General features: G+C 34.4%; 3 long non-coding RNA genes across 6 annotated transcripts; 1 reads left to right on the top strand and 2 right to left on the bottom strand.

Moving 5' to 3' along the window:
- Positions 1-47,637: 47,637 nt before the first annotated feature.
- LOC111090862 lies at positions 47,638-58,309 on the bottom strand. 3 transcript variants are annotated; one of them, XR_005373039.1, is made up of 3 exons: positions 58,185-58,309; positions 55,684-55,833; positions 47,638-47,672 (listed from the first exon to the last, which is right to left on the bottom strand). It is a non-coding gene; the product is annotated as an uncharacterized LOC111090862 (long non-coding RNA). The 3 variants fall into 3 exon arrangements; XR_005373037.1 differs by having other exon boundaries at positions 58,016-58,298; XR_005373038.1 differs by lacking the exon at positions 47,638-47,672 and adding an exon at positions 47,804-47,861 and having other exon boundaries at positions 58,016-58,298.
- Positions 58,310-58,338: 29 nt separating this feature from the next.
- Positions 58,339-129,841, top strand: LOC111090861. 2 transcript variants are annotated; one of them, XR_005373035.1, is made up of 4 exons: positions 58,339-58,404; positions 73,149-73,300; positions 125,661-125,749; positions 129,293-129,841. It is a non-coding gene; the product is annotated as an uncharacterized LOC111090861 (long non-coding RNA). The 2 variants fall into 2 exon arrangements; XR_005373034.1 differs by lacking the exon at positions 125,661-125,749 and having other exon boundaries at positions 129,293-129,839.
- LOC119864154 lies at positions 100,057-127,925 on the bottom strand. The gene is made up of 7 exons (XR_005373033.1): positions 127,830-127,925; positions 125,726-125,889; positions 124,020-124,520; positions 118,474-118,541; positions 106,429-106,501; positions 104,492-104,558; positions 100,057-100,254 (listed from the first exon to the last, which is right to left on the bottom strand). It is a non-coding gene; the product is annotated as an uncharacterized LOC119864154 (long non-coding RNA).
- Positions 129,842-144,179: the final 14,338 nt, after the last annotated feature.

Genomic DNA, 144,179 nt, shown 5'->3' with positions numbered 1-144,179 from the left:
AAAGCAAAATAATCACACATCTCTATAAGTATGCTAGAGATTTCCCTTAAGTTTGTTCTCTCGATGTCACACAATGTCAAACACAAAGTAGGGAGTTTCAGACTCTAGTTTTTCTTAAAAATACTACATTCCATCAGTTTCATCTGATCTCATAAATTATAGTCTGTTTATGCTAGAAGTGGAAACAAAGTAAAGCATGAATTATTGAAAAAAAAAGGCACTAGATACATCAAGTGTTTTGAGGTTCCCAAACACATAGATTCAAGAGTATAGAGTTAAGAAAATTAAGTAAAGAAAAAATAGCAGTGCACCTTGATAATGCTATGGTTTGCAATTTGTACTCTCTCATGAGATGATTTTGAGATGATTAGCATCAAGAAGTTTATTCAGGAATATTTTTAGAATTAACACCTGTGAAAAGGAATTATGGATAAAATTGAGCTATGACTCTGCCCTTGGTAAGCAAGCAATTGTAAACAATATTCCTAGGTTGGAGCAAAGAGGTCAGGATGTTGTTTCTCATGTAGTTTAGTCATTAGATGTGGGCCATCCTGTAAGAAGTCACAGCTTTGGGTGAGGCCTTACCCCTCAACTGGGCCAATCCTTCAGGGAGCTGATAGTGGAGGACTTTCTGATAGAAGTATTTACAGTAATTGGGTGGGATTCATCTTTCATTCCTTTAGGAATATCTGGGGGGCACAGCTTGGCATTAACTACTTCATGATAGAGTTATTTAGTCAAGTGGAACCTAAGGAAGAAACATGTTCCTGTCATTTGGGGAAAGCTTCAAAATTGAGGAGAGAATTTGATACATTTGGAAAATTTCCAGGACTTCATGTAGCATGACCACAATAGTGAGAGACAGTTGATGAAATTGGAAAGACTATAGATTTTGTTAGGACTATAGAAAATGGTATGTATATTCCATATTTTTTTTCATGTCAACAATGAGAAGTCGCTGAATGATGAGTAAAACTGAGATTAGAATATTGTAATTTACATTTTAAAGACATATCTTGATTTATTTACAGTTTTTTTTTTTTTTTTTTTTTTTTTTTTATTTATTTACAGTTTTTTAATGCTTCTGAGTCTTTTCATTGCAAACTCTGAAAGCAATAAGATGTTTATCTCTTGGCCTTGTTTCCGCATCACACTGTCTGGTGCAAACTAGTTTTCAAAAGATTTGTGGAAAAGATTAAATAAATGGGACTGTTCTCACAGTGAGGTAGTGATGGGTTTGGTTTTAACATGTTGGGCACCATGAGAACAATATCACAAAGATCAATAATATACAGTTTAAATTGCATGCTGTGGGGCTGGTCAAAATAAAAATAAAATATTTTAACAATTATTTTTAAATTAGAAAGAGCATTAGGCAAAATTCAACATTTTAGAAAAGCTCTCAGGAATTCAATGGTTTACATTCATTACAATAGTTTATGATCCTTATTTCACCGCTAATTAGAAAATGTTTTATATATATATTACCTAATATGGTTATTATGTTTGAACACATGCTCAAAAGACTTTCAATCTAATTTTTTACTAAGGACAACTAAGGTCAAAAAAGAGAGGCAAACAAAAACAAAACTTCTTATAGTAAATGCTATCATCAAAAAGGTTAACCCCTCCAAAAAAAAATCTGAAATGTTCAAAGTTATTCTTAATTATTGAATAGTCCTTTTGTTGAAAGGTACTACTGTAAAATGTATATCTAGTTACATAGAGAACTTATGTGAATATTTAGCCTGCCTTGTATAGGCATTTTCTTAACTTTTTCTGCGTTGATGTGCTTTTAATAGTGTTTTTAAAAAGTTTCCATGACTATAATTTTAGTGTCAGAAGGCAGAAGGTGAGAGAATAGGAAAGAAAAAAATATTCCTGAAGGAATAATAGATGAATATTTAACAGTTCAAATTTGAAGGAAAAAAAAAAAAAACAACTAAATAAGTCCCCAAAACTCTGTGAACTCCAAATAGGAAAAAGAGGAATCCAGCAGCTACACCATAGTCAAACTTCTGTAAGTCAATGCTGTAGGAAAATATCTGAAAAATCCATCACAGAAAACGAATGTATATTGCATTTAAAGGAACACTGGTTTGAATAGAATTCATGTGTGTTCTATTCAGAAACAGTGGAAGCCAGAAGACACTGTAGTGAAATGTTTAAGCAACTGAAAGAGAGAAAAAGAAAATAGCATTCTATAATTCTTTATCCTGTCTTTAAAAAATAAGGCAAAATAGACATTTTATATAAAGCCAAACTGACAGAAATCATTAGCTGTATTAAAATCTATAAAGACATTTTTTTTTGACAGAAGGAAAATGACCTCTGATAGGATTTGGATCTGAAGAAATGAAGACAACATGAAATGAAAAACACGGTGTAAATATAACAGGTTATATAAATAAATAAATATATATATATATATATATATCCTCAACTTTAAAAATTCACAACTAACAGTTTAAAACAAAAAATATAAACACTGTGAGATATACAACATATGTAAATATAAAACACATGATAATAACACCAAAATGGGAGATAAAAGGAATCACACTGTTTTAAGTTTCTTATCTTTTATGTGAAATGATACAATATTAGGTCTAAGTAAACTATGATAAGTTAAATGAAACCATTCTAATATGTAAAGCAATCACTTGAAAGTCAAACAACTTATAACTAAAAAAGGAAGAAATAATATATCTGTAATGCTAAAAATAATAAAAAATGAAAGCCAGTGTGTTGACTTCCTATTGGTGCCACAATAAATTACCAGACTTAGTGGCTTCAAATAATACAAATGTATGCTTCTGCAGGTCATTAGTCCAAAATAAGTTTTAAGAAGCTTTTAAAATCACGGTATTGGTAAGACTGGTTCCTTCCAGAGTCTCTGGGGAAGAATCAATTTCTCATTGCCTCCAGCTTTTAGAAGCTGCAGCATCCCTTGGCTCCTGGTCACGTCACTTCTATCTGCTTCTGTCACCACACAACTTTCTCCTTCTGATTCTTCCTGCAACCACTTTATAAGAACCTTGTAATAACATCAGGTTTATCTTGATAATCTGTAATAATTTTCCATATCAATTTCTTTGACTCCTTCACATCTGCAAAATTCTCTTTGCCATAGAAGGTAAAATTCGTAGGTCCTGGAGGTTAGGAACTGAACATATTTGGGGGTTAATTAACCTGCCACAACAAGAAAGCAGGAACTAAAGGGGAAAAGTGAATAAATATATAACAGCAGAGTGGTATACTAAAACTCAACTATATCAGTGATTGCATTAAATCTAAATGAAGTAAATAGTTCATTACAAGGAAAAGATTACCAGAATGGATAGAAATATATGACCCAACTATATGCTACATTTAAAATATAAACTTCAAATGCAGATATGAATAGGGATTATAATAAAAATTAGAAAAAGTGATATATTGGGACACCTGGATGCACCACCAGCTGTTGGGTGCATCAGCCTTCGGCTCAGGGTGTGGTCCTGGAGTACTGGGATCGAGTCCCACATCGGGTTCCCTGCATAGAGCCTGCTTGTCCCTCTGCCTATGTCTCTGTCTCTCTATTTCTGTGTCTCTCAGGAATAAATAAAATCTTAAAAAAAAAAAGAAAAAGTGATATCACACAAATTTTAAGAATAGGAACTTCGGATGACTATATTAATATGGGAAATGTTAGACTTTAAGATAAGAAAGTCATAGTGATGAGGGGCATTTCATAATGATAAACAGGTAAATTCATCTGTATAATAAAGTTACCAAGTATTTAACGAAATAATTTAAGATGAAGCAAAATCTGAGAGAGTAAATGAGGAAGTAGACAAATCTTCAAGTGTAATGTTCCTCTCTCAATAGTTGATGACAAAGAAAAACAATTTTTAGAAAGATACACAATATCTAAATATGACAATAAATGAATCAAACAAAACTGACACTTCTAGAATGCATCCAGTAGCTAAAGAATATACATATTTATCAAGACCACATGAAACATTCAGTAAAATGACAATAAACTAAGTAATAAAAAGCAAGTATCAGTAATTTCAGAGGGTTAAACTATTATAATGTTTTTGTATAAATGGAATTAAAATATAAATAAATAAAAATTAACTAGAAACTTAAATAATAGAAAATTAAGCTATATGATAATCCACTCATGAGTCATGGCAAAAATCACAGTGAAAATTTTTAAAAAATCAAAATAAATTATGAATGTTAAAGCACTGCTAAAAGCAAAATGGCCAGATTTAAGCACCAGTATTATAAAAGGAGAAAAAATAATGTTTTCACTTTACCAAATGAAAGAAGAGCAAATTAAACCAAAATGATATAAAAGGCAAGAAAACTATAATAATGTATCTTAAAATCAATGTGTTGAATTAAAGAATTTTGATATGAAAAGTTACATACTATATTGCTTAATTCTTCCATTTATTTGAATTTCAAGAATAGATAGAAATAACATATTATAATAGAAAAAAAAGTAATAAAAAATGACAGCACCATTTATGTAGTAATCCAAACCAAAATCTTTAAGGTTTCTCCTCTCTTTTCAAATTTATAGTAAATGAATCACTGGGTCTCATTGCTTTTATCTTTTTAAGCTCTTTTTTTTTTTTTTTTTTTTTTTTAGGCTTTATTTATTTATTCATGAGAGACACAGAGAGAGAGGCAAAGACACAGAAAGAGGGAGAAACAGGATCACTGCAGTGACCCCGATGTGGGACTTGCTCCCAGGACCCCGGGATCACATCCTGAACCTGAAGCAGACACTCAACCACTGAGCCACCCAGAAGTCCCTGAAAGACACAAACTTTTTTTTTTTTAAGATTTTATTTATTTATTCATGAGAGACACAGAAAGAGAGAGACAGAGAGAGAGAGAGAGAGAGGCAGAGACACAGGCTAAGGGAGAAGCAGGCTCCATGCCTGACGTGGGACTCAGTCCTGGGTCTCCAGGATCAGGCCCTGGGTGGAAGGTCGTGCTAAAGTGCTGAGCCACTGGGGCTGCCCTGAAAGACCAATCTTAAAGAAACTGTTAGTAATACTTATTTCACACAAATAATTTGTACTGATAGTATACATATATATATATATATATTTTTAATTTTTATTTATTTATGATAGTCACACAGAGAGAGAGAGAGAGGGGCAGAGACACAGGCAGAGGGAGAAGCAGGCTCCATGCACCGGGAGCCCGACGTGGGATTCGACCCCGGGTCTCCAGGATCGCGCCCTGGGCCAAGGCAGGCGCTAAACCGCTGCGCCACCCAGGGTTCCCTGTACTGATAGTATATTAAAAAAAATCACAACTCACTAAGAGGGAGGAAATTAACCCACCTTAAAAAAACAGATTTAAGCAGATACTTCACAAAAGGCGCACAAGAATTGCTGATAAACACTTGAAAACATGTTAGATATCATTAGTCACTAGGAAAATGCAAATTACACCCACATTGAGATACACAGTTTCCAAGACAGCTATAATTGAAAAGATTAAAAATTTCTCATATATTGGTCTCTTGAGTATAAAACGGAACAATCATTTTGGACAAACTGTTCTTCACTTTCTTACAATTAGTTCCTGCAATTCCACATTGTGTGTTTATTGAAGAAAACTGAAATTATGTCCATACAAAGATTTTACATGAATGTCCATTAAATTCTTTATTACATTACATTCTTTATTCTTTATATCTGCAAACTGGCAACAGCCTCAAAGCCTATCAACACTTGGATGGGTAAATAAATTGTGGTATATCCATATAATGAAATACTGCTCAGCAGTGTAAATGATGCATTGTGTATTCATTTTCCTGCATGGATAAATATCAATATATATTGACAGGAATGAGATGGACACAAAAGGGAATGTAGAAATGTGGTTGTGTGCAATATAGGGTTGAGAAGTATATTGGGTACAAAAGAGCATGAGGATACTTTTTGCAGTCATGAAAATGTTCTGTTTATTGGGTGAGCTGGTGTGTATATGGTCATCAATACCCTTTGATTAAAATGCATGCTTTTGTTATATATAATTATTCCTTAATAAAATTTATTTTAAAAATGAGAATAGAAAAACATATCAGGAAAAGTTGAAAATAATGAGACATGGTAACTGGACAGCAAGAAAAGATTAGAGGGGAATTAGAGTAGTCTGGAATTTTTAAGAATCATTTTAAAATAAGTAATTACAATTATGTGAGTTGATTGTATACAAAATTACACTCTGAGCATTCATACTTTTTGAGAAAACAGAGAAAAGCTACCATAAAATGTTAGAATAAAAAAATAAAGCAAATATTATTCAGTTTTCATTCACATAAAACAATATGAATTAAAATAAAATTCGATGTCAAAATTGTAATGATGAAACAAGAATGCTTTTTGAAAGTTCTGTAGATTAAATTTAATCTGCTCATTATTTGCTGTATTTCACCAAAATAGAAACAGATCATACAGGATTAGTTAATACAAATTAATGCAGCTAAATAAATAAATAAATAAATAAATAAGTAAATAAATAAAATCATAATGTAGAAAATAAACAAAACTTGAGATAGAAGATAACCTTCTAGAACATAATGAGAAAGCAGGACACAGGAATAAAATATGGACTCAATGAGAGTGAGACACTAAGGGACATTGGAGAGGTATTATAAATATCTAACATAATAAGTATTTAGAGTGAACAAATATTAGAACAGATTCAAATATACAGAACAAACTGAGAGTTACCATATGGGATATGGGGGGTATTAAATGGGTGATGGAGATTAAGGAGGGCACTTGTGATGGGCACTAGGTGTTATAGGTAAGTGATGAATCACTACTTTGTTACCTGAAATTAGTATTACACTGTATGTTAACTAGTAAAATTTAAATTAAAACTTGAAATTAAATTAAGGAATATAGAACATAAAGATATAACTAGTGTGGTCCTCTGTTAAAACCTCATTTTGGGGTAGCCCCAGTGGCCTAGTGGTTTAGTACCAACTTCAGCCCAAGGTGTGATCCTGGAGACCCAGAATCGAGTCTGCATAGGGCTCCCTGCATCGACCCTGTTTATCTCTCTCTCTCTCATAAATAAATAAAATATTAGAAAAAAACAACAACAACTCTTTTTGGCAATAAAATGGGATAACCACAGATAAAATTGAGCTTTCTTTCACTTGACCTTTAGCCTCAACCACTCTCCCTATTAGGAGAAAAGTAATCATTTAGTTCCCAAAAAGTTGAAGAAAATAGAGATCATAAACTTATTTTAAGCCTCATTTTTTCCAATTACCAATATCATATCTACTAGAACTGTTCACTGTAATAAAATTCAATCAAAAAGGCAGCTAGGTCAGAAGGAAACATTCTACTATCATAGTTCATAATATTTACTACTATGCTAGGGAATAAAAAGCAAAACCCCTAAGAAACCTAGCTCCAATCTTTTTTAAATTCAATGACTGAGAACCACCACTGCATATATACATATATATACATATATATGTGTATATATATATAGTTTACGTATATATGTATAGACATATATGTATATACACACATATTCATAAGATATGTGTATATATAAAATTTTGTATTAAACTATTAACTGAATTTTAAAATAACATATTAAAAAACATAAAACAATAGAGGATTTGTTTTTGTTTTTTGTTTTTTATTTTTTGTTTTTTATTACAATCTGATTTTATTAACACATTTGATCTGAGTAACTTATCTGCATTTCGTGATAGCCAATTAGGACACTCACAAGGTTCCAATGAAACTTCCCAGAAAGAACTGCCACCTACAGAGCTTGGGACTCTACAAGAGAAATTTGAATATTTATGAAGTTTTTCTGAAAAGTGTTAGTGACTTGGAGTAGAATCATGGGACTCTTGCTAGAAATATTAGTGCTATAATTCTGTGAATTCTGAGAAGTTTCTTGAAACTTTCTGTTCACTGCATCCATTGCATCTGTCATTTTGCCTTCTTTCTGATTCAATAACTGCAGTGCCTTTTCTTCTTACTGCAATGCCAGAAGGGTTAGTGAGATACCGGAAGTCCAGTGAAGGCATCTACCATGGTGATGGCCAAAAAGACGTTCTGCTGCTGTTTGCAACCAATGTCCATGTCATGCTATTAAATATCCATGGCAAGTGCCTTGGTCTTTTCCAGAAATGTTAAGTAAGCACTCAACTAATGAGTTAATTCAACTGTTTATTAATTTATTTAACACACATTTATTAAGCATTCATTGGCCCTGTTTTAGACTCTAGGCAAAAATAGTGAGCTAAATGAGATAGAGTTTTTGATGACAAATTCTTGTGGCATCAAAGACTATGAAAATCAGACTTAGACTTACCTTTTAATTTAATAGAGTTAAATTTAACTTTTAATTTTAAGAATGTTGTAATAAATGTTCTTTTAATTTTCACCTGTCTTTTATTTTTGACATCTCGCTGACTCAAGCATGAATCTCCTTGATTATGCTACAAGGAAATCTCAATTAAACACTTGATACTGTGGTCAGAAATACTCTCTTTTCCCTTTGACCTTTAAATAAACGAGTTCAACTAATCCCTATCTCTTGCTCTTGGTGTTAGCATTCCCCATTGTCTCTTGACCACTCATAGAGTGAAAATACCCCAAACCATACCCCCAACTGATCCAGCATGGACAGTTCTTAAATTCTTAAGTGAAGACAGATTTGGTTTAAAGTGAGACCCTTATTACATATGGTAGAATGGAACAATTTTAATAATAAAGTGTAGCAATGGTATAAACAAAGAGGGGTGGTTTGCACTGAGAATTCATATGAGCTAGGAAAGCATTCAGAAATCACAATATGCTTGGAGTGCCTGGGAGGTTAGTCAGTTGAGCATCCAATTCTTGATTTGGCTTGGGTAATGGGATCAAGCTCAATACAGAGTCTGCTTCAGATTCTCTCTCCCTCTCTGTCAGCCTCTCTCCCTCATTTGTGCATGAACTCTCTCTCTCTCTGTATCTAAATAAATAAAAACTGTAAAAAAAATGAAAGAAACCACAACTTGGACATTTTTTAAAAGATTATTATTTATTTATTTATTTATTTATTTATTTATTTATTTATTATATATTAGAAAGAGAGCATGAGTGTTGGGGAAGGGCAGAGGAAGGAGAGAAGCAGACTCCCCCCTGAACACAGAACTCGATCCCACAACCCTGAGATCATGACCTGCACCAAAATTAAGAGTTGAAGATGTAACCAGCTAAACCACCAAGGTGCCCTTTGGAAATTACTCTTAAAAGATCGAGGAAAAATGGAATATTCTTATCAATATTAAAAGCTAATTACAGAGGGGTGCCTGGATGACTTAATCAGTTAAGTGTCTGCCTTCACCTCAGGTCATTTTCCCAGGGTCCTGAGATTGAGTCTACTTCTCCTTCTTCCTCTGCCTCTCCCCCTTCTGTGAACTCTCTCTGTCTCTCCCTCAAATAAATAAATAAAACCTTTTAAAAGAAGTTTTTTAAAAAGCTAATTGCAGAGGGTTGAAAAGGTCAATTTTGCAAAAGTAATCATCATTACATACAGAAATAATCAAAAAGTAAAAATGTGGTTCAACAATAGCCTAACAATGGAAAGAGCCCAAGTGTCCATTGCCTGATGAATGGATAAAGAAGATATTTTAGAGGCAGGTGGGTGGCTCAGTAGTTGGGCATCTGCTTCTGCTCAGGTTGTGATCCTGGGGTCCTGGGATCAAGACCCACATTGGGCTTTCCACAAGGAGCCTGCTTCTCCCCTTGCTTATGTCTCTGCCTCTCTGTCTGTCTTTATGAATAAATAAATAAGATATTTATAAAAAAACTTTAAAAAGATGTTTTATATGCACATACCCACAAACACACATGAATATTACTCAGCCATCAAAAAGAATTAAATCTTGCCATTTACAGTGACCTAGATGAAGCTAGAGTGTATTATGCCAAGTGAATACATTAGTCAGAGAAAGATAAATACCATATAATTACACTCATATGTAGAGTCAACAAAACAGATGAACAGATGGAAGGGGGGGGGGGGAGAGAGAGGGAAGCAAAGCATAAAAGACTCTTAACATTAGAGAGAAAACTGAGGGGTGATAGAGGGGAGGTGTGTGGGGGATGGACCAGATAAGTGGTGGATATTATGGAGAGCACTTGTGATGAACACTGGGTGTTATATGTTAGGAGATGAATCAACAAATTCTACTCCTGAAACCAATATTATACTATGTTAATTAACTAGAATTTAAACAAAAAAATTGAAAGAAAAAGAAAAAATGTGGTTTATGAAGTCCATATATGTTGAAATAATTAGCATAAGGAAACCACAAAAATATATTTAAATAGTATTATTTATTTGATATGGCAGACATATTTTTATTCTCCAAAGCCAATATATTAATTATAATAATCAGGAAGTAGTAAAGTATTTGTAATTAATGCCACTTAATTATAATTTGAATAACAACTTTTAGAGCTGTTAAAAACATTGAGTCCTCAGTTATATGAAAATTAGGTTATTTCCAAATCTGGTATTCTAATTCAATGAATCCTACTTTAAGAAATACATGTGAAAATAATTTATTTCAACAGCATTTCTTTTAATGTTAATTTATATGTTTAAAATGAAATGACAGAATTATGGCCATCAATTGATAGTGTAGAAAAGACACATTTTTGTTCATCATGGCACAATGAACAAGAAGGTTAAAAATGTCATTAGGAGACTCTTTTTGGCAAATATTTCATACTTTCACTTACAACATATACTTTTAGAATGCTATGGGGAACCCTTCAAATCTATTCCTAACATTGTAGAATAGAATGTCTTAGTGATACTAAAATTAGGATGGCACTAGAAAATAAATGCACTTTGTATTCATTTTTAGGTAGAATGTAATGAATAGTCATTAATCAGAATTTATATTTCATATCCCCTAATACCAATGAAAGATATTAGGGCACCTTCTAAATGGATGAGCAAGTGACATTTTCGTTTATAAAATACAGGCAGTGGTTCTGGGAAAATGAAAGTTCTAATTTTACCATTGAAACTATTGTCATTCCAGGAAAATATCATAGATTTAAAAATTCAGATAATCATTGTGATCAAATCTGCTTCAACTTTAATGCTTTTAATTTTAACTTCCACTCTCTCGGAAGCCAGGTTATTTTTAAAAATCATTTTGCGAAAGAAAGAATATGAATCCTGAATGACTCCAAGTAACTTGAGGTTCCATTAAGGCAATCGTCGGGACATCCACTGGAACCCTGGAATCAACGTCCTCTTCTACTAGTCTATTACTTCCTTAAATTAGCTTGTTGACTCCTTCCCATGCTGGGCAATAACCTGCCTTTTCCACTTTTGCACTTTTCCCCTCCTCAATATTATTATACTTGTATAATATATTATACATATATTATATACCTGTATATGAATATCCATATATTCATATACTTGTATATGAATATCATTCATGGGTAGTTCCTGACAGTTCTATTTCTCTTAATAATATCTAGATATTTCCTACCTCAAAATTAAACTTACTTTTCAAAAAACGTTAGGAAATCTTCCCATGAATGCTTCATTTTAAGTGTGGAATGCTAGCTTTTCTTATCTCAGGCCCCAGTATATCCCTCTATGAGACGGCGTAACTTGACCATAATAATATTGAAAACATATTGAAATAGTCACCATGTATGATTTGACCTTCTATCTCCTTGAAATGTGTAGGGCATGTCAAGTATCACAGGTTGAATAAATGTTGAGTGAATGAGTGCTGCTATTTTACTTTAAACTTCCTCTTTTCTGGGAAGGGAGAAGAAATGTGTGGGAAATATCAGAAAAGGAGACAGAACATAAAGACTCCTAACTCTGGGAAACGAACTAGGGGTAGTGGAAGGGGAGGAGGGTGGGGGGTGGGGGTGAATGGGTGACGGGCACTGAGGGGGGCACTTGACGGGATGAGCACTGGGTGTTATTCTGTATGTTGGCAAATTGAGCACCAATAAAAAATAAATTTATTATAAAAAATAAAAAAATAAACTTCCTCTTTTCTTCCATTTTTAGAACCTCTGTTCCAAGGTTTCCCTCCACTGCTCACCTTTGTTCTTCTTGGAGAGCTCCTTTACTTCCTCCAAGTTACATATTTATATTTCCAAGACTTAGGTCTTAACCCATTTTTTTCTTCAATTATTTGTAATATCTTATGTCATTTATTCTCATGACTTCACTTTCCTCATACAATGAGGATGTTCTACAGATGAAATTTCTCTTCATAGCTTCAGGCCTTATCACCTTCCCAATAAACATCTCAAAAAAACAAAATACTGTACTTTTTCTGCTAATCTTAGCCCTTGTCACAGGTTGGCTTTTATGGGAAGCACACGCCATGGCAGTTTAGTGTACAAGATGTTTACGTGGGGGTGCCTTTGGAATTAGTACTTCAGAAAGAATGAAAGGAGCCAATTAGCCAGGATGAGGGCAGGTGTTGATCTGTGACACAGGCCTGAAGCAGTGCTGGTCAATCTAGGGACAATGGCAAGTTCAGGAGCTCAATGACTTATCAGAGTTGTCCAGAGTTGGGTCAAGATGGTCAGGTCTTTATTTTTTTTTTATTTTTATTTTTTTTAATTTTTTTTATTTATTTATGATAGTCACACACAGAGAGAGAGAGAGAGAGAGAGAGAGAGAGAGAGAGGCAGAGACATAGGCAGAGGGAGAAGCAGGCTCCATGCACCGGGAACCTGACATGGGATTTGATCCCAGGTCTCCAGGATCGCGCCCTGGGCCAAAGGCAGGCGCCAAACCGCTGTGCCACCCAGGGATCCCAAGATGGTCAGGTCTTTAAAATCCAAATCAGTCATTGCATTGACTTGAAGGGGCAGTTGTATAAATAGGAAAATTATAAATCGATCACATATTGCTTATATCCAGCTTTGCAAGAAATCTCCTGTCTTCTCAAAGTGGCTGTGCATATTGCATTTCAACAGTAATGAAGGAGTTTCTATCACTCTGCATTTTGTTTGTGAATAGTATTGTTAGGGTTTGGATTTTAGCTATTTTGAAACCTAATGATATTTCATGATTTATTTTTAGAATACCCTAATGACAAGTTTAATATTATTCCATATGCTTATGTGTGATATATATCTTCAGTGAGATCTGTTCAGTATTTGTCCCTGTTTCTAAATGCCTTGCTGTCCTATTGTTGACTTTGAAAAGTTCTACCGTATATTTTAGATTTAATTCCTTGATCACTAATGTGTTTTGCAAATACTTGCTCTCAGTCTGTGGCATATCTCTTACCAGTATCTTTTGCACTGCAAAAGTTTTCAATTGTAACCAATACAACTTTAAAAAATATATTTTATGAATGTTTTTCATAAAACTCATTACTAAATGCAAAGTCTCACATATGCTTCCTATGTTTTCTTTAAGTTGTATATTTTTTATTTTTTTTAATTTGTTTTGGTGATCTAGTTTTAGTTAATTTTTCTGAGTGTGCAATTGTCCTAGTACCCTTTCCTGAAAATGCTATTCTTTTTCTAGTCGATACTGCACATTTGTCACAAATCATCTGACTCAATTTGTGTAGTTCTATTTCCAGGCTCTCTATTTTGTTCCATAGATCTATTTGTCGGTTTTGTCAGTAAGACCGTTCTGTGTTTAGTAATATAGCTTTATAGCAAGTCTTAAAATAGGGAAGAAATCCAGCTTTTTTTTTTTTTTTTCACTATGGTGTTGGCTAATCTAGGACATTTGCTGCTCCATAACATTTTAGAATTAGTTTGTTAATATGCATAAAATAGCTATCCACAAATAGCTTTTGTTTTAAATTTCCTTGAATTTATAGATCAAGTTGCAAGAAATAGCATCTTAATACTGAATCTTTGAATTCATGATCATATATTACATCCCTGTTTATTTAGATCTCTTTTGATGTCATCATCAGAATTTGTAATTTTCTGCATCTAGATGCTATAAACAAAATATTACATTTGTATCCACTTATATAATTTCTAATTTGGTGATAGAGTGATTAATACTGTATTTTAGTTTGAAATTTCAGTTGTTAATTGTTAGTATATATGACAGCAATTTTGTGTGTCTGTGCACGTATGTGTGTGCGCACTAATCTTATGTCATTAAACCCTGATGAAATTGCTCATTAGTTTTATGAATTTTTTTGGATGATTATTTGGTATTTTCTCACTTTCATGGCAACTGCAAAAAATATGATTTAGTCTTTCCTCCCCAATATATATATATATATATATAGCTTTGATTTCCTTTTCTTGTCTTAATGCACTTAGGATATTTAATAGACACAAGAGGGGGCATCATTACAGGAAAGGTTGGAACAAGCTCTTCTTTTGTTACATCCCCTAAATTTTTATATGTCATGCTTTTGTTTTAAATTATACCTAAATATTTTAAATAAGCTCTTGTGATTTTCAGCTTGAACCAATGGATATTTAGTAATGTGTGTGTTAGTTTCCACTATTTTTTAATTTCCCAAATTTTATTTTGTTGACCTTTTATGCTATCTCATTCTATTGTGGCAAGATACATATTTTGCAAAATTATAATCCTGTTCAATTTATAGAAACATATTTTATGGCCTAATATATGGTTTGTCCAGCCATGGTCTATGTGTGCTTATGAAGAATATATATCCTGCTGTCCTTGAGTAAGTGTTTCCTGGAAATCTCAGGTCTAGTTGGTCTGGTGTTATTAGTCAAGTCTTCTATTACTTTACTGATAATTTTACCTAGTTTTTTTTTTTTTTAAGATTTTATTTATTTGAGAGAGAGTGAGCACAAGCAGGGGGAGGGCAGAAGCAGAGACCCCTTGAGGAAGGACCCCAACATGGGGCTTAATACCTGGACCTCTGGATCATATCCTGAGCTGAAGGCAGATGCTTAACTGACTGAACCAATCAGGTGGCCCTTACCTAGTTTTTCTAGCCATTATTGAAAGTTAGCTATTTATTTATTCAATATTATTGTTTTACTGTATATTTCTCCCTTAACTTGTCAATTTTTGCTACATGTATTTTAAAACTCTGTTAGGTACCTTTTGCTTACACTTACTATTTTTCCTTGATGGGTTATTTTTCATTATTATAAAATGTTTTTTTTTTCTTGCTAATAACATTTGTCTTAAACTTTATTTTGTCCAATATTTAGTATAGACATGTGGCTACTTTTAGTTACTGTTAGGATAGTATACATTTCTTGTTTTTTTAAAATTTCAACCAATTTTTCTTTGAATTTAACAGCATACTATTGTATCATATTGTTTAATCCACTCTGATAATCTCTGTCTTTTGGTTGGAGTGTTTAATCCATATACATTATTTTTATTGTTATAAAATACATATAAAATTCACCATTTTGATTGTTTTGAAGTATACATCTCAAGGGTATTTATAAGATTAATAGCTACTTAGTTCCATAATGTTGTTATCACCAAAGAAAGGAAATTCATGCCCATTAAGTAGTTACTCACCATTCATTCCTCCATAGGTGCTGCCAACCATTATTTGCTTTCTATCTTCCTTGATTTGACTATTCTTAGTATTTCATGTAAATGGAATCTTACAATACATGATTTTTTTCCACTTAACAGATGTTTTCAATTTTCATCTATGCTATTTTTTAAAAGCTAGCACATAGCAATGGATCATTCTTATTTTTGGGTTGAATACATTGTACATCCATTGTGTGGATGTACCACATTTATTTATTCATTCATCTGGTGATGGACATTTGGTTATTTCCACTTTAAACTATTGTTAATAGTGCTACTGTGAACACTCACGCATTAGTTTATGTTAGGATATATGATTTTAATTCTCCTGAGTTTAATTGGAAGTATAATTGGTTGATCACGTGGAAATTCTATTTAAGTTTTTCAGGAACCTATAAATTGTTTCCCACAGTGGCTATATTACTTTACATTCCCATCAATAATGAATGTGGATTCTAAATTCCCTGCATCCTTACCAACACATGTTGTTTTCCTTTTTTTTTTTCTTTTTCAATTATAGCCTTAGTGGTAGATATAAAGTGGCATCTCATTGCGGTTGAATTTATTTTCATTTAATTTAATTACTGACAAGGGAGGACTTATATCTGCCACTTGCAATTTATTTTTATTATGTCATCTCTTTCTATATACTTCGTACTCTACTACTCCCTGTTTTTGTGTTAAATAGGTATTTTCTACTGTACATTTTAATTCCTTTTTTGCTTCTTTTTCTATACTTTTAACATATTTTTTTAGTGTGACCATTGGGATTATAATCAACATTTTAAACTAAACCAGTATAATTCAGATTAATACCAATTTAATTTCAAAAGTATAAGAGAATATTTCTTCAGTATAATAGCTTTCTTCCTACCCCTTTTTTTTCTGACAATATCCTCACACTCTCACTTCTTTATATATCATAAGCTCACAAACACAAAGCCATTATTGTATTATACAGCTTTTAAAATTTAGATAGAAGAAAACAATCACAAATAAGTACACACTATGTCTTTTATATTTAACTATGTACTTATGATTACCAGTGATTTTTATTTTGTCCATGTGGATTTGAGTTTTTGTACAGAATAGATTAAATACAATGTACTTTCATTGAGAACTGAAGGACTCTTCCATATTTCTTATAAGGTATGTCTACTAGCAATTGATTTTTTTTAGTTAACATCTTAATTCACCTTCATTTTTGAAGGATATTTTACTGGATATACAATTCCTTGACAGTCTTTAATTTTAGCCATTTGAATATATCTTCCCACAAATTTTGGGAATAATTACTGATTACATAACTCAGCTAATATTCTTACTGAGTATCCTTCACTCTTTTTGCTTAAATATTCTTAGTCTTTGGCTCTAAGTAGTTTTATTATGTTTCTAGGCATGAATCTCGGGATTCCCCTATTTAGAGTATGTTGAGTTTCAAGGATAGATTGCTATTTTTCATTAACTTAGAAAATTATTTATTTAAATATTATTTCTGTCCTCTTTCTTTATCCTCTCTGGGACACCAATTTTAAGCAAGTTATTATGCCTTATCATTTCTCATGAGTTTTTAAGGGTCTATTAATATTTCTTGATTTTTTCCTCATTTTCAGACTACATAATTTCAACTCACCCATCTTCAAGTTTGTCGATTCTTCTATTATTTCAAATCTATTTATCTCGTATAGTGATCTAAAAAAGTTTTGTTCTTCCCAACTCAAGAATATTCTTTGATGATTTTTATAATTTTTGAATCATTATCCATACTTTATTTAGAGATATTTCATTTTCAAACTTTCCTTTAGTTCTTTAGACATGGTTTCCTTTAGTTTTGAGCATACTTATTCTAATATATGATTAATATATGATTAAAAACCTTTGGTTGGCAATTCTGATCTTTGGGTTTCTTCATGAACAGTTTTTATTAACTGTTTTTCCCTCTTTTTATGGGTCATAATTTTCCTGTTTTTTCACAAATTCTCATATTTTTGTTGTTCATACATTGAAAACTGGACAATAAAACAGTACAAAATGGCAATTTTGGAACAAGATCCCTGCCATCCCCACAGCATTCATTGTTGTCGCTGTTCTTTCTCTTAATGCTTTGGAGTTTTATGTTGTAGTAGTTGTTTTATAGTGAGTTTGCTGATATAATTCTGTAAATTTTGTACTCTTTTTAAATATACTGTCACCACCTCCTCTTCTTGCTTAGCATACTGGTCAGTTAATGATTGGATAGAGTTTTCCTAAATGTCTGAAACCAGTAAGTCTCCCAGTGTGTGCCTAGGAGCTGGGCATGTCTGGGACACATCTTTAATGCTTCTGTAGGCATTTCTTACTCTACCTGAACTTTACTTCCTGTTTGTAGTGAGCCCCAGCATCAGTCAAATGTCCAGGCCAAGTCTTCTCTGTTCATGCACAAATCCTTGTATGTGTTAGAAGTCTTCTATAGTCCCACAATATTTCAGAGGTTCTCAAAATCTAATCATTCTTGTCCTTTGTTCTTTCTATGTTCTTTGAATCAAAGACTCTAACTTTAGCTTTTATTTATTTTTGTTTGTTTGTTTAAACTAGCATCATGTTTACCCCAACTTCTATCATCTCCTGAGATAGCTGTCATGTTGGACAATTGCAACTGAGTTTTTGAACAAATACCCCGAGATAAAGGTAGTTCACTTTCAAGGACCTGAGGGTCAAGTTGAGTAAAGGTAATGTCTGAGAAAAGAGTTTTTGGGCAACTGTCAGGTGAAATGGTGAAAATTATTTGCAAATAGGCTTTTCAGTGCCTCCAAATCCATTCCATCCATCCAGTGGTTGCTAAGTGGTTGGCTTTTTTACTACCGTGTTGGTTCTCAAAGCTACAACACAACTGGGAAAGATAGGAGGCAATAAGATAACATCACAAAACTCATCTTTCTTGCCAAGAGAGCCATTTTTTTCTTGAATACACACTTCTTGGACTGATACAAGCTTTTGGTTAATTTCAAGAGTTTTAAAATTTTGATTCTGACAGTGCTTGCCAGTGTTTTCATTGCCTTTATGGAGGAATGGATTTTGAATGTCCTTATTAAATGGCTCTAGAAATGACTCCTGTGAGGGTATTTTTTGTAGTCCCTTTGCTTCTGTCAATTGCATTTTTTATTTCTTAAATATATTAAAATATATTTTGTATGATATCAAATAGGTAAAGTATGATTTGACTCATTCCATTATTTTATGCTATATAAGCTACATATTAATTTTTGCTTTGTTGGCATTCTTTTTATTTAATTTCTAGGTGTGATATATATTTTATTTTTAATATCTTTGAGAAATTATATATACCTATATTCATCTAAGAATATATATTATGCTTAAGGTAACATCTTTTTTTTCTTTTCATGTAGTATATTGTACATAAATTCTATATTATGCAATGTTTTGTTAAATATTCAGTTCTAATAATAAAGTATTATCTATAGATTCTCTTACTTTATGTTAACCAATTTAAGATTTTCTTTTATTATCCTCTAATCAATTATATTGTAGGCTCTGCATCTATGTATACCTCATTTTTTTTGTAATCATTCACAGAAAAAGCCACTTGGATAAGACTAAAATTATTGGTTAACAATTTAATTCACTTTAATGAATTCAGCTGATAATTAGTAGTCTAGTGTATAACTGATTTTGTTTTTAGCATTGACAACCTAAATATTATGAAATGTAATAGAAATAATACTAGTTATCATTTACTGAGTTCTTACTTTACAAAACTAGACATTGTGTTGTTATTTATTGATAGACATTAGTCCTTACTGTGTTCACTAGAAGTAAGGGTCATCCTAGAGGACATGAGACAATGAAGGCTGACAAGAGATTACAAATTTTTGTGATTTAGTGCAGATAGCAAGTGTGGAAGTTAGGATTTACTCTTCAAAGATTATGTTTTAATAGTGCCCCATACCTCCAGTGTTAACGACTTCTACTTCCCAAAAAAGAAAAGCTTGTGACATGAAAGAATATTGATTTTTGCTCTTTTGATTGTACTTGCGTGTTAGCATGACACCATGTAAAGAAATTTGAAGAATAGGGAAACCTCTAGTTCAATTTCACATCAACGTTGAATGATAGGAGTGAGATGAACAATGGAATAATTAAAACAAAATGCAATTTTAGTTTAGTCAGAAAAATAATTTTCTCCTGAATATATATCAGTAAAAATCAATGTTCAAATTATCCAGAATTGTCACATTTTCAAGGTGTTTACAGGTTCTTTTTTTTTTTTTTTAATTTTCTTTTTATCCGAAGAACCATATTACTGGGTGGAACTTATAAAGGAATCAGCAGGCATCAGTGAGGATTTTGCTGATTAATTTTAGATAAACTGCAATAACATTACTGGCTAATTAAGGGTTAGACTCCACATGAAGCATTTTAAAGATTTCTTAACTCTGTTGGTGTCTTACAAATCCCAGGAGTTATAATATGCATCTATCTCTGTCTCTTTCTCCATCTGTATATGACTGTATTGTGAAATTCAGTGATTGCCGTATTCAAAATTTTCAGTAAACCCAAATATAAATATATCATTTTATACTTCAATTCAGTAAACATATTACAGATGACCATCTTGGCATTACACTTAAAGCATAGTTTGAAATATGTTTTCTCCATTAGGTTTAAAAAAATGGTTTATCTTATTTATTCAAAATGTTTATAACATATAGTTTGAATCACAAATATATACATCATACTACCATCTTTCCTGTGCATATTTGCTGAGAAAGGGAAGAGAAAATCTACTATACTATGAACTAGCTATGTAATTCACAGCATGCCCTTCAATCTCATCAGTATCATCTGTGGTATTCAACTAATAATATTGCAATATTTTATTATGCTACTTGCATTTGGATAATACTTTATACTTTTTAAACACATTTTCAATAATAACCTCATAAGCACAGAAAAAAATATAAGGCAGATGCAACTATGTTCATCTCAAAAACTAAGAAATTAAAACTTAGATATTAATATATGTAAATAGATGTCAATGTTAGTACTAGAATTTAAGTCATAAGTTTTTCATATAATTTTTAAACAAGAATATAATATACATACACATATGTGTTTATGCACATGATTATCGTATACTTAATATAACAAAATATACACTCACCTATAAAATTAATATATACTCTCGCTTACTTTTAGCGTTGTTATTATTTAATAGATAATATAATATTTAAATTAATAATGCTACTTAGAATACATAGGATTAGGATATAAGAACCACGGAGGAATGAAATGAATACTAGAATAGATGTAGGTATGTTTGCAACCCACATATTGTATTACATTTTAGAAAGCTGCACCATTATAAGCTGAAGCTTTGTAATCAGATCCACTAAATTTATATTGGGAGAAAGGCACTTGATATAATCAGAGATTTAAAAGAACCAAATTAGAATCTTCAAGTAGGTTTTGTTATGCTAAAACAGGTAATTGTCATAACAACAACTGAGTCTATATAAGCCTCTGATTTGAAGACAATTTCACATGGAACCTTCATTATTAGCCCTATAGCCCTGGTTATGTACACCTATAGGCAAACTGTTCTAACATCTAGGTCATTTTTGTTTGTTTGTTTGATTAACTGGAACATCTACCTGATGGAAAATAGTGAAAGGAAGGACTTCCACAAGGCTGAACACTATGTATTCAACTAAAAATAGTATAATTTTGAATTGCCTTAATAATTTACTATAATTTAGTATTTTGGACTGTTATTCAAATAAAACTAACTCAGCATAAATAATCTCTTTGAAATTAACTGTAATGAGTTACAAGTCAACACATATTATACAGACATGCACACACACACACACACACACACAGAGATAAGACATAATTCCAGCTTCAAAGTAAAATTTTCCTATAGAGAAAAGGTGAATGGACTATTATCCAGGCCATCTGTACTATGAGATGGATACAATGAAAAGCCATTAAATATTTGGGACATCCAAGTATCTTGGCTTTGAAACGATTTTCAAAACACATTTTTCCGATGGGAGTGATTTTATAACCAGTTCTTACAGAAAATAATACAAACATAACACTGACTTCACATATATAGATTCCTAAGTCAGATTTTGATTGTTGTAAATCAACAAGTCTGTCATACTGATGTCAATCCCAGCTTCAGATGCATGCTAAAGAGTCATGTTAATAGCTTTGAAGACTCTGACTCTGATAATCTAGCATAAGCAAGAAGACATGTTTGTTCAGAGCTAATATCCACAATCAGGGTTTCCCTTAGAGAACACCACCATCACCTCCATCTCTCTCCTTATATAGTTCCAAATCATTGCTTTTATCCTTTTTATTAAAGAAGTAATCATATTAAAAATAAAATCTTACACGTGACATAACACACTATCACTTAAATGAGATAGAAGAGGATGATGATAAAAGCTCATACTAAAACTTAGCATAAAATATATTTTGTTTTGCCAAAATATATAACTTGAATCTTATTTTGTTATGTATGACTAATGACAAATTTTATCGTTAAATTATATTGTACGAAAATTTATCATGATTATTTCTTTTGGAGAACTGCTATAGAAAAATCAAAATAAGTAATTTTAGAAATAAACCAGACATGAAGCAAATGAAGTAGCAAAATGGTATGGACAAAGATTTTATAATATTAGAATACATAAAATAAAAATAAAACTCTGATATAGACTTTAAAGTCATAGTTCTTTCTTTTTCTTTTCATTTTCCTTTTTTTTTTTTCTGTCATTGTTCTTAACAGCATTAGGGACTATTAGTATTTTGTTTAGAAAAAAATAATCTGAAATAATGACCTTACATGTTTACATGTTATAATTTAATCCTAGGCTCTGGTTCACTGTTTTCTTACTTTTCATTTATAGGGAAAAATAGGGACACCTGGGTGGCTCAGTGGTTGAGTGTCTTCCATTGGCTCAGATCATGATCCTAGGAATGATCTATGGATCATTGATCTAGGGATCCAGTCCTACATCAAGCTCCCTACAGGAAGCCTACTTTTCCCCCTGCCTATGTCTCTGCCTCTCTCTGTCTGTCATAAATAAATAAGCAAAAATCTTAAAAAAAAAAATAAAATAAAGGGAAAATAAATTTTATGGATAGAAAAAATATATATCAATAGTGAAAGTCAATGATAATATGTCTGGAAAATAAATGCTAGCCCAGGAGATAACCAGAAGGGAGTTGTCTGATGCCCCCACTGAAATACAGTAATTAAGATTTTAGCAACTGGATGTAATGACTTAGGATCTGGGTGGAGGCCCATCAAGTGGGGTCTGTCTTAGAATCATAAATCTGTAGCTTCTGGACCTCTCTATGATAAGAAGCATATTTGGAGTGTGTTCATGATACAGAGTCTATCCTAGAAAGCAGATGATTAGTGATCATGGATTGGCCTCCAAGACGAACCCTAGACAATCAACTCAGAGAACCCATTACTAATATATTCATAATTTTTTTGAATGTGAATTTGGTAATTCACATTACCAAAATAGGTGAACAGGGGAAGTTTCTAATGTGATCATTATGAAATCATTCAGTGAATATGAATCCTGTCAGGCTCCTCATTCTCGGAATTTACCTTTTATTCAAGTCTTGATACGAGGATATGGGATTAACAACAAATACGGGAATAACTATTTAACAGGTAATGCAAGGGGTGCTTGAGCAGTTCACTTGGTTAAGTGTCCAACTATTTCAGCTCAGGTCATGATCTCAGGGTCATGAGATCAAGCTTTGCATAGGGCTCCATGCTGGATATGGAGCATTTTAAGATTCTCTCTCCCTTTCCTCTGCCCCTTCCTGCTCCCACTCATGTGCTTGTGGTCTCTAAGAAATAATTTTTTTTTAAAGTAGTAAGATATGTATCTCTAAGAGAACACATAATGATTATATTATTTTGCTACCAGTGACTCAATGACTTAAGCCAGAGAAATAGATTTTCTCAGGCTAGAAGCTCAAGATTATTCTCTGCTGAGACCTCTCTCCTTGGCTTGCAGATGGCCACCTTCATCTATTTTCTCGCACGGCTTTTCTTCTGTGTGGGCACATCACTGGTGTCTCTTCTTCCTCATATAAGGACACCAGTTACTCTGAATTTGTGTTCCACTCAAACCATTTTAACTTAATAACCTCATTAAAGGCTTTATATCTAAATATAGTCACATTCTGATGTAACAAATTTGCAAATTTCAACATATGAATTTAATTGGGACATAATTCAGCCTGTATCGATGATGTTAGAAATTATAAATGATCAATAGTCATGAGACATTTTTAAAGTTTCTAAAAATTTATCTCATGATTTCATTAGAATTGGAAGATACAGATAAGTTTTATGAAAATATTTAAGAGCTGAAAAAATAAAATATATTGTAACTGATTTAGTGAAACAAGCTTGCTCTGAAACTAGAATATAATATATTAAAACAAAAACAAATAATGCAGTGATCCTTTTTCAAAGATACCCATTTTAAAAAATAACAAGCCTTTATTGAATCAGGGTTCCTATCAAAGGAATACCCATTTTTATTCTGTGGATTTGTCTAGTGTTATCCTTTTATAATCTCTAAGTGATTATTTTAAGTAGCAATAAAACATGTAAAAAGCTTTTATAGTTTAGGGCCAAATGAAAAGTTAATATACAAAAGCCAATAGCTTATCTATAACTGGCAAGATTAAGTAGAAATAGTAAGAAAATAAAAGAAAAAATACTTTTTATCACAGAGTGGAAAATTATCAGAAAGAAATTTAATAAGAAATGTGAAAGGCTTCTATATATAAATTTGGGGGGGCATCTGGGTGGCTCAGTGGTTGAGCATCTGCCTTTGGTTCAGGTGGTGATTCCAGGGTCCTGGGATGGAGTCTCACATCAGGCTCTGCCTATGTCTCTATGTGTCTCATGAATAAATAAATAAAATATTTACAGATTGGTTATTTTGTTTGATAATGCTATTCTGATAATGCAAGACTATTTGACATATCTTTATCTTTAAAATTATATACATATATATATGTGTGTGTGTGTATAGTTGCTTTTTCGTTTTTTTTTTTTTCTCTACTGTCTCTATGCATGGAGGTATAAAAAACATCTCTTTGTTGGAGCCCTTTTTTAAACAAAACAAAACAAAATATATATATATATGTATATAATATATATATATTTATTTATTCATGAGAGATACAGGAGAGAGAGGCAGAGACACAGGCAGAGGGAGAAGTAGGCTCACTGCAGGGAGCATGATGCGGGACTCCATCCCTCCCGGGATCACCAAAGGCAGACGCTCAACCCCTGAGCAGAGTCTTAATTCAAATATGTTTGAAGGTCTTTGTTTTACTTCGTTAGCAATGCTTTTATCTTTCTTTATACTGACAGTTGAATGTCCCTTCTCTTTTTGATGTTGCTCTTCCTTTACAGGGAATAAAAAGAAGCAAGTGTCTTGTGGAGGAGTAGATCAATCCCTCCCCTTGATAATGATACAGTTAACTGCTTTAATCTTTATAACAATGATAGAAGGCAGGTACTGTTAGTGTCCTAATTTTCAAAATGACATTGCTAGGTGTCCTGTTTTTACACAGTTGTCTAATCTAGAGAAGCAAATATGAATGTTTCTTGTGAATGTTCCCAGTGTGCCATTTTATGTCATTATACGTATAGTGAACCTGTGCTGTGTACTCTTATGGAGTTAACATGTGATCTAAGATGCTCTGAATTAATTTTATCACAAAGAATAATACTTTCTTTCTGTAGGTGCAAGGAAAGTGAAAATATTACTACTACCTTTTTTTTTTTTTCTGTGATTCCAATTTAGAGACAGCCCTTTGTGATCACTCCAAGTGGTGGCACAGAAAAACAATTAAAGACTGGTATAATAGCTCAAATGTTATAATTAGGGGAATGAAGAGGACAAAATATATTTTTAAATAAATGGTATATGAAGCATGAAATGTTCTTTATGTATGTTGCTAATGTTCTAAGGTTTCAGCAAAGCTAATCTCATCCTTCCCTCTCTCCCAAAAAAGGCCTGCATCTGTAAAAATACACTTTTTTTTTTTTTTTTTTTTTCTGGCCAATGGAATACCATGGTAGGTGTGAGCTATGAGTTTGGTAGCAAAAGATGGGTAGAAATGTTTCCCTGACTTCATTTATTAATATCTAATATTTATGTCCACTTCTTATATACAAAAAGTGTTTTGTTCAGGCTTCAAAGAAGCCCACTTTGTTTTCTGAGTAAAAGTCTCAAAATATAGAGTATTTTTGTGACCTTGTTATCCATGTTGATTATATCTTAGGAAATAAGGGAGAAGTAACAGCACAGAATTAGTAGATGATCAGAGCACACAATGGATTCTAATCCGTAGACACAGCAAAATATTTTTCTCTATATATTTAGGCAGGACTTCATATGAGTCTACATTTCTATAAGTTATCTCTTAAGACTCATCTTGCCTGTAACTGTTCTTTGTCATATTTCTAAAGTAATTTATATTTTTATAAATAATTTTAATTATTTGTTTTCTTGTTAATTAAAATTTACATTTGGTTAATTTCTTATTTATTGATTCATTTACATAAGCAGACAATATACTGAATTCCATAATACTATAATATAAATAAATCTGTGATTATCATTATATATATAATTAATACAGTATGTTTATACATACATAATTAATATGATACTTTATCAGTTCTTTTGTTTTTTCAGTAAGAATTTCAATGTGAGAAATTGATACTAACTCATAATATCTGATTTTTATTTCTCACCTTTTTTCTCAACTTATTCTATTTGAAGAATATCAGAATAAAGTTAATTAATGTAGTGATAAAGAGCAGTCATGCCTGGATTTTAATGAGAATATATCAGATTTCTATCAATTAATATATTGCTTACCCAAATGCTTGTGAATTTGTCAAATGTCTGCTTTGTGTCAAACATTATATCAGATTCTGAGAATCATTTATTGGATCTTTCTTAGAAATTGTTATTTTTTATGGGATTGATGAAGGGCACTTCTATTTCTTATCTATCATGGATTTTTTTAATTAAAAATAGTGATTATTATGTTTGGGCATCAATAAGGATGATTCATGATGGATTATTTCCTTCAACTTAATTATGTAATTATACCAAATTAATATTAAATGTTGAAATATCCTCATGTTATTATTATTTGTCATATTACTGGAGTCTCTCTGCTTGATTTAAAATTAAATGACATATAGATATGTGAGGTTGTTTAGGTGTCCCATATTTGTATATACATTAGTTATATTAAATATGTATAATATGATATAAATATTGTGTAATGTTATATATGTGGATGTATATATGTATGGGTGTATTAATTCAAAGCCTACTAGAAATGATGGTTACTCTGAGGAGTAAAATTGTGGTTTACTTACTTAAAAATGCCTATATTTACTAAGATTATGCTTTATATGTTTGCTTTATATATTTGAATTTATATTTGTTTTCACAATTTTTTTTTGCTCTCTAAAAAGTCCAATGGCTGTAGCTACTATACACAGTATAATATAAATTAGAAATATAAATATATGGTAATATCTAACTTCATTGTTAACTCAGGAAATAAAAATGGATTAAAATGTAGTTTCGTGTTTCTAACTAGAGATTAAAATAATATTAAATGTAAGCAAGCATTTGGAGAAATTAAAAGCAGCATTGCCTTTGGCTTAGGAACACAGCAAGGAGACTCTCATTAATTATTTTCAATATCATGCTGGAAGTCCTAGTTAATGCAATAAGACAAGAAAAGGAAGTAAGAGGTACAAAGATGGGGTAGGATAAAAATAAAACTTTCTTTATAGATGATGTGAGAGTCTATACAAAAAATTCAAAAGAATTGACAATTTCCAGAACTAATAAGCAATTATAGCAAGGTTGCAGGATATGAAGTTAGTATTAAAAAACTCACTTTCCCATACTATAATGTACATAGAAAATCCTATATCCTATACGCATATATCCTATAACAAATGGAATTTGATATTGATATACCAATATCATTTACACTAGCATCCCCTAAATGAAAGACAGTTATAAATCTAGCAAAATATGTACAAGATCCTTTTGGGTAAAACTTTAAAACGCTAATGAAAGAACCAAATTAAAACTAAAATGAAGAATTATTCCATGTTCTTAAATAAGAAGACTTAATACAATGGAATATTACCGAACACAAAAAAAAGAATGAATTCTTGCCACTTGTAACAACATACATGGAGCTAGAGAGTATCCTGGTAAGCAACATAAGTCAATCAGAAGAAGATAAATATATGATTACACTCATATGTGAAATTTAAGAAAGAAAGCAAATGAGCAAAGAGAAAAAGAGAAAAGAGAAAGATCAAACCAAAAAGACTTAACTACAGATAATAAGCTGATGGTTAGTAGAAAGGAGGTGAGTAAGAGAACGGATTAAATAGGTAATGTGGATTAAGGGATGCATGTCTTGTGATGAGCACTGTATGTTGCATGGAAGTGTTGAATCACTATATCATACACCTGAAACTAATATTACACTGTAGGCTAACTAACTGGAATTTAAATAAAGATATAGGGGCACCGAGGTGGCTCAGAGATTCAGCTTCTGATTCTTGGTTTTGTCTCAGGTCATGATCTCAGAGTTGTGAGACTGAGCTCCATGTTGGGCTCCATGCTCAACATGGAGTCTGCTTAATGTTCTCTCTCTTTTCCTCTCCCTCTCCCACCTTTTCTGTCCCTCCCTTTGCTTGTTATCACTCTTAAATAAGTAAATAAATTTTAAAAATAAATAAAAACATAAAAAAGAAGATTAAATATTGTCAAGATGTCAGTTTTTCCCAAATAGATCTATATATTTAATGCAATCCCAACCAAGGTCCATTATTGGGTGAATATACACAAACTTGTTCTCAAGTTTATATGGATAGGCAAAAACAAACAAACAAACAAACAAACAACAACAACAAAAAAACAGGGTATCCAACACAATAGTTGAAAACTGATACTATATTATTTCAAGATTTATTTTAAAGCTTTGGATATCAAAATAGTGTGGTATTGGTGAAAAAATGACAAATAGATCAATGGAACAGAATAGTGTCTAGAATAGTCCCATACAAATAGCCAACTGATCACTGACTAAAAAAGGTAATTTGGTGGACAACTGATAGCCTTTTCAACAAATGGTGGTGGAACAACTGGATATCCACATAGAAGTAAATGAATCCAGATACAGACTTTACACCCTTCACCAAAATTATTCAAATTTAACTCAAAATACAGTCATAAATGTAAAAGCAAACTATAAAAATCCAAGAATATCACATAAGAGAATATCTAAATAACCTTAGATTTGGTGATAATTTTTTAGGTATGATATCAAAAATACAATTCACAAAAATAAATAATTGATGTTTCAGTTCATTAAAATTAATACCTCCTGAAAAAGATACTTTCAAGAGCACAGAGAAATTATAGAGAAATTAGAGTATTTTGAATAATATTATAATGATGGATACATGAGATTATACATTTGTCATGACCCACAGAATGAATATACAGCACCAAGAATAAACTCTAGTGTACATTTTGAACTTTGGGTGATATTTAAGTGTCAATATTGGCTCTTTAATTTTAACAAAAGTACCCCAATAGTGCAGGATGCTGACAGTGAGGAGAGTGTCAGGAACATGTATGGAGGCAGGAACATATTATAACTCTATAGTGTCTGGCTGAATTTTGCTGTGAACCTAAAACTGTTCTTCATATTAGAGTCTATATTAAAATAATTATTTAAAAACTACCATATCTGATTATATAAAAATTTGCAGAAAGATTTATATTATTAGCATAACAATTTGATTCCTATGAATGCAGTTTTGAAGAGTGATCATCACATCTTTATTTATGATAGGGAAAACGAAAAAGTATGTGAGTGCTTTAAATAGAGCATTGGTTATTTCAATTACAATTATACACATAGAGCAAAATAATATTGACATTATAATTTAAAAACAGTTAAACTAGAAAATATTTGTTATATAATATATAAGGATGCCTAGGTGCCTCATGGTTGAACATCTGCCTTCGGCTCAGGTCATGATCCCAGGATCCTGGGATTGAGTCCCACATCGGGCTCCCTGCAGGGAACCTGCTTCTCCCTCTGCCTGGGTCTCTGCCTCTCTCTGTGTCTCTCATGAATAAACAAATAATATCTTTTAAAAAATAATAAAGTAACATATATTACCACGATTGATCAATTTATGGTTCTTATATATACTATTTACTTATTATTCATTGATGATAAATGCAGGAATGCTATTTTTCTTCTTTATATTTCTATGTTTCTTGAATTATTTATAATTAATCCATGCATTTTTTTCTTACTAGAACAGTTTCCTTTATAATTTTATCTTTCTGAGTTTTATCTCAATTCAGAATTGTCAGTCTTGTCAGTCTTTTTTTTTTTTTTTTTTCTGCTAGTCTTATGCACATTTTGGAGTTCTTTTGGGTTTGCTATCTGTCTTCCCACTTTTATACATGATCAAATAAGATGGTGAGAGAATGTATGTGGGAGCAGGTGGTAAACTAAAGGCCATCATAATTTTAGCAGAATGACCTTTCAGTTCTGAATCATCCAAGTGCTTTTATGAAGTTAAATTGATTTTATTCAATGTTTCCTGCTTTCTTCTATTCTGGAATGATTCATGTTTGATGTCATAACTCCATTACTATTATTATTATTATTATTATTATTGAAATAATTCTGTGTAGATATATTTTAATAGTGTGTAATTAATATATAAAATACATATTTAAATATTTATTAATATAGAGTTTTTTAATAGAATAGATTCATGGAATCATAGATGAAATAATAGAATTCTATAGCTGAATGGATAGCCTTATGTATCCTAATGAGTAAACTACTGATCCTAAGAAAAATCATTTTTCAGGCTACTTATCTATAAGAATTATAACCTGGTATACATAGTTCTTTTAGATTTTTAATTAATTTTTAATATCATATGATTCAAAAGTATAAAAAGTATAAAGACAACGCATCTGTCATTCATCATTTTCCTTTTGCACAAATAAGCAGTTACAATTTATGTATTTATTTTTGCAGATCTATATCCTGCAAGTAATACCAAATTCACAGAGATAGCATTTTTTTTCTCCTTCTTACAAGTGATAGCATGCTATACACAATACTTTGCACTTTGCCTTTTTTTGTCAATGATTAACATTTTGGCTGTATTTTTATCAGTAATGAGATTCCTTATTTTGACTTAAACATAAAATATCATATATACTAATATTACTGAACTCCTGTTCAAAGACATTTGAGACCATAATTTTGTTATTATAAACAATGCTATAATGAATTACTTTTACAATAAATCATTTTACAAATGTGTATTATGTGTGCATGAAATAAATTTTAAAAATATTATTACTGCTATTTTTGTACCTTTTAACAAATAGTTCTCCACAGAAATTTTACCAAAGTATATTCCTACCAGGAACAGATAATGTTTACTCCACATCCTTTTTCCTGCACATCTCAATATAGTCTATTGCTAAGCTTTAGGGTCTCTGTCTACCTAATTGAAAAAAAAAATACTATATCAGGATAACTTATTTTCCTAAATACCCATTTTTCAGATGGCCATTTTTAAAATTAATTTGAAGAAAAAAATTAATTTGCTGAAGCACACTGTGAACTAGAGAAGGCCATTCCTTCTCTGTAATAGGAATTGCCTATTTTTTCTGGATTAGCTTTTTATTTTTCTGCTTGCTTCATGATACTTTTCTTCATACAGATTTAATATTATAATGCAAGTTATTCAATCTTTCAATTATAGGTTTTTAGATATAATTGTAAAACTATTGCTCAATCTGAAGTTATAAAATAGTTAGTATTTTTATGGTTTTATTTTTATTTTAAAATATTCATTTTTTATTTTTTAAAACAAATATAGCTGAGTTTCATCAAGGTTTCTTGTCCTCAATTATTATTTCTTGTCCTCAATGATCCTCAATTATTCAAACATATTTGTATTAAAATTCATTATTTTTTGCATTGATTCAGATGCTACCTTTATTGAATTCTGTTTATATTTATTTCTGTTTATTTATGATCTTTTATCTTTGCCCATATGCAAGTACTATAATGACCTTCTTTAGTGTCTTCCTGAGCATGTTAAACTTTTCACAGCTCATTAAGTTTATATGTTGACATTTCATAATTATTTTATTTATATTATTATATAAATTTTCTTATGTAAATATTTCTCTTGTTAAAGATTTCACATGTTAGTGGTATATATAAATGGTATTAATTTTCATTAAGTTTTTAAATTGTTTTCTCATTTATTCATTCCTTAAAAAAATTCTTCAGGTTTCTTTCTCTTAGTTCTCCCAATAAACCATCATATCTTGTGTAAATAATCACACATTAACTTCTTTTTTCCTTTGTATATATTAATTTTATTGTTGTGTCCACTTGTTTGAGTAATACCTCTAGACAATGTTTGATAAGGATAATGAAAATGATTTAGTGTTTTTAACTATCACACAAAAGGACAGCTATTATGTCATTATACCTAATAATGGATTTTTGGCTGAGTATTATATTTTATCATGTTAAAATAACAAATAATTAGGGATGCTGGGTAGCTCAGCAGTTGAGCATCTGCTTTTGGCTCAGGGCATGATCCCGAGGTCCACATCGGGGTCCCTGCATGGAGCCTGCTTCTCCCTCTGCCTATGCTTCTGCCTCTGCCTCTCTCTCTCTGTGTCTCTCATGAATAAATAAATAAAATCTTTAAAAAATAATAATAATTACAATTATTTAGTTTGATGCAGGGGAAGATTTCTTGTATTTACAAATAGTAGTGTTAAAGTAAAACACAACTCAATGGAAAAAATTAAGCTAGACACTTGATCTGACGCGTCAGGAAATAGCATATCCACATGGCCAGAAAATATATGGAAATTAACCTAATCTCAACCATCAGGAAAATACAAGTCAAAACAACATAAAACTAATAGAATGGTTAAAATTTTATTGCACTATTGATGGTACCACACATTTGTACACTCCTGGAATAAATGGAACTCTCATAAAGTGTGATTGATTCAAAACACTTTGGAAAAATAGGTGAATATAAAGTGCTGGATGTATCTTTAAATAGACACACATCATTACTCAGCAATTGCATTTTTAATTAAATCTTTAAATAAATGGTATTTGTTCAACGGGAGATATGTACAGGAATGTTCAGACCTATTATGTTCACTTATAGTAGCATGTAATAAAAACTAACCAAATACTGCCAATGTTAAGGAGTGGATAAATAAATTACTATAGATTTATTGATATTGATATATTAATATTGTACAGTAATAAAAATTAATTTGAACACCTTATAACAATTAGTATGAGTCTCACTGTCATATTATTCAGATGAGGATGCCAGACTCACTATAATACATATATGCCATGTGAATCCATTTATATACTTTTTTTAAATAGGCAGAACTAAACTCAGGTATTACAATTAAAGTAAATGTTTTATTGGAGAGACAGAAAGGAGTTCAGGATTGGAAAGAGATCGAAGATACTGGCTGTATTTTGTTTCTCAGTCAGGGGATGATTTTGTAAGTGAAAACTCTTTGATAATTCATGAATCTGTATATTCATGTCTTTGGAAATTTTCTGTATCTGTTATACTTTTTTCAGGTAAGAATCTCAGCGTGCCCTAATCTAGGGCAGTTTTCACCACATATGTTGTGTCTTTCAATATATAAATTTGAATCTTTAATTTTTTAAAAAATCATGAATTATCTAAATATTTGTTCCATTTTTTCTTTTTCATTACAAATTCCAAAACGCCCCCTATGTTGTCTAATTTACTTGTCTTCCCTTTCTCCATGGACATTTTAGATTCCTAATTTAAAAAAAAAAATGTTTTTCTCATGTCCATTCCTTACTATCTTTATTATTTCATAATGATTATTTTCATATATATTTTTCCTGAGTTCATTAAGTGATCAATTTCCCTATTCTTTTCTTAGTTCTACCACCTTATATTGTATATATACCTGTATTTTTACGATTGGTTTCCTAATAGCTTATCTGCTCTGCTTCTTATTTACGGATAAGATTGGTTCACCATTATGATACTTGAGACTCATTGTTTTAAATTTTCATCCATTGTAAAATCTTTCTTGACTATATTCTTAGTAGGTTTTCCTATATCTCTTTCCTGTCTCTTTTTTTTTGTGGTTTTGCTATATGCATGCTTTTCAAGAAATTTCTTTAAATAATAACCTATTTTTAAGGCACATGGATTTTTCCTGGTCCAGCTTTTTGGAGGATATCTATGAGGATGAGGACAAGGTCAGACTAGTACTGCAGATTGTCCATTTTTCACAAAGCAAACTCTCCTATTCTTTATTTTGTTTTGTGAAAATGTCACTTGACTCCCTTCAGTTGGAATAAAATGAATCCTGGTGCTAGTGTTCTATCAAGCCATGGACTTTTATTATTATTTACTTCTATTTTCATCCATGAACTTTGACAAATCATTTTGTAAGCAGACATTTCATCTTATTGGGTCTTGTAGCATCAAAGAATGTGTTTCTGCTGGTGCTGTTTCTTGGTATTCTCACCACCTATTTCTGACATGCATCCTCTCACCTCCTCAGGTACAGGGCATCACCTGTACACAGTTATGCCTCCTCTGATATGTAAGGAGTTTTAATTTCTCACATTTTCTAGAAGTAGAGCTGTTTCTTTTCTGCTTTGTTCTGAAAGAACTATCAGGACTTGGAAGAGGAAATGCTGAATCTAAGACACCATGTTCAAACCACAAATCTAAAGTATCTGTTTTATATTAGATAGGAGTTGCTTGTGAATTTTATATTATGAGCAAGTAATAACTATCACAAATGCTTACTTCAATTGTTTATCATATAAATAAATTACAGACATTAGAGATAATATGAGTACAGATATGTCTACGTCTGTATCTGCATCTATATCTGCATCTATATCTGTGCCTGTGTCTATGTACAGCTACATTATACCTATGTGCTATAGCATTTGTAAAAGATATCTCAGAGGGTGCCTAGATGGCACAGTCTTTTGAATTTCAGACTCTTGGTTTCAGCTCAGGTTGGGGTCATGAGATGGAGCTCCAAGTAGGGTTCTGTGCTCAGCTCCATCTGCTTGAAATTCTATCTCCCTCTCCATCTGTTCCTCCTACTTTTGCTCTCTCTCTCTCTCTCAGAATAAATAAATACATCTTTAAAAAAAGATATCTCATTGTATACCATTAATATCCTCATGTGTTTGTTGGAAAATTGTATTTCTCTCAAGAAGAGGATATTAAATAGGGGAGTGCATACCTTTAATTGATATTATTTTCTCTATTCTTATGTATTTACATTACATAATTGCGATGGGAATATCCAGCTGATATAACATGCTTATAACCAATGCAATAGAAGATTGAGATTATCAAATTTTTAAAGCATCACCCAGAGGACTCAGGGAACTTTGAATATCAGTGATATGCATTAATCTTATGAAAAAAGGAGAAGTAGATACAGTATATGATTTTATCTATAATGAGTTTTCTCTATTTTCCAGGCATATAGTCTGAAATCCATAAATTGATTTTCTTTGAAAATCAAGGATTGTAATATGAAAATACATTGGAGTAAGGTTATTAAGATAATGCCTTAGAGAAAAGAAAAAAAAAAAAAACTTCTCCAGTCTCCAATGTATGTATATTAACTTTTGCAGACACCTTTGTCTGTGCCACTTTGTGTACTGATCCAATTTAATTAAGAGTGCTGTGTGTATGTGTGTGTGCACATGTTTTGAAAACATATTTGAATATAGCCCTCACATATTCCTGCTTCTTACATTGCTCCTCTTGGATGTAAAGATCATGTTACATGCTATTTATTGTTCTGTTGCTTATCTAGAATACTCCCTTGATACTGAGATTTTTCTTAAAACAAAACTATATTTTCCTTTTGGCTATTACATGCTTATTAATTTTTATTTTTTATTTTTTTTCAATTTTTAAATTAAAAGACTGTTTTGTGTTATGGATTGAACTGTGCCTACCTCTATCACATTTATACATTGAGGTCTTAACCTCAGGATCTTGGAATGTGATAGTATTTCAATATATAGTCTTTACAGAGGTAATTAAATTAAGATGAGGATACTAGAGTGATCCCCAGTCTGACTGGTGGCCCTATAAGAAGAGATTATATCACAGAAGGAAGACCACATGAAGACCTGGGGAAAAAAAGACAGCCTGAGAGGGGCTTCAGAAGAGTTGAAATTTGCCTACATCTTAACTCCAACTTCATGGTCTGAAACTGTGAGAAAATGAATTTCTGTGGTTTAGGTCACTCATAGTGCTGCTCTCTTATGCCAGCCTTAGCAAGCTAATATAGTTTGTAGGATATCTGGGAATATTGTTGTAGATCAAGAAAACTAGGGAATATATAGAGATGGTCAATTCAACTAAAGGAAAACAAACAAATGAATAAATAAATCTCTCCAGGAGTCTTAGTAGGAAGAGATAATATTCCTTTTTTCTAAGATATCACCATTAATCTGACATAATCTTTAACCTATTGTAACCAACATTCAACACCCCACGCCTGCCTCTGGTGTCTCCAAGTCCCTCTGGTGTCTGCAAGTCCATCTATGCCATCTGGAAGAGACATCTGAAGTCTGTTTTAGTTAAGGTTCTCACTGTGGAGGTGTTTACTAATGAGACTGTGTGCACATAAATGTAATTTTAATTGACTTGGCCCAGCCATGGCCTTGGTGGAGTGGCTGCAAGCTTAACAACTACCCAAATCTCATCTACTCTGATAAAGTTTATAACCACTTCTTATAACTCTACTTCTTCACATAATGTGATAAAATATGTTTTCCACGTTTTTAAATTATTTCTTGCTCAGTCTGCTTAAAGTTAGAATATTATCTCATCTAATACACAGACTGCAATATTAAACCATTCTTTTATTGTTGGACATTTGGGCATTTTAAGGAATGCTATACCAGTTATTATTGCAATGAACAGATGGAGGGTCTTTTTATTGGTTTCAGGATGTGCCTGTTAATAATCCATAAGGCTTGCCACCCTGTGAGGCTGAGACCATTTCTCTTGCCTGTTTAACCATAATGCTATCAGCATGGCCACTCAACAGGAAATAGGGTCTTGATAAACCCTTTACCATATGTCCATTGGAAAGTGATCTCTAATCCTGCAGAATTAATTTAAATTTTTATGTGATATAATATATTTCTATTCTTACCAGAATAATAAGCATAAACAAGTAATTTCTACTCTTTAAAACAATAGCAAATACTCGTATATAAAATATGTTAGGCAACATGTAGCATACACTTCTATCTTTATCAGGAGAGTAAGAATAGAAAGTAATTTTTGGTTGCAAAAGTAAAACCAATATAAACTCATATTTTTGGTAGCTTCCTAGATCCTATAATAAATATATAAGAGATGTAAGAAAGGCAAAATATGTCTTATTTTTAAATGAGAATAAAAAATATCTTTACAGTCAAACAAAGTTTGGGTAGATATAAACTCAGACTTACTTCCTTGCTTCCAATTCTGAATAAATTCACCATTACTACACTTGTATTTTGATTAATCTAAATCTCCTCTTTGCCTTTATTGTTAGATTCCAGGTGTCAAGTCTTCTTGCTTATTTACACAAAATCTATCCATTACAATTGTTAAGTTAAAGACTTCTTACAACATAAATGTTTCTTGTCCATACATATATAAGGCAACTTTTTTAAAAATTTCCTCAAAAAATAGGTATAGAAGGAACTTACTTCAACATAATAAAGACCATGGATGAAGAGTCCACAGATAATACCATAATCAGTGAAGAAAAATTGAGAAGCTTCCTTTAACATCTAGCACAAGTCAAGGATACCCACTCTGACTAATTCTATTCACATAGTGTTAAAAATCCAGCAGAAGTAATCAGTCAACAAAAAGAAACAAAAGTCATCCAATTAGGAAAGGAAAAAATAAAATCTCTGTTTGCAGAAGACATTATTCTACATGTAGAAAAACTTAAATAGTCCACTAAAAATCTATTAGAATTAATAAATTAGTGAAGCTGTAGGATACAAAGTCAAAATTCAACATACAAAAATCAGTAGCATTTCTTCACACAAGCAATAATCTATCTGAAAAGGAAATCAAGAAAATGATCCCATTTAAAATATTATCAGGTAAAATAAGATACTTAGGAATAAAGTTAGCCAAGGAGCTGAAACATCTGCCCTGAAATGCAGTGCACTGAAAACTATAAAACAGTGATGAAAGAAATTGAAGAAGTCAAAAATAAGAAAAACAAAGAAGGGAAAGAAATAAGTGCAAATACACTAAAAACATTGCAGATTTTCTTGAATAAATGCTTAGCACTAACCCAAATTATGCATCTGATTTCTATAATAAATGATTATTTTATAATCATTTCTTAAGTTCTGATTTTATGATAAATAGTGGTTAGGTTTGGAAATATAGAAATATCATAATCAATATTCTTTTAGTGAAAATACAGTAGAGGATAAATATTTTTAGATAAATTATCATAATAGTGTGTAATTTTAATAATTGAATTATGTCCAAGATGATTCATTTGTCAGTATTCAGTTTTAAAGATGGAAAGATTCATATCCATTATTTAGTTCCAGAAACATGTTTAGTCTCTGGGAAATTGATCTTTTTCACAATGAAATTTTGTCAAAAAATAAAAAAAATTTTTGTCTTAGGAATGTTTATTTTATCATCTTAAATGATCAAGTAAAAAAGTTATTTCAGTAGTTAACAAACTACTTCTCTTGCTCACTATTTTCTGGTAATTAAAGTTGAAATACATTTTTTTTCCTTTCAGAAAATGTTTTGAAATCTTATGTTTTAAATCATATTCAATTATGTTTGAAAGTCGTATATATGTGTGTGCATGTGTGTCTTTGTGTGTATGGCCTGAATTATAAACTATAAGTTAAAGAAGTACATAAAATAAAAAGTTACAAAAGGTCAATTTTAAGCAAGTAAAATGTGAAGTGAGAATGATTTCCTTCACTGCCATAGCAGGCAGTATATACTATTTTACAGATAGCAAAGTAGAGAAGATATAGTTAAAATGGGTATTTTTTTTCCCCAAAATCCTTTTCGTGTTTTATCTGGAATACTTGAGCAGCCCAGGTGGCTCAGCGGTTTAGCGCCGCCTTCAGCCCAGGGCCTGATGCTGGAGCCCAGGGATCAAGTCCCACATCAGGCTCCCTGTGTGGAGCCTGCCTCTCTCCCTCTGCCTGTGTCTCTGCCTCTTTCTGTGTCTCTCATGAATAAATAAATAAAATCTTAAAAAAAAATACTGTATTATTGTTTCTCCTTTTATTTTCCAAATGGTGCTATTTGCACTTCCTAGATAATCTTTTTGCAGTTCACCTTTATTTCACAGTCTACTGATAGGACACCTTAGACTGATAGAGATTACATTTTAAGGTAATAGTGAAGTCCTTAACCCAAGAAACTAACTCAGGGTCTGTGTGATGAGTTAACTCAAAAGTAAAGTTCAGGAAGAAATCTCTGAATAAGAATTGGATGGTTCATGGGCCAGACTCTTACTTGTATTGCGTATCATATAAACATTCTTTTTGTAGTAGCACAAGCAAATTTTGAAATATGCACAGTTGAAATGATCAGGGCACTAATATTTCCATATAAGTGTCTTTGAATTCATTATTTATAGAAACATAATTTTTTCATAATTGCTAAAAATGTGTTTATCTCCCAAAATTTCCATTATAAGATTGCTTTTAATTATTAGTGTCATTTAATGACTCGGTATTCCATTTTCTAAGAGTAAGTTAAAAATTATTTTTCTTATCTAACATAGCTAATTTAAAATAAAATAAGAAATAGCATTAGCTTCCATTCTAGCATATTGCTTCGATAATCAATTAATGTTTTTTATTTATCTCACCACAGTTTAAAATAACAATTATTTCAAGCTATACCTGAAATTGACACTAGAAGAATACTTATTTGAACAATTGCTAAAGGGAAGGGAGTTGCCCCTACAGCATCTCTTATAGTTTGTGCAGCCATTCTGCTTCTGTTCAAATGTCTTTGGAGATGGACAGTTTACCAATTTGCTTTACTGTTTGGCATTAGTAATTCTTAGATGGAGTTGCTTAAATGAAAGCTAAGTCTGACTAAGCTAAGGTAAATACTTTCTTGTATGGCGTGAAACATGTTCCAGAACCTTTCAATTCCTCCCTCTGTCGATGCTTCAAATTGGCTGAAGTCAAATGCAGTTGTTTTCCAGATGTTAGCTATAAGCTGTTAAGCAGCATCAAATATCATGAAAATAAAATAATAATGTTAGAGCATTGTGCACAGATGGTCAAAACAGTGTCCAAAGAAAAGCTTTGGATAAACACAAGTCAGTGGAACTACCCAGATGTTTTCCATGTAAAAAGGAAGCTTATGAAAATACTAAGTTATTGAGTATCTCTGATCAGATTAATTACAAAACCAAGAGTTGCCTAGAATAAATGTTTTCTATACAGTTTATTCCTTCAACTGTCGATTTCTTTGTTATCAGTCATATAAATCTAAATTTTGGATTTTGAGAGATAAATTAATAATTTTATACATATTATGGAAAAATGCCAGTGATGCTATCTATCTTATTTGTTGCATCTCTCAACAGAACCACTCTGACAGTTTCAGGATATCATAGCTATAAATTCTATCCCATGGAGATAAGAGAAGCCCCTCATCTTCCTAGCTGCCTTTAGGATAATCAGCACTGTGTTGAATCATTTATAAAGGGCATGTAGACATATTAGATCAATGACATTTTTTAGGCCGAATATTTTATGTCTATATATAAAGATTTTTTTAATTAATACATTTTAAAGAAAAGATATTGAGCAAAAAGATCTCTGTATATAGAATTTGTTATTATTGCTTTCCCCAAATTACGAAGCCAATCTCCATGCTGGTGACAAGTTTTGACACACTTAACTTCAATTCCTCGTGTATTATCATTTGTCATTTCTGCTTTTTCATTAAAATAGATGGGAAGCAATAAGAATGAGTTGCCAGACACATTACCATAATGCCCAGTAAAGTTTGTGATTGAGGTTAATATATATTCTGAAGAAAGTTTACATAGCCAAGTCACTTACACATGACATGTTTATAATATGAGCACAGAAGAACAAAGAAAATAGTTTTTACAAATTCTTAAGAAATAAAACATGGCAAGAAGAGGTTGATGGGCTTGCGGCATTCAGTATAGGTGCCCACATCCCATTTACTGATTTTCTTCCAGTGGTAACAATCATGCTAGAGCATTCACTGTCCTATAAAATGTCCTTTCTCCTTGAGATAAACTAACATGAGGGGAGCTTACAGAATATAAGTTGTGGTATCTTTTTGAGACAATATATCTCTTTATTTCACTTTCTTTTGGTTAAAACACTATTAGGCAAGCTAGTTATTATGGATTATTAATCAGGTGCATATAATCATTTAAAAGTCGAAAGGGGTTATGTAGCAGCGACATGCCAATATGTAAACAAAGACAGGAATTGAAATCCAAGCATTCTTCATTTTGAGAAGTTAATAAACCTCTAATACATTCAGTGTAGTGTTCAGATGGAGAGGAAGGTTATACAGAGAAGAAGCTCCACTATGGTTCATTGTTTACCTGTGAAGGCGACGGAGAACAGCATTCTTTCTCCTACTTTCTTTCTAGTACTTAGTAGCCCCCTTTCTTTCTAGTACTTAGAAAAGTGGGACTTGTTTCTTCCTTTTCCTTCCATACATTTAATTTTATTCAACATAGCTGCTAATTTTATTTTTACATACCTTTCTGATACAGTCTCCTCTTTTGGAATGACAGACAGCAAGGTCCACATCCACTCTCACTGGAATTACAACAGACTAATGAGCCTCAAAGTCTTTCTCTGCTCCATTCCAGTTTCACTTTGAAAACTAGAAGAGTTTCCAAAAACCACACTGGTGATCAAGGGCAGACTGCAGCTGAAAACCTTTCAGTGATATCTTATTTTCTGGTTGCATTCCTAACTCCTCTAATGACTCCATGAGGTTCTCCATGGAGTTTTGCTTTCTTAACTATCTAAGCTACATCTAACAACTCTGACCTTCAAAGCATATTTTTAATTAGGCGTTGGTTTTCAGTTCCTCTTTCTCTCCATGCTTTACTTTGTGTGAAACTTTATATATGGTGATTCATTTACTGGAACATTCCTATTTTACCTTATTCTTTCCCACTCTTCATTACTCCTTAACCTGGCTTACATATGACTTCTCAAGGAGAGCTATTGCTGTCCTCTTAAAGAGCTCAGCCTCCCTTAATGTATCTTTTCATAGTTTCCCTTTATATTCATTCCATCTACTTCTATTACTTCTCTTTTTAAGGACTTGTTTAATTTTTGTTGTTATTCTCCCATCAGATGTTAGCCTTGTAAGGGCAAATCTTTATCCACCATGTTCACCATAGTTGTCATCAAGCCTAGGTCAGTTAATACCAAGAAGCTATTGTATAATAATTAGTAATTTAAAAAATGATATTCATCCTGAGTTTTTTGGAGGGAGATTAAGCTCTTACATTGCCAAAGTTGTAGGAGTGTCTTTGTTGTTAATGGTAGGTGAAATACACCTGAATTTATGCTTAGGCAATGACTCAAGATGGGGGCTGATCATGCCAGAAAGACTAATTGTGTGCTTATAGTTTTGAAACTCTGAATCACACAATATTGGCCTAACCTCCTGAGAAGAGAAGGGTCTAAGATTGAGTTCACTCATGGGGCTAAAGATTCAATCTATCATGCCTACAAAATGAAACTCAAATTTAAAACATCAAGGCTTATGTGAACTTCCTGGTTGATGACACATACATATGCTAGGAGAATGATGTGCCTTGATCCCAATGGAAAGAGGACTCAAGAACTCCAGGGTGAGATCTTCCCAGACCTTGCCCTATGTATCTCATTGTTTGGTCCTGATTGGTATCCTTTATAATAAAATTGTGATAATAAATATAGTGTTTTCCCATGTTCTGTCATTCTAACAATTTTTTAAACCTAATGTAGTCATGAACTCCCAGAATTTGTAGCCTGTTGTCAGGAAAGAAGGTGGCCTAGAGATCCCCAAAATGTGGCTAGTGTTTATAGTGAGTGCAGCCTTGTTGGTGACTGTGCTGTTAATCTGTGGAGTCTGTGCTAATTCTAGGTAGTTAATGTCAGAATTGCACTGTAGTATTGCAGAGACACTTTAAAGTTGTTGCTGAAGAAATGAATGGATTGAAAAGCAGAGCCTCTATGGGGAATGAAAATCTTTAAAGAAACTCCCTCCCTCTTTATATATATTTAATTTTATTTTGGGAATATATTTTTAAATTATTTTTATTGGAGTTCAATTTGCCAATATATAGCATATCACCCAGTGCTCATCCTGACAAGTGCTCCCCTCAGTGCCCATCACCCAGTCACCCCCACCCCCCACCCACCTCCCTTTCCACCATCCCTTGTTCGTTTCCCAGAGTTATGGGTCTCTCATGTGCTATCACCCTCACTGATATTTCCCACTCATTTTCTCTCCTTCCCCCTTTATTCCCTTTCACTATTTTTTATATTCCCCAAATAAATGAGACCATATAATGTTTGTCCTTCTCCGATTGACTTAGTTCACTTAGCATAATACCCTCCAGTTCCATCCACGTTGAAGCAAATGGTGGGTATTTGTCATTTCTAATGGCTCAGTTAGTTTAGCATCTTTTTTTTAAATTTTATTTCATTTTAATTTATTTATGATAGACAGAGAGAGAGAGAGAGAGGCAGAGACACAGGCAGAGGGAGAAGCAGGCTCCATGCACCAGGAGCCTGATGTGGGACTCGATCCCAGGACTCCAGGATGGCACCCTGAGCCAAAGGCAGGCGCTAAACCGCTGAGCCACCCAGGGATCCCCTAGTTTAGCATCTGACTTGATTTTGGGTCAGGTCATGCATGATCTCAGGGTCATGAGATCAACCCCTGTGTCAGGCTCCATGCTTAGTGCCAATTCTGCTTGAAATTCTCTCTCCTTCTCCTGCTGCCCCTCCCCTCTCTCTTTCTCACAAATAAATAAATAAAACCTTTAAATTATTTTATTTTATATGTATTTAATTTTAATATGCACTTATATTTTATGTAATTTTTATTCATTTTACTTTTATTTTAGCATACATATATTAAATATATTATTTTTGTTTTCTTGTGGTAGGCAGATTTCTAAGGTGGTCACCAAGATTTCAGTCCACTAGTGTATGTGTCATCCACTTTGAGTGTGGTAAGACTGCATGTAGGACAAGATAGCTCCTTTGATTAGAAAAGGTGATGGGATAGTTACTCCCATTATATAGCATAAGACTGCATTTAGCAGAATAGAGTGGGGCATTCCTGTTGACTTTCAAGAAGTAAGCTGACCTGAGGGGAGCCTCTAGGAGGTAGTTTAGGCAGCAAGAAAACAAAAATCTCATTTCTACAACTTCAAGGAACTGAGTTTTTCCCACAACTTGACTGAACCAAGAAATGGCCATCATGCTCCCAATGAGAACACAGGCTGGCAGACACCTTGCTTTCAAACTTTTGAAATCCTAACCACACTATGCCTGGCTTCAGACCTACAGAAACTATTAGATAATAAATGGGTGTTTTACCAATCAACTTTGTAGTAATTTGTTACACAACAATAGAAAACTAGCATGCTTCTCCTCTTCCATTTATCCTGAAAGAAAAACACAAGTGTTAGCAACTTTGATATTCCCTTTTATAAAAAAGATTAGAAAGCAATTATTTTATGTTACCAGTTAAAGGGAGTTCTGTATTTTGATATTCAGCCAAGCATTGGAAAAGTTAGGTAACTTCTTAGGAAAATTAAAAATGTTATTTTCACTGTGACATCTTAAAATAGGTGGCTCAAAACTGAACACTCATGTAGGGAGAAATTTAAATACGGAGAGGTATATACAGGAAAATAAGGAGCCCTAGAGGCAGACTTTATTTCAAGGGTCTACTGTTAGAAATGCTTATCTACAAAACAACCAAACTTAACAAGAGAACAGTTGCATTTACTTAAAAATCATGCTCTCAGGGCACCGAATTAGAAGATTCATCATCTCAATACTATAAACAATGCAAACATAGAAACAAATATTTACTAAGAGTGAGGAGTTTGAAGAATAATAATCAATGAGAAGGTTTCAGTGATTGAACTCACACGTGTTTGTCTGTTTGTGGTCTTAAACATATGATTTAACAGCATGAATTGTCTTCTACCTTTTCATTTACAAGTGTTGTAATAAATAATAATATTTTAAAAAATCTACAGTGCAATTAATGCCATGTAAGATCAAAGAGTTATGATTTTGTTCCACTCAGATCTTATCAATATCTCTATTTTCTGTCTGTAAGACTTGGATGACATTTAGAATTGTATAGTTATTTTTGGAGGAAGGAAGGAATATTCTGCTAAAAATTAAGAGCTTGTTCATTTAAAGCACCACTGCACAGTGTTTAGGTATGTTAAGCTGTACCTTCCAGTAGGGCCTCCTATAATTGGATAAGCATGTCATTTCTGCCATCTGTAATTTGATAAACATGGTGAACAGAATAAAACTAAAGACAATAACATAAATCATTCCTTAGAGAATTCCATTAGTTAGATGTTTACTTTGTTCCCTGCTCATCACTGTGATTGCTCAACCCATTCTTTATTATCATCAGTATCAGTATGACCACAATAAATCCCTAGGGATCTTGAAAATTTATCTCGTTAAAATTCAAATAAACTACATATCACAATAGTTTGTGGATGAAATTGTGGACTTATTGCACATTTCTTGGAATAGAGATACAAAACTAACCACAGGGTTCAGGCTGCAGCTTTCTTTTGCAAGATTTAGATAAGACCTGTGCAGTCATCCAATTCCATGGCTTGCATATGAAGGCCACTGCCTTCATATAATCACTTCTGCATAATTGTCTAAATCCAGCTATGTGTCCTTTTCCAAGTTTTCTTACTCTGCAGCTATATATATTTTTTGCCTTCTCCTCCTAATCCCTAAACACCAAGGGAGAAAAAAAATGTATCATATCAACATCCCACTTAAAAAGTTTGCCTACTTTCCATCCAGTGTCATTTTGATGCATTAATTGAAAATGTTAAAGTACACATTTTCTATATTTTGTAATCAATTTAAATATAATGCTGTAGCTGATGTTATAACAAAATTTGCACTGACTTACTTAGTTTTTCCCTGATAAAATTTGGTCAGCTTCTATTATATATAGCTTCAGAGTTTCACATATTTTAAAGGGGTGAAATGAAATCTCTAGGACAATGGTGTTATTTATTATGGTACGTTATCCAATTGCACTGCACCTGTCTGGATCATAGGTTTGCAATAATGCAATGAAAATGATTTGAATGGGTCATAGGTCTAATGTGTTAAGCACATAAACAAAGACTGCCCAGGGAGAGTGTTAATCCATGCTCATTAATTTTTGAATTCACATTCTGCAAGTTCATCCAAAAATTTATGAACCACATCAGAGTTTGGCTTCAACAGCAATAGAGACATACTGAAACATATGGCTGGGGGGCAAATAGAGTCCTTGGCAGTGCTCCTGCAGAGAGCCAGGTGAAGTGAAACACATCAGAACCTCCAGCATGGCCATGAGAGTTACAGCCCACAGAAGAGGAACACTTCCCAATATCTCTGAAACTGAAAGGCAAAGCAGATTCATTTTCAATTCTCCCAAAGAGAATATCCCTGCCATAGTTTAGTGGGTTCGGTTTCTCAGAGTATATCTGTAAGCATGATAACAGAAATTATGTAAAATCTACTGACCTCATTTTTCCATGTTCCATGGAAATATCACACTGTTCTCATTTAATAAATTATTCTAAAACATGCAAAACCTATTTCAAACAAAAGTATATTTCAATTTATTTAATTTTTTAATTTATTTTTTTTAATTTAATAATGGTATAAACACTTTGACACTAAGATATTAAATTATTTTTAATGGAAATAAGAGGATTTGATAAGGCAATTTTTAAAAAATCTTGGTTTAGCATGTGGTGATATATACGAGTCTGATTATTTTAATGTGATTTTTTTTTCCCAAGGACTATTTCCATGGAATGATAATTCACAAAGCTATGAGAATCCAAACCCAGCAGAGAGTCTGCTTGAGATTTTCTCTCTCTCCCTCTATCTCTTCCCCTCCCTATCTCTAAAATAAATATATAAATCTTTTAAAGAATAAAATAAAAATAAAACTTCTGAGGGACAGAAGTCCAAATGCAGTTTCAGAGAGTTAAAGTCAAAGTATATGCAAAGCTGGTTCTTCTGGAGATTCCAGGGAAGACTCTGTTCCATTTCTTCTCCTTGCCTCCAGAAATCACTTGAATTTCTTTTGGTTCATGGCTTTTCTTCTATATTCAAAAGTAGAAATTGTATCACCCAGCCCTCTGTTTCCATTGTCACATCTCTGTCTCTCATTTCCCTGCCTTCTCTTCCCTCATTCCCTTATGTGATTACATAAGAACCAGCCTGATCATCTTCCAATGTCAAGATCTTTAATTTAATCACATCTGTGAACTTTATCTTTTGCCAGGTAAGGAAATTGGTTAACTGGATTCCCCCTTTGGGGGAAACATTACTCTTACTGTCAGAGGGATTATTGAACATTATCAGGTAAGAATCATGCCTTTTTGAAAGACTACAAATAATTTTTTTTTCTTTTTTTTCTTTCTTCTTTCTTTCTTTCTTTCTTTCTTTCTTTCTTTCTTTCTTTCTTTCTTTCTTTCTTCTTTCTTTCTTTCTTTCTTCTTTCTTCTTTCCTCTTTCTTTTCTTTTTCTTTATTGTATGCCTTTTAAGGAAAGACGTAAAACACCAAGTGTCACAAAGCAGTTGACACATTTTTGACAAAGTTCATTTATTTTTATTTAAAATTGCATTAAAACATAATTAGATAAACTCATACTATTTTGTGACTACTTACTGCTAAGTTCTTCCTCAACTATTTTCAAAGTCCAAGTAGAACTGAGAGAACCACCTCCTCCAAGAGAAGAGAAGTCAAGAAAAGTTGGTTACTTGTCAGTCTGTATATGATCAGGTCTTTGCTTCCCTCCTTGGGGTAGACCACTATGTTGGTGACCCCCAATGAACCATACTTTCCTATATATGTGCCCCTGGCACCTTGACTGTGGGCTTGGGTATGAGTCTTATTTTGGCAAATTTGATATTAGCAAGAATGATGTAAGTAAGCACAAAATTGATGGGTGTTTGTGAACTGAGGTTTGTTCTCTTAGGAGATTCCTTCCTGTGTCTTGTAAAGAAACTTGAACTCAGTTACTACATAATGAGACTATGTATAGACAAATCTTGGATTTTAAATATTTTCTTAAAAGTTCTACCCTCCACTGGGCACCTCGCTGAATGTGAATGCATTTGGCCATTCCACATGGAGTGGAAGCACTGTTCACCTGATCACAGTCAACACCCTAGATTTCAAGAAATGATAGATCATTGCTATCATGTGCCACTAAGTTTTGAAATGTTATGGAATGCAGCAGAAGATAACAGAGATTCCTTGGAAGTATAATATTCAGTAGAAACTCTTAGTTTTCATTCAGTGCAAGGTGAGTCAGACCTAAGTGAGATATTAGAACATGACACACAAGACAAAAGATTTCTTAATAGTTAATATAAGACAGACTATAGAAGAACTCATATTTTAGCTTCCTTCCTTTCTTAAATGTGCGTAAATTATCTCATGTGATTAGGACTTAAGCAAGTCCCACTGTCTGTTACCATTTCCATATGTCAAATAGATGAGGATTTGTTCTTCTATTGGAGAGTTGTTCACAGGTGGAAAATTTCACTCTTTAATTTTTTCCTCCCAATTGGGAACAAATGTTATGGAAACACTTCTCTTTAGCGGTTATAGAGATTTTCTTTTTCTTTTTCAGATTTTGTTTATTTGACAGAGAGTATCAGAGAGCACAAGTGAAGGGAACAGTAGAGGGAGCAGGAAAAGGAGGCTCTCAGTGAGCAGGAAGCCCAATGTGGGGCTCAGTCCCAGGACCCAGGAATCATGACCTGAGCTGAAGGTAGATGCTTAACTGACTGAGCCACCCAGGCACCCCTGAGATTTTCTTTAAGTTATAGAAACCATTCTGTCATTTCATTATAAAAGATAAAATGAAAGTAGATGTTTCCTCCAGGTTCAGCAACCACATATTTCAGGAAAATACTGACACTGATTCTGAGTATGAAGGACTATGTTTCTGGGAATGGGTGTTTTTTTGTTTACAACTCAGAGCCTGATATTCACATTATTAAATTTGTTGTTATTTGGTATTTACATTGTTGGTAGGTTCATAGAATATCCAATTCTATGGTCTCCCCTTATATTTGCATATCCTAGAGCACAAAATAAGAGATGCCATGTCAGGTGGTTTCAGATTAATGTGATCTGGATACTAAACTCATCATTCTCATTCAGCCACAGGTCCACACTCTCACCTTTATGAAAGACTATTTTATTAAACAAATAAATAAAGACGGTTATAGAATCTCTATAACTTTGTAGGCCACAGTCCTTTCAGAAAAATTAATAGTTAAGTATAGTGGGTTTAATTAAAATGACAAAACACATTTGACCCAGTGTTAGAATTGTTCATTATTTACTCACATCAGTGTAGGGAGCCAACATGACGTTCATTATTTCGTAAGGCAAAGCCAGATAATTTTGTAGGACCTGCTATGTACAGAAATCTAAGGCTCCTGGGTTAAGCAATGAAAGTGAACCCACTATATATATCTTATGTACTGACACACAGAGCAGCGTCATTACAGAGTAAAATTTAATGGTTGAAAATCTGGGTCTGGAGTTATCGTACTTGGAACAATTCCCAGGTCTGCTGCTTTATCAATGAGGTTGGACAACTTATCAAAACTTCCTGTGCCTCAGTTTCTTAATTTCAAAAATGGTGTAATAGACCATGCCTCATAATACCATCATAAGTTGTAAGTGTTTTCAAGCAAGTCACATAAAGCATTCTAAAAGTGACTGGCTATTAGGAACCCATTATATGTTATATATAATTATTTCTTCAATATTATTATTACTAACTTAATTGAATTATTTGGAGGAATAAAAGTGAACATGAGCTGTCTCCTAATCAAGTTTCTCCTGTCCATTGTTCCAGACAGATACAACTTTATTTGATACCCAGCAAGTTGTGTTTTTACCATAACTTATGAATTTCAAATCACACACATTCATTGGTTAGAGTCAGTCAGGAAAAAAGTTAAATTCATGCCACTAGAAGCATTAGTAGCCACCATCAGAAAGGATAGGATTAGAGGACCATATTAGAAAATAAAACTAAGTAAAATTTCTCAAATTCGAGCAACTGAGTGGTCTTATTCTTTTCACAGCCAGTCTTTTCTGAGCCTGTCTGGCTTCTAACATGCACTGTCAGGGTCTTTTATGAATTTTGTTGAAACTAAATTACAATAATTAGGAAAAAAAATATTAACGTTCCTTTTAAGTTTCCTTGGATTTACCACAGCAAAGTATGAGGGCTTAAAACAGTAGCAAAAATAAGAAGTCAAGGTTTAAACAGTTTCAGACTCTCTTGAATCTCTGGGCAAGAATTGGATTCATGACTTTCTCTTAGTTTCTGGTGTTTAATCTTTCTATTTCTTCACTTGCAGCTGCATGATCCTCTCCCTATCTCTGTCATCACATAGCATTCCCCATTGTTGCCATGTCATTACAGAATGCCTTTCTTTCTTTTTTTTAAGGATTTTTATTCACTTATTTATTCATGAGAGACACACAGAGAGAGGGGCAGAGACATAGGCAGAGGGAGAAGCAGGCTCCCCGCAAGGAGCGCAATGCGGGACTCAACCCCAGCCTATATTTATAAAGCTATGTTTTATAGAATTTTATATGTTTATAAAATTTTCTATGTTTATATAGAATTTACAGAACTTATAAAACTATGTTCAAATAACCTGAGCCAAAGGCAGATGCTCAACAACTGAGCCACCCTGGTGTCCCTCAGAATGCCTTTCTAGAAGGATCCTAGTCATGGTGGATCAGTGGCCAATACTATTCTAGTTATTAATCACACACACAATGCTCCTCATTCTCAATAAAATTACATTTTGAGGTGTAAGGATTAGGATTTAAACACGTCTTTTTTAGAGGACACAATTCAACCCATTATAGTCTTCTCTTTGTCCTTTCCCATGTGCATAATGCATCCACCTCATTCTCTTATTCCAAGATTCATGTAACCATCCCTGGCTCAACTCCACATCCAAGATCCTATCTAAATATAATCACTTTGAAAAATACCACATTTTGTTTTCTAAGTCATCTAAATCAGACTTGTCTGGCTTATCCTGAGCAACAATTCCTTTCTAGTCATAAATCTGTGAGACTTAAAAAACAAGTTATCTGCTTCCAAGATAAAATGGTAGGGGAGGCATGGAATGGGCATGCTCCCATTCCAAAAAAGGAGAATTTGAAATGACAAAAAAGGGTCACTTGTCCAATGCAAGTTCACAACTCAGCAGAGCAAATCCCATATGTTTCAAAACCTGAGAATGGTTCTCTGTAGCTTGATCGTCTATCTCTGGCCTGAAGAGGCAGCCCTGCCTCCTCAGCTCTGGGCAGTGGGTAGGCTCTGGAATAAAGCACATCACCACAACCTCTGGAGCCAAGGATTTCCTGTCAGTCTGGACCTTGGCATCTGTGGCTCTCTGCCCAGAGAGTCTTCCTTCTTCAGTAAGACTTATCTCAGTTCTTTATGCAGGGTAGCAACATTTCTAGCTTCTCCAGCCACACCTTGAGCCTATTTCCAGAGGAAGTATTCTGGACGGCTGAGAATTTTCCAAATCATTAAGTGCTAGTTTCCTCTTACTCTGTAATTCCTTCTTCAATTTCTCTCTTTCTTCTCACAGTATACTATAAGCAGAAAGGAGAAACCAGGCAACACTTTCCACATTTTTCTTGAGAATTTCCTCAGCTAAATATCCATGTTGATCATTTAAAAGTCCCACTTTCCACCACTGAATAGCAGAACATAATCTAGCCAAGTTCTTTGTCACTTTATAATAAGTATCATCTTTAATTCAGGTTCCAATAACATAGTCCTTATTTCTCCTTGAGACCTCAACAGAAGCAGCTTTAACATTCATTTCTAGCAACATTCTGTTCATGATGATATATCCACTGTCTATGACAAGAGAAGCATTCTGTGCAGCTCTCTTCTTTTCTTCTTGACTCTTCTCCAGGATTGACTGTAATATCCATATTTCTACCAATATACTTTTCAATGCAGTGTAGACTCTATCACGCACTTCAAAATTCTTCCAACCTCTACTCATTACCCAATTCCAAACTACTTCCATATTTTCAGCTACTTGTTACAGCATCACCATGCTCCCTGCATGACAATTTGTATTAATTTCTTAGGGCTCTGTAGCAAAGGACCATAAACTAAAGGGTTAGAACAATTGAAACTTATTGTCTCATATTGCTGGAGGCTAGAAATTCAAATTCCAGGTGCTGACAGGTCTATGATTTCTCAAAGGCTTTAAGGAGGGAATCTGTTTCATGTTTTCCCTCAGCTTCTGATGTTACCAGTAGCATTTGATGTTCTTTGACTAGCAGCTGCTTAACTCCCATATCAGCTTCCTCTTCACATGCCAACTTCCACACACATGTCTGTGTCTTCATATGGCCTCATCACTTCATCTTAATTTAACTAATTACCTATGCAACAACCTTATCTATAAACAGAGTCACATTCTGAGATAAGTGGGGGAGGATTTCAACATATCTTTTCAGGGGGACACAATACAATTGATATCATGTCTCTAGCAGAAGAGTGAAGGGAAAATTTTGGGTCCCAACAGGAAAAACAATCCCCGACTACCACACATCTATACATTGCAGAATTTATAAAACTATGTTAGACCGGTTGAAGAGCATCCATGTCTTATCTACCATATAGACTGGCTAATATGACTGGGAAAAGATATTTCATAAAATATGAAACAGAGCACCCTCATTCACTCCTACCCAATACCCTTCTATGATTTTGTGGATTTCTGGAATCTAATAATGTTTCACATTCTTGTGTGATACAGTAGAAGAGCCCTACTGTTTGCCATTTGGCAAAGTCCATTCCTTAAGTGCTTCACAAAATGTGACTCTACTCATTCAAATAGCATCACTATCCTGAACATTTGCTGAACACAGAGAGTGGTTTTTAAGTCTTTATTTTCCTATTAGCCATCAAAATAGCATTCTCTTTTAGAAACTAAGTTAATTTAAGGGAGAAGTATCAAGAAATAATTTCAGTGTAAAGTTGGAGCACTGTTGTGACCTGGAAATAAGTGCATGAAATCATTTGTTCTAACTTCCCTAATCTCATCTTTATGGTTTTCCATGATGAGAGTTTTCTTCCTTACTCAATTTGGAACCAACTTCCATGCTTCTTACTCATAAAAATAGTGTTAATTAATCTCTTGGGCAATGTTCTCATTAAGTTTTCTTGCTACCATTTCAGTCTAAGTTGTCTTCTTCCTTTCACTCATGTCTCTTTGTACAATCAAGTTTTTCAATCATATTTAATTTTACTTTGAAACCAGAATGGGGATTCTTCAATAAGGTTCAATTTTTTTTTCTGTTATTTATGAGTTATCTGTGGTAGCCTTTCTTCTAAGTTTCTCATCCATCATGGCATACATATTTGGACAGTATAATGTGATTCTTTTTATGTGATTCTTTTTTTTTTTTTTTTTTTTTTTTTTTTTTTTTTTTTTTATTTATGATGGTCACACAGAGAGAGAGAGAGAGAGGCAGAGACACAGGCAGAGGGAGAAGCAGGCTCCATGCACCGGGAGCCCGACGTGGGATTCGATCCCGGGTCTCCAGGATCGCGCCCTGGGCCAAAGGCAGGCGCCAAACCGCTGCGCCACCCAGGGATCCCTTTTTATGTGATTCTTAAAGAAAGTTTAAATACATCTGTCCAAAGACCTAAAAGGAAAGAAGGAGCAGAACCTGACCTCTCTGTCTTACCCGACATCAACTCTAATTCCCAGGGAGGAAAGACCTCTAAATGTGTGTTCCAGTTCTCACGTACATCATCCATCATCTGTTGGGATTCACTCACATGATAAAAGCATAGCCTAGATTTTTTTTATCTTCTTCCCTTCAAAGATGCAAAAATTGCTTACATATTATTTTGCATTCTCAACTCTCTTTTTATGTTTAAATATGACTGGTTCTGTAATGACAAGGCAATTAGACAGTTTTTTTCATGGCCACATTTTACAGATCTTTTCAAGTGTTGCCAAGTTCTTTCACGTAGCTCAGCTTCCTTGGAACCTGTGTGATGCTGCATGTGTATGTTGTGATCTCAACCCCAAGCCCCAGCATGTGAAATATTGAGCTTTTTATTTACAACATTTTTAAAAGTTCTGAGTGTGACTCCATAGTTGACTAATAGAAAGTTAAGTACATTTTTTTTTAAATTTTTATTTATTTATGATAGTCACAGAGAGAGAAAGAGAGAGAGGCAGAGACATAGGCAGAGGGAGAAGCAGGCTCCATGCACCGGGAGCCCGACATGGGATTCGATCCCGGGTCTCCAGGATCGTGCCCTGGGCCAAAGGCAGGTGCCAAACCGCTGCGCCACCCAGGGATCCCAAGTTAAGTGCATTTTATTTAAATATTTCTCTTTGAAGTTTTCTTCTATAAGGGAAAATTGAACAATTTCTTTGGATTTTTGGAATTCAAAAGAACTTTTGAAACACAGTACATTTTAAAAACAATAAAACAACACACAGAGAAAAGGAGAAAAAAAGTGAGAACTAAGTTATTATCAATTACCTTCGAAAGAAACACTTTTTATTCATAAGAAGGCAATTCACATTTTGGCAAAAGCCTATTAGGATCCTGGATTCTCTCACTATCCTATTGTATTAATTATCATTGCTGCAGAACAAATTTCCCCAAATTTGGTGGTTTAAAAACAACACATATTTTTTATCTCACAGCACTGTGTCAGAAGTCTGGTCATAGCTTGGCTGGATCTTCCATGTAGGGCATCAGAAAGCAGCAACCAAGGTGTCAGCCAGGCTGCATCTTATCTCAAGGCTCCACTGGGGAAACCCCCCTTCCACATTCTCTAGCCTGTGGGTGGAATTTGCTTCCTGACAGTGGTAGTTCACCAAAAGCACCAGTTCCCTGCTGGTTGTTGTCACTGGCTGGACCCCCAGACCTGAACTTTACTGCTCGCCTGCTTGTACTCACTGACCTTTGTACCACATTTTTCTTTAAGCTCCTCTTTCTGGCTTTTCTCTTAACTCAGGCACAAGATATGAAGGGCATAGCATCCCATGATGGAAACAGAAACTATCCCTCAAGCAATAACTGCCTGGACAAAGAGCTCTGGCAGCCCAGACCACCCAGACCAATTAGAGATTAACTCCGACTCTGGCTTGCACAGATGTGAAGTGATCTCTCAAATGGCCGACAATTAACTTTACCTCACTGTATTGCTAAAATCTGCACCCAAGGAGGAGCACAAGTTCATTTACATAAAATGCAATGTATGTATAAGCATGTTTTCCTAAAGCACCTGCACAACTTTATTCTCACCTCTACATACAATGATAAGGCTCCAAAAGGAACCTATTCACCCTTGCTTGAGGTGTCATGCACGACTTTGGATATTATTCCCCATGATCTCCTATTTGCTACAAAAAAAAAAAAAAAAAAAAAATTCCCTTTATGGAACAACTCCACCTGGTATAGTTTCTATCTGTGACTCACCCAGGGGCAAACTCACATTAGTTTGGTTACAATGTCAGCTGGAGATGGCCTCCAGTTCGTAGTTGCCTGCCTCAGCTGTTTGTCGTGTAGGTCTTCCAGTGTAGTCAAAGTTTTCCAAAATCAGTGAGGGAAAGGTTCCGTAGAGTGTGTCAGCTTTCTGACAGGCCTATGATGTAACATAATCATGGAAGTGAAATCTCATTTCTTTGCCATATTTTATTCATTAGAAGCAAGTTAGAGATCCCTCGAACACTCAAGAGGAGGGAAGAATATAGAAGCATAAACACCCAGGGATGGAGATCAAAGGAGTAGGTGAGGGCATGCATACCATGTAGGGGAATGGACCAGAATACTTGAATCTTTTGGACATCTTTGGCTAAATATCAAAAATTTGATATTTGTGAAGCCCATAAGCTAAGACTGAATAGATTAATATATTAATCTTAATAATTTAAAAACAATAGATTCTTCTTATTTAAAACAAGTGAGCAAACATTTCAGAATTCTATGAGACAAACATTTGTCAAAGGATTTTCTATGACAAACCCTTTATCTTATATTCAAGCTCTATTTAATGATATACTGCCACTAACTGGATTTCTAGTACTGAGATCTGAGATCTTTCTCTTTCAAGTGCCTGAAACATTTGAGCAGAACTAGAAAATTCATTTTACCCCATCCTCTTATCCCAGGCACCCTGCCATCATCCTGCTTTTTTATTGCATGTGTAAACACATTGTCTCCAATCCAGCTCTGTGAGGACAATCTTCACTGTTTTTGCCACAAACTGCTGGGATGATAGGCAGGAGGGGCATGTAGTGTACTTTGTATTTTAACATTGAGAATAGTGAAAAGCATGTTTCCCCTGTCCTTTAAAAAAAGATAGTACGAGAGAGAACACATGTGATATTTTCATGAGGCAGCATGAAGTCTAAGATCTTTGAAGTATCTCATACTTTCATGTATTCCTTTTTGTAGGCATCATGTAAATTCTGTAAGAGAACTAGAACAAACTCTTTGCCACTGCATGGCCTTGTATGGTTGGCAGTGGATCGAGTTTTAGGTTCACACATGGACTTTTCTAAGCATCCCCTGATTTATCAATTTAATGAGTTTTAATTTAAATGACAACTTTTTGGGGCCACCTGGCTGGCTGTCAATTAAGCATCTGCCTTCTGCTCAGGTCATGACCCCAGGGGCCTGGGATCAAGCCCCATGTTATTTTCCCTGCTCAGCAAGGAGCATGCTTCTTCCTCCTACTCATGCTCTCTCTCTCTCTCTCTCTCTCTCTTTCTCTCAAATAAATAAAATCTTTGAAAACATAATAAATGAAAACACTTTCAATTTCCTGTATGCCTTTTTGCTTTTCTGTTTAAATTCTTCAGTTGTTCATTTATATCCCCCTGTATTTGGTTTTATGTTTTTGTTTTTTTTTTTTTGTTTTTTTTTTTTTTTTTTGCCATTGCTCTGTGTCTTTGAGGACTCTTCCCAGCCAACTCCTGGAAAACCGTTGAGGTTGCTTGGGCACAGGAATTAGGTCACTTCTTGATATGCAAATAAAGCAGATGTAAAGAGGGTCCTTACTTATTTCATGAGTGTTTCTTTTGGGGGGGGTATGGGAATGTTAGTTTGAAGACCCATCTTTTGATAGCATTTGGGGGTGGGTATGAGTACAGAGGTGTGTGACGTTGGGGCAAATCACCTGTCACCAACATGTGTCTAGGCAAAATGGCAGGAGAGAGGGCTTTCTGAAAAGGATCGTTTGATGTGACACTAAATACAGGGCCGACTCTCTCTGGAAGCTGTAGACTGTAAGAGTGGTGCCAAGCCTCCACCTGTAGCAAGAGTTAGGGCTCCCTGGAAAAGAGAAAGATAGGATGTAGCTCTCTGGCCCAAGAGAAGTCCTTTCAGGTCCCCAGCTATTTTCTGTGATCTTTGCTGGACTTTCAGAGCACACTTCTAGCAGAACTCCCTAGGAGGTGTCAGAATGACAAAGAAATGCAAAAACCTCAGGAGTTAAGGATTTTAAGAGAACAAAGGGAATGCAGCAGCTAACAAGTCTCTAGCCTAAGAATATCAGAGACAAAAAAATCAGTGATAAAACTCTTGTTGCAGAACTCCGGGTGCTGTTTCAAAAGTGAGGAGGGCCCTTAGCTGAGATGAGGAGGCCAGGACCCCTCCAGTTCGTACTGGAGCATGCCCATATTCTCTCCTGGTTGGGCAGTTACCTCTCTTTCAATATAATATTAAAGTCTTGCCCTGGGAGGAACACAAGTATCATTGCCATAACAAGATGCACGTACAGACATATTTTCTAAGTATCTGTGCAACTTTATGCCTCTGTTTACCTGTGATGACAAAGCTTCTCTTTCTGAATATTTATCATAATCCTAAATAAAAGTAAGTCATTCATTCCTGCTCCAGGAAGTCAGGGCTTTGGAAGTGATCCTATGATCTCCTTATTTACGGCAAATAAGGTTTCCTTTGTGTGAGGACATCACCTGGTGTAGTCTCTACCTGTAATTCACCAAGGGGAGAAGTCAGTCACAAAACTGTTGGCTGACAAAAGCCCATGTCTGGTCCGTAGAGGTCTCTTCATTGTGTTGGATAACTGCGGCCACAGTGCGGAATATGGATTATATCATTCCACTCTAGAATCCTTCTAGAATCCTCAGGAAGGTCTGTGAGCTTGAAAGGTTGCATCTGCTACTGGACCACTGGACAGAGGGAAAAAAAGGTTGGCGGACATATCTGAGCATTTTAAATATATGTGCTTTAAAGTATTTTTCTTAAATTCCTTCAGCATAACATGTATTCTTTGTTGAATTTACTTACTTTTCACAATGTAACTTCCTAACATTTTGAAATTTTAGTTTACAATTTTAAAAATATATATTTTATTTATTTATTCATGAGAGACACAGAGAGAGGCAGAGGCAGGAGAAGGGGGAGAAGCAGGTGCCTTGCGGGCAGCATGATGTGGGACTGGATTCCAGGACCCCAGGACCCCAGGATCAATCACAACCCGAGCCAAAAGCAGATGCTCAACCACTGAGCCACTCAGGTGTCCCTTAGTTTATAATTTCCTCTTGCTTAGGATCTTCCTTTCTGTGTGTGTGTGTGTGTGTGTGTGTGTGTGTGTGTGTGATGGATTTTTCACACTTTTTCTATCTAGGCTCAGACTTCCCTGACCTTCTCTATGCCAACATTCCTAATTCTACCCCTGGCCTACCCTGAAGCATAAAACCCAGATGATGGAGGTACAAATAGTTCTGCTCCTAAGTCACTGAGTAACTTGGCACAGATTCTAATTGTGTGATTATTTTTTCCCTCAGATTTTAACTCAGGTAATAGCTGGATATGTTGGTTTCTAGTTCTTGCAGCAGAAAGTGACAATAATTTTGTTCCCCCTGTGTTTAAATTTGAGGGGAGTTGGAATATAAGCAGTTGTCACCTATAAGCCTCTTCCTATTCACTGTGATTTACTGGATTTTTTAGTCTAGTCATCCTTGAAGTTCCAAAATAGTATCATATTGTGCTTTTGATGTGCAGATTCTTAATGATTAATGATTTGGGGCATCTTTTCATGTTTTTCAGTCATTTTTTTTCTCTTTTTGGAGACACGAGCATTCAGATTCGTTGCCCATATTTGAATCAGGTGTCTTTTTATTTGAGTTGTGTTAGCTCTTTTTAAATTGTAGGTAAAAAAAAAATAATAATTATAATAATAAAATAAATTGTAGGTAAGTCCTTTATCAGGTATATGATTAGCAATTATTTTCTCTGATTCTGTGAACTTTTACTTTTTTAGTAGTGCCCTTTAAAGCAGAAAGTTTTTTTTTTTTTTTTTTTAATTTTGATGAGTCAAATTCAGCAATTTTTTCTTTTGTTGATCTTGGATTGTTGCCATACCCAATCAGTTGCTAAAGTCCAAAGTCATAAGGATTTATCTATTTATTTTTTAAATAGTTTTATTGTTTTACCTTTCACATTTAAGTTTTTGATAAATTTCAAGTTAATTTTTTTGTATGCTATTAGAAAGGGATCCACCTTTTTCTTTTGCATGTGTTAATCCACTTGACCCAGTACAATATGTTGAAAAGACTATTCTTTGTCCGTTCAAAGATCCTGGCACCACTGTTAAAAAATAAGTTAATTATAGATGCACAGTTTTATTTCCAGACCTTCAATTCAATTACATTAATATATAGGTCTATCCTAGTATCTGTACCACTCTGTCTTGATTCCCATTATTGGTTTGGAAATCAAGAAATTTGAGTCCTCCTTTATGTTGTTCTTTCCCAGGATTGTTTTAACTCTCCTGAGTCCCTTGCAATTCCATATGGACTTTTATAATATTGAGCAATTTTTTACAAAAAGTCAGAATTCTAATAGAGATTGAGTTAAGTCTATAGATCAGCTTGAGAGTATTGCTGTCTTAATATCAATTCTTCTGATGCATGGGATGTTTTTCCATTTATTTAGATCATCTTTACTTTCAATGACATTTTATAGTTTCCCCTATGCTTTGTACTTTTTTGTTTCATTTATTCCTAAGTATTTTATTCTTTTTCAAAGTAATTGCAAATAAGATTGTTTTCTTACTTCCGTTTCATATTGTTCATTATTATTATATAGAGACTGCATAGATTTTTTTTATTGGCATTGTATTCTGCAACCTTGATGGACATGTTGCTTAGTTGTAACAGCTTTTTAGTTGGTTTCTTAAGATTTCTATATATAAGGACATGTCGTCTGTAAATTGAGATTCTTTGACTTTCTTTTCCAAACTGAAGCCTTTTTATTTATTTTTCTTCCCTATAACTTTGTCTAGAACTTCCAGTACAGGTGAATAAAAATAGCAAGAACAACATTTTTGTCTTGTTCTTCTTTGTTTGAAAGCAAACAACCTTTCACCATTACATGTGATGTTAGGTTTGTCATAGATACTCTATTAGGTTAAATTTCTTCCTCCTATTTGTAGTAGGTATGTATATTGCATGCTTTTATCATGAAAGGATATAATGGCATTTCAAATGCTCTTTCTGCATAAGTTAGATTATTATTTTATTTTTGGTTTTTTATTCTAATGACATGGTATGTTGAATTAATTTATATTTGGATGTTAAGCCAACCTTGCATCCTGGTATAAATCACACCTAACCAAGGCGTATAATTATTTTTACATCTTGACTAATTTGGTTTGCAAATACTTTGCTAAACATTTTTGCATTCAAATTCATAAGAAGTTATTCTGTAGTATTATTATCTTATGATGTATTTGGTTTTTATATATGATTAATACTGACCTTTTAGATGAGTAACATGAGTACTTTTGGTGGTTTTTAAGGCAAGGACATTTTTGAGAAAAATCTAAAAATTAAATCCATTACATTGTCAGCTTTATTTCTATCAATAAGTTTTCAAGTTTAATACCTACCTTACATGCCTGAGCTTCCTTCCATCTTTGGGTCTTAATTCAATGCATGGTGATTTTATCAGTTAGTCAGCATTCTCCAGAGAAACAGAAACAATAGGGTACATTGATACCTACATCCATGTCTTTGATACTATTTCTACCTTTACCTATTTGTATACCTACATCTATCCATCCATTCATATCTATCATCTATTTATCTATCCAACAAGAGATTTATTTATTTATCAATTAATTTGAGACAGTGTGGGATAGAGAAAGCGAGAGGCTAGCGACAAGCAGACTCCGTGCTGAGCATGGAGACTGATATGGAGCTTGATCCCATGACCCTGAGATCACGACCTGAAACAAAATCAGTAGTCAGAGACTTAATTGCCTGAGCACTCAGGTGCCCCTCGAGAGATTTATTTTTAAGGAAATGGATCATGGAATTTATGTAGCATCTGGCAAATCTGAAATTCAGGGCAAGCTGGCAGACTGAGATGTCAAAGGAGTTCTCGAATCCAGATTTGAAAGGATATGAATCTCATAGGATTTCGATACTGTAGTCTTGAGGCTAAATTTCTTGTCCTTTGGAAAATCTCTGTCTTTCTTTTAAGACCTTCAACTGATTGGATGAGGCTTCCCCGTATTATGGAGGATAATCTGCTTTCACTCAGAATCTGCTGATTTAAACGTTAATAACATCTAAAAAATAACTTCACAGCAACATCCAGACTAGTGTTTGATCAACTGGGCACCATAGTCTGGCCAAGTAGACAAATAATATTAATCATCACAGCAGTTTTTCTCTTTTCTGAACACCTATAACACTCATTGTATTGTCAACAACTGTTAATTACACCAAATTACATCCTGTCTTAGTGTGATTAAACTAATTTATGCACACACTTCTGTGTGAAACAAGGTAAAATAGCATCGAACTACGTGTCTGTATTCCTAATCTTAAGGATTACTGACTACATGCATCTTTAATGTGTATTATGTTCCTGATCACAAATGTTCAAAAGATCCTTAATGCCTAATGAATCAGTTTTCTTTTTTTGGTGCTATACATCAAGATTTATCAAATTATGACCCATAAGTCAAATTCATATTGCAGTTTTTGTAAATAATATTTTATTAGAGCACAGAATTCTCATTAATTTCATACTCTCAACTGTAATATTCATGATGTAACTACAGAGTTGAATCATTGGAATAGAGAAAGTTTATTCTATTGGAATAGAGAGAGTTTATCCAAAATATTCTGTCTTAACTGAAAAAGTTTGCCAACCTCTATTGTTCACTAAAGCACTGACCCATTATTTCAGAACTCTACTGTCCATATTTTGCAATAATTGTAGTTAATCACATTTTTGCCTTTCACCCACAATTTCCTCTGCAGGGACATTCTAACTCTGTCTCATTGACTTACAGACCAAAATTATACTTTTTAGCATGCTCGTCTCAGGTAATATCTCAATTCCCAGTGCCTTTTCTTATATCTCTGGAGAGAAATTAGTCTTTTTTTCCTCTCTTCTTACCAGTGGTTACTAAAATATGTCTATTTTATGAACTTTGTTGTACCTTTTATTTTACTACTTCATTTTATTTCTTTTTAAAAAAGTATTTTTAAATTAAATTCAATTAGTTAACATACAGTGTATTATAAGTTTCAGAAGTACAGGTCAGTGATTCACCAGTCTTATATAACACCCACTGTTCATTACATGATATGTCCTCCTTAATTTCCATCACCCAGTTACCCCATTCCCTAACCCATTCCCCTCCAGCAATCCTCACTTTGCTTCCTATGATTAACAGTCTCTTATGGTTTGTCTTTCTCTTATTTCATCTCGTTTTATTCCCCCCCCTTCCCCTATGATCCTCTTTTTTTATTTCTTGAATTCCCCATGTGAGTCATATCATATGATAATTGTCTTTCTCTGATTGACTTATTTCAGTTAGCATAGTATTCTCTAGTTACATCCAAGTCTTTGCAAATGGGAAGGTTTCATTTTTTTTGATGGCTGAGCAGTATTCCATTGTATATTTATACCATATTTCTTTATCCATTCACCTGTCAATGGATATCTGGGCTCTTTCTATATTTTGGCTATTGTGGACATTGCTGCTAAAAATATTGGGGTGCAGGTGCCCCTTGAGATCACCGTATTTGTATCTTTAGGGTAAATACCTAGTAGTGCAATTGCTGGTTCATAGAGTGTCTCTATTTTTAACTTTTTGAGGAACCTCCGTACTGTTTTCCAGAATGACTACAGCATCTTGCATTCCCACCAACAGTGACAGGTTTTTCCTTTCTCTGCATCCTGATCAACATCTATCATTTCCTGACTTGTTAATTTTAGCCATTCTGACTGGTGTGAGGTATTATATCATTGTTGTTTTGATTTGTATTTTCCTGATGTCAAGTGATGTTGAGCATTTTTTCAGGTGTCTGTTGACTATTTGTAGGTTTTCTTTGGAGAAATATTTCTTCATGTCTTCTGCCTATTTCTTCATTGGAAGATTTGTTCATTGGATGTTGAATTTGGTAAGTTCCTTACAGAATTGGATACTAGCCTTTAGCCTTTTATATGATATAACATCTGCAAATATCTTCTCCCATTCTGTCAGTTGTTTTTGGTTTTGTTGACTGTTTCCTTTGCCTTACAAAAGCTTTTTATTTTGATGTCTCAGTAGTTCATTTTTGCTTTTGTTTCCCTTGTCTTTGGAGATGTGTCTATCAAGACGTTGCTGTGGCCAAAGTCACAGAGGTTACTGCCTCAGTTCTCTTCTAGGGTTTAATGAATTTCTGTCTCACATTTAGGTCTTCCATCCATTTTGAGTCCATTTTTGTGTATGATGTAAGAGAATGATCCAGCTTAATGCTTCTGCATGTGACTGTCCAATTTTCCCAACACCATTTGTTTAGAACACTGCCTTTTTTCCATTGGATCTTCTTTCCTGCTTTGTTGAAGATTAGTTGACCATAGAGTCGAGGATCTATTTTAGGGTTCTCTCTTCTGTTCCATTGATCTGTGGGGTCTGTTTTTGTGCCCGTATCATACTGTCTTGATTATCAAAGCTTTGCAATAGAGCTTAAAGTCCAGAATTGTGATGCCCCTAGCTTTGGTTTTCTTTTTCAACATTCCTTTGGCTATTTGGGGTCTTTTCTGGTTCCATACAAATTTTAGGATTATTTGTTGCAGCTCAGCTAAAAAAAGTTGGTGATATTTTGATAGGGATTACACTGAGTGTATATATTGCTCTAGGTAACATAGACATTTTAGCAATATTTGTGAGCATGGGAAATTTTTCCATTTCTTTGTGTTTGCCTCAATCTATTTCATGAGTGTTCTATATTTTTCTGAGTACGGATCCTTTGCCTATTTTATTAGGTTTATTCCTATGTATCTTATAGTTTTTGTGCAATTGTAAATGAGATTGACTCCTTAATTTCTCTTTCTTCTATCTCATTGGTAGTATACAGGGATGCAAATGATTTCTGTGTATTGATTTTATAACCTGCCACTTTGATGAATTCCCGTATGAACTCTAGTAATTTTGGAGTAAAGTCTTTTGGATTTTCCACATACAGTATCATGTCATCTGTGAAGAGTGAAAGTTTGACTTATTTTTTGCCTATTCAGATATCTTTTATTTATTTTTGCTGTATGACCGCTGAGACTAGAACCTCTACTACCATGTGTTTGTTTGGTTTTTTAAGATTTTATTTATTTATGAGAAAGAGAGAGACAGACACAAAGACACAGGCAGAGGGAGAAGCAGGCTCCATGCAGGAAGCTCGATGTGACACTCAATCCCAGGACTCTGGGATCACTGCCAGAGCCAGAGGCAGATGTTCAACTACTGAGCCACCCAGGCCCCCCTCTACTACCATGTTGAACAACAGTGGTGGTAGAGGACATCCCTGCTATGTTCCTTACATTAGGGGAAAATCTCTAAGAAAATGATATTTGCTGTGGGCTTTTTGTTTATGGCTTCTATGATATTGAGGCATGGTCCCTCTATCCCTACACTATGAAGAGTTCTAATCTAGAAATGATGCTATAATTTGTCAAATGCTTTTTCTGCATACATTGAGAAGATCATATGGTTCTTATCCTTCCTTATAGTAATGTACTCTATCACATTGATTAGTGGATGTTAAACCAACTTTGCAGCCCAGGAATAAATTCCTCTTGGTCATGATGAATAACTCTTTTCATGTACTGTTGAATAGTATTGGCTGGAATTTGGGGAAAATTTTGGCGTCCATATTCATCCGGGTTATTGGTTTGTAATTCTTCTTTTTGATGGGGTCTTTGTCTGGTTTTGGGATTAAGGTAATGCTGGCCTCAAAGAAAGAGTTGGTAAGTTTTTCTTTCATTTCTATTTTTTAAACCACTTCAAATGAATAAATATTATTCCTTTATTTTATTTTTTTAAAGATTTATTTATTTATTTATTTATTTATTTGAGACACAGAGAGAGGCAGAGACACAGGCAGAGGGAGAATCAGGCTCCTCACATGGAGCCCAGTGTGGAACTCCATCCTGGATCCTGGGATCATGCCCTAAACCAAAGGCAGACACTCAACCACTGAGCCATCCAAGTGTCCCTGTATCATTTCTTTAAATGTTTAGTAGAATTCCCCTGGGAAGCCATCAGCCTTGGATTCTTATTTGTTGGGAGATTTTTGATTACTAATTTAATTTCTTTGCTGGTTTTGGGTCTGTTCAGGTTTAATATTTCTTCCTGTTTCATTTCTGGTAGTTTATACACCTCTAGAAATGCATCTATTTTTTCCAGATTGCCTTATCTGTTGGATTATAGTTGTTCATAATATGTTCTCATAATTGTATTTCTTTGATGTTGGTTGTAATCTCTCCTCTTTCATTAATGATTTTATTGATTTGAGTCCTTTCTCTTTTCTTTTTGAAAAGTCTGGCTATGGTTTTATCATCTTATTAATTCTTCCAAAGAACCAGGTCCTAGTTTTGTTGATCTGTTCTACTGTTCTTTTCATCCTATTTCATTGAGTTCTGCTCTAATATTTATTAATTTTAATCTCCTGCTTGGTTTAGGCTTTATTTGCTATTCTTTTCCCAGCTCCTTTAGGTAGATGTTTAGGTTGTGTATTTGAGACTTTTCTTATTCTTGTGAGAGGCTTGTACTTCCCTCTTAGGACTGCCTTTGCTGTATCACAAGGGTTTTGAACAGTTGTATACTCATTTTTATTTATTTCCATGAATTTTTAAAATTCTTTAATTTCCTGGTTGACCCACTCATTATTTAGTAGAATGTAGTTTAACCTCCAAGTATTTGAGTTCCTTCCAAATCTCCTTATTGTGATTGAGTTCAAGTTTCAAAGCACTGTGCTCTGAAAATATGCAGGGAACGACCCTAGTCCTTTGGTGCCAGTTCAAACATGATTTATGACCTCATATGTGATCTATTCTGGAGAATGTTTCATATGACCTCAAGAAGAATGTGTAGTCTGTTGCTTTAGGATGAAATGCTCTGATTATATCTGTGAAGTCCATCTGGTCCAGTGTGTCATCAAAAGTCCTTGTTTCCTTGTTGATCTTCTGCTTAGATGTCTGTCCATTGTTGTGAGGGGGGTGTTAAAGTACCCTACTATTATTGTATTATTATCAATGTGTTTCTTTAATTTTGTTATTAATTGGTTTATACAATTGCTGCCCCATGTTATGGGTATAAATATTTACAGTTGTTAGATCTTGTTGGATAGACCCTTTAATTATGATATAATGTCCTTCTTTTATTATAGTGTTTGGTTTAAAATCTAGATTGTCTGATATAAAGATTGCTATCCCAGCTTTGTTTTGATGTCCATTAGTATGATAAGTGGTTTCTGCCCCTTCAGTTTCCATCTGGAGGTGTCTGGGTCTCCAGTGAGTCTCTTGGAGGAAGCATATAGATGGGTCATGATTTTAATCTGATCTGATACCCTGTGTCTTTTGATTGGGGCCTTTAGTCCATTTTCATTCTGAGTAACTATTGAAAAATCTGAATTTAGTGCCATTGTATTACCTGTGAAATCATTGTTTCTGTAGATTGTCTCTGTTCCTTTCTGGTTTCTGGTTACTTTTCGGCTCTCTTTGTTTAAAAAAAAAAAAAAAAAAAAATTCCTTTAGTATTTTTTGCAGGGCTGCTTTAGTGATTACAAATTCTTTCAGTTTCTGTTTGTCTTGTAAGCTTTTTATCTCTCTTCCTATTTTGAATGACATTTTTGCTGATTAAAGTATTCTTGGCTGTTATTTTTCTCATTCAGTATCCTTTCTGGCCTGCCAGGTCTCTGCTGATAGGTCTACTGTCAGTCTAATGTTTATACCTTTGTAGGTTAAAGACCCCTTGTCTTGTCTCATGCTGCTTTCAGGATTTTCTCTTTGTCTCTGAGATTTGCAAGCTTCAATATTATATGGCAAGGTGTTGACCTGTATTGATTTTGAAGGGGGTTCCCTGTGCCTCCTGGACTCAAATGCCTGTTTTCTTCTCCAGATTAGGGAAGTTCACTGCTATCATTTGCTCCAATATGCCTTCTGCCTCTCTCCCTCTCTCTGTTTCCTCTTCTTTGGGGATCCCAATTATTCTAATGTTGTTTCTCTCTCTCTTTTTAATGTTGTTTCTCTTTATGGTATCAGTTATCTCTCAAATTCTCCTTTCATGATCCAGTAGTTGTTTATCTCTCATTTTCCTAAGCTTCTTTATTCTTCATTTTGTCTTCCTTATTACTACTTCTCTCTTCTGCCTCATTTTTTTCCCAGCAGTTAGAGCCTCTATTTCTTATTGCATCTCACTAACAAGCTTTTTGATTTCTACTTGATTAGATGCTAGTTCTCTTATTTATCCAGAAAGGGATTCTCTAGTGTCTCCTATACTTTTTTTTTTCAAGTTCACATATTATCTTTATAATCATTAGTTTGAACTCTAGTTCTGACATCTTACTTATATCCATATGGCTTAGGTCCCTGCAGTCATTAGTGCCTTTTGTTCTCTCTTTTTTTAGGTGAGTTTTTCCATTCTGTCATCCTGTCCAGGAAAGAATAGATGAAAAAGAGAACAAAATACTAAAATAGCAATAATGACCTCTGAGAAATATACACTAAACCAATCAGAAGAGACCAAAAAAAGGAAAAAATCAATTTAAAAAATACCAAGAAAAAAAGAGAATATAGTCCAACAGATGAACAGAACAGAGCAATACACTGGACCCTGTGTGCATTTTGCTGTTTATTAAAAAACTAGATCTAAAATCATAAAGAAAGAAAAACATATATATGTGCAAAAAATTAAGCACATTGATAGGACAGGTTGTAACTGTAAAAATGAAAAGGAACAGACCAAATTAAAAAGAAGAAGAAGAAGAAGAAGAAGAAGAAGAAGAAGAAGAAGAAGAAATCTAAACAAAAAGGGGAATAGAGCAATATACTACATCCTGACTGCATTTTGGTCTGTTAGAAGAACCTACATCCCAAAATCATAAAGAAAGAAAATCTTATATATATATATATATATGATATATAAATCTTATATAAGATAAGATATATAAATCTTATATATATACATCTTATATATATCTATATACAAAAATAAAATTAAATACATTGAAAAGATAGAATATAACTGTAGAAATGAAAATGTAAAAAAAGTTTTTAACAAAATAATAGAAAAAGACAAAAAAGAGAGAGATTATCATACATGTGAAGAAAATAGAGCAATACACTAGTTTCTGGATGTATTTTGGTTGTTTATTAGAAGAAACTGCATCTTAAAATTGTCAAAAAGAAAAAAAACATGTTTACAAAAATAGAATTAAATACAATGAAAGAATCGAATGTAAGTGTACAAAAAAGAAAATTATAGAAGATCTTTTAAAAAGAGTTGATAAAATTAAAAATTGGTTGAAAAAAGAATGAGAAAAAAATGAAAACTGAAAGACTAAAGAATCGTGGGGGAAAAAATATGAATTCTAGATCACTATTTTCTCCTAGTGCTGGAGTTTGCAGTTATGTGTGATCAGTAAACTTGGTCTTGGTTGGATGTTCTTGTTGATCTTCTGAGAGAGGGACCTGTTGTGCTGATTCTAGAGTATCTTTGCCCCAGGTGGAATTGCACCACACTTATCAGGAGGCCAGGTTAAGTAAGATGCTCCAGAGTACTCTATGTGGCTTTCGATCCCTGAAGGCTTTCTTCACCTTCAGGACAAAAGAGTGAGAATGAGAATGGCCGCCTCCCAATCTCCAGTGCCACAGCTGAAAGCTCGGGGCCCCATTACTCAGTGTACCCTCAGGAAAAAAGAATCTATCTTTCTTGTCTCCCTGTTCTCTGGCTGCAGTCTGTGCTCACCTGTGATCCAGCATTTCTATTTCTGGCATGTGTCCCCTTTTCAGGTTTCCAAACCCTGCAAATTCTTGTGGCATGCACCCACACCTCTCCTCCTGGGGGTAGGAAGGGGGTTCTTGAGGTGGTTCTCCCACTTGTTGGTCCCTGGCTTGGAGATCAGTCACCTGACTATGCCACAGTTTGCAGTATATGGCAGCCCTAAGCTGAGAGCCCACTCCTGAGCTCACTGATTGGCCTTGGGTTCCAACTGATGCCTGGGAACTCTGCCACATGAGGCACCTTCAGCCTTCCCCAGACCACACTGTCCCACCTAGGATTTCACCTCATTTCACTACTTGAGTAGGGGCATCCATCACTGGAGCAGATTTTTAAAAGTTCTGATTTTGCACCCTACTACTATATCACTCTCTGGGGCTGGCTGACACTTTTCTATTTGTAGATTTGCAGCTTTTCTTTTCTTAGACCTCCACTTGAGTTCTCAAATGTTCAGAATGATATGATAGCTATTTAGCTGAATTCCTGGGACCAGATGAAACTCCTACTCCTCCACCATCTTGGACTACCCACCCTCCATTTTATTTGTCTTATTTCTCTTTTCTAAAGGGTATGATCTGTAAATGTAGTCTATTCATTTTGGTATTTACTGTAGTTTCTAGTTTTCCCAGGTGCCTTGTAAATAGTCAGTAACTGAGGGCTTCCCTATGGGAAGTCTGCTTCTCCCTCTCCCTCCACTGCTCCCCTTGCTTGTGCTCTCTTGCTCTCTTTCTCTCAAATAAATTAATTAGTTAAAAAAAAAAAAAAAGAAACACTGCTATAGAGAGTTTGGCCCAGGATCAATGAACACAATGTCATCACTGGAAGATGGTATAAATGTAGAAATGGTCTTTGCATTCATATTGTACCTTAGACTGTATTCATGTAGACTTCTAGTCATGTAAAAATGCCTCTTTCTTTATATTACCACATATAAAATTATTGGTGTGATATAGTAGGGAATAAGCACACACAATCATTTACAAACCATTAATGTAGATTTGTACTTTTTTGAGCACTATAATTTGTTGGGCATTCCTATTAGGATTCTAAGTAATATCTTTATATTGCATTTTGAAAGCAGAGCATATTTCAATGTAAGAAGTGGGTTCCTATTGATACATGGTTTGCATAGAGGATAGTGTTTTTCAAATATGACAGTAGGTTAAGTTCTACTTAAAGACAGCTCAATTGTCCCTAAAATGTAAAAATTTTCTCCAAAATTTACAGCTGTGGCAGTTTTTTAAAAATTATTTTTTATGCTGTCTTCATGCAAGGGATAGTTTAGTGCATTTTACTGGAGATTTTCTGAGAACCATTTGTGAATGAGTGATTAAAACCTCTTTTGTATTTTTCCCTCAGGTATTAACTAAAGTTCTTAAATTACTTGTTAATATTTGTTTCATATCAAGGCAGGTTGATTTGTTTTACTAGTCATCAAACATTAATTTTCAGATTATCAGCACACAAAGTCTTAGAAAAAATGACTACATCAAAGAAAATGTTAAAAAGTAAAGATGTAGAAGTGATAGAAATAGTGATCATGTACACACATAAAACTGAGAAATCAGGTTTCTTAGCAATATTGCATTCTTTATATCTTTCTGTTATAAAGATTCCACATATCTTTATTCTTTCTTCAACATCCTCACTATATCTTTATCATGGATAATTATTTGGCTGATATACAACTTATTTATTTAGCAAACATCAAATTTGGAGCTGTGCAAAGTATTCATCATTATGAGTTTTGCTTTTTCCCATAGTCAATAGTTTTGAGAAAAGTACATTGTGAAGATGTGGAAGCAGTTGTGGGCTGTAATATTCAGAGTTACACAATGGGTCATAAACATGTAAAGGCATACAGAATATCATCCAATATTATCTTAATATTTTTTAAAAAAGTATTAGTATGTCCAGAGCAATAGAATAAACATTGTATTCACTCTACAGAGTGTATAAAAATGAATCTATTCATATGCTAACAGCATGTTGAGTTTAATAACCTAATTAAAAGTTTTATTGTATCTATTAGAGAAAAAAATCAAGAGTCATGTTTAACAAAATAAATAAGTGAGAAAGAAAAAAACAAAGCAATTAAACAAAAACAAAGAAAACAAAATGAAAACCCAGCCACAGTTTACTGAATCTTTATCATCAGCTTTGGTTATTACTAGAATATAATTCTAGTAATTTGGGGCTGATTTCATGCCTTTTTAAAGGTCCTATGCAATGAACAGCTTATTTGCAGTAACATAAGCTTTATTAAGGAAGGAAGGGTTTTATTTTGTTTTATTAACTGCTGTATCTCCAGAACCAACAAATGTGCCTTCAATAGAAGATTCTTAATTAAAACTGAGAGCATGTTATCTTTTCTCTAAATTCCTAACATCCTTAGTATTTGTTTAAGTTAACTGACATGTACACAGTGTTTTTATGTACCTGATACATATAAATGTATGTGCACACACATACATACCCATTTACTTTTGTATTTAATAAACATATACATTTACATATGGAGATTTTACTTTTGGAAAAAAATTGTGTATTGTTATGTTGCAGGGACAATCAGGGTCCACCAAACAGTCTTTTACTTTCTTATTTCCCATTCTCCCTTGCAGAACTTTGAGTAGCTGTGTAGTGTATAGTTTTTTTTTTCAACCAAGGCCACTGAAAGACTGTGTATCTACTCCCTCCCTCTTTTCCCCTAGTGTAGCAATTTCTTAATTATTCTGACAGAGGGGAATTTCCCAGGCTATATTTGCTTTTCATATTAAACACTTGAAAGTCTGAACTGACGTGTTATAACAGAGCCTAGCCTATTATTACTAATACAGTGGTTTGGTATGACCGTCTTGCTGATGTGTTATTATTTAATCTTTTGATATATTATGACCCTTCTAGATAAATTCTGATAAATCTATGATCTGCGGGAAGCTTAAGTTTATGTAACTTAATGTTCCTTGATAAGATCTATACACTAAATAGGTATTAATGGTATATTATTTAAGTAGATTAATGCTTAATTCTATCCCTTCTAAATGTCTACTATTTTCCCTTCTCACCTGATAATATATCTAGACTTGAAACTCCAAGTCTGTAATCTCAATTAATTTTTTTCACTTTCTTTGAGACTCATCTTCATAATCCAACAAAAAATATCTTCAATGTTTATTACTTCTAACTTTTCTTACTCTAAAACGAGGTGATTCTTTGAAAAAAATATACTAAATTTTCTTCTCATGCCTATAGACCTCTACATATGAATTCCTCTATTTTTTGGAAGCAGTGACTGACAGTCATTACATTTTCGGACTCACTAGTCATTCCTTCAATTACCTGTGCAATTTGGCTTTCCTACTACACACCATTCTCTTGAAAATATTCTTAATGTTTCGGATTTCTATATCCTTCTCTATTTTCTCTATCAACTTATGACTTGAAATTTCAGCAGAACTTGAATAAGTAGATCACATCTTGGAACACAGTCCTTCATTTCAATTTTAAAATATCAACTAAAGTATGTTTATTTTTCTTTGTGAACAAAATTTTGTCTGTAGTCTACATAAACATGAACTATTACAAAAGCCAATGGTTTTGCACCTATAAGTTTTTATTCTTCTTCCCTTCATTTATTTTTATCCACCTGACAGAAGAGAAGAATGGAAGAGTATGAAAAGCATACATTCTCCTTGTTGGAATTTGATTCTTCTAATTTTAAAGAATGGATAAAGAGTATATTATCAGTGAGAGTTCTGAACAATGCAAACCTTTGAGCAACCACACAGATACATGGACAAGAAAGGTACCATTATGGAATTTTGAAGTTAAAGTACACTACAAATTTATTATTTTATGAAGTGCCTTTTTCACATCCTTTCCCCACATATTTGAGTATTTTTTGTGTGACATGAATTTATGGCTAAATATTCTGTTCTCTGTTTAGTTATAAATTTCTCCAACCTTGTGTAAAGTCTTAACCATCCTATTTCTGTATAGATCATTCATCTATCTTGTCTTGTTATGAGTTAGCATTATTGCTTTTATGGAGGCAGTAATTTACTCCCCATCTTTTGCATAAGCCTTCATTCAAACTTTGGGGATGGAATTGGGATGACAGTATTAAGAACCTAGGCTCACTTTTGCTCATGAGAAGAACTAGACAACAGTCAAATCAGCTTGAATACCCAGAAACCAACCTGAGACTGACAGAACAAGCTCCACATCTAAAGGTAGAGAAGAGGCCACACTGAGGAAGGTAGGAAGTGTGGAGATACAGCTTGGGAGAGAAACAAATCATAGCGGGGGAGAGACCTACAGTTCACGTAGAAAGGTTAGAGATGGACTAGCACACAGGGGAACCCTCACAAGGAAGACAAATCCTCATAGCAGTTGGCATGGAAAGCGAAAAGGGTCAAGTTGTGTGAGTTTTCACAACCACAGGGGCTTAAAGACAGGAGATTTATTTATTTATTTATTTATTTATTTATTTATTTATTATTTTTTAGATTTTATCTATTTATTCATGAGAGACACACAGAGAGAGAGAGAGAGAGAGAGAGAGGCAGAGACATAGACAGAGGGAGAAGCAGGCTCCATGTAGGGAGCTGGATGTGGGACTTGATCCCAGGGCTCCAGGATCATACCCTGGGCTGAAGGCAGGTGCTAAACTGCTGAGCCGCCCAGGGATCCCCAAGAATGGAGTATTAAAGGACAAGGCACTTGGCTCAGGGAGCGCACAGAGTCATTGCAGCTGCTGTTGGAGAGAAGGCAGGGAGAACAGTCCATGGACATACAGTGTGGAAACAGTGATCTGAAGAGTGCACACAGTGGGGAGGTCATTTTCTCATCTCAGCTCAGAGTATGTCCTAGAGAAATAGCATTTATGGAGAGATCCTTCTGGGAACGAAGAAACTAGCAGAAGCCATTTCCCTCCCTCACACTTCTGCAGAAGCACACAGCAGCTGTGAGAACCAGTATAGAACTAACACTTGTTACCAGCTTGCTTAATCTAAGCCCCATTCATATGCTCTGGTGAAACTACCCTTCCCAGTCACATTTGTCTCAGCGTCACACCAAATCTGTTCTCCTCCCCTGCTCACACCCTCTCTCCTGACTCAGGAGTCTTGCAGGACCTCAATTCCAGTGGCAGTGGTAACAGGTCTCATTGCATAAAGTAGACCAGAGTGTACCTAGTAAAACACAGAACACTTAGGCAAGGGAACAAACATGGCCCACAACATACAAAGAAAGCCTCTGCACATGATTTCCCTGAAGGATAAAGTGGCCAGGAAAAATACAGCAGAGCACACACAGTGCCCATTGGAGACACCTCCAAAAGCACCAGGCCCTAAGGAACAGGGGACACTGTATTTCTGGGCACTATTAGAACTCTTCTTCATAAGTTCATTCCCTGAAGAACAGGAGACATAGCTGAATTTCCTAACAGAGAGAAACAGGCACAAAGGCTCAGACAAAATGAGAAGACAGAGAAATTTGTCCCAAATGAAAGAACAGGACAAGGCCATGGCCAGAACTATAAGTGAAACATATATAACTAACATGCCTGATGGAGTATTTAAGGCAATGAATAAGGATACTCATTGGACTTGAGAAAAGAGTGGAAAACATGAATAAGACCTTTAACACAGAGATAAGGAATGACATTACAGAGATAAAGGACTCAATAAATGAAATGAGGAACATACTTGATGGAAAGAACAGCAGGCTAGAAGAAGCAGAGGAACAAATTAATAACCTAGAAGGTAGAGTAATGGAAAGTAATCAAGCTGAACAAAAGAGATAAAAAAGAATTATGCAAAATGAGAATAGGCTTAGAGAAGTCAGTGACTCCATCAAGCATAATAACGTTCATATTATAGCAGTCTCAAAAGAAGAAGAGAAAAGGTGGTAGACAATTTATTTGAAGAAATAATAGCTAAAAACTTCACTAATCTGGGAAAGGGAATCAGAATCCAAATCCAGGAGGCATAGAGAACTTCCAACAAAATCAACAAAAGCAGATCCATACCAAAACATATTAATAACTAAGCTGGCAAAATATGGTAATACAAAAATCAAAAGCAGCAGGACAAAAGAAGACAGTAACATACTAGGGAAGCCCCATAAGTCCTTGTGGGTTTTTGTCTGTTTGTTTGTGTTTGTTTTTTTGCAGAAACTTTTCAAGCCAGAAGAAAATGACATGGTATATTCAAAGTGATGAGAGGGAAAAATTTGCAGTCAAGAATACTCTATCCAGCAAGGCTATCATTCAAAATATAAGGAGAGATAGTTTCCTAGGCAAACAAAATCTAACAGGGCTCATGACCTCTAAACTATCTCTGCAGGAAATATTAAAGGAAATTCTGAATGGAAAGGAGAGAACAGAAATGACAGTATAAAGGTAGGAAACACAAAAGCAGTGACAATGATTATTTCTGTAAAAAAAATAAATAAATCAAAGAACTCACATAATAGAAGGATATAAAATTTGACAACATATACCTAAAACACAGGGAGGAAAGGATTAAAGAATGAGTTTAAATGTAAACAACTATCAACTTAATATAGAGTGCTATATGCCAAAGATGTTATATACAATTGTAACAGTAACTATATATCAAAAACCACTCCTTAAACATGCAAAAAATAAAGAGGAAAAAATCCAAATACATCACTAAAGAAAATTGGTAAACCATTGAAGAGAGAAAGACAAAGGATCTGAGAAAATCTTCAGAAACAATCACAAAAAAGTAATAAAATGGCAATAAATACATATCAATAATTACTTTGAATATAAATTGACTAAATATTCCAATCAAAAGACCTAAGTGATATAATGGATTTAAAAAAAAAAAAAAAAAGACTCATCTATATGCAACCTACAAGGCATTCACTTTAGACCTAAAGACACCTGCATATTGAAATTGAAGCAATGGAGCAAAACATGTATTATGCTAATGGATGCCAAAAGAAAGCCAGGACAGCAATACTTGTATCAGACAAAATAGGCTTTAAAACAAAGACTGTAGTAAAAGAGACAAAGAAGGACACTATATAATAATGAAGGGGCCAATGCAACAAGAAGATATAGCAATTATAAATACATCTCCAACTTAGCACTCAAATACATAAAACAGTAATAAACATAAAGGAAAACATAAAAGGGAATTTTAACACCCTACTTATATCAATGGTGAGTTAGGGACAAAGAGGGCTAGGTAGGGAAAGATAGGTAAGGGGCCACAGAATCAGGCTCACAAAAATCCCAAAAATGCTGAGGTGTAAGGAAACCAGCTAAAGGAACAAGCCAGACCACCCTGCCCTAGGTGTGAGCAGGGGGGGTATCTTTTTTATGATAGTTATCTATGACCAACAAAGAACACCTTGACCCCAAAGAAGTAAGCCATTAAAGATGTTATCACTAGTCCTTACTCAATGCTGATATCAATAGATGCCTTAAAAGGATTTAGGTTCCCTGGTTGGCTTTCAATAAAAGCCCCCAGTGGCAGCCCTGTCAGGGCCCCTCTCATTTCTGAGAGTTTTTTCTGTATCCTCACTTAATAAACTTCTATCACTTTACTCACTCTGCTTTGCTGGTGAGATTCATTCTTCAGCTCCATGAGACAAGAACCAAACTCCCATATCAACGGGTATATCATCTAAACCAAAAATCAACAAGGTACAATAGCTTTGAATGACATGCTGAAACAGATGGATTTAACAGATATATTCAGAACATTCTATCTTAAAACAGCAGAATACATCTTCTTTTTAAGTGCACAGGGAACATTCCTCAGAATAAATCATATATTAGGCCACAAAACAAGCTTCAATGAATTCAAGAAGATTGAAATCATACCATGCATCATCTTTTTCTGATCACAATGCTATGAAACTACAGGTCAACCACAAGAAAATACCTAGAAAGGCCACAAATATACACAGGTTAAACAGCACACTACTAAACAGTGAATGGGTTGACTGGGAAATAAAGGAAGAAATAAAAAATTGCACAGAAACAAACGAAAATGAGGACACAACAGTCCAAAATCTCTGAGATGCAGCAAAAGCAGTATTAAGAGGAAAGTTTATAGCAATACAAGCCTTTCTCAAGAAGAAAGAAAAATCTCAAATAAACAAAAAGCTAGGAAAAGAGTAACAAACAAAACAAAACCAGCAGAAAAAGAGGAAATAATAAAGATTAAAGCAGAAATGCATGATATATAATTTTAAAAAATAAAGTAATAGGACAGATCAAGGAAACCAGGGACTAGTTCTTTAAAAACTCAATATAATTGAAAATTGTCTCACCAGATTTATCAAGAAAAAAATTGACTAAAATAAATAAAATCACAAATGAGGAGGAGAAATAACTATCAACACCAGAGTATTACAAAACAATTAGAATATTATGAAAAAATATATGCCAACCAATTGTACAACCTAGAAGAAATGGATACATTCCTAAGAAAATGTAAGTTACCAAAACTGAAGTAAGAAGAAATAGAATATTTGCACAGATTGTTAGCCAGCAAAAAAATTGAATCAGTAATCAAAAACTCACAAAAATCAAGTCCAGGAACAGATGGCTTCACAGGCAAATTCTGCCAAACACTTAAAGAAGAGTCAACACTCATTCTTCTCAAACTATTCTAAAAAATAGAAAAGGAAGGAAAACTTCAAAATGAGGCCAGCATTATTCTGATCCTGAAAACAGATAAAGACACCCCTAAGAAAAAGAAGTACAAGCTAATTTCGTTGATGAACATAGATGCAAATCTCAACAAAATACGAGTAAACTGAATTCAACAATACATTAAAAAAATTCATTCACCATGATCAAGTGGGATTTATTCCTGGGTTACCAGGGTGATTCAATATTCCTAAATCAATCAACGTGATGCAACACATCAAAAAGAAAAAGGTTTAGAATATGATCCTCTCAACAGATGCAGAAGAAAACATCTGACAAAGTACAACACCCATTCATGATCAAAACCCTCAACATGATAAAGTCCATATACAAAAAACTCACAACTACATCACGCTTAATGGGGAAAAACTGAGACCTTTTTCCCTAGGGTCAGGAACAAGACACGGATGTCCACTCTCACCACTTTTATTCAACATAGTATTGGAAGTGCTGGTCCCAGAAATCAGACAACAAAAAGAAATAAAAGGCATACAAATTAATAAGGAAGAAGTAAAACTCTCACTATTGCAGATAATGTGATATGTATAGAAAACACAAAAGACTCCACCAAAAACTACTAAAACTGATGAAGGAATTCAGTAAAGCCTCAGGATACAAAATCAATGTGCAGAAATCTACTGCGTTTCTATACACCAATAATAAAGCAGAAGAAAAATAAATTAAGGTAATAATCTCATTGGGGCACTTGGGTGGCTCAGTCAGTTAAACCTCCAAGTCTTGATTTCAGTTCAGGTAATGACCTCAGGGTTGTGAGATTGAGCCCTGTGCTGGGCTCTGCACTTAGCATGGAGCCTGTTTATGATTGTCTGTCTCTCCATCTGCCCTAACCCCCCTCTTCTCATGCAAATGCTCTCTCTCTCTTTCTCTCTCTGGAAAAATAAAATAAAAATAAAAATAAAAGGGAAATTAAAAAAAAAAAAAGAAAACAAAAAGGAATGAAAAGAGTCCCATTTACAATCACACCAAAAATAAGATATCTAGTAATAAATAACACAGAAAACGAATAATCCAATTAAAAATAGGCAGAAGATATGAACATATTTTTCTAAAGACACATGGAAAGTTGCCCAACATCACTCATCATCAGGGCAATGCAAATCAAAACTACCATTAGATACCACCTCACACTTGTCAGAATGGTTAAAATCAAGAACACAAGAAACAAGGGATGTTGGTAAGGATGTGGAGAAAAAGAAACCCTCATACACTGTTAGTGGGAATGCAAACTAGCTCATCCCCTGTGGAAAACAGTATGAAGTTCCTCAAAAACTTAAAAATAGAACTGCTTTATGAACCTGCAATCACATTACTGAGTATTTACTCAAAGAATGCAAGAGCATTAATTCAAAGGGATACATGCGTCCCTATGTTTATAATAGTGAAGATATGTCATGTCCATTGATTGATGTGATCTTTATATATATATTTATATATGTGATATACTATTACATATATAGTGGAGTATATCTATATCTATCTATCTATCTATCTATATATATATATACATACACACCATATATATATATATATAGCCTCACTTCAGCTCTGAAATAGAGCAAGAGATTTTTTGTTCTATAGATTTATATATATATATATATATATATATATATATATATGATGGAATATTATTCAGCCATAAAATAGAAGGAAATTTTGCCATTTTCAATGACATGGATGGAGTTACACAGTATTATGCTAAGCAAAATAAGTCAGCCATAGAAAGACAGATATCATATGACTTCACTATATGTGGAGTTTAATAAACAACAACAACAAAAAATGAACAAAGGGGTAATAGAGAGGGCAGGAGAGAGAGGGAAATAAGAAATAGGCTCAATTACAGAGAACAAACTGATGGTTACCAGAGGGGAGGGGGTGCAGTAATGGGCAAAATAGGTGATGGGGATTAAGGAGGGCACTCGTCATTATAAGCGTTGGGTATTGCTCGTTATGCCCTGATGGTGACGTATGGAATTACTGAATCACTATATTGTACACCTGAAACACTGTGTCTTAAAAACAAAACAAAAAATCTCTTGTTCTATTTCAGAGCTGAAGTGAGGCTATCCTGCTCCTTCAAAACATGGGGTTCCCATTTTCTTGTCCTTCTTGTGAGTTTCTTCTCTAAATTTCCTGATTTACTCATTCCACTCATTCCTATGCTTAATTATGTTTTTCATGTGAATGACTTCTACAGCAATATATCCAACCATATAATGTCTCCAGAAATCCTGTTCTGTGATTTTTAATATTTTTGGATATTGCAGACATTTTATTTAGGAGACAGAAGTTAATATGATGCTATATATAGCCTGTTATACAGGGCACATGTAGTTCATTTACAGAGTGGTAAATTGTTGCCTATGGTAATAGTCTGTAGGCTTCCTAGAGGAATTTTTTTATGAGTTCTGCTGATTTATTAGTAATATAAATGTCTCTATCAGATAATGGCCATTTTGTAAATGGTAAGAGTGATATTTTAAGTTTAGGAGAAAGGCTGATGATCTAAAATGACCTCAAGAACCCACAAAAAATAACTTTATAGGAAAAATGTAAAATGTAAGTATTCTGTGTATTGTTTATACTATTTGGGATATTACTTTAGTGACAATTAGTCTTTTATTCTCATACACACTTAAATGAATATTTCATTAGTGAGAAAGGCATTAAAATAATGGACACTGTTCTCTGTTTCATCCTGATACGTTAACCAATCTGTTTTATAAGAAATTCAAACTTATAAACTTTATGTGTTCATTCTTATATAATCATATGAAAGCATTTATGATTTCTTCCAGAACTAATTCATTCTCCTACATATTCTTTCATGAAAAGAGAAGGATATGAGTCATGAATTTAATATTTGACCGAAACATAACATCCTCACATTGTACACAGACCCCTGATACAATCACTTATTCTTAAGTGAGATGTATTTGCTCAAGCATTGATACATTCATTTAACAGATACTCATCTGATGCTTTCTATGTGACAGATATTGCCTTTAGCACCGGAAATCCATGAAAACAGGGGGAATATTCATTATAATATGCATTCTAAATGATATCCTTAAATTGTAAAGCCAAGAACATTCTGGCAGAGAGCATATCAATTTCTAAGTTTCTAAATTTCTAAGTAACCTTGATTTATGCAGGAACAAGAAAAGGAAACCACTGTGACTGGTGCATCCTTACCAACTAGAAGTGTCTTGATGTCAATGCAGAAAAGACAGAATCCAGAAGGGTCTTATGGAAAGTAGGAAAGATGGAAAGGCTTTCCTAAATAAATTTTGTAACAGATTGGAACAGGACTTTATTAATAGATTACTTTGGTTCCTAGGGAAAGAAAAGCAATTTGTAGGAAGAAAGAATAGGAGCAGAGTGAACAATTAGCATATCTCCTGATAAGAGAGGAGGAACATGTATCTTTCTCATGAGTACTTGAAATTGGGTTTATATCACAATATGGATATCCTACTGAGGTGTGTCTATAAAGTTTCTTTTATTCTAGATTAGAGGCATAGAATAAGATATGGTGTAAAAATAGGCTGCGTAGCCCACTTCCTACTCTAATGATGAAAAGAAACAAAGGGATTAAACAAGAAAAAACATTCCAAAGGAGAGAAGCTACATTTACAATCATATTTTCATTCCTTTTATTAAGGTTTTATCTGTTGTAACCGTGTGATATATTTTTATTCCCATTCTTGAGGTACTAAATCCTGTTTCTAAGGCATGGTGGAAGAACTTTTATAGGAAATTGTCTGAGGTTCCCAAGAGATCACAATACATTTTTAAACTGGTAGTTCATAAACTTTCACATGTATTGGGATCACCTGCAGAGCTTTATATATCTTGTTGGAGGCATAATTCAGGAGGCACGTAATAGGGCGCAATAACTCCATTTCTAACAAGTCCCCAGGTGAGGCTGACCTCACTGGTCAGGAGATCACATTTTAGAGCACTGTTTTAAAATTATAAAAATGTCTCTGAAATTTTAGTCAGAGAAGCATCATTTGTTTTGTTGTTATTATTGGAGTGAATATTCAAAGAAAATGGTGACTTTGGATCCAGAGATCATGGTTGACCATCGTTCTAGCTTTACCTGCTTCTGTTGTTCTCCTAATTATTAATACAAGAGGGGGTGTTAAAAATGAATATATTCACATACTGTCTGAAATCCAGACAGAAAGAAGATGAACGGAAGAGGAAAATGGAGGAATAAAAACAAGGAATAAAAACAAGAAGGAAAAGAAGAGGAAGAGGACAAGATGAAGCACACATTTGCTTTGACTAATTGACTGGAGGCAAATGAGTATTTTAAAAGATTCTTTTTCAGTTAGGTATGTCTTCATGTTGAGGGCTCATCTCTATAAGATTTTTTATTGATAACTTAATATATTTTTTAAAAAAGATTGTATTTATGTATTTGAGAGAGACAGAAAAAGAGAGAGAGAAAGAGTATAAGTGGAGGCAGGGGAAAGCTGAGCTTCTCCCTTTCCCTCCACTGAGTAGGGAGCCTGATGTGGGGCTCTATCCCAGGATCCTGAGATCATGAAAGATGTTTAACCAACTGTTATTTAGCCACCTAGGTGACACAATAACAACACAATTTTTTAAAGAACTTTACTGATATTTCAGACTCAACCAACTGTTAGGAAAACAGGATTTACAGTTTGGCACCTCTTCATTATTTTATGCTTTCCTTGGTCCTATATCTATAAGATCTTTAGCTTCCGTTTTTAATCTGGAACAAAGAGGGGCATGACCTCTTTGAATTCTGAAGTGAGGACAAAACTGTATATGATATGCAAAATGTTTAATATATTCTCCAAACTTCAGCATTGCTTGTCCTTCTTATATTCAATATCGTAGGGGATTTTTGAACAACATAAAACAAAATAAATACACTCTGATGAGGATCCCCCCAAATTCATGTACACATGGAACCTTGAAATGTGACTTCATTTGGAAAGAAGAACTTTGCAGATGTAATTAGTTAAGGATCTTCAGATGACATGACCTAACTCTAATGAGTGGCATCCTTATGAGAAGAGGGGAAGATGCAGTGATACACAGGGAAGAAGGAATGTGAAGAGGAGATAGAGGTTAGAATAATTTACTACAAGCCAAGAATGTCCTGGAGCCAGCAGAAGCTGCAAGAGGCAAGATTTCTTCCCTACAGCCTTTAGGGAGAGCATGACCCTGCTGATACTTTGATTGCCAACTTCTAGCCTCTGAAACTGTGCAAGAGTAAATTTCTGATGTTTTTAAGTCACTAAGTTTGTGGCAATACATCATGGCAGCCCCAGGATATATAATATACCATCTAGGTGTGATATATACATCAACCACCTCTGTTTATCATGACATTTACGTTTTATAGTTTGTAGATTATTCCTCTTCTGTGTTAATTTTTTGACCCAAAGTTGGTTGTCCTAGGTTTCTGTGACTACTTTAACAAATTAGCACAAACTGAGTGGCTGAAAACAACACATATTAATTCTTTTAATTAGCTTAAGGAGGCCAAAAGTCTGAACTCAGTTTTATCAGACTAAATGCAAGGTGTTGCCAAGGCTTCATTCCTTCTTGAAGCTCTAGGAGATGGTCTGGAGGCTGCCCATATTTCTTGGTTTATATCCTTTCTCTGCATCTCTCCAACCTCTTAGTTTGTCCTCATACCTCCTACTTCTCTGGCAATTGTACTTTCTCCGTGCTATGAAGACACTTGTGATTCTGTCTCTAGGGGATAATGCAGTATAATCTCCCAACCCAGAGATCCCTAATGTATTAACATCTGCAAAGTTCTTTTTTGCCATACGTTACACTTACAGGCTCCAGGCTTTGGAACTTGGACATGTTTGGAAGACATTTTTCAGTTTACCACATGAGCTAAATTAAAAAAAAAATTATTATGCATTTCTCTTTTTGATCCTGCTATGCATTCATATGTCCTCCTAGTTATATGGAATCCCAATATTCTAGCCTGTTGACCTGCAGAAACTGGTAGAGACTGTAAAACAATAGCAATAGAGATGGCAAATAAGGTATTTAAACACATACAGAAGTCATTGTGCTCTGTCCTCTTTACCTGCCTCACTGCAGGTAAAACACAGTGAGTTCATGGGATGTGAGCAAAGGTGGCTCCCCAAGGAATGAAAGTAAAGAGACCAAGATAAAGATTTGCTAAACATTTGTCACATCGATATTATATGCACTATCAGGTAATCCAAGAGCTATTTTGGAACATTGTGAGTGCTAGTGTAGAGGCCAAAGGAAGGTAGTCCCAAGACAGGGCATTTTTGCCTGAATATTATTTTGAGTTCAAAGAAATCAAAACTGAATAGTTTCAGGAAAAGCTCTTTATCTCTCCCTCAACAATCCGATTCTACAAGGAAGATAGCTATTAACAAATACTCATCTTTACCTAAAAAATCTTATCAACCTAAATAGGGCAATGTTTTTCTTCCAAACATTTCCTTTCATCTTCTTGCTAACAGCCTTTTCTTCTTCTGTATCTTCAGGCCCCTGATGCTCTCCTTAGCCTGAGTGTGTCACATTGCCCCACTGCTTTCAGAATGTTACTCTATGTGCATTCCCCATACATCCACTATTAAATTTAATTTTCTCCTGTTAATCTATCTCATGTCAATTTGATTCTTAGCTCAGCCAGAAGGACCTTGAAGGGCAGAGAAAATTCTTTCTCACTAACACTAACATCAAGAAATTCAATTAAATTGATCTGGGAATAAAATGAGAAAGATGAACTAGAATGCATTTGAAATTAGGAGCCACAAGTTTAATCAAGTATGCCAAATTGTTTGAGAAAGTGTAGGTATAGAGAAGGGAGATAAGCCTAGACTTTTGAAATTCAAATGCAAAGATTCTATTTTTGTTTGGGTGTTGAAAATGGGAAAAGCAGCCTTGCCAGGCCAGTGAGTTCCAGTTGTGTTGATTGTGATTTCCCTTTTTTGAAGATGAACAAAGAGGGTTAGTTATCAAAGCCCAGTGTCATCGTGCTTACAAACTACATAATAAACTACCTAAGTTTAGATTCAACACCAGCAAGTTACTCTTTGACACCGTGACTTCTGTTTACTTTGTGTATTGGAGATAAAGTCCTGACTAGTCTGATATTGTTCTAGCTTTTGCCCTGCTCACAAAAATTAAATGAACTATTTATGTGGATATATGTATGTGAACCCAAAGTGACAGCTGAGGAGTTTGTACTTTTTTGTTGATTTTCAAACTTCAATGTGTTGTATGAATAGCATGCAATATTTAAATGATCAAATAACTATAAACAATTATGTATTTCATGTATAAAAAGTCATAAAATACAACAAAGGCTTGGGTGAAAAATGATATATGTTTTCTAATAATAACATCAATATCCTAATATACAAAAGGCACAGTTTTGATTTTGCTGCATTTTTTTGTTGTTGTTGTTGTTGTTCTTTCTTAGATTGCTTCTCTGTGTCAGGCTTTTTTCTGCACGTACTTAAGTACTGCGTATTTGTTTGTATATCTACAGAAAGAAATAAACACACTTTTTAAATTCAAGGTTATTGTAAAGTTACTGAGCTGTATCTCCTTTATGAACTAGTTGTTCTTATAGTTTCAGTCATTTTTTTTCCTTTATTATTATTCCCTAAGGTGCAAAGCAATGATAATATTGTAAATATTTTAGTGATAGGATTTTTGGAAGATCATTTCCATGGTTAATAACTGAGTAATAATTGTTCACTCAAGGTCATCATTGAAAAACAGTTCTCCGGCCTAAATGAAGAGAATGGAATGTTTTAGGCAATTGGGTCCATCTCACTAAGATGTCAGGGTGGGGGGAGGGGAGTTCACTGGGGCCTTATTAGGCACTTGAGCATTTATTGATCACTGCTGTCTGCTCAACAGAGATGCTAATGTGAACCTGGACCACTTTTTCCATGTGTAGAAGCTAATAACATAAATAAATCATGAAGTAGAAGGAAATCACATTTTACCTATTCTATTATGAATAGATCTCCAATGACCCTTGATAGAACGGTTCAGCCTTAACACATTGGTAAGAAATATACTTACAATGCAGAAGTACAAAGTGATGCCTTATGATTACCTATAAAATTGTGATGCTTTGTAATGAAAAAAAGTTTGTAGCGTTGTATGCACAATTTTAGATTAGTCATGTAAAGATATGGAGAAACATATTAAAAATATAAATCAAATTATATCAGCTGTGCCTTTTGTTGGTATGAATATGTAATATTTTGTTTCTCTCTGTATCTACATTTTCCAAAATTTCACTTAAATAAAAATATGTGTGAGATTATTTAAATGAAAGAAAATAGCAGGTGAATTGAAAAGCCTGGAGTATTTTAACATTGATAGTGCTCATAAAACTAGTAACACTCACCTTATAAGACTCAATCTTGACTCTAGGATAGCTGAATATTTGCCTTGCCCCTTGATGAATTTATGTTTTTTTCAAGTATTTGATGAGCCATTAGGAGAGAGTTGCTGGAGTTATGTCATTAGATGGCATGCCCCTGATTTCACATACTAAACTTCAACTCTCAACCCACAAGTCTCCACAACCAGTCACACCATCTCATTAAATGGTACCAATCTGTATAGACATATTTGATGCCTCTCTCTCAGATTCCTTTTTTCAATAAATCTTCTCTTGAATCAATTCTAACTATAAAATATGACAAGTGTTATGTTTTCTCCCCATATATGTTGCCACTTTATTAGTACACATGCAGTTTTTGAGGCTGCTGATCTTCTGATTCCTACTCCTTCGCTCCTCTCCATGCAGTCACAAGAATGGTCTCTAAAAGTGAATGTGTCATGTCATATCCATTCAAGATATTTCAAAAACTGTTTTTCTCTACACCAGAATGAAATTGTAACATTTTAAGAAAAACTTAGAATCCCTGCATATGGGCAACTTCTACCTTTCCAATCCCGTTGGATATTGGTATCTTCCTAGCTCATGACCTTCCACCCATGTGGGAGTTTAAGGAAAAATAGTACAAGATACATCAAGTAGAAGAGCATCTATCATAGAGAAGACAAACTGAAGCTGGCTGAACAGAGGTACATTCAGAGATGCATTTTCTTTACCAGCAGCGAATGATTCTTGCAGGCAGGTTCCCCTCCACAACACACAAAAAGAGGTCATCTATTTGCATATGGTTGACAGCAAACAGGCTATCCTAACTTACCTTAGTTTGGTTGTTGAGCTAACAAAGACCGAGGTTTGTCAGCTTCTGCTGTAACTATAGAGAGATAGGACCTGTCCTGGGAGTAAGGTGCTATCTCCAAATTGCTGGCACTTGGAGTCAAGCCAACTAGCAATGGCAGCTACACCCCTGTCTCTCCTCCCCGGTCAGATATACAGATATAGTGACATATACTCATGTCACACTGTATAACAAAACCAAACCTCAGATTTTGCTTTCCTGTGTAGGAAAAACCCCAGTTCTTCCATACTGTGTGTTCCTTCCCCATGAGTAGTCTCCTTTACTGCTCACAAAGAACTCTTCTAGTCATGAAATGCATGGAGTTTTTTTCCCCCACAACATGCAATTCTCTGCAATATCAAGTGGGATCCTACAATTTAATTTTCACACTATCTATCCAGAGATGTGATTATATTTCACATATTAAGGGCTCAGTCTCATGAAACTACAACACCATACACACATTTCAGACACAAGGAACCAACCCAGATTGCACCTGCGCTTCCTACCAATCAGCTATACCTCAGAGGTTCCAAAGATCCCCTCCCTGAGTTTGATTAATTTGCTAGAGTGGCTCACAGAACTCTGGGAAACATTTACTCATATTTACCAGTTTATTAAAGGATATAATAAAGAATACAGATGAATGGCCAGATGAGATACATAGGGAGAAATCTGGGAGGGGCCTGTGTACAGGAGTTTCTATTCCCTGTGGATTTGGAGAAAGAGAAAAAGAAAAAAGAGGAAGAAGTCGGAGGAAGAGGAGTGGGAAGGAGGAGGGGGAGAGAGGAGGAAGTAAACCTGGAGAAAATAACAAGTAAGTTTGGAGAATTAACACCACAGATGAAACTGCTTCTGTAGGGTCCTTAAATCTATGAATTTATTAGCAGTGTATTAGACTTTTTTATGTGGGATATCTGGAGAGAATGAGACAATTTTATTACCATCATTTTTGTTAATAGCAATTATGTTTTTTAAAAAGATTTTATTTATTTGAGAGACAGCAAGCATGAATGGAGAAGGAAGGGGAGAGGAGAGGAAGAAGCACGCTCCCTATGGACTAGAGAGCCCTACAAGGGGCCCAATCCCAGGACCCTGGGATCATGATGTGAGCCAAAGACAGATGCCCAACTGACTGAACCACCCAAGTGCCCCAAAAATTATATTTTAAGGTAACTGTCAACACAATTCTTAGGAATCTAGGGTGTATGTGTGGATAAAATAGAAGGATATTATATTTATAAAATAATTACTTAATAAAAGCAGATTTTCTGAACAGAATTAAGCTATAAACTGCAATTTTTGAAATTTCTATAGATGACAGGCATGGTCTTCTGAGTGTGAATACGTCCATTAGCTTTTATTTGTAGCACAATAGTACAGATATGAATGGAACTTATGAATAAATAGACTTGATTGACAATATTTTGGGTGTACATATTCCCAGTTGTATTAACCCATGTCCTCCAGTGTTTAACCAAGTAGCCACGAAAAAGATTACATAAATTTAGAGCACTCTAATTTTTCTAGAGCCTTAGATTCTTTTCTTTATGAATTTACATTTTTTATATTCCTAGTCTTATCTTTCAATCTTTAACAACAAATTAGCAAAGCATTTTTTCTACTTATCCTTATTTTATTTCCATTTGTCCAAAATGCATTCATAGATTTTAAGTACTATAGTAAGTTCTGTGTCCCTTTGTAGGGTTTTAAACTGGATTATGTGATGACGACCATCTGCTCAGGATCTCACTTCCTTTTTCCATTGAAGCAGCTTGAAATTAAAGTTGACAAGAATGGTTTTCTATAGGCACTTATCCAGAAAGCAAAGTGGTATATACATCCATGCTGGTCAAAAATATCTCAATACATATGTAAATTTCATATTTAATTATAATATTATACAGTGTGTTCTATAAAAATAAAGTGATTTAGGAAAAAAAACATAGAACTAATCAAAGGAACAGTACGGGTACTTCAGGAAACCTCAACTCCATATTAAACAAGTAATGTGGATATTTAGATTTTTTGAACCAATATAGAAGCTGATGGGATTATAATGATCGACACTCAAAATAACTCAGATAATTAATTACTTTTCTTAATAACAGAATTTAAATAAATGACTTCCTCCAACAGTTCTAAAGGTTGTATGAAAAGAGCAATACTATATTTAGATTTAGACTAACTGGGTTTCAAAGTCTATCCTGTGGCCTCTTAGTCTGGTATATTTGAGCAAATATATCTTTCTCCTTGTATCTATCTGGTCCTCTGTCAATGTGGATTATTTATAAAATTCAATAATACAGTATATTAAAATCTGTTTAGCATATTTAGTAGCAAATAATGCATTAAGCGAAGTGTTAAGAATATTTTCAGGGCATAAAAAAAAAATGCAGAGCTGCATTGTTGAAACAAGGCTGAGGACATAGAACCTTACCTCTTGGACCTTTCTTACACCCTCCATAGTGGGCTCAGGGGCATCTTTGAGGGAACTTAATACTGGTACAACTGGTAAGAAAGTCACTGTAATGTGATAGGGAAAAAGATCTTGACAAATATGAATCATTATACAATTGTCATATGTTGTTAAAATAGGGTGGCATGACTAATTAATTTGAGTTTGCAAAGTGCAGTTTCAGAATAAGAGCACATTCTCTTGATAGTAATTAGTAAATGGATACTGGGTCATGCCACCCAATGCCATTTGAAAGACCCAAGTTCTTTGTCCTGTTCTTCCCAGGAGGGCTGACTCCAAGCTTGCAGTTGCTCTCTGGGAATTGGCCAGAGAGGTTGACTTGCTCCAGGGTCAATTCCTCTTAAGTGAATAGTCAATATGAAGTACAAGTTCTGGTCCTTTCACCTCAATTCAGAACATAGTCAAACTTTGATGCCACTCTGGAATTCCCCATAATAGCAGGTCTTGGGATGCCTGGGTGGCTCAATGGTTGAGAATCTGCCTTTGGTTCAGGGCCTGATCCCAGAGTATGGGGATTGAGTCCAACACTGGGCTCCCTGCATAGAGCCTGCTTCTCCCTCTGCCTGTGTCTCTGCCTTTCTCTCTCCATGTCTCTCATGAATAAATAAATAAAATAATAATAATAAATAAATAATAAATAAAATCTTAAACAAAATAGCAGTTCTTGTCCATCTTTGAACTCCATGACAGTTCTATGTATCTTTATATGCAATCCTGCTTCCCCCATTCTGTACAGGTGTTGCTTCCCCAGTAAATCCCTTAAAAATCATTCTCAGTCAAAATCTACTTCCAGGCAGTTGTTCTAAAACTTTCTTTTTTTTTCCTTGCAAGTAGCCATAGGAAAAAACTCCAAAATAGGATTTCAATGTTGAATCACCTACTGACTAATTGGCTCCCACTGCTGGTGGTAGATAAAATACAAATAGCCCTTGGGATGATGCCATAGAGCAATTGATAAAATTTTTACTAATGAAAAATGCGGTAGGATGTCTATAGCTGGTAATATGTCAGGTTTGAAATATGAGGAAGTAATTCTTATAAATATTATGGAATTAAATATTTGTTCTTGGGTGCCCTTGATATTTTGGTAAAAAATAATAAAAATAATTACCAATTTATGGCTTAAAAAGGAATAATTATTTTCCATAGCATGAGTGAAGAATACAGAGTATCAGGACCAGGACTTAATTATGGGGTAGGTGAGTTCCAAAAGAGTTATGAATCCCAGTAAGTCCCTAATTCCAGTTCAAGGATCTAATTTTTTGGAAGAATTGGGACCTGAAGACTACAACCATAATATCTAGATTGAAGCACTTGAGAACCTTGAGATTCCAGATGTGCTCTCAATCATTAGACCATTGAAATAGCTCACTCTTTTCTGTTTAAAGGGAATGCTTGATGTTTCCTTGTAGACAATGAAAAGAACTCTGCCTTTCAAGACATCAAGCTCCCCAGACAGGAGCAAAGGCTACTGGGCTTCTGCCCAAAAGACCAATAACTAATTCAGCCAGAGATGTGCTGTATCTACTGGGAATAAAAAAGGACCACACACAACTGGAGACACAAGACCTAGCTAGCTAACATGCACTGACAGTCATCAGCTAAGCATGCAACTGGATTATGCAATGAGAATGGGAATACTAATCTAGATAAGAAAGATTTTACCAAAGTAGAAGGAGGACAAAGATGAGTATATCTTTAAAAAGAACCTTAGAAGATATGGCTATAAAACCTGTTACAGAATATTCTTGGAGTCTTGTAGAAAATTATTAAATGAAATGAGAATATAAGTGCTTCCAGGAAGGATATAGAGCAGAGGAAAATAATCAAAACACTTAGGGAAGTTGCCATGCCAGCAGTTTTATTACATATGACTGACAAGCCCACCAGTTGGCTACCCTTCCATGGCAGACCACAGAGCATGCACTGTTTACTAAAAAATGAAGACCACTCTCGTGGCGTAATAGCATAATCATTGAGAGGTTTCATGGTTGCTGACCTCTTCAGGTTGGGATGACCGAGGAAGATGAGCAGTCTGTAGCATGAGGTATGAGGGAATGCCGTAATGATATGTGTGCAGAGCTTAACTGTAGGAAGCAAATGGACACAATTATCCTAATGAGCATCAAATTCTGAGTGACAGCCAGAGGTTTCTGACTTGGAGAAACGTACAGAGATGGTTAATTAAACATGGTGTACATAAGGCCAAGAGAGATGGGCAGCCAAGAATAGTAATACTTTGTGTATACAATGAAGATGAAATCAAAGAGAAGCACTTTTTAGTTTTGGCATATAAAGTGTTTGAAAGTTGTTATCCATCCTTACAAGAAAAAAAAAAAAACTGAAAAAAACTGAAAATCAACAATTTAGCTCCATCGGAGAATGAAATCACTGGGCAAATCACCAGCCCCAAAACTCAAGATATAGGCAAATATGGAGACTCACAGTTGAGATAAGCTAACCAAGAGCAGAAGTGGCTGCAGCCAACAACTGGGAAGAACTCTGAAATGATAATTTTGATGAATTGCTGAAGGATGAGTATGGCTTACCTTGAAAACTCCTGAGGATATAGTGTTGAAGAGGTGCCCACATACATAGGTTTTGTCTCCAGGATATCCATATGGATTTCATGGTAAAGATCAGAGGAAAAATCTGCTCCTTTTCTGGGCAGAGGGAGGGAAAAAGTAACCATTTGGAATGTTGTAGAGCTTTCTCTGTAACAAAGTTCCATCCTCTCCACAAACTACTCTGAGTCTTACTGGGAGTACTTAAGAAAAATCCAAAGACAGAAATGGAAAAAAATATGAAAACAAGGAAACTAGGGGAAACTGAAGACTCTGACACCAAGAGCTAAAACAAATACTAAACATAGGACAATTCTTAGCCAGATTAGCATAAAACCTGACACTGAAAGCCTAAATACCATTGATCCTATTTCTTGATACCTCATATCTAGTTTTTAGCAAAAATTATAAGGGATGCCAGAGACAAGAGAAAAAGTCTGAAAAAACAAACAAACATCATAACCAGATGCAATATAATATATATTTTGAATTATTAAGATATGAAATTTAACATAATTAAATTAATATGTTAATGACTCTAATAGAAAAAAATAGACAACATGCAAGAACAAATGGATAATATAAGCAGTGATTAAGGTACATGGAGCACACTAAGCACGATAAAAAAAAATCCACCTAGTTATATTTTTCTTTCAAACTGCAGAAAGCCAAAGACGATGAATGAGAAAGTCTTGAAGGAAGCCAGAAAACAAAACAAAACTCTTACCTATGAAGTAATAAGGATAAGAATAATTACTTTGGATTCTACACTGGTCTTTAAGAACCATGGAAAATGGATGAAAGTGGAAAGTATTTAAAGTGTTGAAAGAAAGCAAAGAGAAAAAAAAAGGAAAACAGATATGTGTACAGTGAAATTATCTTTCAAAGGTAGACATAAACATTCCTCAAACAAGCAAAAACTGAGGAAATTTGTTGTCAGTAGACCCCCATTTCAAGAAATGTTAAAATAAGCTCTTCACAGAGAAGGACGATGATAATAGGACATAAATTGGACCCACATTAAAAAAAAAAAAAGAAGACCATCAGAGTATTATAAATAAACATAAAATAAAATATCATAGTTCATGAAATAGATGAAAATAAATAATTATAGCAATGTATTGGGTGATTACATACAGCTAAGTGAAATGAATGACAGCAATATCATAAGGAATAGGAGGAAGGATTGGGGATATTCTGTGACATGGTATTTTTTTTTTTAAGATTTTATTTATTCATTCATGAGAGACAGAGAGAGAGGGGCAGAGACACAGGCAGAGGAAGAAGCAGGCTCCATGCAGGAGCCCAATGCAGAACTCAAACCCGGGTCTCCAGTAGCACACCCTGGGCCAAAGGCAGGCACTAAACCACTGAGCCATCCAGGGATCCCCTGTGACATGGTATTTGTAATAAACAAGAAGTGGTATGATTTTTTTGAAAGTGGATTTATATTAGTTGTAAATGTGTCTTGACAAGTCTTAGCAACCACTGTTTCTGTTAAGAAAAACAGTGTATAGGGAGAGAAAACTGGATCTTATAAAATGCTCAATTAAAACCAGATAAAAAAATAAATAAATAAAATAAAATAAAACCAGATAAAGCATATATACATAAAATGAATATTATTCAACCTGAAAAAGGAAAGAAATTTTACACATACTATGATATGGATTGATCTTGGAGACATTATGCTAAATGAAAGGAGCCAGTCACAAACAGACAAGTGCTGCATGATTCCACTTATATGACATATGTGGAGTTATCAAATCTATAGTCAGAAAGTAGAATGCTGCGGGCCAGGAGCTAACGGGGAATGGGGAGCGTGGAGTTGTCATTTAATAGGTTCAAAGTTTCATCACTGCAAGATGAAAGAGTTTTAAAGATGGATAGTGCTGATGGCTACACAACAGTGTGAATGTGCTTAATACCCCTGAACTGTACCCTCAGGAATGGTCAAGATGGGGGGTGCCTGGGTGGCTCAGTTAGGTGAGCAGCCGACTCATGCTTCATCTCAGGGTTGTGAGATTGAGCCCTGAGTTGGGCTCCATGCTCAGTGCAGAGTCTGCTTGAGATTCTACGTCTCTGTCCCTCCTCCCTGCTTGCACATTCTCTCTCTCTCTCTCTCTTAAATAAATACATACATACATACTTAATAAATAAAATCTTTTAAAAAATAGAAAAAAATTTAAAAGGAATGGTCAAGACGGCAAATTATATGTTAACATATAACACAATTAAAAATAAGCAAGTAAGGAGAGTAAGAGAGAAATTCTTAAAAAGAACCAAAAACAGCTTCAGCAAACAGATAACAGATATAAACTTGGTAAATATCAATCCAACTTAGTAATAATTTGAATGTGAATGTTGAAATACACCAATTAAAAGATTTACAGTATATAAAACTACAAGACAACTTTACACTGCCTCCAAGAAATCCACATTGAATGTAAATACCTAGATATGAAAAGTAAAGGGATATAGACCTTATTAATTTTAACAAAAATAAAGCTGGAGTTATCGATGTTATCAAATTTGTGGGCATGGAGTTGTACATAACAGTCTTTTATTATCTTTTTGCTACCCATGGTCTGAGTAGTAATGACTTCACATACTAATAGTTCATTCTTTCTAGTTTTGACAAGGGAGTGCTCTGCTTCTATGGATCTATAGCAGATCCTGCCATAATGCACTATATGTTTCCGTAAAATTTACCATGTTATGAAAAATTGTGCGATCCAATCTACATTGTTAATGAAATGAATGGTGTTAGTTTCTCTCAACTCAAAAAAAAAAAAAAAAAAGACAGAGATGAATCATGGACACATTAAAACAATATGTAATTAGTACAATTTAAAGAGATGTTTATGCATGTTAAATACACAGTTTTGTGCATGTTAAGTGTTTAATACATAAATACTATAACAAAATATACTCTTTTCCTTGAAAAAATAGCTAAGGTTTGCTGGTGAAAATGGGCATCAAAACTATTGCAGGTTGTGAGTTATTATTATTGGAATAGAATTAGAATAGATAAAATAAATAGGATACAATAATTAGAATAATAATTTCTAATTAAACCAAAATGTTTAGTTATTGTGGCTGATGGAGGGTTATTTGACATCAGATGGAAAGTTTTAAAACCAAACAAGGAAGAGTGTAGGTCATGACACACATAGAGAACTTAGCAATCCTGACCTTTCGCACCCATCTTAATTTTCCTTCATTGTTTCTCCTTATTTTGGATTTAGTGGTTTTATTTTTTTTCTAAAATATTTGTTTTTAGGTAAAATCTGAGTTGACTTGAGCTGTCTTCCTTTGAATTACATATCCAATGCTATTCTTTTTCCCAAATGCTACTTTAACAGCATTCCACATGTTATGGTAATTTTTTTATGGTAATTTTTAAAACATTTTGGTTTAATTAGAAATTATTATTCTAATTATAGTATCCTATTTATTTTATCTATTCTAATTCTATTCCAATTATTTAATTATTTCTAATCTATTATTTTTCTTTAACCCAACATTATTTAAGAGTGTGCTATTTAGTTTTAAACATTTAGGGATTTTACAGATATCTTTCTATTACTAAGTTAAATTACTAAATTTAAGTTAGTTAAATTTCTATTACTAAATTAAATTAATTGTGGTCAGAGAATTAATAGTGGTCAACAAATACATTTTATTTACCTAAATGTATTTAAATTTATTAATATTTGATTTATAGCAGAGGATTTGATGTATCTTGGTAAATAACTCATATTCATCCTCATTGAAAAATTATGTTAGAGTGGGATGATTTATGTCAATTACATAAAATATTTCTTGTGTCTCTGTAACCTATTGATTATTGAGAAATTGTTGTTGAAATCGCAGTTACACTTGCAGATTTTTCTAGTTATTTTTAATTTTTTTTTTATTTATTTATGATAGTCACAGATAGAGAGAGAGAGAGGCAGAGACACAGGCAGAGGGAGAAGCAGGCTCCAAGCACCGGGAGCCCGATGTGGGATTCCATCCCGGGTCTCCAGGATCGCACCCTGGGCCAAAGGCAAGCGCCAAACCGCTGCACCACCCAGGGATCCCCAGATTTTTCTAGTTATTTTTTCAGTTTTTGTCTCATAAATATTGACATTTTGGTGCAAGGTATCCAAACTACATCTTCTTGATGAATTGATTTATTACCTTCATGGAATGTCCTTCTTTATTCTTGATAATTTTCTGTGCTCCTGAATGTACTTTGTTCAATATTATCATAGCCACCCTGATTTATTTTTTATTGTGTGAAAATATACATATGATATAATTTACCATTTTAACCATTCTTAAGTGTATGGTTAAGTGGCATTAATCACATCCACATTGTTGTGCAACCATCACCTCCATTCATCTTCAGAAATTTATTAATCTTTCCCTACTAGAACTCTGGCCCCTTTAGCAATAATTTCCCATTCCTCCTCCTCCAGCCCCTGGCAAACACAGTTCTACTTTCTCTCTCTAGGTTTGGGACTACTCTAGGAAAATCATAGGTAGAATGATACAGTGTTTGTTTTTTTGTTATTGGCTTATTTCACTTAACAGAATGTCCTCAAGTTTCATCTCTTTTGTAGCATGTGTCAAAATTACCCTTCTTCTATAAGGTTGAATAACTTTCTATTTTTTTTATAACTTTCTATTTTATGTGTGTTACACATTTTGTTTATCCATTATTCTGTGGATGACACATGTATTCCTTCTACAATTTTGGTTATTTTGAATAATATTGTTAAGAACATGAATGTACAAATATCTGTTAAAGTCCCTGCTTTTAATTCTTTGGACATCTACCCAGAAGTGGAGAATTGCTGGATCATATGGTAATTCTATGCTTATTTATTTGAGAAATAAACTGTATCCCATAGTGGCTGCAGTATTTTACATTCCTAACCAGCAATGTACAAGGTTCCTGTTTTTCCACAACCTTGTTAACATTATCATCTGTTTTTGTTTGTTTTATTTTTCGGTGATGGTCACCCTAATATATATGTCCCACTACCTTTTAATTAGTGTTACCAATGAATATTTTCTAAGCTGCTACTTTTTGTATTTATTATCAAATTATAGTTGACATACAAGGTGACATTAGTTTCAGGTGTACAACAGAGTAATAGCTCTTACTTTTAACCTGTTTATGTCTTTAAATTTAACATGTGTCTCTTATAAGCAGAGTATATTTGAACATTGCTATTTATTCCATCTATCTTCTAATTGGAGAAATATTATTCTTTGTATTTAAGGTGAGTAATTAAATGATTAAGTGTGTCTATTATTGTTTTACTAGTTTTCTTTTTCCTATCTGTTCTTTGTCCCCAGTTCTTTCTTTTTTTAATTAATGAGCCTATTTGATTTTTTCATTTTATTTCTCTTATTGGATAATTACCTTTAGCTCTTTTTTTTTAAGATTTTATTTATTTATTCATGAGACACATAGAGAGAGAGGCAGAGGCACAAGCAAAGGCAGATGCAGGCTCCCTTCGGGGAGCCTGATGTGGGACTGGATCCCCCAGGATCACGCCTTGAGTCAAAGGCAGACGCTCAACCACTGAGCCACCCACGCATCTGTCTTTAGCTCTTTTAATAAAAGGTTTATCCTGTCCACCTCTATGTGTGTTTCACATATAGTATAAAAACCTTTAAAACTGTACTTCCATCTCTCTCCTTTCACACTTTGTGCTGCTATTTCCATGTGATTTACTTATTTATATGTTACAAACCTCCTACACATTGTTATGTTTTTAATTAGTCAATTATATTTTAAAATATTTAAATTCCAGAGGAAATATTTTTTATATATATATCTATTCCTTAATATAGTTCTTGATTTTCATGTGGTATAATTTTCTTTTCCCTGAAATAATTTTTTAGAACATTCCTTATGGAGCATTTGTACTGGTAATATATATTCTCTTGGGCTAGTAAGTCTGAAAAATTATTTTATCATCATTTTTGAGAGATATTATCTTTGTATATCAAGTACTAGATTTACAGTTTGTTTTTGTTTTTTTCTCAATATTTTTAGGATTCTACTCACTTTCTCACTAACATTGCCTCCAGTAAGACATTTCTTTTCTCATCCACATCTTTGTTCCTCTCTGTGTGATGGCCCCTCCACAATTTTGAGATTATTATCTTATTATTTTGAGCATATGTGCCTTTAGTGCAGTTCTATTCATATTTCTTGTGCTTGGGCTCTGTGGAACTTCTTGAATCTGAGGTTAATTTTTTTTAACAAATTTGGAAGGTTTGCCCAAACATTTCTTTATATTTTCTGTCCCAACTCCCATTCTTGAGATTCAAATTATTCATTTATAAGGCCCTTTAATCATTTTTACAGCTCATGGAAAATCTTTTCACTTGTTTGAATTTGATTTCCTCTCTCTGCTTTATGTTGGATAGTTTCTGTTGATATATCTTTAAGTTTACGATTATTCTCTTCTACAGCTGCCATTAATCTGACATTAATCTTGTGCACTATAATTTTCACCTCTCAGACATTGTAGTTTTCTTGTCTAGAAGTACTATCAGGCTCATCTTTAAAATATTTTTTCTGTTTCTTTGTAATATTTGAACACAAGCAATAGATTTATAACAACCATTTTAATGTTTCTTTCTGCTAAATCTCACATTTGTGTCAGTTTTGGATCAGCTCAGATTGATTGGCTTTCCTCTCTTAATGTGTGATATGGTTTTCCTTCTATGCATGTCTGGTAATGTTTGATTTGATGGCAGGCATTGTGCATTTTACTTTTTTGATGCTGTACAATTTGTCTTCTTGTAATATTCTTGCGTTTTTTTCATACAGCACAGTTAAATTTGTTGGAAGCAGTTTGATCCCTTAGGGTTGGCTTTTGATATTTGACAGGTGGGTTTGTTTAGGCATTTATTTTAGGGCCAATGATTACCCACTACTGAGCGAAGAAACTTCTGAGTGCCTGAATGCCCAAGGAACCATCAAGCCTGATGAGGTTGAAACAAATAGGTGGTCATATTTATAATGTGCTATTTTATAATGGAGAAGAAAATTTTTGCTTTTCTGGTAGAGCTGGGTGTGCCCTCCAAGGAAAGTTAAAAAGCTGCTTCCAAAGTGACCACACGTAGAAATGCTCATTATGTTTTCAAAACTTTGAACTTCAGGCTTGAAAGAACAAGGAACTTCATTTGTCAGCAATTTGAGTTTGGATCACTAAAAAGCTGTCTGACCCACTGTTCTGACATTAATTCATAATGAATAATTTATCTGTCAAAGAGCCAGAATACTCACATTATCAAGATCAGTTCATTCTCTTGCTATAGCCAACATATAGGGCAAGTTGCATAACAACTTTTTAATTTCCAATGAGAAATGGCTGCCAAACTTGAGTGGCCAGTGAATTCTCTCCTCTTATGAGAAGCTGAAATAGTTATAATTAGAAAAATATCCTGATGCATATATATGATAGATAATATTTTATATGACCATATAATTATATATTAATATAATTTATATTTTATGTAATATGCATATTTGTTGAGGACAATGAAATATAGTTATGAAATAATTTGAATTTGATTGTGTAAAGACATCCAGTTCTGGGGTACCGGGTGGGTCAGTCACTTAAGCATCTGCTCAGGTCATGATCTCAGGGTCCTTGGGATAGAGTCCTGCGTTGAGCTCCTGCTCATCAGGGAGTCTGCTTCTCCTTCTCCCTCTACTGCTGCCCCTGCTTGTGCTTTCTCTCTCTGTCAAATAAGTAAAGAAAATCTTTAAAAATAAATAAATACATCCAGTTCTAACAATGCAAATAAATATATTTCTTTTCTTTCTCTTTTCTTTCAAGAGGTAAATATTTGAACTTCACTAAAATTTATTTCTCTTGGACATAATTTTTTCAAAAATTTTGTTTGTTCATAGCTCTAAAGATTACAAATCTCCCATATTTCTGATGCATATATTCTTACCTTAGATATGTACATGAGTACATTATTAATGTACTCAATTTGTAGTATCTTCTGAATTATTTAATCTTTCACGGTGTTTTTTTTCTTTCATTTTTGTCCACTAATTTACATTGTTTTAAATTTGCATTTTAATACAGGAGGGTAATCATCTTTTCCTCCTTTTTAAGTTCCTGAAAAAAAATGTATCCCTTTAACTTAGAATTAGTGAGAGTAAGGGCACGTTTTATGTTTGACACTTTTTCAGTTATTATACCATTTAAATTGAATTGCTATTCAAAATACCTTTGAATATATTCAGGTGATTGAGCAAGACAAACAGATTAAAGCTGCCATTTTGAAATATAATTCCAGCAGCAGTTGGAGGAAGAGTGTTGATATTTGAAATGCTACTTGGAATGGCAGGGACACTTCTAAATCAGAAGGGATGCAGGACCTGAATGTAGAAGCAAGTCTTTGGAGGCTCCTGGCTGAGAAACACACCATGTGAATCTTTGAATTACTGCATTTTTGGAAGATTCAGGGTGGTCCTAGCAAAATATCTGAGGAAAATTTCAATGAACTGTTGTTTAGTAAGGGATTATTTAAATATTGTAACTGCTTTGAGGGCCTTGGTGATGGGTGTTTGGTAGAGAGAAACCCAGTGGAGTAGTGAATGAGAAAAAGTACATTAATTGAACTTGGAGGAAAAAAAAAAAACATAAATTTTTGAATCCTGGAAAAAAAAAATTTTTATTTTAATCTACATCATCATTAGAGTCCATATATATCACACACAACAGGATCGTTTTCTATCTTCACATTCACATAGTACTTATGGCTTTCATGTTGTTGATGGATTTTTAAAAATACAGAACCATTAGTTGTAATGCAGGGCTTAAAAAAAAGCTTGAAACATATTTTGTGTCCTATATGCGTGCAGAGAGCTTTGACTTCCTGTGTTTTAAAGAAAGTAACTGCTAGCATCTTGTACAGCTGATCATTTCAGTCACATTTCTGCCTAACTTTAATTAAAATTTTATTCAAAGATATGGATTATTTCATGAAGATTCATTTTAGTGAAAGGGTGTTTTAGGAGTTCAGGACATTCAAAATGTTAGAATTTCATCCAGAAATGGTCAGCAAAATTTACATCATATTTGGCAATCTTGATGGTAAATCCCTGGTGCACTATAAGGTTTGCTCTTTCCTAGAATCTGTGAAGTAGAACCAGAAGCATTTTTATTACTCTAAACAAGTCTGTAGGGCATGTGACAAATATTTCTACAATGATTATGGGCCAACTATCAAAACCCCTTTGTATTACCTCTGAGGATTTCCCTCTAAGGGAATTGACAACTACATAAACATAAGAAAAATCACCTATAGAACCATTTGGTATCAAATATCCGCTCTACTTCATCAGCTATGTCATCTTGTAACCAAAGAGGAAAAGGCAATTACTTCCATAGTCATGAAAACTACTGAAGTAGAGATGTCTGGGCTGTTTAAAACACCTCACAAGTCCCAGTGCATATTCTGAGTAGATGGCTATGTGTATAACCTGCTCTGTTCATGGGTTGTGCTATGAGTTACAGAGATTCTATGAAAGGATGAATTGTGCTTTCTCCTAATTTCTGTTTTACTCTCTCTGGTTCTATTTAGTGTCTTAATTTTTAGATTATAAATGTTTTATACAGTTGTGGACTATAAAATGAGGGTTGTGTATAAAATAATGAAAAAGTATTACAAATTTTTGTGAATATCTGCTCGTGATAACCTATTAATATACATTTTATAAAATAATTTAAAAATTATGTTGAGAAAATATTTCTAACAACTAAAAAAGTAGCAAAATCAATATGACTCCTGGGAATTTGGAGATGACTGTGATCTATGTAGGTTAGGGGTGGGTAGAGATGTGTGGGAGTTTAAGGAAAAAAAAATACCTTGAAAAAGGTAGTACTGAAGCTGTTCTCTTAAAATTCAGCCTTTCTGTTGATGGAGAGGAATAAGAAATACACTAAAGCCAGAGACTTGGTGTTGGAAAACAGAAAGGAGGTAATATGAATTGCGTCAAGACCTGAGAGGGAGCATTAGGCAGTGCTCAATATTATTGGAATTCAGCCAGTACCAGGTTGTACAGGGCTTTCACTGACAGTGTAAAGGGTTATGATTTTATATCACAGGCTTTGCAGAACAGATGGCATTTTTGAGCAGTGAAGCGTCAAGCTGAAAATATAGTTTATTCATATTTTTAATGTACCCAGAAAGATTTCTTGTGCCTATTTCCTCAAGTTATTGGTTTGTTAGCTTCACTGGTTGCCATGAGGCTAGGATTTGGGGAATTATCTCTACACACAGCTTTTCATTTTGGCAATGTAATATTGTTTAGTCTTAAACCCAATTAGCATGCTTGAAAAAATATATATGCATGTATATGTATATATACACATACATTCAACTTTATGCACATGACACCGAAATTTGTATCTCCAGCAAAGTTTTCTGTGTTACCAATACATATCAGTGATTGTTTATTCAACAATATGAAAGTGAATATGTCTAAAAAGAAAGTCATGATTTTTGACATCTCAGTGAATGGTACCATCATCTATCCGTTGGGTTAAGCAAGTCTCTGGGAGTTATCTCTCTCCTTCACTTGGTATCCCCATATTTAAGTGAGTTCTCCAGATTTTATCTACTACATTTTCCTAGTTATATTTGCTTCCTTCCATATATAATGATGCCATCTTTGTCCAATCTACTTTTATCTCCAGCCTGGAATACTGCAATGACCTTTCAATTGTTTTTCAGCTGTGTCCCTTTTTATTCTTTTAATTTATTTAAAGTGAGAGAGAGCTTGAAGCAAGACACATATCCCCATCTTTCTTAGGACCTCTTGGTGGTTTATCATTTGATTAAGTATAAGGTCAAAGTAGTTTATAGAAGGCTTCAGGTTCTGTACACTTAGCCATGACTATATCTTTAACTAAACTCCATAAATATATCTATGTCTCTTTTTTTGTTCTTTAAAAGTAACATGTGCACTCTGCCAGTTGCTTTCTCTGTCCATAGCAAATGTTATTTATACTTCCTCCTCTTTTCTAACAATACCATTTTATCCTCTAATAAATCTTTTTATATCTTAGTTCCTATCACTTAATTAAACCACCCCTGAAACATCCATTAAACTGATTAGAATTCTGTTTATACTTTATAGATCTTATCTCAATATATAGCTATCCACTTACAATATAGTAAACCCAATATCTTGTGGATTTGTTTACTGTCTTCTTCTTTTGTTCATAAACTTTTTTATTTTCTTTATCAGATAGAGCAATTATCACAGGGACAGCCATCTAGAAGATATTTAGTAAATATGGTTGGAGGTATAAACAATGGTAAGATGAATCAAAAGCACAGAAATGATAAAATGTCTGAAGAAATATTGATTCTTTTGGGAGCCAGGGAAGTCAAATCCATTTTGATTTCTGGCCTAACATATTCAAGAGTATGATTTACCTGCACATGAAACAAATTATAGTCATGCATGAAGGACTGCTCAGTCCTTATTAATAACGTCCAATGACATTGAAACAGCTTGAAAAATCTTAAAAAATCCATGGAGTATCCAAACCCTGAATTTCATATGCTTACACTCCATGGAGACATATATCAGGTAATAAAATATTTCCATATATAAATCAAGTTTTGATTCAATAGATTGTTAAACTGTATTCTGGAGCCAACATGAAAAGCATAAGCCCTAATGTAGGTAAAGCAATCCCACAGTACAGGAATAACTTTCTTTTTTTTTTTTTTTTTTCAGGAATAACTTTCTAACATACCTTTTTAAGCACTCATAGAACATTACTGCAGGCATAATTCTTAAATTAATATATATTTATTAATGGAATCATCGATACTTAGTTGCTGTTTCTAAAATATCTATGGAGATCTTAGAGCTTATACTTATATTAATCATATATATTGCTAATATTGTATATATCACTTTTGAATTTCATTTTTATGTAAGTACCATTTTTATGTAAGAGCAGGGATCGTTGTCTATTTTGTCCATTACTGCTTTGCCAGTACCTAAAAAACTGACAGATACATAATAGTTGTTAGTTGTTGAATAAAATTATTTAAATTACGTAATTGTGTTTGCGTGTGCATGAGCATTTATTCATATTGCACTAACTGATTGTGACTACGATGTGCAAGAAAGTATGTCCAGCACTAATGATGAGACAGATACCCATGCCTTATCTACCCTCAGGGAATTCCAAATTAAGTGGGGAGATTATAATGCATTAATATTGGAGAAAATGATATGCTCAATTTTGTGAGAGGTGCTGGGAAGTATTATTTGGGGAGGAAACAACTGAAATGCACATTGAGGGAAAGAAAAGAAGACAAGGATAAATTATGTTGGGGTACCTAGGTGGCTCAGCAATTGGCCCAGGGCATGAACCTAGAGCTTTGGGATCGAGTCCCACATCAGGCTCCCTGCATGGAGCCTGCTTCTCTCTCTGCCTATGTCTCTGTCTCTGTCTGTCTGTCTCTCTCTCTCTCTGTTTCATTAATAAATAAATAAAATCTTTAAAAAAATGGATAAATTATGTCTTGAGAGGAGGAACAGTGAAGATGAATGGTTCATTCAAGCAAGAATTGATTGTTTAAGGAACCACATGAGATCTGCTCTTGAGGTTCCTGACACTGAAGAGGCATGGCCAGATTGGGGTTGTATAAAACTCATGAGAATGCTGGTGATGGTTCAGACCTTGACCTTGTGGAGCAGAATATGGAGGCAGATATAACAGTGAAGATACTATTGAAATGACTCAGGCAAGAAAGGATGCTGGTCTGGGTGGAAGCAATCAGTCTTGGGACAAAAAATGAATAGATTAGATTCAAGATAAATGAAGGGAAAAGACTGATCAAGTTTAGGGATGATTTATATGTAGGTTTCAGGTAGGAAAAGGGAGAGTTACAAAAGTTTTATTATAATTACAGAAATAGTTCCAACAACCAAAATTAAGCATATGAGTGGGGATTATTTCCTAGATTACTTCTAATTCTCTAAAATGAAAAGTACCCCAGGTCTCATCTTTATAATGACTGAGCTATTGAAAATGAAGCCGACCTTGAAGAAATAGCCATTTTCATGGTGTTTTTTATAACAAAAAGTCCCAAATAATTTTTCAAGGCACAGTGTGAAATTTACAGACACACAGTAAAAGATATTATCACTTGTTTTGTTTGTTTGCTTACTTTGAGGTAGAGGGAGATTTTTGTGTAATTATGTACTTTTCATATTATATAATAATTTTACCTCAGTACTCAGCTGCCTTAGTCATCCCCAAAAAATTCTAAGATTTTATTTATTTTTATTTATTTTTTAGATATTTTATTTATTTATTCACGAGAGACACAGAGAGAGAGAGAGAGAGAGAGAGAGGCAGAGGGAGAAGCAGGCTCCATGCAAGGAGCTTGACGTGGAACTTCGGGCCTCCAGGATCAGGGCTGAAGGTGGCGCTAAACCACTAAGCCACCAGGGCTGCCCCAAAATTCTAAGTTTTTAAATGTCAACCTTTAACTTAGTATTTAATAACTTATTATAGTTTAATAATCTTAACTGAATATAGCCTAATTTATTCATTCACTGAAATGTATTAAGTTATATGCCTAAAAGCAGTAGGTGCCACAGTACAAAGAAAACATATATTCTTGGAATTCAAGGGTTTTACAACTAGTGGAAGACATAATAATAATAATAATAATAATAATAATAATAGTAATAATAATAATTGAATTAAAATTCTACAGGTAAAATTACCAAAATTAAGTAAAAAACTTAATTTTGTCTGAAGGAAGGAATGATTAACATTGTTAAGGCGAAGAAAATATTCTTTATAGAGGAGATTCTTTTAGAGCTATATGTAGTAAAGATAACTTTCAGTAGGTATTTACCTGGCTCATAATAGGGAAGTGGTGGGGCATTCCATGACTCCAAATGGGCCACAGCAGGTAGAGAAATGCAACACTGTAAAGTGTTAGAGCAGTTAAAAGAATATGGAAGATGTCCTAATAAAATGAACTTAATTTATACATAAATTTTATTACTTTTTTCTAAGAATCCACAAAATACTTAATCAGAACATTATTATTCCATCCTCACTAAATACTTTGCTATTACCATTCGACATATGTGATACCCGATACGTTAAATACAACTTTACATTTTTATTTAATTTGATTAAGAAAAATAAGCAACTCTTATCTTTTCTATCGTGTTCATTTTACTCAGATATTTTCCTTTTGATGAAATTCATATTTGCCTTATAATTATATTAACAAAATGAGGGACTTATATTATGTGCCTTACTTTACTATTAGTGATAAATCTCTTTGTGTATCATAGGAAAATTGCAGTGCAAATATAAGCCTTCAGGAGTGATAACCCCTAATTAAAATATTATCTAGAAGAAGTGGCACAGTACAGGACCTTAGGCTTCCCCATCTCATAAATACAACTAAATAACTATCAATTCATTCTAAATACCTTAGAAAACAACCTGAAGAGTGAAGGGAAACTCCACAACCTGAAGAGTGAAGGGAAACTCCACAACTGTAGAGAAGAAGCTACATCAAAGAGAGTAGAAAGGGCAGAGATGTGGCTTGGGAGAGAAAGAGAGCATGGCTTCTGAAAGAGATCACTGGGACCTGTGGTACATGGAAAAGAGTAAGAGACAGACTAGCACAGGGCCCACACAGAGAAGATGAATCCCCATAGCAATAGGTATTGAAAATGAGAGGGGCCGAATTTCATGATTTCTTGCAACCAACAGGACTTAAAGCCTGGAGTTTTAAAGGACGGGGCGCTTGACTCAGGGAGAACCCAGAGGTATTGCAGCTACTTTTGGAGAGAAGTCAGGGAAAACAGCCCGTGGACATACTCTGTGTCAACAGTGATCTGAAGAATGCCTGATGAGCACAGTTAGGAGGCTATTTGCTCATCTCATAGGATATCCCAGATAAGCAGCATTCAAGGAGATACCTCCCTGGAAACAAAGGACCTGGGAGGTGTTATTTCATTCCCTCAACCCTCAGCACAAACACAGACCTACCTGCAGGAACCAGAACAGTGCCAACATTCACTATCTAACTTGCTTACACCAAACCCTGATCCCCCCACATTTTGGTGAACTGCCCTTCCCAGTCACACTTGTCCCAGTCCCAGCATAGCGGGCCCTCTTTCATAGACGACTGGTCAAAACCCTTACCAATAGTGCATCTCCTGACTCAGGAGTTTTGCAGAGCCTCAGTTCTGGCATCAGAGGTGAAGTTCTTATTGCACAAGCAGACCAGAGCACACATAGTTAACATGTACCACATGCAAGCCAAGAACCAAAAACTTTCCAGAGCAGACAAAAAGAGCTTCTGCAGATGACTGGGCTGAAGGATAAAGTGGCTAGGATGCAAAAGCAGAGTTCACAGAGCAAACATTGGAGACACTCGTTGAAGCACCAGACCCTGAGAAAAAGGAGTCACTACATGCAGGGTGCTACAGGTTCATTACCCTCAAAAACAGGAAAAATAGCTTGGCTTCACAGACACGAGAACAAAGACTTACACAAAATGAGAAGACAGAAAAAATTGTCCCAAATTAAAGAATAGGACAAGGCATGGCCAGAGATGTAAGTGAAACAGATATAAATAATATGCCTGATTGATTATTTAAGGTAATGATCATAAGGATACTTGCTGGACCTTAGAAGAGTGAGACCTTTAACACAGATATAGATAAAGGACTCAATAAATGAAATGAAAGACACAATTAACGGGATGAACAGCAGGTTGGAAATGCAGAGGAAGAAATTAAGGATCCAGAAGACAGAGTAATGGAAAGTAAACAAGCTGAATAATAGAGATAAAAAAAATTATGCAAAATGTGATTAGATTTAGGGAACTCAGTGACTTCATCAAGGGAAATAACATTTGTATTACTGGAGTTCCAAAGAAGAGAGAAAAGGGGTTGAGAATTTATATGAAGAAATAATAGCTGAAAACTCCCTTAATCTAGGGAATGTAGCAGATATCCAAATCCAGAAGGCACAGATAACTTTTAACAAAATCAAGAAAAGTAGATCTATGCCAAGACGTTGAAATTACATTGACAAAATATATTAATAAAGAAAAAAATTTAAAGCAGCAAGAGAAAAAGATCATAGTAACATACAAGGGAGATCTCATTAGGTCTTGCAAGGAATTTTTCAGCAGAAACTTTCCATTCAGAAAAGAGTAGTATGGTATATCCAAAGTGCTGAATGGGAAAATCTGCAGCTAAGAATAATCTACACTCAAATAGAAGAGAAAAAGATAGATAGATAGATAGATAGATAGATAGATAGATAGATAGATAAAGATGGGGTGGCGGGGAGGTGATAATTTCCCAGACCAAAAAGAAAAAAAAATAATAAAGATGAAGTCAAGCAGTTCATGATCATTAAGCCAACTAGTTTCTTTTCTTTTTTTTTTTTTTAAGATTTTATTTATTTATTCATGAGAGACACAGAAAGAGAGAGGCAGAGACACAGGCAGAGGGGGAAGCAGGCTCCATTCAGGGAGCCTGTTGGGGACTCAATCCCGGGTCTCCAGGATCAGGCCCTGGGCTGAGCCACCCGGGCTGCCCCCAACCATAGTCTTTAGCAAGTAAATGGGACTTTTTGAGTGGAAAGACCAAAAAGTGACAGCATCAAAGTAGAAAACACAAAACTATAAAAATGAGTATTTCTATTAAAAAAAAAGACTTCACAAATAACAGGATGTAAGATATGACAACATATATCTAAAACATGGGTAGGAGAGGAGTAAGGAATGGGTTGAAACTGAAATGCCCATCAATATAGACCCCTATATGCAAATGATGTTATTATATAAACTTAATTATAACCACAAAACATGAACCACTAATAAATATACAAGGAATAAAGAAAAAAAATTGAAATATATCACTAAAGAAGATCAGCAAACCATGAAAGAAAGACAAGAAGGTATCAGAGAAAACCTTCAGGAACAACCACAAAACAAATAATAAAATCACAATAAATATGCATCCATCAAAAATTGCTTTGAATGTAAATTGATCAAATGGTCCAATCAATAGACCTAGAATGGGTTGGTGACATAATGGATTAAAAAAATAAATAATTAATAATAATAATAATAATAATAAAAGCATCCCTATGCTTCTTACAGGAGACTCATTTTAGACCTGAGACAATTACGGATTGAAAGTAAGGCAATAGAGAAACATCTATCGTGTAAATGGATGACAAAAGAAAGCTACACTAACAGTTCTTATATTAGATATGGTAGACTTTAATACAAAATAGACTTTAAACAGACTCTAATAAGAGAAAAGGAGACTATCTAATCATAAAGGGGACAATTCAACAAGGTGATATAATAATTATAAATATTTGTGTATCCAATATGAAAACACTCAAATATGTAAAACAACAAACATAAAGGAACTAATTGATAATAATGCAATAATAGTAGAGAACTTTAACAATCCACTTACATCAATGGACAGATTACCTAAACAGAAAATCAATAAGGAGGCAATGGCTTTGAATAACACACATAAACAGATGGATTTAAATATATATTCAGAATATCCCATCTTAAAACAGCAGAACACACCTTCCTTTTGAGTGCATTGAAACATTCACCAGAATAGATCATGTATTAGGCCACAAAACAAGTCTCAATACATTCATGAAGACTGATGCCATACTATGAAACTTTCCTGATCAGAATGCTATGAAATTAGAAGTACCCCATGAGAATAAATTTGGAAAGATCACAAATACGTGGAGATTAAATAACATGCTACTAAGCAATGAATGGATCAACCAGGAAATAAAAGAATAAATTAAAAAAAAAAAAACTACATAGAAACAAATGAAAATGAAAACAACAGCTCAAAATCTTTGAGATGCAGCAGAAGTGGTTCTAAGAGAGAAGTTTATACCATTACAAACTTACCTCAAGAAGCAAGAAAAATCTGAAATAAACAAATCAAAGTTATACCTTAGGAAGCTTGAAGAAGCATAACAAACAAAACCTAAAACCACCAGATGGAAGGAAATAATAAAGATTGGAATAGAAATAAGTGATACAGAAACAAACAAAAAATAGAACATACTAATGAATTGAGAACAGATCAACAAATTTGATCTAGCTAAACCTCTAGCTAGACATAACAATAACAAAGAGAAAAGATATAAATAATAAAAAAAAACACACAGAGAGAAGAAATAATAGCCAGAACCACAGAAATACAAATAATTATAAGAGAATATTATGAAAAACTATATGCCAGTGTTTGCTTCAGCAGCACATATATTAAATAACTACATGCCAACCAATTAGAAAAGCTAGAAGAAACGGATAAATTCCTAGAGACATAAAATATATAAACTACCAAAACTGAAACAGGAAGAAATAGAAAACTTGAACAGACTAATTACCAGCAAATAAATTGAATCAGTAATTAAAGAACTCCCAGCAAACAAAATCCAGACCAGATGGCTTCACAAGAAAACTCCACCATTTAATGAAGTAGCAATACCTATTCTTCTAAAATTATTCCCTAAAAATAGAAATAGAAAGAAAACTTTCAAACTTATCTATGAGGCCACCATTACCCTGATGCCCAAGCCAGATAAGATACCACTATAAAAGGCTAATATCCCTGGTGACATAGACACAAAAATTCTCAATAAAATATTTGCAAATGAAATTCAATAATAAAAATCACTCACCAGACTCCAGTGGGATTTATTCCTTGACTGCAAGGTGATTCACTATTGACAAATCAATCACATGATTTATCATGTCAATAAGAGAGAGGATAAAACCGTACGGGCACTTCAATAGATGCAGAAAAACAATTCAACGAAGTACAGCATCCATTCATGGAAAAACTCTCAACAAAGGTTTAGAGGGAACATATCACCACATAATAAAGACCACGTATAAAAATCTACAGCTAACATTATCCTTAATGGGGAAAAACTGAGTTTTTCTCCTAAGACCAGGAACGAGATAAGGATGTCCACCCTCACCACTTCTATTCATCATAGTACTAGAAGTCCTACCCAGGGAATTCAGACAACAAAATGAAATAAAAGGAAACCAAATCAGCAAGAAAGAAGTAAAACTTTCACTATGCACAGATGAAATGATACTATATAAAAAAATCTAAAAGATTCCACCAAGAAACTGCTAGAACTGATAAATTCAGTAAAGTAACAAGATACAAAATCAATGTACAGAAATCTATTGCATTTCTATATAATAATGAAGCAGCAGAAAGAGAAAATAAGAAAACAATCTCATTTATAATTGCACCAGAAAACAGTAACATACCTAGAAGAAACTTCAAGAAAGAGCTGAAAGATTATAATCTAAAAACTGTAGAACTTTGTTGAAAATTTGAAGATGAGAAAAAGAAGTGGGAAGACATCCTGTGCTCATGGAATGGAAGAACAGATATTATTAAAATGTCTAGACTACCTAAAGGGATCTACACATTGGTGAAATCCCTATCAAAATACCAATGGCATTTTTCACAGAACTAGAATAAACAATCCTAAAATTTATATGGAACCACAAAAGGCCTCCAATAGCCAAGCAACCTTGAAAAGAAAAGCAAAGCTGAAAAAAAAAAAAAAAAAAAAAGAGAAAAGCAAAGCTGGAGTTAAAACAATTCTGGACTTCAAGTTATATTATGAGGTTGTATTAATCAAGAGAGTATGGTACTGGCACAAAAATAGACACATAGATCAATAGAATAGAATAGAGAGTCCAGAAATAAACCCACAAGTACATGGCCAATTAATTTTTAACAAAGCCAGAAAGAATATCCAATGGGAAAAAGACAGTGCCTTCAACAAACGGTATTGAAAAAACTGGACAGCAGCATGCAAAAGAATGAAACTGGACCACTCTCTTACACCATACAGAAAAATAAAGCCAAAATTGGTGAAAGACCTAAAAGTGAGACCGGAAACCATAAAAATCCTAGAGGAGGGCACAGGTAGTAACTTCTCTGACATTTCCCATAACATTTTTTGTGGACAGTTCTCCTTATACATGCGAAACAAAGGCAAAAATAAACCATTGGGACTACATCAAAATAAAAAAAGCTTCCGCTCAGTTCAGGGAGCAATCAACAAAACTAAAAGGGAACCTACTGAATGTGAGATATTTTATTTGCAAATGAAATATCTAATAAAGGGATAGTATCTAAGATGTATAAAAACGTGTAAAATTCAACACACAAAAAGCAAGTAATTCAATTAAAACTGGGCAGAAGATATGAACAGAGATTTTCCCAAAGAAGACATGCAGATGATCAATACATGGAAAGTCTTTCAACATCACTCACCGTCAGGGCAATGCAAATCAAAACAACCATGAAATATCATCTCACTCCTGTCAGAGTGACTAAAATCAATAACACAAGAAGCAAAAGATGTTGAAGAGGATGCAGAGAAAGGGGAACCCTCTTGCACTGTTGGTGGGAATGCAAACTGGTGCAACCAGTCTGGAACCAGTCTGGAAAATAGTATGGAGGTTCCTTGAGAAATTAAAAATACAACTACTCTGTCATCCAGCAATTGTACTATTGGGTATTTATGCAATGATACAAAAACAGTAATTCACAGGATACATGCTCCCGTATGTTTATAGCAGCATAATCTACAATAGTCAAATTATGGAAGCACACTGATTGTTGAATGAAAAAGGAACATGCGGTGTATATCTGTATCTATGCCTACATCTACATATATGTAATAAAATATATATATATATATAGACTATTATTCAGACAAAAAAGAATGAAATCTTGCCATTTGCAATGACATGGATGGAGCTAGAAAGTATTATGCTAAGTGAAATAAGTCAGTCAGAGGTAGACACGTACCATACAATTTCATTCATATGTGGAATTTAAGAAACAAAACAAAGCAAGCAAAGTGGAAAAAAAAAGAGAAAGAGACAATCAAGAAACAGACTCTTAATTATACAACAACAAACTGAAGGTTACCAGAGGGGTGATGGGTGGGGGGATGGATGAAGAGTGATGGGGATTAAACATACACTCCTCTTGATGAGCACTAAGTAATATATGGGATTGCTGAAATCACTGCATTGTACATCTGAGACAAACATAACACTGTATGTTAACTACACTAGAATTAAAATAAAAACTTAAAAAAAAATGTTATGTAAGGATATTTCATATTTCAGTTGAACTAAGTGTTTTCCTGGTTTCCAGGGAACTTGGCATGGCACCTAAGCAGTGAAGCAGTCCTCGTGCCTGGATTTGCACATCAGCAATTTTTCCAAACTTGATTTTGGTACTTATCATTACTAAATTGAATTAGACATTTCTTAAACTATGTCTAACAGGAATGCAAGAAAGAAAGCTAGTTTGAACTCTGCTTCTGGTGCCAACAGCATTATATAATGAGGTAAACACTGGTAATTGTGTTTAGTTCAATAACACTTTTAATTATGGTTGAGCTCTCCTTCAGAGTCTATGGATTTTACTGATGCAAAATAAACAGCTGAAAGTCAAATGAAGGCAGCCTCATGGATTTCTATTGCCTAATTAAAGTACAGACACATTGCTTTTCCCATTGTGGCCCTAAGCAAAATAAGCTTGTTGCTCATAGTTTCATAGCCAAAATCCTTTTTGTTTAAGTATGAGACTAACAAAATTATAACTTGAGTTTCTGTATATCCTGCATACTTATCTTTGGGTCTGGAACGTAACAGGTACTTGATTCATTTCTGTTGAATGAAGAAAATGATGCTAAAATTAACCTAAAAAGCCAAGTTAGTATGATGTGTTGGTTTGTGCTGATTTTGACTATTTCTAGAAACAGACAGTAAAGGGTTAATGACTTCTATTTTCAGAACTAATTTTCTTCATGTCTTTCCATTTTTAACTCATTAAATTTCCCCACAACCTCCTCCATGTGCATTCTAAAAATGATAAATGGGGAAGAATATTAATGCTCCTGGGCCTGCTAATCTCCTGCCTTCTGGCAACATTTATTTCCTTTAGAGAGTTTCATCCATATTTGCTAAATACATAGTGACAAAATAAATCAATGACAAAATTAATTGGAATCAATCGTAGGCTTTTTTGTTCATCCCCCAGTGGTCCCCCCGCTTCCTGTGAGAAGGGCCATTTCAAAGGAAAGACAACATTGATCATGTACGTTTATACTTTCGCTCCAATATTTCTGAATGCAACATGACAAAGGAAATGATGTAAAACCAATGAAAAGATGATATTCACACTTTTGTGTGTTTGTTTTTATGCTTCAGGTTTGGGTCTTAAGCATCTGGGACCAAGAGAAATAGCTAATTTCTAGAATACTGATGAAGGAAGTCAATTAATGGAATAAGGGTCTATAGAAACTATATAGAAAAGAATCAAGTGCCTGCATTTTCTGAAGTACTGAGAAATGTAAAACATTTAATCTTTTGCTGCCTAAAGAATCTTCCTTAAATTCCTTCCATTTTTAACACAAATGGACATATATGTTGCCAGAATTTCTCCCTGGAAGATAACATTTCCTGCATCTGCAGCATCTGTAAGGAGGAGTTTACACAATAGGAAATTACCATTAAAACGTATAGCACTGTGACAAAATAAGCAAACAAGCCACTCAGAGATTACCAGATGATACAAAGAGAAATGAAGTTAGGATCAATAACACCTTTTTTTTTTTTTTTTTTAATTTTTCAAACTCAGAAGCTGCATGATCCCATCAGCTGCTGGGTATCTCCCCTTTCAACACAGTCACTGAGGAGAAAAATCTGTTCCAGTTTAGGAAGTTCTCTATCCCTATTTCCTCTGTTCATTCAGATATATTTTCTCTGAATCAACCTGTAGACCGTGTGTACTCAAGCAGATGTCATTCTTTAATGAATCAGAGCATATCCCATTTTATACTTAAAATATTTCAACATCAAAATTCAGAGTTTTTCTACATGAGAAGGGGATTAACCAAAATATTGACTGTAGATTTATATATGTAATTATATTATCCCAGTGGCTGTTAAATGTTAAGAGGTTTTCCACTTGTATAACAGATTAACATTTTCAGGATTTGTAACTGAATAACAACAATAAAAATTGCAAATGAATATATAGCTTTTATATTCTAATATGATGAATTCAAGAAATGTATCATTTTGATGGTGTTTGCTTTTGTGCAAAATAAGCTTTAGTTAAAAAATGTCATTTTTATTCTAGTGTTTCAGTGAATTATATATACTCTTTTCCTCACTGAAATCCAGTAAGGTTTCTCAGTGTTCCAATGTAATAAATATAGTACTCAACATGTGGCTCAATACAATCTGTTAAGCAGTCTGCAGGATGAAAAAACTGTGAAATGAAAAGAATACACACCAGAAATTTTAAAAAGGCTTAAACATTTTTTTTCTATCTCAATACAATTATATCACAGCACAGATGATTTTGTTTTGGCCTGAGTAAATCAGCTTCCATGAAGAAGATTGAGCCAGGTCCAGTCCTGTGATTTGCACATCTATCTCCTGATTTCTACAATCTCTACATCAGTAGAAGGATAGTCAAGAATAAAATTATGTGGTCGTTGCCTTACTGAATTAGTCTGAAACAAGTGTTTCTATGCCAACCCTATTTAGGGTCACAAGGTAATGAATTCCTATGAAATGGCTGAGAAGAAAGGATGAGGGAAATTAAATCTTTACAAAGCTGGGTTGCCATTACAGGTGTTTATGGGGGCAATGGGAGAGCATCTTTCACACAATGTACATGATATCAAAAGATCAAATATTCTGAAGGTAGTAGCTGGACCAGGAGCCAGGGAGATAGGAGGAATTATGTGCTGATACCTGGAAGGCGACTAGCAGGTTTCCAGAGCAATCCTTTAATCTTGACCCACCACAGCCCAAATCTCTATAAAACTTCAGGAACTCATCAAGTGTGAAGTGTTAGCACTAAATCATAGTACCATCTGATAAATATGTTGACTTTCCTTCTGGGCAATGATTAAATAAAGAGTAAAATGTGAGAAATACTTAGTGGAAAGGTTAAAAGGAGAGAGAAAGGGGTGTGCGTGTGTGTGTGTGTGTGTGTGTGTGTGTGTGTGTGTGTTAGGGAGAGAGTGAGACAGAAAAATAGGGAAGAGAAAGATGGCTCAGATAAATGACCAAAAAAAAAAAAAAATAGAAGAAAAAACATAAGGAATATAGATGGATACCTCGAGAGATATAAAATATTGGTACAAACAATGTCTAGAGAGCTAGAACCCAGAATCATGGCTCATGCATGTTTGAGTAGAAAAATAACAGAATATAAAAAGGATCTATTCAAGGAGCTACCATAATGCATGTCAAACATACACAAAGGCTATAGGAAGATTCCATTCACTTTTTTTTCAAAAAAAGAAAAAAGAATGCACTAACAAAAAATTATTTTCTCCCTAGAAGGTACTTAAATCCAGAATGGAAGAAACATTTGAAGCAACCTAAATGTTTCTTAATATGTGTCGTACCTAAGAAGGCCAGGTTCACAGTTAAACTAAGGCTGTGAGTGAATCTAACACCTGGCTTCAATGCAGTATACATCTCAAGTCCATTTATGTAGGAGTGAGAACAGTAATTTTCATCATTTTTTTCTTTTCCTTACTGAAACTTCTGTTAATAAGGCAGACAGTAATTTTAAAATACCTACTGGCATTCTCGAGAGAAAAATAGCTTTCAAGACTTTTGACTTATCTTAAATGCGCCAGCAATTGTTTACAACTCTACCATATAACTGTGTTTGCTTTAATATAATAATTTTCCATGGAGTGCAGTGGGCACTTCAGGAGGATATTTAGTACGTTTGAAAGTAAGGCCCAACATTACACATACCTAGGAATATTCCATCCAGCCTGAGACAAAAGATGTTAGTCTGTACATAATGAAATAATAAATTACCACTTTATCATTGAAAGGATTTTGATTGGTAGGCCAACATCTTAATCTGCCCTCATTTGCCTAATTCACAGTTAATTAATCTTTTGAGACTTTGGTTACTTTGTCTAAAGCATAATAAGGAAAATGTTGGACGCTTTTCTGGTATGCACTTTGTACTTTTTCCCATTGTAGCTGCTCTCGGTGCTGTCACCTTCCATGCAGCACCTTCCACATTCTTTTTTTTTTTTTTATGATAGTCACACACAAAGAGATAGAGAGAGAGGCAGAGACACAGGAAGAGGGAGAAGCAGGCTCCATGCACCAGGAGCCCGACGTGGGATTCGATCCTGGGTCTCCAGGATCGCGCCCTGGGCCAAAGGCAGGCGCTAAACCGCTGAACCACCCAGGGATCCCCCACCTTCCACATTCTACTCTCTACTCCGACACAACAACCAACAAGGCTTCCACAGAAAAATCCAAGACCATCTCCCCATGTTCAGGTCCTATTTTTTTACCCCCATTTCACAGAGGAGCACACCCCATAGCAAGTCATGGAACGTGAAGGGTGGCTTCATCCCAGGGAGGCAAATTCCAGAACTCAAACATGTGCTCCATTGTGATATGCAAGTAAAAAAACAAAAAAATGTCTATCCAGTAAGTGTCCATTCTCTGAATTGAACTAACATCCCTCAAAATCTAAAGTTGCTCTTCTTTCTACTGTGTGTGAGTGCTTGAAGTCATTTCAATGTACAAAAGTGTGAATGAAATCAATGGCTCTGCTTGGACAAGTTTGGATTGCTAGACTCTGAGCATGAGGTCACATTCAGCTGATTTCATATCACTACTAGCCTGGTGGTGATTTCAGGCCTACATCACTTTCTTTCTCACTTGCAGTTTTGAAAATTAATAAAAAGAAACCTCATTTAGAATAAAGTTGGGAAGACAGCAGGGAGAAGGCAATAGGGAGAGACCCACCTTGCAAATCCGTATTTTTCTATCCCAGCAGGATGAAGAAAGGCCTTCTCTTCTCGCTGGCAACAGCCCTGCCAATGAGAGATAGTCACAGCTTAGCCAAGGAGAAGCTGCTAGAACTCAACTCCCAGTTTATTCCGAAGGGCTTTTAGTTTACACACCGCCCCTCACAGCTCCCCCTTCCCTGTATAACAGGGGGTTTCTTTCTTTTGTTCTGTGGACTTGCCCATGGTTTTGCTGTAATTCGCGTGTCCCAGATCAGAATTGCCTGGTAGTCTTGAATAAATCCATTTTACTGATAAAATGACCTGGTGCCTTTAAGGTTAACATGGTCCACTTGGCCTGTTTAATAGATTTCAAAACGTCTCATTTTACCAGTTAGAAGCTAGGAGAATTTGAATTCAAGATGAAATTCAGGGATGTTAGGTTTCAGAAAATAAAGAAAAGAAAAACAAAATAAATCATGAAGCCAAGGAAAAGTTAAAGTATGGCTTTGGAACTACAGATGTGTTTTCAGGTGTTTTGTGATCTCAGCCTGAGAAGGCAGGAATTAGGACTTTTTTTTTTTTTTTGTCATCGTTCTTGGCAGGCCTTCGCTATTGAAAATCATGAGGGGTTGATTTCTTTGAGACCATAGATGTTTAATACCCTAGTGTATTAGTCCAGGCTAAATATTATTTAATATTTGCTTTATTCAATTAAATGCTTGTAAATAAAGTAGTAATGAAGAAATCCAAAATGACTGCAAAATTAGGCAATTTATGTAAACTAACACTTGAAAACTCCTATGGTGTTTTCTAGAGGATAATGATTTCAGCCTCAAAACAATGAGGATCTGTGATATTTACTTGAATTTCTCTTTTTTTTTTTTTCCTCCCAGGACAGTTGAATTACTTTTAGAGTGATCTTGTGGAAGCAAACAAACACACACAGAAATTTTAAAAGCTCCATTGATGATGGAATTAGAAATGGTATCTTTCCATTCTAGCTGTAATTCACATCATGACCTGGGTCAAGGCAATTAGCCAGACAGACACGGGTGCCATCTGAGGGAATCACATCTGGTCATGCTCACTAGTGCTAAGCTCTGCAGATTTTCCATGCCTCTTAGATTTGACTGTGGCACAGGGCAGAGACCACAGGCATTGCCTTCCTTGCCCTCTTCCAATTTCCTTGCTCACTTTCTCTTGCAATTTGCTGCCACAGATGGTATCTGATGAATGAAACTACCCAGTTACCAGTCCCCATATCCATTAATGCTACAATTAGCTCTCTGAGGCTAATGCTATGGAAAAACAATAAATACTGATTAATTCAGTTAGGTAACACAAAATGAGTTGGGACATTTTTCCAGATTAAATGATGGAACCAAGCTAAAGGATTTTATTTTCTTCTTTCCTAGTTTTGCTGCCTCCCTTTCATTATGTTCCTTATTAAATGGTAAGAAACATATCAGCTTACTCTGATTTGTCTGCTCATTATGTTAATGCCACTAAGAATTTCAAAACCATCACCTATATAGTACAATGAATAAGCATTTAAACTAACCTACTTCATAACTAGAATAGGCCAACATAGACAAGGCAAAACTAAGAGAAGGAGCAGAGAAATAATCAGACTTGAACGAAAGCAAAAAGGTTCATTGGGAAGATAGCTGCAGTAATATTCACATGTTTTTAGGATATGTATTGTACATATATCTCATTCATATAGGTAACTATTTCAATAGAAAATATGTGTCTTATGAGCATGAAATTAACTCAGGAATTAGTAAATAATTTGCATCAAACCATGTTCAAATATACTCTTTTTTTATTTTTATAAATTTATTTTTTATTGGTGTTCAATTTGCCAACATATAGAATAATACTCTTAATCTTAAAAGTGCATATACGATAATTATCTGCTTTCTCTTGTAAATTAATTTTAACAGAAAAAAGTGATGTGCTCTTGCACTGTCTTCATTTATAGAAATAAGAGCTGGTAGACTGGGCTTCCAGTCTTTTCAAAGGCTTGGGGAACAGTAAACTAGCTATCTCCTTGAGAAGTAACTAAGCAAGTGTGTTTGTTTCTACTACAAAGAATCTGTATTGAGAAGGTCCCTCTGTGAGATTTTCTTTGAGAACTGCAAGGTGGAATAAAGCCTTACATTTAAAGAAAGAGGAGTTTAAATAGATGTGATACTGCTCAAAATGTATTTCACTACATTTTTATGAGATTTTGAAAGAATAAGACTTTGTAGTTTATGTAACAAGAAGTAAGACCAGGGAAGGGTGAAGGAAATGTTGGGGCAAAGCTGTAAGTGCTTGATGGAGCATGTAAAATCCTGCTCTGTGTGGGCAAAGTAGATATGTAAAAATAGACATCATAGTTGAGTGGGTATTAGAGGCATCTTGAATGCACTAGAATTGTTTCTAGTTTATGGCTGTTACCGTGATGCTATTTTGATTTCTCTACATGTTTTCTGGTGAATATGCATATGCATTTTCTTAGGGTTTGTGTCCAGGAGTGTGATTTCTGGGCTAAAGAGCATTTATGCATATTCAACATTAGTAGATGCTATACACAGTTTTTCAAGGGAGTTGTATCAGTTTAAACTCCTGCCAGCAATGAATAAAGTCTCTTTGTCCATATGACACTCAATTTGTAACTATAATTTTTTAGACTTCTAGTATGGATATATAGTCTAATGACTGCTAAGTTTAATTTGCATTTCCTTGCAGGACGTGTGCCATTGAGCACGTTTGCATGTTTATCAGATGCACGAATCTCTCTTCTTTTCCTGTTAGATTTTCTGCTTTTTTCTTTGTCACGTGGAAAGGGTGTTATACATTCTGAATATGGTTCTTTGAAAATTTTATACATTACGAATATCTTCAATTCTATGCCTTGAAACTTTTACATTTAGTTCTGTGATCCATCCATCTTAAATTGATTTATTTATTTTATTTTATATTTTTCACTAAATTGATTTTTTAAAAAATATTTTACTTATTTATTTCATAGAGACAGAGCATGAGCAGGGGGGATAGCCAGAGGGAGAAGCAGACTTCCTGCTGAGCAGAGAGCCCAACACAGGGATGGATTCCAGGACCATGGGACCATGACCTGAGCTGAGGGCAGACACTTAACTAACTGAGCCCGCCCAGGTGATTTCACTTACGGTGGGAAGTAAGGGTCAGTATTCATTGGTCCAGCGTATTTACTAAGAAGACCACCTTTCTTATTGTATTGCAGTGATACTCTCTATATTTTTGTAGTTGTTATTTGATAGACTAGGTATAGGTGTTAGAGTATGCAATTAGGCTTTAACAGGATGCCTGGAGACCAGCAGAGGGGAAGAGTAGGCCTGCTATTAGGAAAGTTAGTAACCAGCCTGGAAGCATTTCACAAACAAAGCCACAAGAAACCAAACAGGTTTGGTTGTTTGGTTTGATCAAACCAAACAGGCCCAAGATAAGGCTGGGGACCCTGATCAAGTAAGGAAGAAGAAGTGTGAGAGCCTGCTCCCAAAGAAATCCCCTCCTCAAACAATATTTCACCCCTTAGTTAACAACTGTCAATAAAAGATAGAGACCCAAACTCAAGGTAGAGCTCTCCCTTAAGCTCACCCACTCTCACATCCTCAAGAGTGTCCTCTTTCTCTTTGATAAACACCTTACCTGCACCACCCAACTAGTGTATTGTCCGTCCTCTAATTCTTTCTTGAGATGAGACTAAAAGCCTCCAGTGACATATGAGCATGGGCTGGGCAGGGGCCTTTGGGCCCAGAGGTCTCCCCAGTCCATCAGTAACAAAGGTGTATGTGAAAGATTATTTCTAAAATTTATATCTTATTCCATATTTCCACTTATCTGTTCTGTACCTATACTTCACTGTCTTAACTACTTTCAATTTCAATTAAGTATCAATAAGTAGTGTGTAATTCCTTTATATTTCTTCTTTTTTAACACTGACTATTTTTATTCCATATCAACTTTAGTAATAGTTTTTCAATATCCACAAAATTAGGGACCTTGCCTTTTAAATTTGTTTATAGTTTAGAAAGATAAAATTTTATTTTTTATTATTAAAATCTGTAAGTCATAGTCCTAATGTCCGCTCCCTTTCATGACAAGAGATAGACTCTATATGTCTTAAGTAAAACATTTAATAACTTAGAGTTTCTCTGTTTTCTTTATTTACAAATCCAACCCAGTTATTTATTTCCAGTTTATTTTGGCTTAAAATGGAAAAGAAAGTAACAACTTCATGGTTTTCATAATTTCTATTCAGTTCTCCAAAGAATGTATCGAATAAGTCCATATATTACACATATTACCTGTCTTGTAATACTGTAAGTTTAAGAATTTGGAGAAGAAATGAGAATTTTAAAAGAAATTAGAGATAAAATATCTAGATATCTGTACAGTCATTACTAACTCAAATATTCTATGTTTATAAATGTAAACATACTGCATAGTTAAGAAAGTAAGAAACATTTGTCTTGATCAAGGTCGTAGAGCTTGTGAATGACCAAGTAAAAGAGCAAACTGCGCACACACACAAACACACAATTCCATGTGACTGTCACTGAGAAATTGTTTGCACTGATAAGATATATTGTGATATTAAAAATCAAGTTCAGTAAAAATGGCATATTTCTCCATTACAACTATAAACAGTGACCCTAGAATGAGTTAAAAAAGAGTTTTGAATTATATCAGTATTTAAACATTTTGAAATGAATAATTTCAGGTAGTACATTTAAAGAAATGGAAATTTTTCCTCATGAAATTTGAATATCAGAGTTTTTCTGCCTGAATTTGAGTGATTGATTTTTTCTAGCAACCATTCATGATCCTGGTTTTTATTAAATAGTCACATTATAGGATATCTTTGAAATTCTTTTGTTTATTTTAAAATTCTGAAAAAAAAAAAAAAAATAAAATAAAAAAAAAAAAAAAAAAAAAAAATTAAAAAAAAAAAAAAATAAAATAAAATTCTGGAGTCCCTGCTATAACTGAACAGCAATAAGGGGGCTATTTGTTACTAAAATATGATATTCTAATTCAGAGTCAGGATTTTTAAAATATTCTTAGTGGGCTTCTGCTCAATAGAGGGCTAAAATGAGAACCTTATAAAGAATTACTTCAACTGGTGGGGAGATGAGAAAATATATTTTCAGAAACAAGTATTAAACTTGTTTGGGGAGTGTTGAATAAGCTTTGTGGAACCTAAAATTTTTGTGTGTATATATAAAAGTTAAATTCAGTTTACTGCAAAAATGTAGCAGACAAATATCAGTGAGGCCTTTGGCTCTAAGGAGTGACTTCTGGGCTCAGCCTGGTCTTCTGCAGCCACACTAATGGATTAGGACTTGCCCCTTGAGGGAAGTGTTCACTTCAGGACAACCTTTGATTAACCTGCTCAGGTCAAAAATATCAAAAGAATAAACAGCGGCAGAGAAAATCAAATGTTCCTGTGGGAAAATACAGGAGCAAAGATCAAATTGACAGGGCTTTAGATTCTCAGATTCATCAGGCTTATGAAAGTTGAAAGTCACGAACCTTTTTAAAGTTGTGTTGCTGCAAGCTGTAGGGAGCATTTTCACAGAAAAAGTGGAGACTTCTTCCACTTGTGTTTGCCACTCGGGTCCACGGTGAGCACATCAATTCTCCATAATCCACGACTGGGTGATATCATGTCTCTTATCAATTTGTAAAGTGCTGACATGTTTTATTAATATGTTTCTAACTCTTCAGCCAATATATTAATGAAAAATGAGAAAATCAGACATGGCGGTGATCTCTGTTGCACCCTGCTTGATGAACCAATGCTGTAAATGTTCTCCTAGGCCACACTTTTAAAGTCTCTTTGCTAAGCCTCATTTCTGGGACGACTTGTGCATTTCTTAAAATCTTAATCCCCCTCCCGAAGAGTTACATTGCAATATGTGTGCTTTGTTTTCAAAATGTGCTCATTATTACTCAGAACTGAAAATGATGGATGAGAACACCAGCTAGTCGACTTGATAATGTTGACATGCTATTCTACGTTTTAGACACCCTCTGTAAACAAAGATAAAAGTAGATTTAATAAAAATCACTGCTCTCCTTTTAGAAATATTGCATTACAAAATAAATTAAGAGTAATTGGGGAACATTACCTGATCTTAATCTTAATGTAAGCATTTATTATGGTAATATGCATTAATTTCAAATTATTTTGATTGATCATTATGTGACAGGTTAACTATTTAATGTGAAAAATATATTTACAGCTCAATAAACATTCATATATACTCTACAAAAATCATCTATAAATTGGAAAACCCAGTGATATAAAAATGCATTAATGCATTGGTTCTTTCACTAGAAAGAGATTATAAAATACAATTAATTATGATATCACATCTATCTCCATTGAAACATATACTATGTAATTAAATTTCATTTATATTTTTTAATATATTTCATATATCTAGATTTGTATGTATGGCATATCAAATTCTGTTTAGAGGTCATATATATTTTTTTTTTCAAATTTAATTGCAAGATAGCTTATTTTGCAATTTGGAGTTTGAATATAATAATGTACGGCATTAGTTACCATTAGTCTTCTTGGAGATAAAGTAAATTATTTTTCATATGTAAAATTAAAATAATGCTTTTGAAATCAATAACAATTCCCTTTAGTCACTTATAATGATACAATAGTGGTTTTTAAATTATATCTATCATGCCTATCCACTTGTTTGCTTGTTGATTCTTCTTTCTTGACAGACAAGGTCATTTTCGCTCTTATCTATGTGCCAAGCCCCCGAGCTGCCTTTATGTCATGTCATGTCCTGGCTTTATGAGTGGATAAAGATTTTCAGTTTATAAAAGTATGAACATCCAAGTATTTCAGATTTAAGATAGTTTGTCCTTTACCTGTCATCAAAGTTTTGACTTGAACAGAAACTCTAATAAATGTATTATTTATTGTTTTCATCCATAAGGTCATTGGCTTGATCATTTTCCAAGATTCTAGTGCTTTTTACTTCATTTATTGGCTTTGCTATTATCTTGAAAGAACCAACCTATTTTTTGAAAACCTTAGGCTTATGGCTAGACAATGGTATCCAATACCTTTCTTTCAAAAACTTTTTGCCTGATCATTTCTTGGATTGTTTTTCATCTTTTCTTTTTTTTTTCTTCTACCCGTAGAGTGACAATAGTGAAATGAGGTATAGTCTACATAATGCTAGCCTTCTTCTAACATCTTCTCCTACCTGAAGCAAAGCAGTCTTGTTTATGTAAGTAGAACTTTCAGTTAGAGCTGCCAATAAAATATCAGCCATTTAACACTCAACCGCATCCTTCACTAATTTTCTTCACTTGAAACCGACTTCAGTCATATAGTAGCTGCTTCTTGCTTACTTGTTCCATTTCCAAACTAAAAATAATAAAAATGGTGTTATTATTTGATGTTATCCTTATGCAACTGATAAGCAAATAGTATTGTCTCCCAGTAAATCAGAATCCAAAAAAAAAGTTCACATCTTGAATCTGAAAAATAGAATATAATCTTTATATGGGCATATCATGTGCATACTGAAACATTTAGAAATATCACTAGCTGCCCAACTATCTTTTATGAGTTTGTGTTGATGCCAGGAATATTAAGTCTATGTTCATGTGTGAGAAAAGAGAAGAAAAGTAAAACCATGTCTCCAGTTCAGCCAAACTTTGAAACTGGGATGATATGCTGATATTTTTCTCTTAGTGCTGTCAGTTTTCAAGACACTGCACTGGGAATTCATATTGGAAATATTACTTGCTGGATTTTTTTGTATGGACTCTAATGAAATCATTACAAGGCACCTGCACAAGGGGCTCAGCCTAATTAACTTTATTTCCATGCAACCTTTCAACATTATCATGCCAGGATAATAAGAAATTACTTTTTTCCATCTATAGATGGTGGTAGCTGGCAAAACGCAGCTGCTCAATGAGGTTTGCAAGTGCATCGTCTCTAAGAGGAAGCAGAGAGACTAAAAACATAGCAATAAAAAGACTTGAAATATCAAAAACTGTAACTTTCTCTTATATTCTTATTTCCTCAAGCTCATTCGTTCACAAAATCCAAAAAGGAGGGGGCCACCTGGGTGGCTCAGTTGGTTTAAGCATTGGATTCTTGATTTTGGTTCTGGTTATAATCTCAGAGTTGTGGGATTGAGCCCCATGTAGAGCCTTCATGGGATTCTCTTACCCTCTCCTTCTGCCCCTCCCCACCAAAAGAAGAAAAAAAAAAAGCAAAAAGTGAAGGTTCTGTCAGATTCCTCCCTTTCCTAAACTGGATTTCCTTAACCTCTTCTACACATTGTACTGGCTGTTTCAGTAATCAGGAAGGAACCCTTGAGAGAAGCATGGAAACTCCTAAACACACAAATGATGGTGTCACTTCTTTCAGACCTCTTTGGTTTCCACTGAATATTCCAGTTTTCCGACACACCATATGGCATTGATTTAATGCATAATTACAGATACTACATCTCCTTCAGCTCTCATGACATTTTGGATACATTCAGTTAGAAGGTAGCTTCTCTGTTCTCTACTCTAATATCCTACTCAGTTCTTCCATAACTTGACCATGGCACTGTTAATGGTTCATTCGCTAGAAAAATCTGCATCTGGTTTTAGAATATTGTATGTGGGCCTACCTTAAATATTTATATTAGTCTTAACACAGGTGAATAAGGGAATGCTGGTATAGATCATCAAATGTCTATGGCTTCAGGCTTGAGAAGATATGTTGAAAATATAGAAATAAGTTTCTTTTGCACCAAGAGGTCTTAGGAAATATAAGTTTCCCAAAATAAATTGCAAAAATCCAATGATGAAAAAAAAAGAAATCCAATAATGAGAAATCCTAAAGAATTTACCTTCTATTCTGTATATTATATAATTCTGTACTAATGAATTCTTAATTGCAACCACCTAAAAGAAGGAACGAAGACAGAATAAAAAAGAAAGAGCAAGTTATAGCTCATTTATAGAGTGATACTCAGAAATAAATTTAATAGAGATCATCCTCTTAGAATTTATCAAGGCAAATAAACATTGTCCAAATAAATGTGCTTTAAGAGGTTGACCTCCAGTCAAGTTTTATTTCTCACTATCTTTGAATCGTTAACATCTATCCCTTTTATTATGTATGTGGCAACAAAAGCACTTAATATGAATTATTTTGTAAATCCTACAAAATAAGGACAATTGCAGCCATCATGTGCTTTTGACAGTATTAAATGACATGAAGAAGACGAAATACTTAGTACATAAGAACAATCTTACTATTATACATAATAAATCTAAAGCTGATATCATATAAATCACCAAATGTCATTAGAAGATAGAAGAATCGAGAATAAAATACAGAATTCCATAATATCAAATTCTAATGAAGGTAGATGACCAAGCTGTATTTTGTGGGTAAGCACTTTATTTCCTTCTACCTGCACTGCTTCACCTCATGTGGACCCAGCTTGGGTCATGGAACCCTGGGTCACCATTTACCTCACAATAGGAAATAACAGAATGTGCCCAGGAAACAAAGGCAATGCATGTGAATATTTGAGGCTTAAATCTTTGGCTATATTAGTGTAATAAAATAACTTAAGGACTAGTTGTGATACCATATGATAAAAGATAATTACTGTCTTTCAAAAATTTTAAACTAAATGAGTGTATCTGCTAGGGAAGAGACCAAGGAGAGCATGTAAAAGCAGCTAAAAGTACATACAAAGTGAAATCTTGGGCATTTGTCCTTCCTAGGGAAATACATGCCATAGAGCTCACTCTGTGTTTGGGTTTGGGAATGTGTGAGAAGGTTTTACTTATTGGTTTGGCCCAGGAGATGGAAATTCAAAAAGAGATGTCCCTCCTATTCACAACAGTGTAGACACATTGCAGAAATGGTGATCTAGATCTTCCAAAGTGTCTACATTTTGCTTTCCTACCAGCAGTGAAGTAGAGTTCCTATTGTTCCACATCCTTGGCAGCATTGAGTGTTATCAGTGCTTGGGATTTTGACAATCTTGATACATGTGTAGTGGTAAACAAGGTATCTCCTTGTTTTAACTTGCAGTTCCCCCAAAGGGCTTATCCTATGAGGCATTCATTACTTGTGGTCATGAGTTCATACAAGAAGGTACTGGAAGATCCCCTCCCTTGACTTCAGCTCAGAGATTAGCAGAGGCAGAACTGTTTACATGGTCTGTTGTCCTGGACAAAGGGACATTGAACCAGGAGGGATATTATGCATTATTCCAATGCCTGAAGTATCTCTCAATAGATACGGGTGATACATGTAAGGACCATACAGGATAGCTTCCATATAGAGAAGTAAGGTAGCAGAGGATTAAAACCTCTTAAATAGGCAGTGATGAGACTTCCCCAAAGTAGTCAAGTGATGTGTGGCTAAACACCAGAGAGATGAAAGATGGGAAGAATACCCTCAGATGATTAGAAGAGCTGAGCATTCTCAGAATTTGAGTGACTATCCTTAGGGAAGACCAAGCACAATTTTGATACTCAGAAAGAATAGAAAAAGAAAAGTAAGAAAGAAAAGAAGCTTATGACACCCAATCTAGTTATAAGGAAGAAAAGGCACATTGTTGCATAGAGGAGTTTCTAACTATGAAATCTATATCCATCCTTCCACTATTATTATTTCTTTTTCTTTCATTTATTTTCTTGAAACTCTGGCTAAAGTTGGGTCATAATGGGAAATATCAATAATAATGGATAAAAAATCACAATATCTAAGTTTTACTTTAAAATTCCTTCTTTATCTTTAGGCAAGAAAGAAGAAAGTGACTCTACAATTTGTTTTTGAATATTTTTGATATGGTAATTTACAGCTACCAGCTTGGAATATCTCACCCTTTCAAAGCTTTGAAGCATGGAGAATCTTTGAATATTTCAATATTTTTTCTCTTGCAATGCAGAAGAGGAAAATCTGATTTCTGGAAGCCAAGGAAAAGAATCCCTTCAACTCTTAGCCAATATTTGATTTCACAGAAGCTGAAGGAAATATATACAGCCCTTGGAAAAGTAACATTACCATTATAAAACTGAACCTCATGATCAGCTAAACAAAATGTCGTTTTTTTTCTTTTAATATAAGAGTTGAGGAAAGACAACTTCTTCATTGACGAAAATCCTAAGATTAACTTTAAACTTACAATAATTAAAATTTTAAAACGTTAAATATTTTGAACTAATTTTTAAGGTCAAATATTTGGGAAGCATTCCATTTTCTATATGTATGTTTATTATTGCTTTTATTATTAGCTCTCCTATGAAATACCACACTGACATAAATAAAAGTCTGTATTTGAAGACAAAGAGAGAAAGAAGGAAATGAAAGTCCTGTATGGTTGAGAGATGAAACTCATTTTCAGTTTGCTTTTGATTTTCCAGAGCACTGGTAGACAATGTGTACATAATAACTGTAAGTATATTTCAAATAAATAAATAAAGCATCTAAGTAGTGGTGTTTTGCAGGAAAGCACTCTGCTCACACAGTTTTAAGCAGGAAATGCTAAACAACGTTAAGCAGAGGCCTTTACTGGAGAATGCTTGGAATTAACAGCAACATTTCACAAACTTCTGAAAACAGACTTTTTTTTAGAGCTATTTACTTAGTTCTTGGAATATCATTTTGAGCAACACTTGCTTTGGGAATTTGTAAAACTGGACTCTGAGAAAGCAACTATCAAAAAATTTTCTTTTTTTTTTCCATTTTTTACAAACATTGTCTAGTCTATGGAAAAAAGCGATAATGCTTTATCCTTGGAATATATATATTGTTCATATATAAAATTGTTCATATATAAAAGCTAAACTGAACAAAAGACAGCCACAAAATGAAATTTTCGCTGACAGCCCGAGTTCTCATAGTCTATCTTCCAAACTCTTAGGATAATTCTTAATATTTACAAATGAGGAAAAACTCTACAAAAGTATTTTAAAATGTGCCACATTTTTGAGACACACACTAATCACAAAAAATATTTTTAAATGAATCTGCAGTGAAAATAGCAAGAGAATAGAGCACAATTCTCATAATCAGGAAGACATTTACATTTTCATAGAATTGGCAAGGTTGAATAGGTCAATAAACATATCCGAGCCCAGAGTAATTCCATTTCAAATGAATGAGGGTAAACACATTTTAAAGAGTAAATGAACAATGGATGCATATATAAACAATCTGAGAAAGCTATAGTAATAACTGATGTTGACTTATTACTATAAAATCTAATAAGGATATTTTCTAATGTGTGATTAGATTATTTTAATAAAGGAACAGAGATTTGTAACTTCCAATTGAACTCAACCCAAAAGTGTTCATATGAGTCAGGAAGGTGTTTACATTTTAAGTTAGAATTAAGAAGATATAGTAATATCTAGTGTCTATTTTGTATTCTAGCTCTTTAGTTATGATAAACCAAGTTACATTGGAGATGATTAAAATTAAGTTTTTAGTCATAAGGCCAGACTCCTACTTTAGAAGGGGGGTAGAAACTTCTGCTGGAAAGTGACACAGAACATGGGAGACTTCTCAGTGGTGTCACATGGGGACTCAGGGATGAGCAAAAGAATCAGGGATTCTTAGGATACTATTCAACTGTGAGACAAAGTTTATTTGTAACACCAAATATTTGAAAATAAGCCAAAGGCCAACCAGAAGGGACTATTGAATGAAGCATGCATATCTCTACAATGGAGTACTTTGCAGTCTTCAAAAGCATGACAAATATTTCTATGCAAAATATATCACTAAATGGATTATACAAAAAGCATAATGTAATAAGGGTAGATAATATTTTACAATTATATTAGACAACAATGGGAAACCAGGATGCCTGGTTGGCTTAGTAGGTTAAGCAACTAACTCTGATTTTGACTCAGGTCATAATATCAGGATCCTGGGATCAAGCCCTGTGGCAGGCTCCTCACTCAAAGGGGAGTCTGCTTCTCCCTCTCAGTCTGCTCCTCCCCACTGCTTGCTCTCTCACCTTCTCCCTCAATCTCTAAAATAAATAAATATATTTTTTTTAAATAAAGGAAACAATGGGAAATTAAAATAGTCATATCTTTCTTACTTTTGTCAAAGATGTTGGAAGTTTTATAAAAAACTGAGGGATATGATTACATACTTGGGATAGAATTGAGGTAAAAGATACATAAGCACAACTCTGAATATAGCAATTAATTTAGAATTATAAAGACCAGTTATATAGATTTTTGCCTTTTAAACTTGTAAATTAAATAAATGACACATTCAAAAATATGAAAGAGCAAATCCTAAAATAAAACAGAAACAAGTGAGTCTAATGGTATATCAAATATCCAAAGAAAAGAATAACCCCAAGGAAATGGAATGCCTGTTCTTAGAAGATATGCTTCAAGTATAAAAAGATCTGCAAAAGAACCTTAAATTTCACTCAGAAGGTCTATTGGTAAGAGTTATATTAGTATTACAAATTATGTACTTCAAAGGATAAAGCACATAAGTAAATGTATTACTGATGTTAGAAATCAAGGTCTCACTATAAGAGAAAAATCTAGAAAATGTAAAATCACAAGTTTTAGAAAAGTTGTATGATTAAATTTGAATTTCAAAATCAATACCAAATTATGATTTTAAAAAATATATTTTCCTGCACTGCTAATCTAAAGGACCTATAAGATCAGATATCATAGTATTCAACATGCCTAAGGCCTCTATTTCTTAATTTCTAAATCTTATTATCCACTAAAAGGAAGCTTTTGCTATTGAATCAACTGGGTTCTTTCATATTCTTTGTCTATCTGTGAAATTATCCTATGTGTTTCCTTTCTTTCTTGGTATAAGAAAACATAGATTTAGCATTTCAAATTGACTAAGTCATTTTCAGACAGCGTTAGGCAAAAATATGAGGCCTGTGTTTTAAACCATGCATGAACAGAGTTTTCTGAAGCCAGAGACAGGGTGGAAGAGAAATAGAATTAGTGGCAATTTTAAATTTATGTTAGAAGTAAGAAATTATGAACAAATTTTAAAGATTAGAAGAAAGTATTTCAGTAGAAAAAAAAAACACATGGGAACTATTACCATCCATAATATTTTAAAAGGCCCTAGAAATTAGTAATAATAATTAAAAAAAAACAACCTCAGGGAGAAGAAAATTGGACAAGGGTCATTCGATTCACATGAAAAAACCACAATGGACAAAGTGAGATAAATTGCATCACCTCTCCACTGATCAAGGCAATACAAGTTAAAGACAAATCAGGGTCTTCTTTGCTTATTTAATCAGAACATTTTTTAAAAGATTAATTACAGATAGTAATGGGGAGGATGCGGAGAATCAGTCTTTCATAAACTACTGGTAAAACTTTATATTGGAACTGCAATTTTCCAAGATTGGCAACATTTAAAAAACTATATAAAAGGATGTGTTTTTTTTTTTTTTTGAACTGCAAAACCATCTAATTAAGTGTTTATTATCTTGTAAATGATCACAAATGTGGACAACAAAGTTTAAATAAATTGGAATATAACCCCTGAAAAAAATCAATTTGGCACAATTTTGTAAATCTGAAATTATACATTCCCTATTTAATATCAGGGACAATTACAAGTCTAATTCTAAAGGACTTGTTTTCATTCTGTGGTTTATGTACCCTAAGACTTTTTTATGGCGTTAGTGATTTCAGAGCTATTTCCACACTAGTACTAAGATATTTAATTTTACTTTTTTTTTTTTTTTTCTGTGCTGACATTTGCTTTGATGGTGCAAAAGCAATATAATTAACACAGCTGGTACCTTAGCAAAAATGAAGGGAATGTCACCAATCTATACTAGTAGTTATATTATTCACCACCACACAGTAGTTGGAAAAAAATCCATTTCACTTAGAATTTCCAAGATAAAAAGAAAAAAAAAAAGTTAATTCTATTAAATCTCAGCTTTTAACTATGTTCCTTTAATGTCCTGTATGTAAAATGGGATTATTTGAGTTGCAAGCTGAACTAGCCATGTTTTTATGGAACATTACTTTTACTTTCAAGAATGACTGACAGGAAAATTAATGCCCTAGCAGATATTTCATAAAACTTAATACAGTTAGCCAATCATTTCAAGGAAAGGATTTAATGGTATTTGTTGCCATGATAAAATGAGAGCTTTCGAGTAATACTTAGAATTTTTAAATTCATGGATCTCTCATCATGAGTTTAATGACTTCCCTATGTTTAAAAACTTTTGTTATGAGATAGTAGGAGTATTAAAATTTTTTATTTTTAAAAATATTTTTCAATAAAGGATGACACTTGGGAGATCTGCATAACTTGGTGAACCAATATTTTCCAAATGACCAATGTATGAAATTATAAGACCATAAATGGGTAATAAGTCCATTCGGGTTCAAGATAGATCGATGGACTTTGATGTGACAAAGACTGAAATATTCACTAATTCTACATTGCAACCAAATTTCAGTAAGTTACCACTTGCTGAGTTTAGTGTAATATCAAAGAATAGTATCCATAATTGTATGTAAAAAAGTTCTCCATTTGCCAGCTACAGATCTGTGAGAAATGTTTTCTTTCCCTTTGACCAATTAGCATAATATAACAAATTTAATCTAAAAGTAGACAGCAGAATATAGCTATCTTTTATTATGTCAAATATTAAAGAGGGAAGCCTGGGTGGTTCAGTGGTCAAGCATCTGTCTTCTGCTCAGGGTGTGATCCTGGGGTCCTGGAACCAAGTCCTGCAATGGACTCCCTGCAAGGAGCCTACTTCTCCCTCTGCCTGTGTCTCTGCCTCTCTCTCTCTCATGAATAAAAAAAAAAAAAAATCTTAAAAAATTATATTAAAGAGATTTTCAAAAATGTAAAACAATTTCAATTTTTCAATAATTAGATTGTTCCTCTGCAAAATATAATCATAGTATATCAACATATAATGAATTCATTATTATTATTTTAAGTGAGTTTATAAATATTTCAAATTATCTTTTTTAATTTATAATATTCAAATGTTGATTATACAACTTATGTAAACAGAAACTATTCAAGGTCTTTAATAATTTTTAAATCATAAAAGGGTACAAAGACCAAAATGTTTGAAAACTGCCATCTTAGATAAACTCATGTAGCTGTGCAACAAGATACATATTCATAGCAAAACATTAACATACATATTTATAGCAATATTCTTTGTAATACTGGAAATGTTATACAATTCAATGTCCATCAACACAGCAGGAGAATAAGTTGCAGTCTATTCATAAAAATAGAATAGAACAATGTCAACGAAAAATGCTATATTTTGGGCAGCCCCAGTGGCTCAGCAGTTCAGCCCAGTGTGTGATCCTGGAGACCTGGGATCGAGTGCCACGTTGGGCTCCCTGCATGGAGCCTGCTTCTCCCTCTTCCTATGTCTCTGCTTCTCTCTGTGTTTCTTATGAATAAGTAAATAAAATCTTTTTAAAAATGCTATATTTCAAGTGAAAAAAGCAAGATATAAACACATTTAATATAGTTTTATAGATGATGAAATTATAAAGATAAATAATATGATCATGAAAAAGGCAGGTAGAGTAGCCATTATTCTGAGGAAAAGCTTAACAAGGGTCAGGCATGTACAAAGCTTTTTGGCTATGGCAATATTCTATTTCTTGATCTCTCCATGGTAGTTACATGGATAATCACTTTACAATGAATTATTCAACAAACCCTGTATGTTCTGTACTAATACAAAACAATATTTGTTTAGCTACTATTAGAGAGATATTTACTCATTGATTAGTTGGTTTCATTTCTGAATATAATCACAGCTTTGCATAATGGAAAGAAGACAAATTTGGGAGTGAATCAGAACTAGATGCAAATTCTAATTTCACCACTTACCAGGATAGAAAATTTAGTTCAGTTATTTCATCTTTCAGAGCTTCATAATTTATTTTGTCTCAAACTAGGGATCAAAAACAACAACAACAACAGTAACAATACCCAAGATTTAGAAGTGTTCTGAGATTTCAACAAGACTCTGTAACATAGCAATCTGTGGTAGCAAGTAAGAGTGTACTTCTTCTATTCCTGTATTTGACATTGAAGACATCTCTGAAATCCCCGTACATTGTGAAAGCCAAGAGTACTTTTTAGCAGGTATGAGGTAAGGCATCATCTGAGCTTATTGCTTTTCCTGTGACAACAGCTGCTTTCTGCTATTGTGAGGTTGGACAGAAGTTGGATGGAAACTTGATATCAAGGTGCAGAGGATTTCTTAAAAGGAATTACAGGTAATCGTAAATCAAGGAACTGAGTCAGATATCCAACAAGAAATTTGTGTGTAAGAAATAGCAGATGGGAGATGTCTCTGCAAGCATCATTCAAAGTTCCAGATGAGTAACAGGTTCTCATTTACCTGTTTAGGAAGTAATACATCCTTCTGATTAACCCTTTGAGATGCAACTGTCTAGATTCTCAATGTCAGCGAATGTTAGAAATGGGATAATAGCCTACTATTATCTGTCAGAATGGCTAAAATAAAAAATACAAGTTATAGTAAGTATGGGCAAGGATGTGGTGGAGACAAGGGAACCCCTGTTGGAGGGGAGGCAAACTGGTGCAGCCACTGTGGAAGAGTATAAAATTTACTCAAAAAATTAAAACTACAATTACCAAGTAATTCCACTATAGGCATTTACCCAAAGAAAATGAAAACACTAATTTGAAAAGATATGAATAACTCTATGTTTTTTGCAGCATTATTTATAATATCCAAGATATTTATAATAATCCAAGTGTCCATCCATAGATAAATGAATAAAGATGTGAGATACACACACACACACACACACACACACACACAGACACACACACACACACGCACAATGGAATTTTAGTCAGCCGTAAAAAGAATGAGATTTTGTCATTTCCAACAACACAGAGAGACCTAAAGGGTATAATGCTAAGTGAAATATGTCAGTCAGAGAAGAACAAATACTAATATTTCACTCATGTGAAAATTAAGAAAGAAAAAATAGACAAGCAAACAAACCAGACTTAAATACACAGAACAAACTGGCGGTTGCCAGAGGGCACATGAGGCGGGGATGAGTGAAATACATAAAGGTGATTAAGAGCATACTTAACTTGATGATCACTGAGTAATATGTAGAATTGTTGAAATACTGTACACCTGAAACTAATATAACTATGTTAATTATACTTCAATAAAAAAGAGGAAAAATAATAATGAAAATTTGAAGTTAAATCATAAGCCATAGATGTCAGTTTTACTTAAACATTTTGGTGTCAAAAAACCTTTGCTCTCAGAAAAGATGGATAAAGCCATCAGTGTCAACCACATCAGAAATTAAAATGAGAAATTTCAACAGTATCCCTGAAATGATTCATTTTAAAATAATAATAAAGTCAGTAAAGGATAGCAAAAATAACAAAACTATGAAAATTAACTATATGTCCATAGTAAAAAATATATATATATTGAGAAGAATAGCATTGCTTTATACTTTGCAAATCTGGCTTCCTCAACAATAATTTGATTCTCTCATTTGTCAGAAGTGAATCTGTTTCAGTGTCATTTATTTTAACCGCTGGTAAATTCCACTGCCCACTTATAAGGGAGTGAGAGAAAGAAAAAAATAAAATCTTATTATTCTGAAAATAGTTTTGCCTTAGCAGACTTCTGGTGAATTTCCCGGAGGCCTCAGCTTCCCCCAAGAACTCCTAAAGCTGGTCAGGTAGAGGCACAAACAGGGTCCACAGGTAGTCTGCTGGCTCTGTTCTGAATGCTGCACACTTGCACTTGCACACTTGCACTTGCAGCCTTGCCAAACTGTAATCTCCTTCCAGATAGAATCCATGTGAGATAGACAGGAGTAAGAAAAGGAAGAATAAAAGGACATTAGAAGTAGAAATGGGATTCCAGACTGCTCAGATATTTTCTGGCGTGACATGCTGTGAGGCCACCCACACAGCATTTCTCCCATCTGGCTTATCATCTTTGCACTGCTCAGAATGTGTCAGGGTGCGGAACTTCAGATTAGTCTCAAACTTCCTTCCTGTCAATGATCTGTCTGGATGACTAAGTAGCTTTGTTTTCAGAATGAACATAACAATTTCCTTGGTTTCTTTCCTCTGATACATTCACCTGGCTATGGAAGGCAATGTGAGTTTATTTCATAGATGATCAGCAACACATAGAGTGAAATAATAGCCGAAGAAGGAGAAGAAGAAGAAGAAGAAGAAGAAGAAGAAGAAGAAGAAGAAGAAGAAGAAGAAGAAGAAGAAGGAGGAGGAGGAGGAAGAGGAGGAGGAGGAGGAGGAGGAGGAGGAGGAGGAGGAGGAGAGAGAAGGAGAAGAAGAAGAAGCGTTTGCAACTCACTTCTTTGTCAGGACACCATAACCAGAGTTAAATATCACAAAGGTCAAAAGACCATTCACCCCGCACATCCCCATTCTTGCCATAGTGCTGAATATTTAACTTAAGATTTCACACAGATGAACTATACATGGTTCCTTTTGTGACTTGAGGAGGAATAAACAGGATTTGGGTTCTGTTATGGGTGGTAAGAAGAAGGGGCAGTAAACCAAATGCCACTGGGGCCACTCTCATGGAAGGGAGTCAAAAGAATATAATAGGTGTGTCTTCTGTGTTATCTGGGAGGACAGCGAGGTGACCAGACTGACTGTGGGTGCTGCTCACACTCTTGACTTTTGTTTTTTTCTTTTTTTCTCTGGGTGCTGCTCACACTCTTGACTTTTGTTTTCTCTTTTTTTTTCTCTCTCTTTCAATATGGAAAGACACTTGAAAATTGTTTGGAGGGAAACCTTTTAGTTCATTTCCTCTCTAAATGTTTGGTTACAAAGATGCTGGGAAAGTGGGTGATTTAGAATATTCTGCGAAAATGTTACCCTCATTTTACTGATTTTTACATAGACTTCATGAAATATAAGATAAGCATAGAGAACACTGATAGCTCCTATCCTCACACTTTATCTGACCTTTAGCAACCTGAAAGTGCCAGTTTCTAAACAGAATAGTCTCCTAAAGAATATTATCATTTACAAAAAAAACCAAAAAACAAACAGAAAAATCCCTCTTTAGAAATTAAGTCAATAACCAGAGTTGCGTATGTGCAGACTAACCTCTCTAAACTAAATTTATTTTTCCTCCAAATAAAATAGTATTTATTAGACAATGTGTCTCCCACATTTTGTGGTTAAAATAGCTAAGTGCAAAGCTCCTGGCATGCAGTAACTATTCTTTTTTTTTTTAAGATTTTTTTGAAGATTTTATTTATTCATTCATGAGAGACACAGAGAGAGAGACAGAGACACAGGCAGAGGGAGGAGCAGGCTCCATGCTGGGAGCCCCACATGGGACTCGATCCTGGGTCTCCAGGATCACGCCCTGGGCTGCAGGCAGCACTAACCGCTGAGCCACCAGGGGGATCCCCCAGTAACTATTCTTAAATAGTTAATAAGTTATATTGACAGTATTAGTTCTACGGTGCCCCTGAGCAGTAAGAAGTGCAGTCACAGTAGCAGGAGCAACCAGACCCAGCACTTTGAAACGCATGCTAATTCCACGGTGGACACAGGAAATGCCACTTCACAAGGAGACACCCTGAGTAGTATCTGCCATTTCCAGGCCTAGACTTGAGTCCCCAAACTTCAGATTAAGGAATTTATAGTAATTGCTAATATAATGCCTAATATATAACTTTTATGATTCTTTAAAGAAAGGACTTTCCTTTAAATATGCATCTGGGTAGCCTCACCAAGATTAGTGGAGCTGTACCATTTCAGACTTAACTTCTACTCTAGGGTTAGTCATTGAAGGATCTATCTATCAAAAGTGACATGTGGGTCTCTATCAAGAGCAATAAGCCATCCACCTTCTTCACAAGGGTTTGATTAAACCAGTGGTTCTCAAAGGGTGGTCCCTGGACACTACCTAAGCGTTTAATAGAAATGCACATTTTCAGTCCCACTCAAGACCGAATTGGAAAATTTGGGCTTGAGGTCCAGGAATCTGTATTTCAATAAGCCCTCTTGCTGATGTGGATACAATCTAAAATTTGTAAAACTCAGGCCTAAACTTCATGCCCTACTGCTGCAAGACATGGAAGAAGAACAAATGGATGGCTCCACAGGAACTCTGGGGCTTGGCACAGGTAAATGCTCTATGCACGTGACATACCAGGATGCATGTCCTCGGCAGAGCCCAATCAGTGCAGGCTCACAGGATCTGTGAAATACTGGAGAAATTAGGGCTCTGAAGGGGGAATCGAGGAGCATGAATATTCTGACTTTGGCAGTAGGCTGCAGAAAAACTATGCAGGGCAAAGTGAGGTTTGGTCACAGGCCAGGCCAGGCATGAAATGAAGCCATAAAACTGAGATAACCCTAACCTCATTCTGGGGAAGGCCATCGAGGGGAGGTGACTGCCTGCTGACCCTCCAGTCTGACTGCAACTATGAGGGGCTCCTCAGCCGTTCCCTTATCCTTACAATATGTATCCCACTGCTTTTCCTGAGTCCATGGAAATGGACTGGGGATCCCCCAGTCTCTTGAACTAGTGGCATGGTGCTGAGACCATCTGGATGGCTCATGTGACTGAACCCCATTAAGGTTTCTATAGAAACTTTAAGATTTAGGGATGGGGACTGAGATCTGCTCACCTTGCAGTGCCTACAACAATACTCTATGTAACATAATACTATATGTATTATATTGTTTATTATACCTGTCACCTGCCTGTCTGAAGAGCTCTGTCCTTTCCTCCTGTCTCTCCCTGCCTTCTGCTTAGGGACCAGTTTCATATCTTACCCGGGAAGCTCCCAAGGTTGAGAACCAATTCTTGATGAGTCAGTCAGGGGACCAAAGAAATGGGCTTTGGAAAGGAGTTGTCTTCAGGGAAGTCTCAAGTGGGGCTGTTGACCTCTGGGTGGGGAGAGGTGGCCTGGCCCATGTGGTAGATGCTTGGAGAGCCTTGTGTGAGTATGGAGACATACTGAAAATGTTGGGTGTTCTGGTGCCCTTGTTTAAAGGATGACCTGAGTGCACGGTAAGAAAGAAGCCCTGTGGAAGTGAGGAGAGCTAAGAAGAGGGCACATAGTGACTAAGAAAGAGTAAAACAGGCAGATCCCTGGGCCCCTGCCCCCTACTGCAAAGGAAAGCAAAAGCACAACCACAGCAACCTCAGCCAGTGGGGCAACACCAGTTCTAGAAATACTCATGATACAGCTGCCGAGTTCCAGCAAAAGCATCCAGGTGTGGTTATTATGATGAAGGCACATGGGGGTGGGTGTGTGTGAATTTTCTCTGTCCCTATAGGAGGCAGAGAAAATAAGCTGCATCACCACCCACCTTCCCGCCAGCAGGCCTGCATGGCATTACTCCCTTATAGATTATTATTATATCCAGCAGGGAGATGTCACCTAATGAGGGGCACCTCCTCATGTTTGGGACCCTGGAAATCCATAAAGGAAGAACAATAAATTCTTAGGGAGCTGGGAAAGAGACAGACTCCTGTTTTTAAAGGCCCTGATTGGAGCCATATTCACTACAAGAATGAAAGTTAAGATTCCCCAGTTCTTCCCCCAGAACCTGGTATGAGATGCTGGTACTCATGCTGACACAGGTGTGACACAACACATTTATGATGTTGGGCAAACCATTCCTGAGCTGGAGAAAACTCATTCCAGGAATGAGTATAGGCTGTGGGAAAGACTCAAGACACAAAGGGGGCTGGGAAAGCCAAAAGACTGTTCCATTCAACTGTAAGAATAACCCTGAAATGAATGTGGTTTGACCTTACTGCTGTAGGGACTCACTTAAACAAAGATACTGACAACCGCATGCTGTGTTGATCTTGGGCAGCCCGTGGAAACCCATACAGCCTGAACAACAGTTCAGACCTGTCGCATCTGTCCCTACCATGCCTGAAGCCTGCCAGTTCCAGCAGAGGCCTCTTGGACACAGTCCTATTTGGGGAGTATGCCTCTCATGCCCTGGGGGTAGGATGAAGGCCAAAGCTGCCTCCAGGTGAGCACCATTGTAGCTGACTAGAAGTCTCAGGCTGTGCTCACTATTCACTGGTCCTCCAGAAGTAAACAAAAGGTGATTACTCTGATGGATACTGGAACAGAATGTACTTCTAATACATGGTATCCCTTAGAAATTTTCTGGTTCTATCAGCACCATTGATGATTATGGGGGCAAACAGTTATAGTCAGGAAGGTCCTTGGACACTGAAGATTAGGTATCCTTCCTCCCAGAAGAGTGCCAAGTGTCAAACAACATTAAATTGCCTGGGGTTGGGAGTGGTGGGTGCATAAGGAATTAGGGGAAACCATCTGAGAACTGTGTTGAATGGGCATTGTAAGTCCTGCCCATTGTGCTTTCACCATCCTGGAATGGCACACCTCAAAATATTACAAGACCAGGCTTATAGTGAGTCAGACAAAGGTCGCATCTGGAGCAGTGGTTTTCAACCAGAAGCAATTTTGCATCTTCCCTTTAGGGACATTTGACAGTCTGTCAAATTGGCATGACATATTTGACAATATGTCAGTTGACGTCTCAAAAATATCTGGAGATGTTTCGGACCATCACAACTTGGGTGGGGCGGGGGGGGGATGCTCTCGATATCTGGTGGGTAGACACCAGAAGTGGGTCTACACCTCTATGATGAGCAGGACGGCCCCCTACAATGGGGAATTTTCAGACCCAAAGTGTCCCCAGTAGTAATTTTCAATTATCCCAATATATTGCCATTTCAATTCACAACTTGTTGTGAATTTGATAGATGAATTTCTATAATGTTAATAAATAAATTGATCAGGTCAGGAGATTTGAATCATTGGGTAAACATTAATATCAGTAAAATGCCACTTACTTGTCTGAGGAACTTGGCGTGAACTTTGAGGCTTTCTATCTCTTTATTTCATTTACTCTCAGAAGTAGAGATGCCACCTCAGAAGCACTCCTCACTGTCCTATTTATTAGTTTCTGCAAAATAAGAGAATGGCATGGAGAGTACAGTTTGCATGTATTTGACTTTTATCTCTTGCTCATTTAGCTTCAGCAATGATAGAAAAAAGTGAGAAAGGATTTACTAAAAGCACTTGGGACTGCCTAGCTTCCTCTTTATCACAGAAATTGACTTTTAGCCAATGTTTTACTCCTGTTGGCTTCAATTACATAAGAATTAATTTTGCCTGGCAAGGTTAGTCAGCACATACTTAAGGTATAATATTCTAAGATTTGGGTAGTAATTCATTTATATTGTGTCTATTAAATAGACTTAAAGCTATCTTGAATTTAATTGGTAGGCCAATTTTTTATACTACTGACTGGTGAATCGCCATATCCTTTTTAAAAATAAGTTGAAACATATCATATCGATGTTACAACTACAGATGATGCTTTGCATGCTGACTCTAAACACGGAATAACTATCACAGAGAGCCTAAGAATAGGCTTTCTCTAAATATCTAACTGAACATAGCAATGCATTTTTAGTGAGGGCTTTATTTAAAAACATAGTAAATACGAGACGTTGGTGAGGTATTTGTTGTATAGACCATATACTTCCCAAGGTATGAGTTAAATCACATGTCTACGTGTCAGATGTTCCTTCCCCTTTTGGAACTAAAATTCTATGAAATTCTATGACCCTTTGGCTCTCTTGAATTATGTATGCACACACATAGGTATTTATATGCATGCATGTGTTTATATGTCAAGTATGGGTATTTTATATAACAAACATACTATATTTTACTATAATTAATAGTGAGACTCATTGTGAAACTCAATTCAAGCATACAAATAAACACAAATAATCTTCTAAAATGTTTAGATATTTCTTCATTTGTATACCTAATTTCAAGGTCCATTACATTTCCATAAATATGCACGTTGTTTCACCTACTGCTGTTTCGGGTGATTCCATGATTTCATCTGGTGTGGGTGAAATAAATAGCCGGGTGTCATTCATGTGCCCTTAAACACACACCCAAGCATATATATCTGTATATTGTATACAAGACTATCATTGGGATCCCTGGGTGGCGCAGCGGTTTGGCGCCTGCCTTTGGCCCAGGGCGCGATCCTGGAGACCCGGAATCGAATCCCACGTCGGGCTCCCGGTACATGGAGCCTGCTTCTCCCTCTGCCTGTGTCTCTGCCTCTCTCTCTCTCTGTCTCTCTGTTACTATCATAAATAAATAAAAATTAAAAAAAAAAAAAGAAGACTATCATTTTCCAGAAACCATTTTGGCCGGAACAGAAACAAGGATTCTAAACATTGAGAAACAGAAATTAAGAGGACAAAAATCTGGGTACAATAAGTTTTTTTTTCTCTTTATTTAATATTAATTTTAAGTTTGAATGGAACCTTTCTCCTGACTATACAAAAAGTAATAATGTGCCCTTTTGCTTTGATGCAAATCTTTTCCGGCCACTGTATCTACTCATTCTCAAGTCTTTTAGCAAAAGCAAGTATGTAGTGCACTTTATTTTGGTTCTGAGATTGGACAAGCAGCACTTTGAAAATCATCCTGTGAGTTATTTTAAAATATAAATATATTGAATAGTATTGAAATGTTCTAGGATTGTCTAGTTACCCTGATTATTGATTTCTAGCT

This window comes from Canis lupus, chromosome 18, assembly GCF_011100685.1.
Source record: "Canis lupus familiaris isolate Mischka breed German Shepherd chromosome 18, alternate assembly UU_Cfam_GSD_1.0, whole genome shotgun sequence".
In the NCBI taxonomy this organism is placed as follows: Eukaryota; Metazoa; Chordata; class Mammalia; order Carnivora; family Canidae; genus Canis; species Canis lupus.
The sequence above is the reverse complement of the archived record's forward strand: the minus strand, read 5'-3'. Positions and strand labels throughout refer to the sequence as shown.